This window comes from Vigna radiata, chromosome 1 (genome assembly GCF_000741045.1).
Source record: "Vigna radiata var. radiata cultivar VC1973A chromosome 1, Vradiata_ver6, whole genome shotgun sequence".
Lineage (NCBI taxonomy): Eukaryota > Viridiplantae > Streptophyta > Magnoliopsida > Fabales > Fabaceae > Vigna > Vigna radiata.
Window position 1 is genome coordinate 20645388 of NC_028351.1, and position 142570 is coordinate 20787957.

Sequence of the window (142570 nt, forward strand, 5' to 3'; positions counted from 1 at the left end):
ATGGGAAAAGAAAATTGATATTGATAGCATAACTGACCAACAAAAAACTGATATTTGAATAATTTACTGGTGTTTTTTTACCTATCTATGGCGGTGCTTGTTTTAAAGGAATCTGATTACGTGAAACTCATTACTACATTATGTGTTTAACGCTGAATATATATGCGCTTTTAGGTTAAGGAGAGCCTTACGTGACTTAAACCATGGAAGAGGTGCAAATATAGTTACTCCATGTACTTGAAGAATTAGTTTTGGGCGACATTTATTTGTTAAACTTTAGATTTTGTGACTTAAAATGATCTCAAAGCCTGGAAGAATAGTTTGTTACTCAAGGAACGACCAAGTTCAAGGAGAAATATTCCTTCTATAGGATTTAAAATTAAACCATCTAATATTACCACTCGTATATGCAAGGTAAGTTGAAAAGAAACTCTCTTTTCTTTTCCTTGCTCTAGATTGCAAAAATACGTCAATCTTTCACTACACATTAATGGTTTTATCTCGTGTACTCAAAAGACAACATCAAAACTAGTGTTGCTTGAAAACATTGGAGGCAGAGAAACTAGTATTATTGTACACTGTTGCGAGGTTCCCCCGGAGCATGCACTAAACGTCCATTCTGAAGTAGGTATGCAGGAAATGGGGATTGGCAGCTGCTTATATGAGATTTTAACCGGGGCATGTTTGGATGGACACTTCTACATTTGTGGCACCTCAACTCCATAGAGAGTAGCTTGTCATCATCTTTCAACGTTGCATTCCCATCACTAGAGACCTCATCCATTAATCAACCGAGTCACGAAAGAAAGCAGTGTTAAATGAGTTCCAGTGCTTCTTATTCTTTAATTGTGTTGATTCAAAGTCCTGGCTAATAACATGTAAATGTAGTTGTCGCATCGATGGTGCCTGCAGATAGTATAGAACAAAAATACTTTAGCAGTTACTGAAGATTTCAGTTTAAAAATGAGAAAGTCAACCATGACCAACAAATGAAAATAGCACAACCATAGTTTACTGAACCTTATACTAACACGACAAGTAATTATTTTACTAACTTATTTCTTTCACAATTTTAAATATATTCCTTGTTGAACATCACTGATAGTATTTATCAGTAATAACCTTTAATTGATTGATACGTTTAACCACAAAAGGAAGTTATTTTTAAACTCAATTTTTAATGTGAATCCAATTTAGTCATCACCTAACTCAAATGCGTTTTCACAGAAAACTTATGTACTAAAGTCACTCATTAACAAAAATAGAACATTCTTTTCCTGTTTTTTGGGCAGGATAGAGGAAAAATAGCTCTTCAATATACATTCTGCATACCGAGTGATACCCAAGTCGAAATACCAAAGAAGTATTCTCGCTTAAGAACTTCTCAGCCCACTTTAAACCCACATCGTGCATCATGTTCAATAACTAAAGGTGCTCCCTTTGGACATCAGCGAGGCAGTCAAGACCCCCAGTTCGTGCCAACACCAGAACATGCTTCTGCGCCTGCAACACACCAGTAAATTCAGTTTGATACATCCCACAATAGCAAAACGGACCACCATTGCTACATCTCCTCGACCACCTCCAACGACCACATTAACGTCTTCCTTCTGCCACCCACTACACGACAAAGACGAACATGAATGCATCTTCAAGGTGAACTTTCGATTAAACCCTAAAAGAACCCTAGAAAAACTCACAAGAAACTCAGAAAACCCCAAATTGTGAAATGGATTGCAATTTGGACGAACCATGGCACAAGAAATTTTTTCCCCTGGCAATCCCTAATTTGAATAAGTCAAATCTCAGTCCCAATTTCTGTTTAAAACTATGTTTTTGTTCCAATTAAAAAAATTTAATTATCTACGTAATTAACTCAGTCAGCCACATGGATATAACAAACTAACTCCAGCCTCCAGGTTACACACACTTAACACCGTCAGCCCCAACTTAACGGAAAGGATTTAATTGATACAATTTTTTGAATATTAGGACCCAATTGAAAAAGCGAAAAAAAAATGAACGAAATTGAGATTCCACGGAAAAAAAAACTATTAAACCTAGATAATAAATATAGAATTTGAATTTGATAGATTTAGAAATGCGCGTAGAAAGAAAGAGAGGGGTAGTGGGGGCAGGATCTATCTATCTGGTAGATGAAGCAAAGGGTTTTATATGTTCTGACGATAACTGTTTCACGTGATGCATGCATGGATCCAATAGGCACAGAGGAGCTTCCAGGACCCAACATGCAATACATATATCAAATATCTCTGCACTGTCTTTTCCATTCATTAATGCTATAAATCTTTTATAAGCTTCCAATAAAATGCTTGCTTAAACCAAAAACTGTGTATGACAAATAAATCTCTTTTTATGGATACTCTTCAAATTTATCTTTCATTTTGACGCAAAATTTCTAAATAAATAAATATAGTCTTTTTAATCCAATATGATAACCTTTTACATATCAAAAGCATTTGGAGATAACACCTCAATTATTTATACCATTTTGATATATTACAGCTTAAACATAAATCTGAAACGTCATTTAATAAGTTCAAAAATTTTAAATCATTAAATTAAAAGTATTATATTATTCATTTTAAAAATTTCTAATCATGATATAATAAAATATGAAATAACGATAAATTTTAATTTGAAGTTAAATCATATTTAATCCTTATAATTCAGCAAATTAGGTATACCCATGTATTTCAGACTTGGAACAATATTTCTCTCATTTAAATTTTTTCACTAGATCATAATTGTTGTTTGAAATACTATATATTATTTTGTGATTTAATCTGTTGTTAACTCCTCAACTTCAGACAATTCTTATTCTCAATATAAATTATTTTTCTAAATCATTTTTAGAATTTAAAAAGTTTCAGAAATTAATTCTAAAAATTACTGTTTGAGTTTTTCTTTTATCAACTTTATTAATATTATTGTTTATGTGACACATAGAAGATATGTTCTCTATTTCAGAAATTAATCATTTAACCTGCTAATCTCATTTTTTCTTCCAAAACCAAACAAAACATTACTTATTAGAAGTAATAATAAAAAAATACGGTCTACTGCATAAAAAATTAGCTATATTAATATAATTGACTCTAATGATTGTGATATAAATATGTATCACTTCAAAATCATTCCACCTATTCATCAATTCCATGATTCGTTTCTTGTTAATAATTATGAACACAAAAATTCGAAAAGCATCCGTGCGAGACCAAAATTCTTCTTGCTTTCTCCCAAAAATTGCATGCAAAGCTGTGCAAAGAGCAGACTGCAGTAACTGCGTTTCAACGGCTGCAAGAGTTGAAAAAAAGAGTGAAGAAAGGAGAGGTATGACAAATATGAATTTGCTGTACTTATAAATATATCTAAAAGATTTTCCTTTGAAAGTACAGAGGCATGTAAAGTAGTTTTTTTAAACCATGTTTTCATAAAGAGCGAACAGTTTAGAGAAGGGAACAACTGTGAACGGTGAGTGTTTGATAAAATGCATGTGAGAGAAAATTTGTATAGAAAGGTATTTTTCTTGTCTTGGCTGTGGTGTCTGTCCCCTGCCTACTAGTGGGGGAAGCAATGGAGAGTGGAAAGTGGAGGTAGATAAAAAGACGAGAGAAAGTGATAAAAGTAAAAATGCGTCAACGAAAGGATGTGTGAAGTGAAAATGGGAAAAAGTTGTCCTTACTAGGCAATGCCTGGCAAAGGTGACTGTTGTCTCAAATCAGGAACAGAGAGAGGGTAAAGTCAAAATTAAATTCATTTATTATAGGAAGTTGATTGAGACCATCACCTTGTCCTTCACCCTTTCCCTTCCCTTCTACCCTCTTTTGTTTTCTTTTCACCCACTCCTCCTTCTCCCTTTGTGTCTTTCTTTCTTTCCATTTAACGCTCCTTTTTTAAGGGAATCTTTCTCTGCATCCACATGTACCATCCTGATTTCACGCTTTTTTTAAGGTCTATGCACTATATAGACTGCCTCATCCCCAATGCTTTGATATATGTAAACTAATATTAAATGCCATGCTGCTGCTACCCAGCCATTACAATTCATCTTTTTTTTTATCAACCAAAAAAACTAAAATGCTTAATTTCTACTTTGTAAATTCGACGTCGCATTATAATTGTTGCATTATTAAAAACTGGTACCAACTTTGTAAATGAGTTTTTCTTATCCATGCAATGCAACATTAATAACGCACTCCCACTCACTCTCTTTCGCTGGTCCTTTCTCGTTCACTTTCATTCTGGTGCGAGCATAAAGAGTATTCTGGGGCCTGCTGGGTACCTTCATTCCTCCGCTAGCCACCCTTATCAAAAGCAACTTGGAGCATGGATGTTAATATTAACGTTCGTTCACAAAGAGGTGGCAACAGAGAGACCAGCCCAGACCGTGCCAAAATATGCAGGTTGAAGCATAAAGTGAAACCATCCAGAAAAGTTCAAGTCGTGTACTACCTCTCCCGAAACGGCCTTTTGGAGCACCCCCATTTCATGGAGGTCACCCTTTTGCCTAATCAACCTCTCCGTTTAAAAGGTACACGCATGCATCAACACAAAAAAGGAAAATTTCCTGGTTAACTTTTTTTTTTCTTATATGGCTACACCATTCTTTATTTTCTTGCACTACCATAACTTGATTCGCTCGCTTGGTTGTTTATATTTGTTTCTATAAAGATGTCTTCGATCGGCTCATGGCTCTCCGTGGGAGTGGCATGCCTTTGCAATATTCATGGTCTAGTAAAAGGTATATAGCCTTGTATTGAATCGATTTGATTCTCGTCCTACAAACACACGTTCCGATAAAAAGGTTACTTTTTAATTTGGAAAATGCAGAAACTACAAGAGCGGTTATGTGTGGTACGACTTGGCTCTGAAGGATATAATACATCCCGCAGAAGGAGGCGAATATGTGCTCAAAGGATCTGAGCTCGTCGAAGGATGCTCTGGTAATTAATAGTCTCTTTTTTAATTTAATTTGGTTGTTTTGAAGATTGATTATAACAGTTTTGACTGGATTTATTGACGGTTCAGAGAGGTTCAACGTGAGCAACAAACAGGGAATTCATCAGCAGGGAGAGGGAACCTACAGCTATAGTTACGATTCAAAGAGCAAGGCGTTGGGTGTGTGCAACAAGCCGCAGCAGAAGGAGCGTGAGGAGTACGAGGATTACGAGGAGGGAGAGAAAACAAGCTACACGAGTTCCACCACTACCCCACACTCGCGTTGCTCCAGAGGCGTGTCAACGGAGGAACTGGTTTACGAAGAGGAGAATAACAACGGGAACACAACGAAGGTAGGTGTTGGTGCGAAAACAAGGAACGAAAATGATAAAAGTCTTGCAGGCGGTGAGGGTGACGCGCGGAGTGAGAAGGTGAAGCGGAGGGAAGATGTGGACGGGTCTGTATCTAGCCGTTACTCCGTTCTGCTGCAACTGATAGCGTGTGGGAGCGCGGGGACGGAGTTGAAAGGGAAGCAGGGGCCGCGGCTGAGCGATGTGGGGACCAAAGAGAGGGAAAGGGAGAAGAAGAGTTTGTTTTGGGAAGAGGGTGATAGTGAGATAGTGAATTGCGTGTCGGAGAATCCGAGGATGTTGGGGAATTTGCAGGCAGAAGAGAAGGAGTATTTCAGTGGGAGCTTGGTAGAGTCAATGAAAGCGAACAGAGTAGCTTTCCAGGAAGAACCTGTGCTGAAGAAGTCCAATTCCTACAATGAAGAAAGGTTTGATTTTTACTTTGCTTTAGTTTTGTTTAATTTTGATTAATCAACTTAATTAATTATTGTTATTGTTGTTGTTTGTAGGAGAAGTAGGCTTGGAATGGAGGAAGTGAAGGCGAAGGTGGTGGCGGAAGAGGAGGAGAAGAGGGTGGTGAAGGGAGGAGGAGTGAAAGAGAAATGCATCCCTCTGATGAAATCTCCGAAACAGAATAGTGGTAGGAAATGAATCTATATTGTTAAGTAGAGATTAAGGGCTGATTGCCTGCATCATTAATTTGTTTTCAGTTTTTAATTCCCTCTGCTACCAACTGTTGCTGCAACACATAAAATAATAATGTCGTAGAAAGTAGAAACCATAAACACGTTGGTCTTTCACCTCGTATCACCCACACCATCACCCTGACATCAACTTTTATGCTTTCTTCGATAAGGAAAGGGAAAGAAATCCAGCTTTTATTATTTATATATAGATACATATAATATTTGGAGTTCTTTTCCTTATATTTTGTTGACGTCTTTGAAACTTGTATGAGTGACGTTGCAGTGTAAAAGTGGTAATTGTCAATATGCTATACACAAGTTTTTCCTTTTTTTTTTCCCTCAAGAAACCATTTGCCAAAAGATTATGAAATCAAAAATTTTCAAATATAATTACAGAAATGTACTTTTTCTTAAAATTGTCAAAATTCAACTTTTACGCGAACGAATTCTGATTTTAAAAGAGAAAAACTATGAAAAAGAAACTATTTTTATTGGGTTAAATATGTTTTTAGTTCTTATACTTTATGACGATTTTGGTTTTAGTCCCTCTTTCAAACTAAGGTACAATTTAGTCCTTTAATTTTAGAAAACTCTGGTTTTAGTCTTTTTTACCAAAATTTTGTAACTTTATTTGCTGTTTTAAGCACGTTTTATTATAGTATTTAGATTGTTTACACTGTTTGACACATTTTTGCTTTAATGTTAACTGATAAACGCGTTTAAAACAACAAATAAAGTTAAAAAAATTTGATAAAAATGACTAAAACCAGAGTTTTCTAAAGTTGAAGGACTAAATTGTACCTTATTTTGAAAGAGGGACTAAAACCAAAAATCACCGCAATGTATAAGGACTAAAAACATATTTAACCCATTTTTATTTGTATAAAATTGATACTTTATTTATGGTTACATTTCAATTAATTGGTTTTAAATGTGTAATGGTCTATACTTTAATTTATTAGAAAATCATTAATAATTTATGAGTAAATTAGTACGTTGAATGTCGGTTTGTGTGTCTTTATTTTTTTAGTTTTTCTTTTTTGTAAATTCAACAGTCTTAATTTTTAAATTATAATATATAGGAATGCAAAAATATGAAACGTAACATGAAATGAAAATTGAAACATTGTGATGATTAATTTAATAACTTGTACTTTTTATATATTTCTTTTTGGAAAAAAAAAAACTAATTTTAGTTTTATTAAAGTAATTGGTTAAAAGAATTTTTTAAATATGCTTTTTTCCTGTGATGGGTAGAGTGTATTTTATTTTGTTGTACATTTGATTTTAAGTTGAAGTATACGTATCATTAAACTTAGATATGAAAGCTTGTTCTGCTTTGTAATCTTAATTAACTTACAAAGTCAAAATTTTGGAACTTTGCATAATTGTTTATATTTTATTTATTTTAATTGTGATTTTTTTTCTATAAATTGCACTTTTTTAATTAATTTTTTATTAAAATTTTTATTGTTTTGTTAAAATTCTCATGTTAACTAAAAATAAAATCAGTACACACATTAATACAAATTTCATCTTATAAATTAATTTTATATAATTGAGTTAAGTTTAAAATTTAGAATATATATATATATATATATATATATATATATATATATATATATATATATATATATATATTAATTTATCTAGCTTAATAGTGGTAGATTGTTCTGACCTAGGTTGTCACATTTTTTTGTAATGTATAAGATGAAAAATAATTTTGTTTAGTTGTAATGAGTTTTCATGTAGTTAATTTTGTGGGAGATGGTGTCTCAAATCAAAAGAGAGTCTGTATGATTGAAGAATAGTGTATGATGATTATAGTGGTTCTAAATATGATGGTTTAAAAGTATCAAAGTGAGTTGGAATTGTTGAAGACACCACCTATGTTTTCTTCTTTTCATAATTATGTTGTCATGTAATTAAGTACCTTATGACAAAACACAACTGGAGAATGATAGATTAATTGTGTTATTGAATTTTTACATTTGTCTTTTGTAAATGATGGTTCTTTTCGAAACATTTATGTGACATTTTTTTTCTATCACGATAAGAGTTGTTTTTGTTTTTTTTTTCAGTGAAACATCATCTCTTGATTAAAAGAGTTGGTGATCTCCTTGTCATGGTGAATGCTGACATATACAGAAGAAGTTATAATTTTGATACATATATATAAGGTAAAAATAATTTCAATATACTTTAATGTGTAAGGAAAATAGAGTATAATAGTTTAGTTGATAGGAGTTTTAAAATTTGATCCAATTTTTTTATAGAGTTAAAAATATGTCGAGGTGGGTATATAAATGTTATATAATAGAATAATAATTTAAATAAGTGAAGAAAATATCTAAGAAAATTTCTCAGTATTAATATATAGAGTAATTTATATACATAAAAGAGAAGTTAAAATAAAAAAGTAACATGTTTTGAGGGTAGTGTTTTTTTCAAGTTGTGTTTTTAACTTTTTTTTTTTATTTAATTGATCCGGTATTTTCATGTTTAAGCTAGTTCAATATCCAAACGATTTAACAATGAATGTTGCAATAAATATGTTGTAAAATTTTTAGTGAACATATATTTGATTTGTACTTATAAGTTTCTTTACCTAATCACGATCAAATTCTGTTAAATTTTATTATTAACTTGTTTAATTTAATCGAACTAAATCTGATTAACACATATTAGTTTCATTCTAACACGATACATCAACCAATCCGTATGTGTACAATACATAACCTATATTGATAAAAAAGGTGATATAAAAAAATCACTTTACAATAAATATCATTGACTATTTATAGTTATCTATCCACTTACAAAAGTATGAAAATTTAAAAGAGAAGAAAAACATATTTATAATTAGTTACTTAAAATCTAAAGAGAAATAGATTTTGACCTATAAACCAAGGTTTAATTGTTCTTTTGGTGTAGCTTGTCTACTTGGTTCCCACTTCTAACAAAACGTCAGCTTCATCCACACTTTGTGTAATGTGCATCAATCAAATCCATTTTATTGACGGTGTTTAAATAGATAACGTTGACTTGTTGGTGAAGTTATGTTGTGCATATTTTGTTGTAGTGGGATATTTATTATGACGCGTAAGCCAATAACAGGGCGATGACGTGAAAATTTTGCAATTAGGGTTTACGTTTAGGAACAAAATTAAATGTTAATGAAATTAGGTATTTTGAGCAAAGAAAAAGAGTGGACCAATTTGAGGATTTCTAATAGAGAAAAAGAAAAGTTGAATTCGTGATTTGGAACAGAGAAGAAGAGAATTTGTGATCGAGATTATGAACAGAAAAGAAGAGATATTCAATTGGGGATTTGTAAAAGAGAATCACATTTAGGGGGTTTCAAACACATAAAAAAGAAGTGCATTTGGGGATTTCGAAGACCCAAGAAGTTAAAATGCAAAATCAATCTCTTTTTAACATCGAAGTGGGTTCCATTGAAGGTCCAAGGTGCGTTTTTGTTGACTGTGTGTCTATATTTTCCTTTTGGCAATGTTGTTGTGTTACACTCATTCGATAATTTAGGCTTACTATTTTAAACATTTTCGAATGTTTTGTTTGCTTTTAATTTTGTGTCTAATATAATGCATTGCTTATTTGTTTACGGAATCAGTTCATATTGGTGGTCCCCCATGACGTTAGATGTTTTTTTTGTTGTGGTCCCCCATTATGTGTGTTGTTGTTTTGGTTGTGGTATCCTATTTGAAATTGTTGTGTCAGTTGTTTTAAGATATTGAATGTAATATGTGTTATATTGTGTGTATGACAGATATAATATACAGGCATATATTAGTTGAGATGATTAACTCTGATATCGAAGTGGTTTTTCACCATAGGCTCACTGAAATACGTTTGGGAAACCAGTACTTTGGTAATTGACCTAGAGATGCAACTACTTTGAGATTTTTTGCATTTTGAAGGAGATGAGTTATGTGAATGTTAAAAAGTTGTGGTATTTAATAGTTGGAGGTTTTGTGATAGAAGGAAGGTTGGAACTGCCATCTGATGACAAATGTGCATGTCATCTGCTCAACATTGGCATACTGAATGGTCAAGCTCACTTGTATGTTGTACACATGGTGTCAGACCCTCAGATAATTAATATATTAGCATATTTTGGAGGTGAGGGTAATTATAATGATGGTCAACAAGTAATTGTGGATGGTGAACCCGAAGTTGGAATCTTAACATTGTTCACTCAAATTTACAAAAATGGTGCAATTGAATCAATTTTTCACGAATAGGGACCTAATTCAGACAACGAATATAAAAGGACCTATTTGAGACGTTTATGCATAAATAGGAACCTTGAAAATGATTAAGCCTAAATTTACAATATATTAGACTATCTAATAAAATATATAATTTTATATGTGTACATAAATTATATTGTTTATAAGAGTTAACTAAATTATTGTAATATAGGGTCAAACACACCTTAACTCTAACCTTAACCCACTTGAAAAGAGACTTTGAAGGCAGATGCTTTTTTTTGTTCCCACATAATGGAGCCTCCTAAAATGGAGTTTTTTTCAAGGATCATGAAATGGATCACTCGGGAAGATGCAAAGGGGAAATAGAAGGCACCACCAGAAGCATAGTTCAGCTCGTAATCCTTGATACCTCTAGTAAGTTGTTCTTCTTATTATTACTTTGCTTGTCTAGCTATATGATATTTTTGTTTCTAAACTAAAAGTTTAGATGTAGTAACAATATTGTAAGCAAGTTCTGAACAGTTAATTTCATTATATTGTTACGGTAGATTTGGTGAGCATAGACACCTCAAGTGGAAAGCAGGTAAGGTACACAGTATGGTTTTCAAACCTGCATTTTGTGTCTGTTTACTTATTCCTGCTGTTAATTTCGCTCAGCTAGAAATTGCCAATCCTGGGTGGCAAGTGATTTACAAGCTAAAGGCAACCAACTTTGTTGCAAGAATTGGAGGAAGGGTCCTAAATTGACTGCAATCTGGATTTCTAAATTGCTACTGACAGAACCCTGTGGTGTACCTCTCTTTGTTTACAAGTTGTGTTTGGTTTTAGTCTGAATGTTGCAAAATTGTACTCATGCATCATGTTTGTTTTGTGTGTTTAATTAATGTAGAATATGGTGGGACAGAAGAATAATCTTCCCAATCCTTTTAGGACAGCAGGAAGTGGTATTGGGCTATGTACTTTGTGGTTTTTTACCTATCTATTATGTAATAAAAGAATTATATATCCTTTTTTGGTTTGTACCCACAATACATTTTGATTTTGGTTTACTTTCCTCCCAATAACAAACTTTTAATAACGTGTATTTGCGATTCAATGGACCGGTTAAGTTAGTACCCGAAACTCATTGTTGGGAAAACATTGATGTTAATTAATATTCATTTTGATTTCATTTACAGATATACTGTGTTGTTAATTGTCATCTTTCATTTTATATATGAATCAGAATGACTGAATTATACACAACTCAAACAATTAATTGAATTCTACACAAATGGTTTCTTCAGAATCCTGAAAAACATTCTGGCATCTTGTTCATGCACATAGCTTCCTTCCAATATACGCCAACTCAACAAAACCCTTCTTCTCTTCCATGATGCCACTTTCTTCACCGTAGTAATGAATGAGAATGCTTGAGAAGTTGTTGAAGTGGTGGTTGCCCTTGTGCTTTACACAACAAGCCCTTCACTCTTTCAGTCACCTACGTTTGAAGAAGCTCCACAGTCATTTTGAGATTATAGGTCTATTTCCAAAAATAATCATGCACTTGAAAATCAAATAAGTATTATTATGCCAAGAATGTATAAAATAAAACCTTTCCCAAACTTCCCCTAGCATAGGGGACAGTCCTCCGATTCCCTAATGTAGTAGGGGGAGATTTTCTACTAGTCTCTTCCTTCCAGGGTGATTTCCCATTGCTTCTGCTTCGCGTCATAATGCTGGGTGATTCATACCATTTGCTTTCAAACATGTTTGGTAGACTAGATTCCTAGCATCACCCATAAGCCATAACAAATGTGTGAGATTCATGCTACTGACTCGAATATTTGTTTTCAAAGGTAACCAAGTAGAATTGAAAATGGAGATTAATTGCACACCAGAAACAACACCGTTGCACAATGCTTAACCACCTCCAAGTTCATGCGAACATCATCCAGGCTCCTGCGTATTCAAATTTAAGTCTTATGGTATATATAATATAACCACTATTAGTACTAGAGTTAAAAATGTGTACCTGTGCTTTTGTTGGCCAATACCAAAATAAGAAGCCAATGATGCCATCTGCTCATAAATAACAGTGAATAAGAACACTTGAAATAATAAGTACGAGGATTGTGTTTGTCGTGTGAAGAATTAATCACTGGCTGCTATACCTTCATATTACCAGCTCTTCTTCCAAACTTCTCAGTTAGGACCCTCAAAGAATCAATGATTCCAACAGGTAAAGGTGGTGGCCTATTGATATAATCAAAGGCCTCTTTGATCCGTAGACAGTCAAATCTCTGGATGTTATGCCCCGCCCACACCCTTCCATTTAAGATACCGAATATTCTGTCTGCAACATCTTCAAAAGATGGTGCATTTTCAACAGCTTTACGTGTTATTCCATCACTTCTGCTAGATTTCAGTGCTACTACAGACAAGTCTTTGGGTTTTATGAGGGTGGTGTAGCTCTCAACCTCGTTGAGTTTGTGAGGAGTAACTACAATAGCACCAAACTCAAGCACCCAGAAACGATCTCCAACTCTTTTGGGCACTGTAGTTTCCAAATCAAAGAAAACAATCTCGGGTGCATGGTCGTTGCATGAATAAGAGAAACCCATGATGACAAGGGTCTTGTGTTATTTTTGGGTTCATGTGTTTAGTATATATAGATGACGCTAAGGTGGGAAAAGTGGATGTAGAGGAAACCCAATTGTTGTGTGTGAAGGTTGATTATCTCCAGGTTGAAGTCACTATGCTCCTTAGCTTCTTCAAAATGTTTAACTTTGTTGTAGATGAGAATATTGAAGAGAAAGAGAGAGAGTTAAGATTGCGTTTCCTTCTTACCTTCCTTCCCTCCCACGCTGTATTTTTTGAATGTGTTGTATTTCCTTTCCAACAGGAAACTTCTAATGAGACACCTTAACCTTACAGATTACAAAACTTGTGGTTATGGGGCAGGGAATTGATTCTATTCTATGCCAAAACAAACATATATGTTAGGTTGCAAATGCATCAATTAACTAATCCCTGTCTTTGTTCCAACGGCTTGACTATCACTTTGCTTTTCCAGATGCATCTTGATATTTTCACAACTTTTTTTATAAGACGACAATTGTCATTATTTTATCGATCTATTTGAATTTATATTTAAAATGATATTTGAAACGGATCAATCACAAATTATCACGTAAACGTTGTCAAAAAAAAGTTATCAAAGTTAAAAAAAAAAAAAAAACTTTTTCCTTTCTAAATATGTTACGGTATGAAAAAAGTTGCTAATACTATTTCACACATGCAGAGATACTAAATTGTACAATCCAAAAAATATACTCTTAAAAATATTTTTAAATTATGCAATCTAAAAGTTAAATGATTTTTGGATAATTCAATTTACAGGTCATCATTTTCTTAATCTTTCTTACTTTTGAAAGTTATTTTTAATTTTCAGATTGTAAAATCTAAAAGTCGTTAACAAATACTTTTTAGATTATACTTTTTAGATGGTTTAAATCTTTTTTTGTCCCTAAGTTATAAGTTGGTGTTCAGTTTAGTCCTGTTTTTTAAAATGTAAACCTTTGATCCCTACATTATAAAAAATGTATCAAATCAGTCCTTAAACTGCTGAGAAGTATGTGTTTAAAAGCATGTAAAGACAACTTTGCATCATGTAAGCATGCAAATATTTCAGATCACCCATACATCCACCAAAAAATAGTCCCAACCATTAACAATTAGGACTCATTTGATACATTTTTTATAACTTAAAGACCAAATAGGAACTAAACTGACAACAATGACATGGCCGGCCCACAAAGGTTATCCAGGTTATGTTTCATAACCACTAAGAAGTCAGTTTAAATATTTTATCATTAGCTAATATATAAATATTTCGTAAGTATTTTTGAAGCATGGTATTTTCATTATTTTAATTACCTTTTAGGCTCTTTATACCTACATCTTTTATTCAACCACGAAAAATAAATGAAAAATAACTTTCATTTCTTTCTAAATTTTCAAATTTTGATTAGTGAGAATAATTCTTAGATTATCACACGGTTTGACAAAGCATGTTTACTTGGTTGTAAATTTCTTTAGATCCATTGTAAGACTAACTGGCCATGTTATTGTATTCATTCTAGGATATTGACATAGTTTTTAAAATTTTATTAGTGTCTGTAAAACTTCAGTATTTTCAATACCTTTTACTTCAATGCCAAAATTTAATGACTCTTTTACTATTTTTAATGGTCATCCTTTCCCCTGCATGAATTAAATAACTAAATGTTACTCAAAAAACTCAATAAAAAGAGATTTTATTTAAGAGGCCTGTGGTTAAGATGCAAACCTTCCAATTAGCTCCAATTAAGAAAAGATGTAGTAGCTTACAATTTCCAACCAAATGAACAATGCTTAATAAACCAATATATTTATCCAGAGTCTAAAAACTAGTTTATAATCTCTTCCCTGCTTTAAAAAGATTATTGTTTATAGATTATCACAATAATCTATTGCTGTTTAGATCTTTTTTATTTAGGTAAATTACAGAATATGATTTAAAATAATTAATTTTATTTTCTTACCTAAAAAACCAACTAAAATTTCTGAATTAAAATCTCTTTACTTTTTACTTTATATATAATATATTGATAGTGCTGATACGAAGCCAATTTTTAATTTTGACCAGATTGATAAATGGAGAGATCCCTTGTTTCTGTAGTGTGTTACGTAACATAAAAGGGGCAAAAATAATTTTAAACCATTAATAAAACAGTTGCTCAGTTTATTTGTGGAAAAATAGCCATAGCCTATTATTTTCAGACAGATTAGATATTGGCAGTATTAAAATAAAAATAAAATACACCAATTACACTAAACATCGATTTTAAACAAGTGCAGCAGAGCTTAGAGGGATGAGTGCCTTCTTAATTCTTTCTACAGCTGCCTGTAGGGTAGTAAGGGATTCTGCATAAGAGATGCGGATGCAAGTATCATCTCCAAATGCACTCCCTGGAACCAAGGCTACCTGTGCCAAAATGGCAAAACACAAAGTTATGATACTATCAGTTGTTTTCTCATACTTTACAACAACATTTTCTGGCCTTTTGCTAAGAACAGTTGTTTTTTTACAGGGAATAGTGTAAAATAAAAGATTATTAGAAATTTTCCTACTCAAAAATCATTAAATCTTTGAATCGATTACTTGAGAATACCTGGCCAACATCCAGTAAGTATCGACAGAGGGACTCAGAATCCTCAATTTTACCGAATCCTTCAGCTTCTCTTCCATAATAGAAGCTGAAATCAATGAATAAATAGAATGCTCCCTGCGAGTGAAAAAAGAGAAGAATCATGTTTAGGTAGAAAAACAGTCAAGAAAAGGATGAGACAAAAAAAGAGGTGGATAATTAACAAGAAAATAAATTGCACCTGGGGTTCGGATATCTTGACACCATCTATTTCTCTAAAACTTTTTACCAAGAAATCCCTTCGCTCCCTAAATGCTTTAACCATGGTAGAAACTGCTTCCCCACCAGCATAACCTAGTCCTAACGCAGCAACTGCAGCTTTCTGGGCAATACTACTGGCCCCTGAAGTGAACTAAATTCGATATGATGCATCAGCCACTACATCCCGCATATAGTATGGTACCGCATATAGTATGGTATAGAAACAATAGTCCAGCTGATTCCAAATGAATGCTAAAAGCTTAATGAAATGTTAAATCTCGCTAAACCTAAGTATCCGTTTGATGTATTGTAGGCTGTAGCAAAGGGAAATCAAGACAAGTATAGCATTGGATGAGGCTGATGAAAATGACCAAAAGTAATAAAGCATACCTGACTTTGGATCTTTCCACATGCAGCAACAAAATGTTTTGGACCAGCAATATATCCAAGCCGCCAACCCGTCATTGCAAAGGCCTATATGAAAACAGCTCAAAAACATCATAATCAAGTTTATAGGCCTCCATGTCAAATCATTAATGGCAACCACACTTTGAAATAGACCATAAGCATTTGAATTAAAATAAGAATGAATGAACCACACACCATTCAACTCTAAAAATAAAATTACATACTGACCTTAGAAAATCCATTTACAGTTAGGGTTCTGTCCCACATTCCCGGTAAAGATGCAAAGCTAGTGTGAGTTGTTGGGGCATAAATTATGTGTTCATAAATTTCATCCGAGAGAACCTGCATAAAGCAACTATTAAGATCTTGAAAGAACACATTGAAGCACTAGTGATCTTCTTGTGGGTGTATTGTATGATAATACCAGAAGCCTAGGGTGCTTCGCAACAATCTGGGCTATCTTTTCAAGTAATCCCTTAGGGTAGACAGATCCAGTTGGGTTAGATGGAGAGCAAAGAATGAGCAGTCTCGATCTTTCAGTTATTTTGGATTCAAGAAGTTTGGGATCTAAGAGGAAATTATCAGATATTGATGTTGGAAGAATCACAGGTGTTGCATCAGCCAACCTTGCCATTTCTGGGTAACTAACCCAGAATGGAGCTGGAATAATGACCTGAAAATTCTCACCACAAATGAAAGCCACCAAAGTGAGCAAAAGTAAAGATTACATACCAAGTATGTGATAAGTTGTCCAAAAACAAATCAGACATAAATATACATATGAAATACTTTGTACACAGTGTAGTGCCTTTTTTGTTTGACTTTTTCAAGAGCAAATATATTACTTGATCAGGGAAACATCGTCCATTTATGTAAACCAGGAAATTCTGTTATCTTTCTGTTAGTTGTAGTATACGTAGATTGATTCTAACTCTTTATTTTAATCCCAAAATTTATGGGATTGATTCTCTCAGCCTTGTATATAACAGACTACACAACCAGAGACATAAAACAAACATAGAGAAAAAAGTTTACAAGCTGAAAGACCTTAGGATCTATTGAATAAGAAAAATGCAAGTCAATATTCAGACTTCAGACTAATTGCATTGTTATAGTACCCCCTTTAGACTCAAACATAAGCAAAAAAAATGGGTCATGTTCGTTGGACTTATATATAACAAAAGTTCAACTACTTTAGCTCTACTTAATGCTATTTTTTAAAAGTATCCTCATCTTTAAACCTAGGCATCATCTCCAATATATATGAATACGAGTAATCTGGCAAAGCTACCTATGAAATCAAAAACCTTAAATGAATTTAACTATCATTCTTAATCAATACGAAATGAGTCAATTTTGCTTATATTTAAGTCCAAAGCCAGTACAAGTCTGGCACCAATGTCCGACATAGAAACTTCAAGCTTCTGCAATGGGCAGAATAAACAAATAGGACTAGTTCTAACAACAAAGTTCAAATCAACCATCCATTTTCAGACATAAACAAATGACTATGCAGCATAAGTAGTTAGTTTCTCTAATGTTTACTGAGCATAAACCAAACCCTTTACTTACCTCATCTCCAGGGGAGCAAACTGCAAGTACTGCCTGAGCAAGACTCTGTTTGGCTCCATTACTAACCACAACCTGATCAGGAGTATAAGTAATCCCATTCTCCTCTGCAACACCGATTCAAAGACTAAAAACTCAAAACACCTTTTCATGCAATAATCCAAATGAAACATAAAGGAAAAATCAAATTCAAATAAAAAAACAACCTTTTAGCTTATGACAAATCGCTTGACGCAGTTCCATGGTTCCGGCATTGGGAGTGTACCTCGTGTAACCTTCCCGAATTGCATTGATCCCAGCCTACGAAGAGAATTACACAATCAAAATAAAGAACAAGTGGTTGTGAACGAAAAGGGGAATGCAGAGAGAAAACCTCCGCGATGGGAGCGGGCGTGTCGAAATCAGGCTCCCCGGCGGCGAGTCGAATGACGGGTACGCCGGCTTGGACGAGGGAGGTGGCGAGGTCGCTGATGGCGACTGTTTTGGAAGGCTTGACGGCATTGACACGTGGACTGATGGAAGGGTCAACGGGTAAGTCAGCTTGCGAAGCCTTGATGGAGAAGGTGTTTGATTGTTTTCCGACACGTGTTCTGCGAAGGTGAGATGAGAAAGGTAAGAAAGAGAAATTAGTGTGAAATGAGATTGGAGGGAAGAAGAGAAGACTCACTTGGGAAGGAAAGAGAGGGATCCGGAAACGTGGCGAGAGATCGACAGGGATTGGTTCTTCAAAGGGATTCTGCATTTGGCACCGTTATGTAGAGTGTTGGCCATTGGCGAACAGAACAGAACAGAAAAGAAAGGAGATGGAGAAAGAGAGAGATTTTGAGAGATGAGTTACCAAAAGAGAAAGTTGTTGTGGTTGTGTTTGGTTGATGAGGACAAAGCTTTTGAAAACAGGAGAGTGAAGGGTAGTAGGTAGAGGGAGGTTGTTTGGTAGGATAGGTTTTCAGATGAAAAGAGTTGGTGACACTCTCAACACTTTAACCACCAATTCAAGCTTTTTCTCTTACCATGGCTTAACTCCTCTTTTTATTAAGTATTTTTATTTTATTACTTCTATATTAATTGTCACCCTAAAATATTTTAGAGTAAACTTCCTCTTAATTTTTGTTAAGAAATATTAATCTTATTTTTCTAAAAGAATAAAAATTACACACTCATTAAATTATCAGCCTCTGAAATGAATTTAAGCTTTTAAAATTTTCACTAGGATGAATACATACATAAACATCCTTAAATTTGCTCAAACAACTCTTAATACACAATTATTCTTCTACTCTTAGTGTAGGTACATGTAAAATAAAAGCACAAAAATGAACTATATCTTAATAAGCCTTAAATATTAATATTAATTAAGTTAACATATAATAACAAAAAATACACACTTATAAAATTTGATTTATAATTAAAAGACTTAATCTCACTGTACACAATGTATTTATGTATATAATATAAACATAAAAAATATTTTATAAATTATGAGGTAGGTGAATATTTTCATTAAAATCACGGTGGTTTAATATTTTTTAGGTTTTTTTTATGTAAATTTGTCTTAAATTGGTCTTTTAATTAAAATTTAACTCAATTAAGTCTTTATTTATTTGTGTAAAATTAATTCAATTAAAATTTTACCCTTAATTTGGACAAATAAAGTTTAAGTTTTGAGTTATGTAGCACACTGAATTAACAAATGTTAATCACGTGACAGTGTAGGTCACATTAGGTGTTAGGTCACATTAGGTGTTATGTTTGATTTGATGACATTTAGTTATTTTAATTTTTAAAAAAGTAAAAAAAAAATTTCAACGTTATGTCTATCTTTTGCAACTTTTTCTCTGTATCTCTTTGTCTCTCTCTAGAGTGTGTGCAGATTGATGATAAGTAACTTGAGAGAAGGAGAAGACAAAGAGGACAAGAGTGACTGAATCGCCGCTTCAGGGGACCTCTTGTTTCGTTTTACTTTAAGTTTTTCTCTTTACAAGAAGGTGAACACAAATGGAGGTTCTAGTGGGTCTCACTTTTAACATTGACGTTCCGACAGACCGAAACTCCAAAGATCAAATCTTTCTTAATAGGTCACCAGAAAATGACCACTCGAACATCCAAATCTCAGGGTTGCCCAAGTTCTTCGTCGGCGACGAGTTAGAGATCGAAAGCCCCGACGACAGTGACAACAAAAAGGAATAAGTTCAAAGCAAGTTGAAGATATGAACTAGCTTAGAGCACCAAAGCCATATACCTATTTAAAAAAGATGATTAAAGAATCGGAGAAAAAGAGCTATTGGTCACTGTTCAAGAGCGTTTACGAGTTTGAGGGAGCTTACAAGCAATCAAAAGAAGGAGAAGGAAAAGGAACAGACGAAGAGTTGATGAGATGGCTTGATACGAAGAAAGATAACTCTATTTTGTATGTGAGTTTTTGGAGCATGAACAAGTTTCCTAACGCACAGCTTGTTGAAATATCCCACGCACTTGAGATTGTGGACATGATTTCATATGGGTGGTTTGGAAAACCGACAACCATCTAGGTAGGGGTTTTCTGGAGGAATTTGAAAAGAGGGTGCAAGAAAGCAACAATGGATATCTTATATGGGGATGGGCACCATTGCTTGCTATACTAGACCATCATGCAACTAGACCATTTGCATTCATCATTGCAATTTGTCACATCTTAGGAACATTCATTAAGAATCTTAGTGTTTGTTAATTGTGAAAAGGAGATTAACTTTCATTTCTTGGTTTTGACTCTTCCCCACATTAGACATTTAGGGAATGTTGAAGCATCACTTTCTTAAGTTTGTATGCTACTATTAGAGGCGGTAGGGACTTTGATGATCCACAGCAGGAATGACTTCATGTTGGATGATATTTTAGTATTCCATTTTTATTTTAAAAGCAAATGAGGTATTACGAAACTGAAAGGCTTGATACCTCTTTTGGTCTCTCGAAAGAGTAGTTGTGTTCAAAATGGTCCTACCTTTTTTTAAAGAGGGATTGTTCTGAAACGTCGCAATGATTGCCTTCGGGTGTGAAGCATCACTTCACATTAAATGGTTAAGATCAAGGCTAACATAACTACATCTAAGCGGTTGAACTCGGAGAATGAAACGTCAAGAGTTATACATAGTTGGGAGGAAAATGACACCTTGCTTACAGTCATTTTGTTTCAAATTCATTGCTTTTATACCTTGCTTCTTCACGTTTTTTTTTCGTGCTTGACATTGCTTTCCTATACAAAGTACCCTTGTTTCATGTAAGCCTTTCCTTTAGTTCTTGCATTTACTATGATATTAGGTATTTTTTTCTTCTTCCTCCTCTGATATTAGTCGTGGTAGTTATCACTCCATGTTGCAAGGGACATTACTCCTATAAGTGAGGGTTCCTATCCTGATTCTCCTCTCCTTCTAATGAGATGATTTCCTCAACAGAGCCCCTTTTTGTTGCCCCTTTTATGATTGCTCCCAAAAGGAAGAAAAAGGCGAATAAGAGTAAAAGGGGCACACCTTTTGTGACGTGGGTTGATCGCCTGCACCAGTGGCTAAAGGGTGCGATCATTTCCCTTTATTAGATCCTAAGTATACCTAGATTTAGGACGAAGTGACATTCTATGCCTTCAAGTTCGTTACAGATGGATACTTTCAACTTTTGCTTGAGCGAGCTTACCACCCTTCCCTGTTCTCTTAGTTACAGGTGTTCTCCTGACCTGGTGAGAAGGAGGATAATTTTGTTTATGTTTACAAGTATTTTTGGGATTTAGACATCGCATTCCCTTTGTTTGTCTTTGAGAGTGATCGTTTCTCTATCCTTTTTATGGCCCTTAATCAACTTCACCCTAATAGTTGAAGTTTTTTGAAGTTTTTTGAAGTTTTTCAAGATGGTATGTGGTCAACTCGGCCTGACCCCTACTCATTGCATGTTCATGTGCTTTTATCAAATGAAACATGGGATAAGGTTGATTGAGTATCTCTGGATGGTGCCTAATGTGATTTCTTGTTCACAGTTTATACCCAGTCTTTGGAAAACATTACAGATGATTTTTTAAAGCTTAAGGCCTCCTCTGTCAAGGCCAAACTCAAGTATTTCTTGTTTCCTAGTACTCGGACACTGAGGTTTCCCTTGTATTGTTCCTATCTCGAGAAGTTTAACTCGATGTGTGATGATATGATAAACGTCGAGGAGGAGAGGCGCCTCCTCCAACAATGTTCCCCATCTCCACCTTTGAACCTTAGGGATTTTCTTGGGCTGTCTTCTCGAGGTTTAGGGTTTCCTTTCCATTTAGAGCATTCCTTGGCCACCAAAGTCCATTCCTTATAGAATTTTGAGATGCATGGGAGTTTGTGAAGAGTGATTCTCTTCCCACTCCTTATGACTTGGAGTTGCTGAAGAAAATCAATCTAAAAAGTTGCATAGACTCAGTCGTGGTTATGATGGCTCGGTGCATGGCCATTGTACACTATTGCAAGGGTTATATGGTCGAGAAGAAGTGGATAACCATGCTCGTGGAGGTCGAAAGAAAGAAAGTTAGACTCATGGCTAGCTTGAGCGAGAGTAATAAGAGGATCAAGGATAAAAATGAGGAGCTCAATACGCCGAGGGCGAAGGTTACCCACCTAGGAAAGGTAGAGAAGGCCTTAATGACTCTATAGTTGGACGCGGTGAGGTTGAGGACCACGAAAAACGAAGTGAAGAACTTGTATATAGAGGTTTGCTAAAAGTTGACGAGTAAGGACTTTGAATTAGTGTAAAGCTCCAACCAAATTGCCTTGTTGACAACCAAGCTTGAACAATTGAAGAATGAGAAGAGGAGTTTGGTGACCAAGGTGAGTGAGACCATGTTGGACTGGTCCAACTGCCCTCCTCCTTGTCCTGTGAAGTCGTCATGTCCTTTGTCTTGACCTCATCCTCCCTATCCTCTACTTCGATTGTCACTTCCTTGTTTGATGAACCAGGCTAAGGCATCAAAGTGGACTAGCTCTTTGGTAAGGTTACTTAGATGTTGGCATTCCTCTATGGTTTGTCTTACGCTCTGGTGGTAGGAATGCTTCTTATAGGGTTGACATCAGGAGGAGGTTTTCATGGTGTTTGGAGTTATATGAGCTTCAAGTTGCATGCTTCCTTGAGTATGATATTCTTATTATCATTCAGGAGAGTGTATCTCTCATGTTGTCCATGTTATCTAACCTTTTGTGAAAAGGGAATAAAAGAAGGTTTGGGTTGGAGACCATATATCAAAAAATGCATGATCATGGATGGAGTAAAGTCAGGGATTGTGGTTATTGCGATAATGAACCTCTTCATAAAATGTATAAAAGTCACATTTTCTCTTAATCAAGAAAGATCTTAACAAAGAAATCCACTAGGTATAGTTAAAATTTAGATTTCACTTTTATATAGTATTTTTATAGTATTTTTAATTTGAGATTAGGATTTGATATATTATTTTTAGTTAAGATTTGTATTTTTAGTTTGATATAATCGAACAAATTTGTGAAATCGTGTACATCATCCTTCTTTTTAAATTATCTATTGCACCCGTTATTTATCTTTTTAGTAAATGAGTTTAGCTCAAATAAGACATAAATCTAATTCAAATTAATGTAATTAAAAAGTGACAACATTATCCAATTTAAAATTAAATGTAATTAAATTTTATAATTTTTTTTCAGCAACACTTATTAACTTTCTTGATAAAGGACATTTTAATTAAAACAAAACTCAAACCTAATTAAATGAATATTAAATGTATATGTGTATCCTCTGGTCCTCTCCTTCAAAGTCAATGTATCTTTGTGTTTGTAAATTCGAATACTTTCTCTAAGTTAATTTGATCAAGAGAGCTCCACATTGACAATAAATCCTGAATAATGAATAATAATTGAATTACATTATAAAGTATAATATACCCAAAGGACTTTTGTTTTTTATGGATTTAGAATTCCTAATAATATATAAAGATGGTTTTTTTCACTTAGTCACCTTGATCCTTTATTAATTATCTTAAATTTTGTTTCTTAGACTAATACTGTTAACACTGACATATAAGGTCATTTCGCATCTTATTAATATGTTGACCGAGATGATATATCCTCATACTCTATATATATTTATAAAAAATAAAACTCACTATCTATATTATAATTTTATAATTTATTACTTTGTAAGCACCAACTTATTTTTTATTTTGGTAAATATTTCATAAACTAATTATTTGCCTCTTTCAATTGGTTTTACCTCTCCAAGAAAACTTTCTTTCTGATTATTATCTCAACTTCCTCTTTTCACCTTGGCTCCCTTGATTTTCCAGACTCTGATTAAGTCTAATTGTGTAAAATAATATTTTATATTAAGATTTAGTTGCAAGTTAAATAATATAAATATAAAATAAAATCATTACACGTATCTTCAACATTCCTTCCATATGAGATTATGTGGATTGTGGATCCCGTTCATTCTGAAAGGAGATTTTATATATATGCTTAGGATTTTGTCTTTTGGAATGTATATTAAGCAAGGTTCGTTAAGTCTGAAATGGAGGGTTATTATTAAAATGAGTTAAGTATGATTTTTATTAAACTCTTAATAATTTATAATAAAGAGAAAAATAGAAAGAAGAATAAAAACATGGTAAAAATGTCAATGAAAACATGTTGAAGTAGTAGTACTTTTTGAAATCCGCAAAGAGACGGTCAAAATGCTAACGGAATGACATAGAAACTTCGGGGCAGGGAAAGTGGTTAATGGTCAACAACACGGTACGAAAAATCAAAATTTTATTACTCAAGCTTAGTTTGAAATGGCGGAAAAAATAATACAAAAATATAATAATCTAATTCCATACATTGAGTTCATCCATTATATAAAGACAATCCTCCAAACACCTCTAAACTATATCTCAATTAGCTTTCTTTCTTTCTTAGGCATATTTTACTTGCTAGGCATGGTTGAGCTTCGGTTCAGCTCAAAGGCTATTCCAACAACGTTGTTGCTTCTGTGTTTCTTCCTCTTCCATAATGCAGAGGCCAGAAATAGACATTACAAATGGAATGTGAAGTATGAGTATAGGTCCCCAGATTGCTTTAAGAAGCTGGTTATCACAATCAATGGAAACACTCCAGGACCCACCATCCAGGCTCAGGAGGGTGACACGGTTGTTGTTCAAGTTAACAACACTTTGCTCACAGAAAACCTTTCCATCCACTGGCATGGGATCAGACAGGTTCGCCTTAATTTTGTACGACAAAACATCATCAAAATATAACTTTAAAATTGACTATTCACGTGTATGGTTTGCATGTGGCAGATTGGAACTCCTTGGTTTGATGGAACAGAAGGTGTAACTCAATGTCCGATATTGCCTGGCGACACATTTGTTTATCGGTTTGTTGTAGACAGGGTAAGTTATCATGTTAATTCCTTATCTTCATGGTTCTTAAAATCTGATTTGGTCGAATCTCTTATGTTACAGCCTGGTACATATCTTTACCATGCTCACTACGGAATGCAAAGGGAAGCGGGGCTATATGGACTGATTCGTGTGGCAGCCCGTGACCCTGAACCCTTTACCTATGACTTTGACAGAAGCATTATTCTGAACGATTGGTACCACAAGAGCACTTACGAACAAGCTGCTGGACTGTCTTCAATTCCATTCCAATGGGTGGGAGAACCTGAGGTAAAAATTGATTCTTTAATGCAAAATCTACTCTCTTTTCTTTGTTCTTCACCATTGGTTTTATTCTTATTCTTTGTATGTATTTGTTTTCCCCAGTCACTTCTGATTCATGGAAAAGGAAGATTCAACTGCTCCCAATCTCCAAGCTTGAAAACAGATGTTTGTGACATGTCAAAATGTTCTCCCTTTGTACAAACGGTGATCCCAGGGAAAACATACCGACTCAGAATTGGCAGCTTGACTGCTTTATCTGCACTTAGTTTCCAAATAGAGGTAACCAAAGGTTTTCATACATATTCTTAAAATCAGCAGCTTAAATTGTGCTGAAAGTTTACCACTTTACTTATTTTGTATTGCAGGGCCATAATATGACGGTGGTTGAAGCAGATGGTCACTATGTTGAACCGTTTGTGGTGAAAAACCTCTTCATATACTCTGGTGAGACATACTCAGTTCTGGTGAAAACGGATCAAGACCCATCAAGGAACTATTGGATCACTTCAAACGTGGTAAGCAGAAACAGAACCACCCCAGCAGGGTTGGGCATTTTCAACTACTACCCCAACCACCCAAAACGGTCCCCTCCAACGGTTCCACCTTCCCCTCCTGCATGGGACGACGTTGAGCCAAGGCTGGCACAAAGCCTCGCCATCAAGGCACGCCAAGGGTACATTCAAAAGCCACCCACAACCTCGGATAGAGTCATAGTGCTCCTGAACACACAGAACAACATAAGCGAGTACAGACACTGGTCTGTGAACAATGTCTCTTTCACACTCCCTCACACCCCTTATCTCATTGCCCTCAAAGAGAACATAACTAACGCATTTGACCCCACTCCTCCCTCTGACGGTCATGAATTTGCCAACTACGACATTTTCAATGTGTCCCCAAACGCGAATGCCACTTCTAGCAACGGCATTTACAGGCTGAAGTTCAACACAACGGTGGATCTCATACTTCAAAATGCCAACACCATGAACAAAAACAACAGCGAGACGCATCCCTGGCACCTTCACGGGCACGACTTTTGGGTTCTTGGGTATGGGAAGGGAAAGTTTGACGCCAACAATGATACGAAAAAGTATAATTTGGAGAATCCCATAATGAAGAATACGGTTCCGGTTCACCCCTTTGGTTGGACAGCGCTGAGGTTTAGGTCGGATAACCCTGGCGTGTGGGCTTTCCATTGCCATATTGAGTCTCACTTCTACATGGGCATGGGAGTGGTTTTTGAAGAAGGAATTGAAAGGGTTGGGAAGCTCCCTTCATCCATCATGGGTTGCGGTCAAACTAAAAGTTTTCATAGGCCATAATTTCCATTTACTTTTCCTTTCATTAAATTTTTTTTAATTGGACAATGATCCTTGTTAATATTTTTTTTTTTACAACATCGTTTACTTGTCATTTCAGATCAATTTTCATAATCATAAACACTATTATAGACGAATCACATGTACATAATGTTCGAATATTGTAAAAAAAATATATATTTTCTAGTTATCCTTTTCCATTATATTTTAGTTTAATATGATGATATTTTGATAATATTTTTTGACAACGAGACATTGTTATCATTTTATTGATCTATTTAAATTTAGATTTAAAAAATATTTAAAATAAACTAATCACAAAGTGCCACGTATAAACTATCATGTATGTATGCACATAGTTAAAAAAAACGTTGTTTCAAGAATTTTTCCTTTAGCTTATATCATTTTGAGTATATATCGTTACCTACCAATCTTGGCATATATAAGTGTTGCTTGGTCATAAATCACGCTTCTCTGACAAACTCATCGGTCATCACCAAACTAATAGTCAATACTAGTTAGACAATAAATACATAATTTAAAACTCGTCATAAAAATGGTATCTTAAAGAAGTGAAATTGTTATTCTAAAGGTTGTTCTTTTTTTGGCTGTTATCACTCTGTGGCCTGTGATGACTATCTTAACTTTTTCACCTTTAGTTAATTAATTGACAAGCTTTTCAATGTGCAAATTGTAATATTAATTATGAAAATAATTGCAGCTTGTCTCTTAGAAACTAACAACAATATTACATTGAACAATACTTTATATATTCATCTTCAAGATACGCGTTGAGTTAATCATACATAAGATAAGACGTATTATAATGTCGAAAGCGCGTTCATTCCGAAAGGGAAAATTTAATAGTTTATATATACATGTCACACGCATTGTAATTTCTTTGAAGGCGTTCTAATCTATTTTTAATGCTTCTCAAGATAAGGATAAAGCATAAATAATAATAATAATAATTGAAGATTAGTGCGTTTTAAGAATTTAATTTTATATAGTATTATTTTAATCCATGTTGTTAATTTTTTTCAATATGACTTTTGGTTAATTTATGATAATTTACAGTTTGTACTTTTTCTAAGTCAAGATCATATACAAAGTCATTTGTTAATTGCAAAGGAAATTACTAGGCAAGTAACATCAATTTTTGCTCCACACGAAGAACAAACAAAATATTCAAATTTCAAAATTTGAATTTTCTATCACCAACTTAGTTTGAAAACTTAAATATTTGCTTTCATAATTCTTTTTACAATTTAAAATAAAATGAAAAAAAAAAACACATTTTTCAAAATATGAAGTGTAATAATCACTTAAAAAAATCTTCTTTTTCAGTTTGACAACTCGTCTGTATCAACTTTCTTCTATGAATATCCACACATAGTAGACATCTCATTCTTAATTTCTTTTTCTTTTTTATGTTTTTATATAGGACTAATTATTTTCCTTTGAGCTTATCTTCTATATATCATTTTCAACAGATTATGATTTCTTAATATAATATAAGAATACGACGATGTTTTTCTTTTAAGAAAAATTTATAAAAAAAAATTATTTAAGCACTTCACAAATATAAAACTAAAATTTATATTTTAAAAAAATGATTAATCATTTTTTATTTTTATATAAAAAAGAAATCAAATTATTTAGTTTATGTACGTTGGATGCTTTTACAAATCAGATGAATAAAACTTACGTTAATTGCATTTTGTGTAAAAGCAACTCAGTATCAAACTTAAATTTAACTCATTTTATTAATAAACTAAACTTAAAAAGGTTTAATATCATTTTATATTCCTTATATTTACAAGAAAAATTAAATGTTTTTCCTATTTATGTAATTTATATATTTTTTTAAAAAGTGTTTATTGATCTTTTTTTGTTATTGTTCAGAGGATGAGCTGTCATTTGTTATTATTAATGTGTTTATTATCTAACCTTTCGAACAAAATAATAAAAATACAATCATTCATTCTTTTTAAGTGTTTATTGTTTAATTTTAAAAGCAAAATTGGAAAAATGATATTAAGGATCATATAATGAAAATAATCTTTTAGAAAACATAACCATCACATTGAATAAAAATTATAATGTGAAATGAAAAAATCTTGATATGAACGAACAAACTTGGTCAACCAAAATCTTAAATAATAACAAAACATTAAAATAAGTCTTTAAAAAGCCATGACGAGTTTGACAAGTAAGTCTCTAGCTGATATTGAGCTTATAATAATGAGCAGTTAAATAATTTTTTTTTTTAATTTTCAAAATATTTTTAAAAATATTATATTTAGTCTTTAAACTAAATTGTCTATTTATTTTGTGAAAATTAACTGAAATAATTTTTTAATAAATGATATATAAAAGTTATATTATAGTTTACTTTAAAATTTCATTTATCGTATAGAAAACACTTCTTATTAAGAAAAATCTTTTATATAACTTTGATAAAATGATCTACAAAATACACTGTCTTTGATATTGTATCTAAAGACCACGGGCAAAAGTCTAGACGTAAGAAGAATGACTAATGAGCAAATATTCAAATATTAGGATACATACATGTTATAAGTCACTAAAATTCAAAAAATTAAAAAAAAAATATATCCAAAAGGATGGAAGATGAAGATTACATTCAAAATAAAAATAATCAAAATTATAAAAACCTATAAGATCATAGATCAGAGTATAGTGATATTGATAGTTTACTTTTATATAAATAAATAAATAATATATATATATATATATATATATATATATATATATATATATATATATATATATATATAGATACACGCACACTTTTATATCCATACAAATAACATAAAAAAATTATCTAATTACTATAAAAAAAATGCTTTGATAATAAAAGACAGAGTTAGATAATTTGAAAAAAAAAATTAAATAAAATATACTCTAAACATTGATAATGTTGTTAAATACAATTAATTGTTATACATAAAAAAAAAACATTATTCAACAATACAAATTAGAAAAAAAAAGTAGACAATTGCAAAAACTATCAACTTGGCCCCTAATTATTGGACATCAAACATTGCTTCCGTGTCTAAAACAAATGCACCAAATTTCCAAATATTCTCTCTTCTTTGCTTACAACTCTTTTACTATCCTTTTTCAGTTTGGTTGGCACCAAGCTCCATGCCTAGTTGTTCTTTGTCTCCAGCTCCAAAGTCCCTAATATATTGAAGAGTAGAAAAGAAATATATCTAAGAATAGAAATCACAAAGAGTTAAGATACCATATGTCCAACTCTTATGAATGTGAGTACAAACAAAGTTTCATATCAGAAAAAATAAGAGATGGACATAGAGTTTTTACATACACATAAGATACCTTCATTAAAAAGAAAATTAGTTATTTCTATACATTCTCAATAATAAACAATATCTTCACCATCCAAAATAAGCTTTTATCGTATCCCTCTTAAAGTTAGGTTTCTATACCTTAAAGATATATTTTTCTAACTCTGTCAAATCTTCTATTTATAAGGTTTAGGCGAGTTTTCTTACATAATATGTTTACAAAATAAGAACTTCTATTTTCCAATTTATTAAATAAAAACTTCAATTATTTAAAAGATAATAATAACAATAATAATAAAAGATAAAAAAATGTTAATTTATCAAAGATTAAATTAATTAAAAGCTTAAGAATAGATGTTGTTAATATAAGCTAACTAATGACTAAAATTAACATTATAATAAATAAATTAAGTATATTAAGGGTTTACAACTTTTTTATGTCAGGTTGTTAAATGATGTGGGGCACTATGAAGTATTTAATTTATTGAGGTGACCCAATGAATGGCTTGAAAACTAAAGGATTTAGAGATTTGATAATTGATTCGAAACTACTGAAGAAATGTATTAATTTATTTGTCGATAAAGAACATGTTTCCTAAAGAATTTATAAAATTGGTGTACAATCCTTATACTTAAAGGTATATTTCCCAAATGGTGAAAAGTAACGTGTAACTCTTTTTTGAGTGTGGTAAGAAATAACTACCAAAGTATTGCAACACTTTTGGTCTAGGAACCTTGTTATTTGACTAGCAGTTGACGTTGCTTATGTGGGCCTTTACTTATCAAAGAGTAAATAAAATGTTTAGAGGTTTCCATTGTAGAAGAATAATGTCATCTATGACGGGACAATGAGATTCTTCGTCTTATGGTTTACTCGATGTGATTGCAAACCTGTAAGCAAAGAAGACATTTGAGGCTTAATTAATGACTACTTCTCATCGTCACGAGTTAGTTATGCTTCTTTCATCTCTAATGGTTTTTTATTAATCAATCTTTTGATCTTAACTCGTAGGGTTTTGACCTCAGTTCAAGGAAATGACTCGACACTAATTGACCTAAAAAATCGATTACTATATATTGTCAAACCTCTTCTTATATAGGATATATTACCCATTCATCTAAAATCAAGTACTAGATGGTCACAAAAGAATGAAAGAAAGATATTATATCATCTTAAACTTAAGTTCCAAAACACATACTATGGTATGGAAAATCTATTATTTCATCTTCCATTATTTCCCAATAAATATATATATATATATATATATATATATATATATATTTTGGGTTAAAACATAAAAATAAAAAAATCTGATCAAAATATTAATATTTGTATCATAAACGAAAATTTCCCAAAGTATGCATGCAAGAGACTTATAAACGTTTGTGAAGGTTTTATTGAAGAACAAAATCAACAAGATTGACTGACTATGACTATACACAGCTTATGCTCAAACCAAAGGAAGATAACACAAGCTAATGAGAGCTAACATGGATAACAGAGTGGACTAACTACAAACTGCACTCAGAGATCACTCTTCGTGAATCTGAGGACGGAATTATTCACAGGCCATGGTGGTCTTCAATCTCCACCATTGCCTTGACGTGAGGCATTGGAGTCACACCAGTGACGCAACTTCCATGTCCATCAAGAGCAGAACAAGTTCCCTGTGGCATCTGTTCTGCAGAATCTGAAACATCACTCTCTCCTTCTGAGGCTCCTTCACCGCCTACGATAGTATCATAAACAGCAGCCACAGGATTGATATGCGGAAACGGTAAATACACACTGTGCACCACTATCTTCACGTTGCGGATCAAATCCGCAACCTTAAGCCTCACGTAGTTAATCCTCATTGGTGCCGACATCTCTCCTCCGCCGGAGGTCGTGATGATGAGCGGCTGACCTCGTTCCAGCGTTGGCAGAGCAGTTCCGACCGGAAGCTTCTCGAGATCCGCAATCGACAGGTAATGGTTCGGCACGATGTGGAACCTGACGTTACTGATGTAAGCGTGAGAACCGGAGAAGATGGAGATGTCGTCGACGGCGAACACAGTCATGTTGTTGAGCGTCACGAGCTCCGCGTACTTAACCTTCATCGCCAGGGCGAGGATGCTGAAGCCGTTGTTGCGGAGTCTGAGCATCGCGTCTCGGAGCATCAAGCGCATCATAGAAGGTTGCGCGGCCGCGTTGTTAGAGTGGAGATGATGCTGACCGTGACCAGAACGGTGATCCGGATGGAACGGAAACGAGAGCGATGTCATCCTCTCCACCTCGCAAGAGAACGGGGATAGAGGGGAGACGAAACCTTGAAGGCCGTGAACAACTACCATGCCGTTGTTGAAGAGATCCGGTTGCGTGATCTCCACACCGCCTATGAAAACCTTCGCGAAAGAGGAAACAAATACATAGTGATTAAACTGAACAGAAAATAAAAATAGATTCTGGCTGAAAATTAATCTATAAGTTAACATAAGACGAAGACCTTTGCGGCGGCCACGGTGTTGTTGGTGTTGGTATTGGTGTTGGTGTTCCGATGATGCGTCTCGGAGGTAACAGTGATGCAACGTCCTGCACTCAAGGTCTCAATCTTGGTGCCGAAAGTAAGTTTCCGGAGATAATCGATGGTGAAGAGGCCGGGAACAATGTGTTCGCGGAGGAGGTTCGGGACGGAGCAAGAAACGCAGGAGCGGAGAGAAGCATCGGAGGGAGCGAAGATTGTGGAAGGACCGTTCCAGGCTGAGGAAGCGGTGGTTGCTGCGTCGGACAGCGACGGTGCCGCCGTTGCCAGCTCGTGGAAGCCGAGGTGAGATAAGATCGGAGGGAGGAGCGCGGTGTGAGAAAAGAACGAGTGTTCTTGGATATTGTGCGGAGTTGGTGGAGGATTGGATGGCGGGAAGGGAGCTTGGAATCCTTGGTTGGTGGCGGTGGTGGCAGGGGTGGCGGTTGTGGCCGTGACATTGGTGCCGTAGAGTATGGCAAGGAAAGACGCGACGCAGAGAAGCGCGAATCGCAGGGAGAAGGAATTTTCCATAGCGGAGAGAGTATTCAAGAAGCAAAGATTCGAGTTGGGAGTGAGTGCAAGCGGGAAATGAAGCCAGTGAGATGGTTATATGAGCGCGCGCGAGTGAACGGCTTTGAGAAGTTAGTTAGGGAATATTGGAAACGTACTTGTTAGTTACGCTTACGTGGCCGATTGAGGTGAGAGGATTCTTGAGTTTCTTTATTATTTTTTTTCTGATTATTTGTGTCCAGACCTTGGTTTTCTGGTTCTGGCCCAATTAAGTTTTGAAGGCCCAATATTTGTCATTTTGTAGCCCAAAAAAATATAGAGTTTATTTTTTCTTTTATAAAATCTTTAGACGAAAGATATTTAAGTTTTTTGCTAAAAATCAAAATGAATAATATAGGAATGGAAAAGCTAACCGTTAATATCGGGAGTGAGGCATAGAAAGAATTGAGTAAAGATATAGATAACGTGGAACAGAAAGGAAAATGGCACTCTCACTGTGTTCCGGTGTTCGCGTTCCTTATTGCTCTCCTTCGTGTTTTTGGAAACCGAATGGTAAGAATTGCGAAGCGCCTACTAAGTTGCCATGTGCAGTTCACAGTAACAAAAATCCATTGGTTGGAATGGGTATTGGGTTGGTAACGGCTTGGGTGATGGGTTTAACGGCATTGGACGCGGACGCCACAAGAATCGAATACTACGCTACCGTTGGAGAGCCTTTGTGTGAGTACAAGTATGTGAAGTCTGGCCTCGGTTACTGTGATATTGTTGAGGGCTTCGGTGTAGAAGCTCCACTCGGTGAGCTTATCAATGTAAGTTACTCACTCAATTTCTGCACGCCGGCAAACATTTTAGTTTGTTATTTAGTTATAGGTTGTTGTTCTGATTATGAATATTAATGGTATGCGCAACACAGGTTCACTATACTGCGAGATTTGCCGATGGAATAGTGTTTGATAGCAGCTACAAACGTGGTAGATCTCTCACCATGCGCATTGGTGTTGGCAAGGTACAGAATTTATTTTTTATCCTAAAGTATTTAGTAACAGTTTTTGCTATGTTGTTATATATGAGAGTGTATTGTGTCCAGGTAATCAAGGGACTGGATCAGGGAATTTTAGGGGGTGAAGGAGTACCTCCAATGCGGATAGGTATTAATTTAATTATTAGATCATGACACGTGTCACTTGCTTGTCTCTTTACCGACTTGCTAATTTACCATTTTAACCCAGGTGGTAAACGCAAACTGCAGATTCCTCCACAGTTAGCATATGGCCCTGAACCTGCGGGGTGCTTCTCAGGTTACGTTTCACCGCATATGGAAAATTTAACTGTATCTGCAACACCAATAAAGTAGTAGAATAACACTACAGAGCAGGGAAACTTTTATGTATGTGTGTGTGTGTAAAAGATCATTTAGTAAAATTCTTGTCTACATGTTTAGGATTTCTTTAACTATTACATGGAACTTGCGTTTTTTTAGTTCATTACTTTTGTTCAAGAAAAGGCTGTAGATATTAAGTGTATGATTCATTATCAGAATATGACTTGATTCTTTAAATTTGTTTGATTTTGACAAGTTTGTCACTGATTAAATAATTAGGTGACTGCAACATACCCGCCAATGCCACTCTTCTGTATGATGTTAATTTTGTTGAGCTTTATTCGGGGAACAGATCGAAGTGAACGAACTCGAAACTGATCAGATACATATATGCATATGAACCACACATGGATTGGGTGAGTTTCCACAACTCAGAATTTTTATGTTCTTAAAACATATAGTTGAAATGGTAGCCAAACACTATTGTTCTGTTCAAATTACTTTCTGTGTGCTTGGAAATGGGCACCAAACCTTGTTGGTTTTCTTTCCTAATTATCAAAATAGTATAACTTCCATTCTTGGCAATCTAGCGAGAAGATTCTATGCATCTGTATGTATGCTACTTCTTGATAAAACATTGATCACATGCTTTAGTAATTTAATTGGTTTTCATTCATTATATTTAATAAGCACCTGCATGATAAAGCATTGATCACTTGCTTTAGTAGTTTATTCGGTTGGAATTGATCATATCTAATAGGAAGAATTAAAATTTGATGACAAAAGTGATCATAGCTAAAACATAGACTGCTTGATATTTCGATTCTTGTATGAAACACAGAGTTCTTTGTGAATTTTACATTATGTTGTTTAAATGGCAGGTAGAAGCAGACCTGCGGTAAATAAATTTAATATATCTTCCTGTAGTATAACGTGAAAACCTCTACTTAAAGCTATTATTGCTAAAGAGATAATGGTGATATTTACTGGTATGCTTTCTTTTCTTCTCTGGGCTAGTTTATCTAAAATAGGTACAATTCTAATTTCTTATTGTTTTTGGAGCAATGAAATAGAGGAGAATGTGGATCAACTTGTTTGGCAGAATCTCCTTCCTGATTCCAGCTACCATAAATTATTGTTCCTGTTTAGTGGAGTGGTACATGATTGACCTGGATATACCTTTTGAGAATAATGACCAGTTCTACCTGGGATATGTATTAGATAATTCACGTGTATCTCTGAATGATAAAAATTTATTAATTCTTCATATGATAAATGTTACTTCTAATACATGCATGCTTTACCCTTGTGATCTTCCAATCTGAAATAGGCATGACTATATTTGCTTAAGCAGTGAAATGCCAAGGGAGAGTCGTAATTTGAACAGGATTAGTAATTAAAAAGATTCAAATATGATTTCTAAGCTGATTTGATAAATCATCCATTCGGGGTTATTAATCTAACTAAAAATATCCTCAATTTTAATTCTCTCAAATGCAAGTTGGGCTTCTGTGTCTGGTTCAACTTGTGAGGCAAATTAGCCCAGGCATACTAGCTAACATCTGACTAGCTTTTATGTCAGTATACGTTTTTTGCACCATTGAATATTTTCTTACAACGTGTCGACGTTAGGTGTGGTTATCATAATAATAATGAGAATAGTAATGTGCATAAATATGTTGAATCCTCTATATTATCCCGAGGTTGCATGTGCCTTTACACTTTGCGAGGATCAGGTAAAGGGAGAGGGAAATAGAAAAAGCCAAAGCAGAAAAAGTAAAGCTGATTCCTGCCTCACGTTGATTGAGAGAAAAAGGATATGCCTTCCTTGAACATTATGTTCCTGTTTTCTTCACCTTCTTCTGGGAACCAAGCGTATTGGAATTGGTTTAAATTTTGTATGCTTTTTCAAAAATAGCTCCAATGCAGACTGTCAAATTTTCCCTTTTGGTGATAAGAGGGGCCTAGTGTTCCGTAACTCGGCAGCTAGCAACGTTCGGGGTCGGCAAAGCCAAAATGTAATGCCATTCTGAATGTATAGAACAGGAAAAATAATCAATGCCTCTCATTGAAGGCAATTTGGACTCCTTTCAACCATATTCTTCTTTGCTTGGTTAAGAATTTTATAATCAATACCAAATTTTATAAGTAATAAAGTGATAAATAAAAGTTTTATCCACATATGTTTGTGTTCCGGCAATAAAGTATAGATTCTTATACTATGACAATTTGAATGATAAAATAAACATATATTAGAGACCATAGCATATAAAATAAATGAAAAATAATAAGATATTTCAATTTTATAATTTTGCGCCATAAAATGAGTGAAATCTTTGGATTTAAAGTCAGTTAGGCTTCTTAAAATGTAATTAGCGCATTTCTCATCCAAGATCTAATTATCATCAACCCAAAAATTTTTTCTAACCTCAATATCTCAAGGGCTAGAATATTTTGATTTTCATTCTACTAGTTTTAAGAAAAAGGGTTCTAACTATGCCCTGTCCTTTCTCACTCTATCTCTAAGCATATAAACTCTTAATTATTTATCCATATCACAATTCAGTGTAACTTTCCAATTACAATTGAGAAATGAAAAACATTTAATTAGATGGACAGATCAAAAACAAACATTAAGCATAAAAGAGTAGAAAAATAATAATAATCTATAATTGAATAATAAAAAAATGTAATTGCTTTATACTTGATCCAATTACTTTAGAAATTTTAGCTATGAATAGCCATTGGGGAATATGTCACTCTAGAGCTTCCATTTATATAACTTCAAAATAATAAGTTTTCCTTCTTAAAGTAAAATTTATATCAGCTTCTCATGATTTTCTTCCAGAAAGACATTTAATGTGAGATGGAAGTATATTAAGTTCTAACTTAGGTTTCTCTTCATATAAATTCTTCTGCAGTTCTTCTCTTGTTATGTGCAATCTTCTTCAACACTTCCAAGCTTGCAAATTTTTCTACATCTTTCTCCTTCTCCTTTTGTGAGTTCTTGAAAAGTCTCCATCATACTAAAAAACAAACACCATTATATGTAGTATCTATAACATTAAAAGTGACCACCTCATTAAGCTTGAATTTCCCCTTTCTAACATAACTAATGGTTTTAGATATCTTCATAAATAGTTTCACCGAGATTATGGGAACTTCTGAATTCTTAGTCATATTCATCACCACAAAATCTGCAGGAAAAGAAAAATCTACCTTAAAAAGAATATTTTCTAAAACACATGGATGTTTGACAGATTGATCTACAAGTTGTATTATCCTACGTGTTGGTTTCTCTTCCATATCTTCAACCTTATCCAATATATACAAAGACATCGAATTAATGCTTACCCCGAAATAAAACTATGCACAATTTTTCAATGGTAATGAATAGGAATGGGGAAGTTTTCTCAATCCTTATGCGCAATCCATCTCTAATTCGATTGGATCCAACTCAACGTACCTTCTCTTTTGTGTATGCCACTTCTTCATAGATTTCATATATATATATATATATATATATATATATATATATATATATATATATATATATATATATATATATTTTGTCCTTCTTAGTTAGAATTTTGGTTAGGGAAGTTCAATTGTAAAGGGTACTTTAACTTTAAACCATTTTTTATTTGTGCTTTTATCTCTAGATTTACTTCCTCCTCTTCATTCTCACTTTCTTTTTCAACTCCTTCGTTTCTTTCTGGCTCTCCATACTTTTCCTACTCCAAAATTCTCAAACCCTTTACTTGTTTATTCTTCTCTCCCGTAGTAACATATTCATCATCACTCTTAATAACAATAATGCTATAATTGGTCATTTGATTACTTGAGTATTAGCTAAATAAACCTTATTGGTTTTGATCTTTAATTCTATTACATGTTTGACCAATTGCCCAATTGGAATCTCTATATTTTTAAAAGCTGAATCATTCCTCTTTTGCCTTTGATATGGAGACTTTCATGACATCAGTGAGAGTTTCTTTTAGCCTGATTTTTTATGGTCATGCATATTGAATTTGGGTTGTTAAAAAAAGTACTTCATTGTTAGGTTTATAGAAAATGAGATTCCTTAAAAAAAAATATAACATCAATGAGATTTCAACTTAACTACATAAAGAGTTAACATCATTTTCTATCAAAATTCTTAAAATAATAAATTAACGGGTCTTCATTTTTTATAATGTTTCATTCTCTCATTTTTATTTAATATAAGACTTAGATTCACAATTAAATTTTTAATAAATCATAACCCTATTGTTGTTTTCATGTAATTTACTTATTTTTCATTTTAATTAGATTAAAATTATAAAATTACGTAGAGTTCTCACTCAATATGATGTGAAATTCAATCCTTGGTTGTATCTTAGAAGAAAATCTTAATCAAATATAACAAACATTTCACATCTTGTTTAATGAAAAATGTTAATATGGTATGTTATTGTAACAAGTTTAATCTTTCACATCAAGAAAAACTATTCTTATTACTTAATATAGAGTGTAGTAGTGCAGAAGTGAAGGTAGGAAAATCTTCAAGAAAAAAATATTTGTTGTTTAATATAAATATATCCATTCGTGATTTATCTATTTTATTTTTCTAGAAACTTATCCGTTATTCTAGTCCAAGGTCTATTATTGTTGTTCCAATGATATTATCAATAGTGGAAATGCATAACCTTGTTTAAAATAATAACATTAAAATATGAGACAGAAAAGTTTAATCAATGAAAATAATTCCTCAATTTAGAAATTAAAGGTTAATAAAATTTTGAGAGAAGATAATTGTAGAGATACAATTGAAGGAAGACCTACGAAATTATAGATCAAAAGTGCAACTTAATAATTTATATCATTCCTTTGTGTTTTTATCCGTGCAAGCAAAAAGAAAAACATCAAACTCAAATTACAAGCAGACATTTTTTTTGTTATGCACCATGATCACAGCAACGTTGTTCTCATCTTTTTATGTAATAATCAAAAAAGAAGTTAACATCCAGGAAAGCAAGAACTTGAAAATGGACCAGATTAAAAAAAAAAGAGAGAAAACGAAAAAGACAAAAACACTGCATTAAAATTTGAAAATTTACAATGCTGTGCGAAAAGACAGACATGTTTTGTCTACATGATAGAGCAGGCATTTGGGTTTTCATCACTGAACATGGTGACGTAAGGGTCTTCATATCTTGTGATTGTTCCAGTGTTAGCAGCAATCTCCACTCTCCTCACATAACCAGGAGGAGCCTTCTTATCATAAGCTGCAACTGCATATGGATGTGCCACCAAATTGTATGGCACATACGGCCAAATCTCAGCCTTTTTCCCTGTTGACTTCGCCTTCTTCAACACCTTGTTTGCTTCAACATACCCACTTACTGTCACTTTCTGCTGTTTACGGTTTATCTCCACAGATTTCACTCCTGCAGTAACCATTTCATCTTCAATAACTAACACTGCTCAATATATATAATAATAATAATAAATCATGACAACAATTTACGTAACTCACCGCTCAGCGAAGAGAGGGCGTTCTTCACCTTAAGCTCACATCCATCACAATCCATCCTCACCTTCAACTCCACCGTCTGAAACTGCTTCTTCTTTTTCTTCCTCTGCTGATACCCACTACCCATTAGATCAGACAAGTATTCCAGTGTGCCTCCAACTCCCATTTCTCTCTGTTCAAACAAAAGATCAAAACTTGTTCAAAAAGAAGATTGTTTGATGAGATCGTCAGACTCAAACTGGAAACCATACATTACACATACACACAAATATATAGCACACACCGTTACAACTCCATACAATTTTTTTTTTTTTTTGTTCACTTTAATTATCTTATCACAGACTCTTTCCTTTCTTATTCCAGTCTGTGTATATGCTAACACGGTTTGTACAGACAGATTGATCGATATTGAAAAGAAACAAAAGAAGATGCAAGGAACTTTCTTTGTTAAAAATAAAAAATGGATTCCTTCCTTCCTTCTTTACCTTGAAATAATGATAATAAAAGAAGAAAAAAAGAAGAAGAAAACAGTGGTCTCTGCTATGCGCTGTGAAGAACTTGTATGGTACGTTTGAGTAGTTGTTTCAGTGACAGAGGGAGAGTCACATACTTATATATACAGAGACGTTTAATCAGATTCAAACAGAGGAAACAAAGGTCGTGGTCCCCATAACACCACAAAACAGTAAACTTTTTCGTAACCCCCACATTTTTCCTACCCTTAAAAATCTTTTATTTTCATTTAATATTATTACTCTTTTCTTTTCTAAAATAATACAAAAATTTATAATTTTATAACTATTTTATTTTTTTTAATGTGTGAAATGAATGTGAAGTTATTAATTTAGATAACATGGTACCAGTAATTTGTATTTAAAAAATATTAAATAAATATAAAAAATTTATGTATATCTCAATCCTTTAAAAATTGAGGTAAACACAATTAAATATACTGTACTCCTTCAAATTTTTGAAATATTATTTTAAGTTCAATACCGTGATAAAAGTTTAAAATTTTAAAATAAAAACTTTAGAATTTCAAAATGAAAAATACTTCGAATACGAAATATGTTAAGTCATCTCAATCCCGTCAGTCATCTATATCACTTTTATATATATATATATATATATATATATATATATATATATATATATATATATATATATATATATTAATAATTTAAGCAACTCAATAATCTAATAATTTAAAAAATCTCTAATGGGTTCTCTAATTTTGTAACATAAAAAAAATTCTTAAAGGAGAAATGATATGGAAGAAAAGAAACACTCAAATTATTAGTAAATGGGTGGTTAGGTACGTATAGGTTTAAATTTAAATATATTACATGTCTCGGTCAGTCTTATCTTACATGCAAAAGCTTGATATTCTTCATTAATTTATAAATAATATATTGTAGTGAAAATAGATCTTCAAATAAAAAAATAAAAAAAACTTCACTAATCAATTATAGTTTTATTTAAGATTATATATGTATCATTCACATAAGACCATGTTCTACTTGGGTATATACAACACTAGAATCAATGAGTCTCCCGAATATTTAAGACAATTGTAAATTTAATTTTTATACAGTTTGTTCAAAGTTTATTTTTTTAAAATGATTATTAATAAAAGTTAAAATAAATCTAATTAAGTATGATGATTAAATCCTAAAGAAATTTAGCAATGATGGTCATGAAAGCGAGCTTTATGCTATTTCATTATAGTGATTTCATCTCTAATGTTCTTGCATTCAAATTGCATACACCAGTGAGTTAAATTGAAACATTTATCGATTATTGTTCTGATTGATGAAATAATTTCCTCAAAAAAAACAAAAGAACTTTGATGTTTTGGGAGTTAGAAGTTTTGTGGGGGTTATGACTGCAAAAACAGCTTTTTTGTTAAGGTGGATTCCTTGGACTCTTATCCTCTTTCTTATATTTATATAAATCATTTTATTGGTTGATAAAAAAAAAGTCACACTGCCCCTTTTTTAAAGAAAAATATTCTGTCATAAAAGTAAAACTCCGAACCTTCCATGGCCTTGCCCTTCTTAAAACAGCCTTCTAAAACAAATAAACCTATCTTCTTTACATTTCATAAAACAAAACAACATTTATAGTTACTAGTTGAAAAAAAAATAAGGTTTAAAATCAAATTTTTAATAATTTGCTATTTATACTGTTAAAAAATAAACTTTAAACTTAATTCAATGTTATAAAATCAATTTATAAGATAAATTTACACTCAATTATATACTAAAAATTAATTTTATTTTTAGTTGATGTAAAATTTACATATAAAGTAAAATTGTAGAATCATGTTTTTATACTCTTGACATTAGTATTGTTGTGTTGAATTCTACTTACTGAATGTAAGAAAAAGTTTATCGTTTTACATAATAGATTGATATTATATCTTACAATAAAGTGATATTACCGACGGTTAAAATTTATTGGTAAATGGTCATTATCGATAACCAAACAATCATCAGTAAAAGTATTGTCGATAAATTTTATCAACAGTTTGTTTTTGTCGATAATTACTGAAGGAAAAACTGTTGGTAATTACTGAAAGAAAAAATAGTTGGTAATTATTGAAGAAAGAAATCGGTTGGTAATTATCAAAGAAAAATCCGTCGGTAAATATCTCGATCTGGTTCGTCTTCTTCCCTGCTCTGGTTGTGCTTCTTCCTTTCATTATTATGCATCCAACAAAGAATCCACTTGTAGGATGCATAATGGTGAAAGGGGAAGTTGCACAGTGGCTTTGGCTGGACTTCGAACGAACGGTGGCTCTGGCTGAACTTCTAGCAAACGGTGATGTTGCACGGTGGAGACAATGTTTAGTTGCATAATTTCGTGAAAAGTGAAGAATAGAGGCACTACATATTTCTTGTGTGTGCTAGAGAAGAAAAAGTTAGAATAAAAGACCTCACATATGGAGACGGAGAAGTGGCCTGACTGAATGGATATGGAGTCGGCTTGGACATGCAAATACGATAATAAGATGAGGAAGGAGGAGAAAAACGGTGTTATAGATAAATCCATCAATAAGTAAAAAATGAATGGAAAATTTTTCGCTCATTTTGTTGCATTACCGATAAAAAAAATCATCGATAATGTGTGTATAACTTATAGATAGATCTTTCCGTCAGTGAAAGAATTAAAAACCATTGGTAATTAACTTTTACAGACAAATATATACCCGTTAATAATTTTAAAAGTTTTTGTAATTAAATCCATAAAAAAAATAAGACTTATTGACAAATTTAATATTTAACATGGATTATGGCAGTCGGTAATAATAGATTAGTTGTCTTAAGATTTAACTAGTATAATTAGCAATGAGGATAAGAGTTATTAATTTTATGATTAGCTTGTTAGAGGCAGTGGACTTTGAAATTAGTTTATTTAAGAAAGTGGTGAAATGACAAAATCCACGAACGCGTTTGGTTGGGAACATCTCACACACCACAGCTGTTGGGAGGAGTTGGTGCACCATTAATCACAAATTCCAAAACCAGTACTATTTTAATACAACAATCTCATCAATTGTTTAATTTAAAAAAAAATCATCTTATATTATAATTTCATTTATATATTAAAAAGTATTTTTTTATTGTATCCTTAATGTAAATTGATATATTAGAGACCTGGAATTTATTGTCAATTTTATGTACATCATGTTACGAGGTAGAGTTTTCTTCTTTGCACGTATCAAAGCACGACATTTATACGAAGATTTTTTATTACTGTATTATTTTTATTAAAATATAATATATTTTTATATAAGGCTAATGGTTGGTGAAACTACCAAGGAGAATTGGACTTATATTATAAAGTAGGTTTTTAAAATAACAGTTTAAACTTTCTTGAAATTCTTAACCAATTCTTAAAATAAAAAATCGAAATTTTTCTTTTTATATGAAAATCAACTAAAACATAAATAAAAAAAATAATTTAAAAAATATGATATATCATTAGACCTATATATATATATATATATATATATATATATATATATATATATAATCCAGGTAAGAACATACATTAGTATTGAAGAAAAAACATTACAAATTCTTTATTATAAGAACTGTTAAGGTTTGTTTGCACATGATTAGAAACTGAACCCTTTTATTAATTTTTTCTTTTGGCTTTCAATAATTGGTTGATATATATATATATATATATATATATATATATATATATATATATATAGAACCTTTTATCTATTTATTTATTTATTGATGTCGCTGAACTCATAGCAAGTTCTGATGTCTGTCTCTTGAAACTTTGGAACAGATAACATCGATATAATATATATAATATGTGTATGCATGTCGTTTTCTCTGTTTGGTTTTGTCCTATACAGCTATATGATGGCCTCTATATATAGAATAGATGTCCATTTTATTTAACAATGTCTCATTCTTTTCACCAATCCCATTATATCATGCCTTTCTATTTCATCATATACACTCCCATGCATATATTATTTGATGAAAAATTCAATCATTTTATCATCCATGAATTTGTTTTTGTAATTAAAATTCTCACATCATAAAAATGCTGATTTCTTTTTCTTTTTTTAAAGTGCCCTAATGGAAAAATTAATGAAATAATTAAACCAAACTGCATGAAGACCTTTTTCTCTTCAAAGCAACTCTGCACAGAAAGTTCCTCCTTTTGGGAAAAGTGATGCAAAGAGAAAATAAACAAAAGCAATGTGCTAAACTTATAGGTATGGTTAGTAGGTGAGAAAATATACAGCAAAATATCAGTGTAAGCTTTTAGTGACGGAAACAAAACAATATAGCCACGTACTAGCAGTCATCATGCATACGTTAAAGCATTTTTTAGTATAAATGATTTTAAAATGGGTTAAATATGTTTTTAGTCCCTATATTTTGGGCGATTTTGGTTTTAGTCCCTCTTTCAAACTATAGTACAATTTAGTCTTTCAACTTTAGAAAACTCTGGTTTTAGTCATTTTTACCAAATTTTTTTAACTTTATTTGCTGTTTCAAACACATTTTATTATAGCATTTGGATTGTTTACACTGTTTGACACATTTTTGCTTCAATGTTAACTGAGAAACGTGCTTTAAACAGCAAATAAAGTTAAAAAAATGTGGTAAAAAAGACTAAAATCAGAGTTTTCTAAAGTTGAAGGACTAAATTGTAATATAGTTTGACAGAAGGACTAAAACCAAAATCGCCCCAAAATATAGTGACTAAAAACATATTTAACCTTGGTAACAAACATAGATATGGTCCCTCATGAAAAACTTTTAGGTGGGAATGAACTGTTCAATCTAATAACATCAACCAAAACAAGGAAATCAAACTAAGGCTTATCTTAAAATTATTATAATTACGTAATTAAAACTGGTAGTACTTATATCTTAAATATCATGTCCCTGTAAAGTGCCTATCCACTGCATATGGAAACTTGTCAAAACAAGATTAATGATTATAATGATTACTACTTCATTTAAAGTTAATCAGATCTTTTTTAAGTTATTTTCAATACTTATAGGAATTAGCAATTATTCTGCTTTAGTAGAAGAAAATTAGTCTGTCCTATCATGACATACGTTTTGATGCTCATGTTTGAAGGAAAAGAGAACTAACATGGGAAAGCTGCATTTTCTGTGTTTTTTTCCTTTTCGGATTCTGTATTCCTATTATGAGAAAAAGAATCACTTTAGGAAATGGGGGTGGAAGGTGCAGCTAAAGGCTGCATCAATCTTTCTGTTTTATCTCTTTCTTTACGATTCTAAGTCTTATATATATATATATTTCTTGAAAGGAAAATATATTTTAACACCAATTTTTGACATTATTTTGACACTGTACATGTGTCAAAATATAGTTAGATGATTTTAAATTAAAAAAGAAACTTTAGTTTTTTTATTTCAAATATACCCTTGCCTCAACTTTTTTTAATTTGAAATCATCCAACTACATTTTGACACGTGTGCAGTGTCAAAATAATGTCAAAAATTGATGTTAAAATATCGTTTTTTTTCTTAAAATCAAGTATATTAGGAAAACAGTATTGAAATGTATACGTTTTTCTTTTTCATTATGTTTCATTTTATTTTTCCCAGCCTTTGTAAGAATTTTTCTTTGTTGTCTGGTCTAAAGTGTCATGTTCAATATTTAATATCCACTCGTTTAGTAATTATTTGAGTTTTTATTATATTATTTATATAATTTGGGAGTCCAAGTTTGCATTTCCTATATAACGAGTCCAATAAATATGTTAAGTTATATGATTCTAGAAGGTTCATTAAGTTTTGTTAATCTAAAATAATTAAAAAATATTGAGATATATTTGTTGGTGGAAATATTCATTGTATATGTGATTAAATTTCAATAGTTTAATTATATCGTAATATTTTTTAATACCTTATCACTATTATTTATCTAATTATTATATATATAGTCGTCAATATTACTTTTTATTCTCTTAGATATTATTAATTTTATCGTATGAGTCATAAGACTTAGAAACTCTATATAGATATAATAGTATTTCATACATACTTACTCTTACTTATTCTTTTTATTCAAAATCTTTTATTGACTTGGGTTGGAGAGTCTTTTACCTAAATTCCAACTTTCACAAATACATATTAAAATTTTTCAATTCACTCGTATCTTATTACTTGTCCAAAAATTTATACTCAAGATTCTGGAAAAGAAAAATTCTATTTTTAGTAAATATGATATCTTTACCATTTAACACAGATAATTGTATTTAATAATAATGAAATAAACTTAAGAAGATGTTTTGTTCACATTGACAATCCACTTTTAGGAATATTTTTATTATTAAAAAAGATAACCTTTTGTATTTGTCAAAAATAAAGATTGAAAGGTAAAACAATGAATGTGAAATGTATGTAAAAATTTGTTTGGTGTTGAGAATAATAAGTAAATTTATAACTTAGGTGAAAAAAAATGGAATAACAAGTCAACATCACAATGTATTCATGTGAAAGTGTGACCTCGATCAATCTCAAGTCATCATCATACAGCGCAAGGAATTCGAGTTGGTTCAATGGATTTCTTTTCTCCTAAGTCTTGTGAACCAGTTGTCGAATGAATCATTTTGTTGTTGAAGACACATAATAAAATAGACGTAAACTTCAGCTGGCACGCAATATTAAACAGAATTAGGTGAGATAACAACAATGCAATGTTCATGGATTTGCCATTGGTCCACATCACATCAAATAGGCTTTTCCTTGCCATGCTACCACCATAATGCACTTCTCAATTTCTCACATTTCATGCTTTTCTTTGAAACTACAACATGGCTACCTACCGAGAAGAACATGTGATATTTTCAAACTATGTCTAATAATGTTGGAACTTCTTGTTAAAGAGTCCATGTCAATCATAGAAACTCTCAAAATTTAGAAGCAAATCTCATCTATTTTTTCAAACACAATACAAATACATGTTAAAAAAATAAATGTTGAGTGCACAATCAAAAACAAAATCATCCATGAATAATTGTATACTCAAAATTAACTATTTTTTACCTCAGAATACTGAACATGCTTACATGTACATGTATAAAACAAAAAGTAAAACTAAAACATGAAGCAGTCACAAAATGTGAAGAAGGTAAGCACAAGCTCCATTACGTGTAAAGTTCCACTTCAGTGCTAGAGTCTCCAAAAACAAAAAGAAACACTGATGAGGTATGTGACACCCATGTGTATGAGGATTCTAGACACACCATAAGTTTTTCTCTCTTCTACTAGATTCCTCCAGAGATTGAAGAGACTCCTTACGGATGAGTAAGAAGCAGATCCACACTCCAAGTACAACAGTTTTTGTCATTCATATTTTACATTCAATTTACTGTCAAATAACTATACTAAGTCGACTTATTACAATACAAGCCCCAATACAAAAAATGATGATAAAACAGACTCGCTATTTAACTTTAAATTGACAACACTCAAAGAATCATACAAGAAAAGCGAAGCTGGCCTGATCTTCGTGCCCCTAGTGTTTTATACTAGGAATGAACGACCAAGTTACAAAAGAATATTATGACAGAAGAGTCTGTTTTAACTATGCAATTTGAAAGCTGGATGGTATCACTTGTTAGACCACTGAAATTCTATTTCTAGATTCCGTGGCGGCCCACTTTTACTTTGAGGCAACAAAGCGTACTCTCCAGCCACTGATCCAAGCATTACCACTCGATCAATCTGGATTGTTACTTTCCCGAATTTACTCTGTCAACAAATCACATTAGAGGGTTAAACAAAGACTAACCAAACGAGTCTTAAAAATACTGGTTAAGGAAACAGATAAAAAGTATTTAATTAAAAATGTTTATTATGTTAAAAATATAAAATCCATTTAATAATGAGACCAAGAAACAAAATATTTGAAGATGAATACACTGCTGCGTTTACTACACGTTTTTCCACATTTACCTTTCCCACTTTGCTCTTATTTTTGCAAGAAATATGAAGCTTCTGGCCTTTTGGAGGACTCTCAAAAGTCCATGAAAAGCTCTCATCCCACTCCGGATTAGGGCCAGTTGAAACCACCTGATCAACCCATTATCAAGGATATTAGTAATACAGTATATTCACTTTTCAGGAAAAAGAGTATAGAATACACTATGACGTCATAATAAAAAATCAACAGTTTTTATATACATTCAGCCAAAACCACAATGCTCTTTGCCTTTATGATTTTCAACAAGCTTAAGCTCTTACATGTACATCTTGAAACTCAAGAAGGTCAAAATAGTTTGCAACTTCGAAGTGGCATTAGATACGATGCCCAAGATCAAGGGACAAGTAAAATTGCAAAACCAACAATGAAGAAAAACCTATACTAACAGGGCAGATTTTTTCTTTTTTTTTTTTTGACAAAAAGGGGCATGCAAAAAGTGCCATAAAAAAATTATTTTGGTTACGTGAATCAATTATGCAGCCAATACAACACGTAGAAAAACCTCAGCAGAATAGGTAGATGATCATGAGGTGTTCTTCCAGGAAACAGTTCTAAAAATGTAAATCCTAATTGAGTATTTCTGATATAGGTATAATTTGCAAGGAGAAAAGCCGGGTAATATTAAGTGATTCTAGGGTTAAATTTGTAGATAACTGGCATGGAGAACAAAACCCGAATTTACTTTTACACCCAATTTGACTGGATCCTGGTGCATACTCAGACAAAGCTAAATAGCCCTCTCTTCCCCCGTAACAACACACAAAATATCCAACTTGATAGGAAAATAAGAAATCATAAATATAAAAAAATGACCTGGGTTTGCCTTGGGGGAGTGTTGCCAAGTGTAAGCTTGCAGTAAACACTTGGGTTTCCAACGGATTGTTTCATATTGTTACCACGTTTGATGATCACTACCAATGTCCCCGGCAAACACTGCAACAAAAATTCTGCTTTCTCCTGAAACCGAGGTGGCCCAGACTGTATTAAGTACTGCAGCAGTGGAATAGCATCTGCAGCTGCAATTGACTGAGCTCTAGAAACTTCAGCTGGGCATGCTGACCAAGCTTGTCTGAGCAGGAAAAGTGCATCTAATGCTGCTTCCTGACACGCTTCTGAACCTGTCTTTAAGGCTGTAACCAGATGGGGAATGCTAAGTGTCGATGGTTCAGTTGCTCTAAGTCTTGGGAAGTTGCTAAATAGAGAATTTAAGGCTTTCAGATACTCGTCATTCACGGTTCCAGAAGCCCATAAATCTTTTTCAATAGCAGCTATATGAACAAAAGACCTTAGTTAGAGATAAAAAGTGAGTAGGGGGAGATGTGTTTCCGCTTAAATGAATCACCATTGTTCATCAATCAATTCTGTGGAAAAACTGCAATCTAAAATTGTTAAAGTAACATTAATTGAACACTTAATAAAGCAAAAAAGTGCCTAGTTTTGCTAGAAGACTACATGAGCACAGCTACAGTATGCTTTCAAATTTAATGATAGGTTGAAGTTCAAAGGACACAGGTTCCATAATTTATATGCTTCCTACCATAAATTTAGGTGCACTATCAATTAAAATTAGCTCCTCTATTGCTCATAAGATTTGTCCACTTCTTCGCATGTAATGTATTTGATGAACTTCACTTGTTTTGTTGAAAAGCTTTTAGAAATCAAGCTATGACTCGGCTTGTGAAAGTGAGTCAAAAATCATATATCATGTTCAATGTATCATAACGTAAAAAAAAAAAAAAAAACATTTTTTATGTCAATTTGTATGACAAGGGTAGTGTTTCCTTTGGTGTATTTTTAGCCTTCCCAAAATATTTAATATTATGTTTTAAATATAACTAAACCAAACCAACATAAATTTATCGCCAGAATTGCACACAAACACTCATCACCTGCATCCACTCCTACTGTTAAAGAACTTATTATTATTGTTTAAAAATAATTATTTTTCAGTTTCTAAAACATTCATTACTCAAATTTACTCCAGCACCAAGGCTACATCTTCTAGAAAGTAAAATCAGGGCATGCTATCATGCAGCTTTTTTCAGGAATTTTGCATGAAAAAAAATAATGTCCCAAAACAGCCAGGCAGAAAAAACTGCAAGAGAAGCAAAGAGAATCGTACCAGTTATCGCTCTGACTGTTTCACTGGAAGCATACTCTTGAATAGTATTATTTGAGAAGAGAAGTTTAACAAACATCGCAGCCTGAACAGATGTTTCTGGATTACTTGAACCTATCAGATCCAGTACAACCTGAACACCACCAGCCTCTGCAACTGCTCTTCTATTTGATCGACTATACATCACAAGATTCTGCAAAGCACATATGGCTACAACTTTCATTTCTTCTGTTGGTTGGTCTTCAAGCACGTTTACTAAAGCACGACAAGCTGAAACTGCATCACTTGTTCGAGCAAGGCCCTCATTCTGAAACAGATCCCCGAGAGCCAAAGTTGCCAATAACCTTGCCTGCTGTGCTTGAGTTTGTGGGTCCAAAAGGTACTGCGACAATGGTACAATAGCTGATTTTGTTACTTTTGTTTCTCGAATCTTTACATTGTTCAGCAATACTTCTAAAAGTCTTGCGGCAGTTTCCTCACACTGATGAGATCGCAGGAGCTCCAAGAGAGCCTCTATAGCTCCACTTTCCGACATAGCTTCTGCACTAGTTCCATCATCGTTTTCTAGCACCAAAAGAGCATTTAAAGCACCAACAACCGTGGTCTCTGAGCCAGATCGAAGCAACCTTACCAATACAGCAATAGGCACTTCCAAGTAGAATTCAGAGCTAAACTGCAGAATACTAGACAAAACGGAGGCGGCAGACTCCCATAAAGCGTGAGGAAGGGAAGGATCAGCTTGCAATATCACTTTGGAAATTTCAATGACACCACCCTCTTTAGCAATTTCGTTTGGCCATGTTAGTGCAATACTAACAAGGGCTTTTACAGCTCTCTGCTGCAGTATGTGTACACCAGAACCAAGAACTCGAATGAGAGGGCCAATTGCTTGCTGTGTCACGGGATCCTTCTGAAGACGTTCTTCGAGAAGTAGATGTGAAAGAAGCTCAGCAGCCAACTGTTGCACTGCTGAAATTGAAGAATCGAGCAAAGGGATAAGTGGTTCAATAACTTGGCGAGAAGTTAATGAATGGTCAGCTCGACACTTTGGATGTTCTAAGATATTAACCAAAACCTGCAATGCACTGTGCTGTCCATCAGGCCCAAATTCTTGCCTTGTCAGTAACAAAAATAGTGGTTCAACCACTTTAGCAGCAGATGATCCTTTAGCTATACTAGCATTATTAGTCAATATACGCAACAATTCTGCAAAAGCTGCACACAGATAATCGGGTGCTTCATGTAAGATGTCAAGTACGCTTTCAATAACTCCAGCTTTAACCATCTCCATTTTACAAGCAGGCCTGTCTTTTCCCAACTTGACTAGAGCTCTGGAAATGGCCTCATGTAGTATATAATTTGTACCCGACAGTAGGCCAACTAGAGGAATAACTGCACCATGTGCAGCAACTAATTCTGCCAGTTGCTCATCATCAACAAGCCTATCCAGTGCCCTGACAACTGAAAGCTGAGCTGGACTGAACTCAGATACAAGGAGAGAGACAAGAGGTTCAACACAACTTGCAGCAGCTGCTGTGGAGCGAATCCTTGTATTTCCAAAAAGAGCACAACATAATTCAGCAGCATCCCCTTTCAGGTCCATTGAACAACTTGATGAAAGGATCCTACAAAGAACTTCCACTGCATTCTTCTCAACATCTGCAACAGCAAGAGCTCTTGATGGATTTTCACTCAGTAACCCCACCAATGCAGCAATGGCAGCATGCTGCTCCTTTTCTGAACCAGTACTGAGAATCTCCACCAATGGTTGAACAGCCTGCCGAGCAATCTCTGCATTTCTGATGTGGTCAGCAGAAAACAAACTTTCCAAGGCTTTTGCAGCACTATACCTTGCACCTCTTCCTCCTAACCGTAGCACAGCTATAAGTTGAGCAACAGCGCCAAATGCTGATTCGTGTCTTCTTATTTCAGCACTGCTAAACAGAATTCCTAGAAGATCTGTAGCAGCTTCTTCAGTTGCATCTTGCGGACTGAGTGAAAGATACTTCGTAAGTGCCTCTAAGGCTCCAGACTCCACCATTACACTCATATTTGAAGGACAATCTTTACCGAGCTGAGTCAAAAGTACAAGTGCCAAAAAGGGTGCCCCTGGACGATCTGGAATTGGTTTGAGCAGATCAACTAAGGCTGGTATAGCCTTTCGAGAAGTGGCTCCAACCCTTATATCTTCAACTCGAAACAACCTTTCAAGAGCCACTTGATCAGGATAACGCACCAAAGAAAATTCCTCTGACAATTCCAGAAGATCCTGTATATCAGTATCAGCACAGCCAAGCAAAGAGATAAGTCCACCTGCTGCCCCAGAATTTGCCACAGACAGGAGTGTTCCCCTGCTACCATTACAGACAAGGCTAGCTATAGATTGTGCAGCAAAATATTTGTTTGCTGATGGCTCTGATTTCATTAAACTGGTAAGTGCTGGTACAGATTTCATAGTTGGATGTGCCCGTATGATATCTCTATTTTGAAACAAGATCGCCAACAACAAAGCGTGAATCCACATGACACTATCTTCTTTGTAGTCAATCTGCATGTTCACCATATTGAGCTAACCGGGTTTATATACAGAAATAAATCTCATAACATTGTTTAAGTTTTACAGCAAAGGACGCCTTGAAGTACAAGATAAACATTTACTACGGAAAATACAGTTTATCTACATAAAATTTTGGTTAATTCAAGTTTAAAAAAATTAACCTCCTTATCATCCCTTCCCCCGTCTCCCTAGCTGTGAAATACTAGAAGAAACATAACACTGTAGTGGATAAAGATTAAGTTAAAACTGTGATAACTTTTTTTGACACTGATTTGCCAAATAAAGTACATACACTATCCTAACACTTTGTTTTCTACTTTTTACCCAAAATTCAATTTGTCTTGAACAGTTTTTCATTCTATAAAGATCTCATTGTCTCTCCAACCACTATGTCCAATTTCATACAACTGAGAATCTAGAAAATTATCAGAGGAACTGTTTCTATCAAGGGGATGATGTGGGAGATTTTGAAACTTTGCATGAACTATAGGATTTTAGTTTACTTCTGGAAAAAACATTGGGGTGGGAGCAGCAGAGAGTTAAAGCATGATTTTCTATTTCATGTACTACCTACCTATGATTAGAATCACATGAACTATCCATTTCTTTGGATTGACAGAAAAGCTACCTGAGAATATTGCGAGAAACAATTCGAGATTCTGTCAATGAGAACATCAATTGCTCCAGCCTCCATTATTGCAATTTTATTTTTGTCATCATTACAAGCAAGAATAGACAGTAGCCATAGCACCAAGTCAACACCACAGATAATGCTAGTGTTGGATTCAGAACTGTTGGCCTCTTCTGTTATGTGCCTGCATATGCTAATGAGCTCCTGGTTGTCACCATCCAGGTAACCCGAAGAAGGCACTGCAGAAACAAGAATATCAACAAGAGATCGAATAAGATCGACACACAAATTCGATGAACTTAGATCCTCCACCAGTCTCTGATGATTTGCCTTAGAAGTACAAATAAGGAGCGCTGCTCCCCCAATTTTGACCTTTACATTTGTGGAACTAATTATCCTCTTAGCTATTGAAGATATACATCCAGGTGCTGACACAATAGTCTCTCCTAAAACAACAGGCTGATCCTTACATAATCGAGATAAAATCTCAATAGTTTTATCCTGCAACATTGGCTCCGAATCAACAATACACAAGACTATTGGGCTTATGCTTTTAGGGAATTCAGCCAAAACAGCACAAGCAGATTTAATATTTTCTCTGGTCTCTACCGACCTGGACAGTATGGCAAGTGCTTCTAGAGCCTCCGATGTAGCAACAGATCCATTGACAGCAGAATCTAAGAAAGAAACTAATGCAAGAACAGTTCCAGCACGAGTCACACAATCAGTTACAGCATAATCAACAGCCCGAGAATGTAAGAGGCGAGAAATTGCAGCTGCAGCATGAGTTTTTCCGGAAATTGTGCCTTCACATAATATTCTAGTGGCAGGTAAGATAACTTCTTCTGCAATAGCTTTCTCTGCAATTTCACCATCCAAAATAAGGTTTGCCAGAGCACATGTGGCCATCTCTGCAACTTCCAAAACTGAAGAATTTGCTAGTGAAACTAGAGGGGATAATGTGTCTCTGGCGATAGTAGCTACATCCCTGTTCTCTTTGATGGAAAGAAATATTGCAGCCAGGCAGTGGGAGGACTCAATCAGGATACTTTCAGATTCAGCATTGAGCAATTTCTTGGCTGACAAAAGAGTTTTGACAGCTATGCTACTTTCACGCACATCTTTCCTTGTTTCAAAAACTCCTGCCAGAGCCGATGCAGACTTTGCCTGAGTTTCTTCTTTGGCAGAGCCCAATAATATTATCATAGTATCAAATGCATCGCTGGCAGCACTACCTTCACGTAAAATGTCAATAAGGGGAGCAACAGAAAGCATACTTCTCAAAGCGTCCAAAACATAAACCTTAGAATCAGGAAGATCACTAGTCAATAAAGCTGTAAGCTGACTAATAGTTGTAGTATCAGATTTATGAATTAAATGATTTAAAGTTTTTGCAGCAATATCCTTCCCATTTGGGCTTCCATTTTTCAATAGCCACAATAATGCAGGAACAGCATCGGCACTTTCAACACAAGCGCGTATATCTTCGCTATGATTGCACAGGTTCTTAAGGATTGTTGCTGAATCTTCCTTTGCTTTTGCTGATCCTGTCTCCAAAATTTGAACAAGTGGAGGTATGCCACCAGCTGCAGTAATCGCCCATTTACTTTCATCGTTTTCAAATGATAGAAGGCAAAGCAGGGCAACTGCACACTCTTGTTGCTGTTCTGATGAAAGCCCCAAAAGAGATATCAATAGCTGAACTCCTTCACGGCCCTGAAGTGCACGCCATAGACTGCCTTCACTTTTGCACACTGTCAACAGAGCTTTTATAAGCTCGTCTTGCACTTCATTTGCAGCCATTGTTATCAAACCAACTAGCAGATGTTTGGCATCCGCATTTGCAAGTTTATTTGAAAGTACGGAATTTCCATACAAACTAGCAAGTGCTTCAATGGTTCGTTCCTTCACAAGGAAGGGCAAGCGAGGTTCAAATTGTTTGAGTAATGTCTGCTCGACAACCAAAGGATCTGATGCTCTGGTTGATTCTGCCTTGCTATCATAAATCATGAGAGCTGATGCCAAAGCTCCTAATGTGTCAGCAATTTGGGTAGGTGAGGTGCATGATTCAAGACTTTGACCAAGGCTAGATATGACATAAGACAAACCACCAGAGATGTTTGCTAGAGCACTCATAGCATTCTCTTGTAATGCTTGAGCACACTCACCCTGCATGAATTCTTTGGAAGGAGCTATGGTAGCATTGATCAGAGAAGGAATACCATTAGCATTGGCTATCTCTCGCCTTGCCTCTTTGCACTGAGCAGAAAGAGATTTAAGAGCACCAGCTGCTTCAGCTCTAACAGAGTCATCATTACCAGGGCCTAATAGTTTAAGAAGTTGTTTTGTCACCTCCGCTGTCAACACCTTTGAACAAACAGATGCATCCTCCATCATTACAGAAGCAAGTAAATTGCACACATTTGCTAAACTGCTGGGCTGTCCTTTTGCCAGTAACTTCACTAATATGTCCACTCCTCCAGCTCGTATAGTTGCATTCCAGAATCCCTCAGTGTTGCTGGAGAGATTTTTCAATGCACCAGTCAATAAACCTTCAACTACATTTCCTGCCTTTAGACCAGTTTTCAGCTGCTCCCAGAGCACTGGTACAACTCCTTCAGTTGAAAATATTTTTGAACCAACATGATCCTTTACACCACCCTGAGAAACAGCATAAATAGTCTTTGCAGCAGCAATTTGTCCTTCGGTAGAACTGGACTTTAATAGACTAAGCAATGGAGGAATGCATCCTCCAAGCAAGACCTTCACCCTTAGTTCATTTTCTTTACAAAGGGAGCCCAAGACAGTTGCTGCCTGTATCTTTACATTCAATGAACCAGACCTGAGAAGGGAAACAAGTACTGGAACTGCCTGAGAGTGAGATCCAACAGCACTAAAAGCATTTTCCCGCATATCTATAAGCTCCAATAGCTGTCTTAAGGAATACTCTTTCTCCTGCACAGAATAAGAGCTCTGACGCAGCTGCTCAATGCATTGGGCAACACTAGCTAATGTTCCATCTGGATCCTCCATGCTGCTGTTACGCTCTCTGCAATAGCAACCAGTTAAACATGTAAGAAGCCAAAATTTAGTGAGCACCTATTTGAATGTCCCTATCACATAGTTCATAAACAAAGTGACCAATTCACACGGTTCTTAGTTCAGTCCCACAGGTTAGACTGTTAGCTTAGTCAGCTGCAAGCAGAACAGAGACTAACAAATAAATGTATTAAAAAAAGGTGTTACAATCATTGATTGTAGCAGCTTTGTAAACAATTAATCAATAATTTTAATTGGTTGTTAAGTATTCATGTGTGACAAACCGACCTAAATCCCATCTTCAAAACAGAATGTGGAGTTGCGGGCTCTGAATCTTGAGTATTCCTATCACCATTTCTTTCCTGCAATCAAAAGAGTATGTTAAGGTATGTCTCATATCTCTGAAAACATCAAATAAAAGATGGGTTGTAACAAAAATAAACACAGAAAAAGGAATCGCATAAAACGAATCAGCCTGTGAGATTTGTTGTTTCTTTCTCTTTTTCTCAGGCATAAAGCCAGTAACGGATGGATAACTACGTAATTCAATATAAAAGAAAGAGATGTAATGGGAAATCAAGCTCTAATGGAAGATATGAACCAATACAGTTTGATTACATTCCTCAAAAAGAATTGTTGTTTTGTTTTCACTACAGATTATTCATTTATTATCCTTTAGGATTGCATCTTATTAAGTTAACCCGGGGGAGACCTGAGGAAGTGAAAATAGTTCTTCAGCAATATAATACATCAGCAAGGAACCATGCATCTAAACAAACCCCTAAACAGAAAAGTAAAATACGCAAACAGACACAAACCATTTTACTACAGCCATTCACTTCTTTCCATTTTCTACTTTTGCCCTGCATCCCAGAAGATCTATTGCATTTTCATAGTTAATCATACTACAAAAACCATCCCTCACCAAATTCATAATATCCATGAAACTGGACACACTGTGAAGAACCGTCAGAGACTGTATTCTAGTGCATCAATTAACCTACGCATCACACACCAACAAAAAAAAAAAGTAAACCCCCCACATCTGCACAATTAAATCACACAGTTCCTTTAAACATCCATGAATGAACGATCCCCAATGACACGTCCCAGAGTCGCGAAACGTCTAGCACAAAACTGCAAAACCTTGACTAAGCAAAGCAATGGACAGAAAGCATCCGGATGAACCCAAACGGGAACGAACAAGATCCATAAATAAACTTCCCCCCATGCAGAGAGTAACCACAGCAGAACACTTCTCACTCATTCTGGCACAAGAGAAAAAAAGATCAAATTGTTGTGAAGAAGGTACCAGATCATTTGCATTGTTGGCAGCGTGTCTCCAAGCAAGTGTAGTGGCCATGGTGGCTTGTGGTTGAGTGGAAGGAGTTCAGATCTGGAAGAGTGAAAGCATCAGTGAACTGACTGATTGAGATCCAAAATAGGAAGTGGTAAAGACATGAGAGGAGGTGAAGAATGGTAATGGGAAACGAAGGGAATGAGAAGGAGTGAGTACAACAGAAGAAGAAGAAGAAGAAGATTATGATGATGAAGAAGAAGATGGTATGGGTTGGGTAGAGGATAAGAAGACGAGAGAAGGAAGATGAGGAACAAATGTAGTTGGTTGCACCTTTTTCTTTTATTTTATTAATTTTCACTTTCTGCATCTGTTTGATTGTGTCTTACGTTTTCAACTTTTTGTTACGAAGTGTCTGTAAGGTGTTTTTCACGATCTCGCCGTCGTCACCGGAGCACCGACAGTGGCAACTTCAGCTCCACCTCAAAGCTGACTCACCTAGCCGTCGCAGTCAAAATTTTGAGACCAGGGATTTCATCACATATAATTTTATCCTTTTTTTTCCTATTTTTACGAATAATTATAATAAATTTAAAAATCACCGTTTAGAACAAATTTAATATACCAATATTAGTCAATTCTACCACTTCTTACTGGTTTAGACAAAGTTCTGATTTATTTTAACGACCAGACCAATTATCATATTGATTTCTAATTTGATTGATTGAAAGGATTGATTTTTTTTAATAAAACTCCACTTAATTATAATTCTTTATATACATTTACTTTTATTATAGTATTGAAATTTAATTCATCATGATGAAAGTGTAACTTATGAATTATAAAACCAACCATTAAAACATTAAAGAGTTGTCTCTATTTTCAAGTCTCTTCTTCCTTGCTTTTCAATATTTGTTATATGTAATCTTCACCATTACAATTATATTTGTGATTTCATGAACATTAACAAAATACTGGAGAGTTTGATTTTGGTGCCAAGAATGATAACATTTTAGGAAAACAAAAAACTGTCGTTATTAGACACTAAAATAGATTAAAGTTTAACATATTGAAAACTATTTGTTGAAGTTGGAAGATAACAAGTAAAGAGGTTATTATGATGTTAATACTAGTTGAGACCCTTAAGCATTTGCTGTGAATTAAATAATAGTATATTATTAATCTCAGAAGTTGAAATGTCAGCACTGAGTAGCAGTGATTGAGATAGTGGACTCATTTGGAGATCAAAAAATAATAAGAAACTAAACATTTGAGGGTTGTTCAGTGACAAAATGATTCAAAATACAACCACAGTTTCCATTTTATATTGAAAACATGTTCCTTAGCCATGTGCAGTGTCCTTCTACATTATAAAACATACCAATGAATTAATATGCACTTGTTCTTATTCCTCTTTGTCATCTTCTTCTTAATTAACTAGATTAACATAATTTAGATTTGTCTATCACACAATCAAAAATTGAAAAAATAATGATTGTTAAGGATCTCGTTAAGAAATGAATTAACAATACAAATATTTGTTATGTCTTGCCATAATTTTCTTTTATTTCTTAACAAGTGTTTTTGTCTAATTCTAAATTCGTTTATAATATTTTATTAATTTGCCTACTACCAAAATAGTGTTAACTAGGAGATAATTTCTCTTCTTTTTTTCTATTTTGTATGTAGTTTACCAAATACACAACTTTTTCTATATTGCCATCGTGAAAACTCATTAAAACAACAACACTCAGAATACCACAAGCAAAGTTAGTTTTCAACTCAATGACTTTGGAAAATTTGTAATGAAAAAAAACCATCAACAAATTAATTCAATAATCTTGAAAAGCATCAGTTAGTTGTTCAATTATGTTGACATGAATTAAATCAAATACATACACGTCAAGTCAAGACCGAGGTTAGCTTAGTAGGTTTAAAGTCTTTTTCTTATCCTAAATTTTTAGGATCAAACTAGAAATTTAGAAACAATAAAAAATGTTGATAAAAACCCAATAACTTTCTAAGTACATATTAAAAAAAAATTAGCTTAGTGATAAGAAGTTTAGAAAATTAACACTATACCTCAAATTAAATGTTCGTAATATATTTTATAAAAAATAAAGCATCAAATCAGATATAGTATTCACATGCACTAAACATTACACCACCCATTAAACTTATAAATTTGATTTAGTCTATTGACCTTGACCTACATTAAGGTCAAAAAGACATAAGATTAGAAAATTCACATAATAAAAAGTTCACAAAACCAAAATAACAATAAAAGTCTTATGGGTCAAGACTAACCTAAGTATGTATGAGTTAGATTCAAGTTAAGATAGATAGGGTTACGACAAGCTCAAGGCAAATAAATCGTTCGAGTTAGACTTAAGTGAACATCGTCTAAGTCAAGCGAAGGTGAATAGGATCTACGTTGTGCTAAGTTGAAACAAGCTTACATTGGACTGAATCAAGTCAAGCCAATATTTGATCAAGTTGAATTGGGTCCACAAAAATACGAATCAAGTTGGATCCACGTAGGTCAAGTCGAGTTGAGCACACCTCGACTTGAGGTAAGCCAAACATACCTTAGATCTAGTTGAGTAGGGCCTAGTTGAGCCTAATCAAGTCAATTCAAGTTTGACCCATGTCAAGCTCAGTCGAGTTGGTTTCACACCATACCAAGTAGAGTCAAGCCCATCTCGGGTTGAAGTTGAGTCAAGCTTGCATTTAGCCAAGTCGATTCAGGCTCACATCAGGCTCAATTGAGTTTGGTCCCACCCTTGGCTCAATTGAGTAGGACACACCTTAAGCGAAGTCAAGTCAAACACACCTTGAGTTGAGGCAAGTGGGTGATACCAACATCTGACAAAGTTGTGACAAGCTCACATCAAGTTATGTAGAGTCAAGCCCATGTTAAGTCGAACACACCTCAAGTCAAGTTGAGTCGAGCCCACCTTAACACGAGTTAATTCAGGTCGACTTCATCCTAAGGTAGGTTAGGCCCAATGTGGGTTGAGTTGATTCGAGCCTACCTTGAACCGAGTCGAATCAGGCCCAATCGGGTCGAGATAGGTTGAGCACACATTAGGTCCAGATAGGTCAAACCCACCTATAACTGAGTTATATTGGCCCCTTAAGTAGAGTCGAGTTGGTCGACCGTTAGGCTAGATTAAGCCAGACCCACCTCTAACTAAGTTGGGTAGGGCCCTCCTCAAGCTAAGTTGAATCAAGTCCACCTCGGACCAAGTTGAGTCAGATCCACTTCATGCTAAGTTGAGTCAAGCTCACGTGTACCTGAGTTAAGTCGGACCCACCTATAATCGAGTCAAGTCTAGCTCACCTCAAGCCTAGTCGAGTCCCACATCAAATCAAGTAAAGTTGTGTCCGTGTTAGACCAACTAATGTAGAGTCAAGTCAAATCAAGTCTAGTGAAGTTAATGTTGGGTTGAGTTGAATTAAACCCACATTAAATTGAGTCGATTTGGTTCACTTCAAATTAAGTTGAGTCGAACTCATATTTGGTTGAGTAAGTCAAATTCTAGTTTGATCAAGTCAAATTAGACCCATATTGAATCAAGTAAATATCAGGATGAGTTGAGTCGAATTCATATCAAATCGATGTTGGACTAAGTTCAAATCATACTAATTCATGCTAAGACATTATCAACTATGTTTATATCTACATCAAATAATATCATATTGAATCAAATAAGTTAAGTCAACTCAACCAAATAAGTTATGTTAGAAAAAATTAAGTTGCAAATAGCAAAAATTAAATAAGAATCAACTTATCATTAATATAAAATATTTGGAGATCAATATGTAATTTAAATATTTAATAATTAAAGTAGTAAAATCAAACCTAATTTCATCTTGACCATAACCCACTATATTTAGCATCCATGAAAACAAAAAGTGTTTGGATACTAGCTTTTGTAAACATCCTGAAAGAGTATCAGCTGGATTGAAAAAAACATGTTTATATTACTAAAAAATATCATTATATTATAACACTTATTAATATATAAATTACAATACCTATATAAATTACACTTGCAAAAACTCATTAATCGAACGAGAAATAGAGTATCATAAGCGAAATTTGTCTCTGAACTGGTAAAACTCAATACAGGACAAAGGAAATATGATCAGTCAACACATACACAAAAAAGAAACACTATTCTTTGAATTGAAAGCCCCTGGTATATTATTGAGATCTCAAAAGGTTGCAATGCAACGTTTTTGTTGTTTCGAGGAAAATAAAAGGAAAAATTGTACAGAGCCTGATATCAGTTGAGTCAAAACTCCAAAACCATTGGAGTTGCATAGAAATCACAGAATCGGCGAATTTCAGCTGCTTTGAAAGAAAAACGTTAATTTTTATCCTTGTTGGTCACTAATTCCGTTGGCATAATCCGCCAAAGATAATCTCTGCAACCTTAGGTGTTGAATCAACATGGTTTTGTAAATATTCAAAATTGAGAATCATGTAAGACTAAGGGAACTGGCATAGGATTGAAGAAGTAGCACAGCTTGCTCAGAAATGGCCCTGTTTCTTGCTTGCCTCGCCCAACCTGCAACAATTTCTGCAGCTTCTGTGTCTCGTACACTTTCTTCTAGACAATCTGCTGCTTCAGCAAGTTTTCCTTCGGCCAAATAATTCTCTACTTTATTGATGACAGATTCAATTCCGTCACCCGATTGGTCGTCTTCCCTAACCTGAGCACGGATGAAAGTCAGACATAGGATGAGGTCAATAGAAGCGAGAATGGGAAGAGTTAGGGCAAGGGGGAAGAAATAAACAAAGTTAATATTCTATTTTCACATCAAGCACGGCATGTTGGTCAGTTATTCATATACCTTCAACCAGGATGCTACATGTGCCAAAGAATGTGCCAGTATACCTCCCCCTCCTGGTGGGAAAAAGCTGAAGTGTCGCACACTATCTTTTAAGGCCTCAAACTGCAACGGAATATGCACAGATGCAAAAAACTTTATGATTGAAATCCAAAAGTAAATTATTCATTCTAGAACTGATGCAGTTACATAAAATCAGAAATTGCTTCATTAGATTAATACTGATTGTTTTGTATAAATTCGTCAGTGTGGAAGGTTAACATGATAGGAGCATTAACATAAACAATGCGATTGATCAGTAATGGAAATTAAGGAAATCAAATGAAAGTTTTACGGGGTCAAAGTAAGAACATTTTGCAGAAGAAAATTGAGAATTTTATTTTATATAGAACAAGTAATCCAAAACTCCATGCAAAGTTAACAACAGACGGCGTACCTTCTGCTTTAATTGCAGTTGCGTATCTGTGCCATTACTTCGTGTTTCTTCAGGAAGGGATGCTAGCACCAAATCCAAAACTGAATCTTTATCTATGTCTCCAAGATTAGCCTGCAAAGATGCTATTTCTTTCTCAATTGGCAATCCTTTAGATAGTGCATCTTCCAATGCAAGTGCTCTCTGCAGGATCCAAGCACAAAAAAAAAGAAACTGGTAAGCAGGGCTGGAAAAACCAATAAAATAATATAAACCCATATTTTGCCACTAAGCCCTTTGAACGAAAGATGGATAAAAACAGCATAAAGAAACAGGTAAATAGAAACATTACCAAAGCAAAATTTTGTGTAGCATGACTTTGACGGGCTTCTTCAGATCTAGCATAAAATGCCATGCATAGGGCATTTATCTACAGAAATTGAAGGAAATTTTTTTGTAATCAAGTTAAATTTTAACTCCGACTGAAACAAAGTCAACAAGTTTGTTAGTTAATAAATATTTCAAGTCAAGCCCTACTAGCTAAAACATGGAGTCAATTAATAATAATTTACTCTGTTTTGTCCTTGTCAGCATGAATGTTACTTGAACAATTCTTAGAAGGTTATCACATCTAAACATTCTATAGCTGTATGGCTCATCCTTTGATGGAGCAACACAGGTCCGTAGACAAAAATATTTGAAATGAAATTCACTTATATACATTTCACATTTCTGTTCAAGGTCATATGCAGCTGTACTGAAAGCTCTCTGCAAATAATTTAAAACCATTTTGCTTTGGATGTACAGAACGGTCTCGCGAATCATAGAGGACTCAAATAGTAGGTGATGTTATTTGGGTTCTCAGCATGTAAACATTTAAGACAGTTCCCTAGTATCAAAAATACATAAAGGAACACCATTTCTTTGCTGCCTGCACTTACATTTGGATCCGAACACTGTACTAAAAATTCCTCTATAATGAGCCTACTACATAATGAACAAGCAGAATTCATATGCTAAAAATGATGGAATGTGGAATGCATACTGTATCAAAAAATCTACACTGGCAAACAAACTGTATCTGTTCAGAAACTTGCTGATGACTAGAATGCAGTTGCTACCAGCAGAGTTATAATTTATTATAATCTGATAAAAATTGCTGGAGACAGCTAAAAACATAATTAGATTAGACATTTTTTTGCACGCTATGAGTTAATTTCCAAGACCTTTGTTAAAAACTCTTAGTATAATAGCTATGGAAACTTTTTATACTCGTATAAAACTATTCTGGCTATTTTATTCTTCTAGATGACACCTGTCCAAATTATACCCTTTTCTATAAATTAATTGAAATCAAGATATGAAAATTTAAAAGTGATCTACACATGCTTGATTTTAGCAGAAATCTCACATTAACTTCTGCTTCAGCCATTTTTTCAATTTGGGCTGCCTTCTCATTTGCTATGACTGCATTTAACTCTGCCTTTGCTAATTCCTGAACTTGTTTCAACTTCAATTCAGCTTCAATTTCCTGCCACCAAAGATACATTATGTTAACAAATACTCCTTCCTTCCCATGATAGTATCATGTAAGAAGAAGAAAAAAAGTCCTAAAATGCACGTTTTTTTAGTTTTTTATGTGATATTTCCACTTATACTCCTAGTACGTGTCATTTTATCTTTTCAATGTAATATTGATGATAAGGTTAGCTTAATAAAATTACTATTCTCTTTCATTTATTTATTACATTTTTATTAATGTCCAAAAAACTGGGGTGACACTTATTATGGATAGAGGAGTATTATATAATAACAGATAAGAGTAACAGCAGCCATGCAGAGAAAATGAGAAAACAGTATTTGTAAAACCAACAAAAAACTAAATATGTGCCTTTTGTTCAAGTTCTGTCTTCAATTTCTCTTCCATCTTTTCTTGAAGTGACTTGATAGCAAGGGCTGCTTTTGCTCTCTCTCTCTTTAGCTCCTGAAAAGTATTAAAAGGGAAAAAAAACGAGGAAAGCTAGAGTTAACGACTTAATGGAATTGGATTCTGTTAGTCTGGAGAGGAATTGACAAGGAAAGGCAAACAACACATAAAAGAAATTGTTCAACTTGATCAGACTTCAAATTGGATTCTGATTACAAAACAAGCTTCACGATTATATAGTAGTATAGCTTCAATTTTAGTATGAACTATTTTGCTGAATCAAGAGTAATTATGTTTGAGTTAAATGTATAACAGAATCAACCTCTCTCAAAGTCTTTCTTACTCATGTTATTCCAACCCAATTATTCAAGACAAAACCTCGCTCAAGGTCTTTATACCAAGACAACTATTTGACACAAAAGCCAACAATAAAAACTATGTTAAATTGAATACAAATTGAAAAGAGAAGCCAAAAGGCCTTTTACCTTGTCCAACATTGCAGCCTCCTCGGCGAGCATAAGTTCCATGGCAGCTGCATCTTTCAACTGCTTTTCATATTTTTCCTAATTAAACAAAGATTTCAAAGCTGATCAATAAACCAAAATGCTCCAAATAGTAAACACACTTGCATGGATTTAGAGAATGAGTTACAAAGAATAGTATGTCATAGGCCAAACCTTCAACAATTTCTTCTCTTCATTAAAAACACGTGCATCTAAGTCCGCCTGTCTTTTCTCAGCAGCATGAATGGCTTGCAAGAAATCAAAAACCAGTTTCCCATCCTCAGACATATAACCACCTCTCAACTCATCCATTGCACCACTAAGTGCCTAGTGTTTGAACATGTTAGACTTCAAGGATGTTTAAGATCATAAATAAATGGACCAGAAAAAAATATATAAGACTCCGAAGTACCTCTTCTCCTTCAGGGAAATGGCTATTTTCACTAAAGCCATGACTATATATATAGGCTGCAGGGTTTCTTTCTGACTTATTCCTCAAGTGATACTCCTCAAGGAGGGTGGGTTGTTGCTCTGTATATTTGCCTAATGCACTCTGTGATGGACAAAAAGAAATAAATGTTAAAATCTATTTTAGAAAAAGAAAAATTAATAGGAAAAAAATCCTTGGTGAATGAGATAGGGAACCCTGATATTAAGCTATTAACCTCTATATCAAGCTTATACCAACTCATAAGTACCTCTTTTTTCTCCTCTGAATCTTGTATTCCTAGTTGCACTGATGGAATATTTTCTGTCCCATTTTCATCTGGAACTGAACTTATCTGTGTAGATGTGAATGTATTTTGAACTCCCTTTTCTGGTCTTGGGGTATTGTCTGCCTCAATGCTTTTTATTCCAATAATCCCATCAGATTGCACAACAGATTCTTTACTTGGATCATCAGATGTTAGACTGCTTTGAGGATATTCAGGCAATTGGTTTTCTTCTGGAGCAGCAATACTATCTTCGGCAATATTAAATTTGTCTTGCACAGGACTTAGCTTATCCACTTGATCTTCTATTACATCTTCTGGCTGTGAAAAATGGGTATCAATTTTCCCCTCTGCAAGCTGTACAGTGGGATTTTCGTTGTTTAATATCTCGTTAGGTGAAATTAACTGGTCCGTTGAATGTTGTACAGTCTTCAATTCTTCAATGGTTGCATTGACATTTGCTTCCTGTGGAACACTATGATGCTCTTTCTTAAGATATTGATCCAAATAACCAGTTTGATACGCTGCGAGAAAAGCAGCACCTAAGGCTACACTTCCAATGAAAAACTTTGATAGAGACCCATTAGACTCAGGTGGCTTGCCCGGGGACCCAGAAGCTGAGGCACCCCCTGGCTTTGATGTACTTGAGAAATTCCTTTGTGAAGATAGATGTAAAGGTATCTGCTGAATTATGTATGAAGAAAATAAGGTAATCGTCAAACTCTAGGAAAGAAAGAAACATTGAACTAAAACCATGTATTTCTGAGACAGCACAATTGTTTTATTTATATTGAGAAAAAATAATCAAAAAAATAGATACAGGAAATTTTATAAATCCTGGAATAAGAAAAAACATCTCAATTATATATGTATGTATGTATGTATGTATATATATATATATATATATATGTGTGTGTGTGTGTGTTGTGTGTGTGCGCGCGCGTGTATGTATTATTGGTTATATATGATACTATCCTTATTTCTATAATTACAACAGTAATAAATTAGAAAAGGCTAACATATGAACCTGATTGAAATTTGATAGGAACCCAATTCAATATAGATAGAATGCTCCAATACAATGTTAATTAGGGCAGACACAGTATTTTTTTTTTTTTTTCAGAAGTTGGAAAATAAAAAAATTGTTGACATTGTATCCATCCTAAAATCTTATCAAACAATCACAACAACTTAATCACCTAAGGTGAAATTCTACATTTTTTTTCTACCTACCTAACTTTCTCTTGAATGCACTTGCTCCTAATCTTGTCTACTTGTCTGGCTGGTATTTTCACTGAAAATTGCAACATTATCATTTCAGCTAGTTAAGTTCATTCTATTGTTGATATATTATCAATTAATATTCAATGGCATCTATTGTTGTTATAGAGTTATTACTACATGCTTATTTAGAATCGAATTGAAAATAAGGACTACCAAATCAACAACCTAAGCAGTTCTTAGTACATATATAACACAATAAATTGTACCTTTGTAGCAAGAAGAATGTATTTACTTCCAGTACACTTTCTTGTCCTACATATCTATAATTAAATTAACATAATAGCAACAGCAGCTGGTAAAAATAGCACCAATTTTACAATACATTGGTATATGAATTCATAGATAATTGTGGTATAAAAATATCAACCAAGCTTCATAACAGTAAGTGGGGTTGGCTAAATGGATTAAATGGTGGAATAATAAGGTCAAGAGACAAACCCTTGGTCTTTATATTGCAACATAAGGTCAAGAGACAAACCACAGTGGTCTATACATATTTCTTAATTGTTTTGCCTATAATTCTTCTTGATCCTCCCTTGCCTTTAGTAATTAAGCTATCCTCTGTCCAATCTACTAGTCTAATTGGGGATTCTACTGATCTTTTCACACAAACCCTAATTACCTAAAGCGAGATTCTACTATTCTTTCAACAAAAAGTGCCCTATCTTTCTATCATGCATTTGTTCCAAAGTTTACTTTGTCTACTTGTTTAATATGTCCACTCAACCATTTGTAACATTCTCGTCTGTACTAGTTAAGTTCATCATCATGTTGATATTTCATCAACCTACATTCAGTGCTTTTGATTGTAGTTACAGAATTATTACTACAAGTTAGTTCAAATCAAACTGAACGTATGATATAAAAATAAAGATACTAAATATGCAGACAGCTTATATTTTTCATTTGAGGGCATAATGCTTCTACTCGTGATTCAACATAGCAACAAGGGGCATACATGAAGGCACAAGTGACGATCCAATCGCATCAAAATGGCAAAAAGTACTCTTGCTGCTTAAAATATCCTAAGATCCTCAAGGTTATTTTGCTATTTGAACTAAGCAATTCTTTCTTTAGTAACTACAAAAGTACTACATTTTCCAGGTAATATACTCTTCCTACTTTGCTTGTAGCACAACTATGAACTATCTACATTTGAGCATACAACTTCTGAAATCCAACCACCTATTGAGTATTTTACCCCAAGTAAAACAATCCTATACCAATCCTATGTATCAGTTAGTAGCCAGAGGTCTCCGTCACCATTATAGTTTTGTTTTTAATTTGTAAACACTTCCAATAGATTGTTGGATATACATATATATGTATCTTTTTTTTATGTAGAGAGATATATCCATAAAATATGATCATGGGTGAATATGGAGCAAAATCTAATAGAAACCAATTGTGTGTGCACTATATGGAAAATATAGAAGAAGAGAATAAAAAAATGTGTAGTTGGTAGAAAATGAAGTGAGTGCATGATTGAAACCTATTTAGAGTATAGACTATAATGAACACTCCTGTCAATGCTTTGTCACTTCTAAAATGTCTAACTCTGAGTGACAAAAACATTGGTCTTTAAATAGCTCAAACAAAGCCATATTCAGTGGCAAATAGCTTGAAACATCAGGTTTCTCCAACCGAGGAGGGCCGTCCATGCAGCAGCAAAAAATAGGGTTAACCTCGAGACTTGTATACTTGTTTATTTAATACTATGTTTTCCGTCATAAATACATTTTGGTCATCTGGATAATTTTTGGGGCTTCAGTTTCTTAATCTGTCTCTGTTACTTAAGGCCTCTATGATCTCTGCCTACTAATGGTAGGCAATTTAGTTTGGGTTTCAACTGTAGGGCTACATAATTTCCAAGTCTTTCCTAGCTCTTAAAGTTTATTTTGGCCTTCGGCTTTGTGTTTGTTCATGTGACACAGCCACAAGTGAGGTCGCTAGATTAATCGTCTTCTTACTTTTAACCTTACTATACTTTTTCTAATTTCCCAATATACTCATAACGATCTGAATCCAAAGGTAGATAGCACCCAATGTACGCCTTTCAGTATACCAGAGCCATTTGGAATTAAGGGCAGAGAACAAAATGATCGAAAAGTAAGAAGCAAAACAATATGCTTTTGAAAATTATAAAACATATGGGTAACCTAAAAGACCATATTCCATCAATTGCATTGAAAATAAAATGTAAAAGAACCTGATAAACAAAACGTCTGGGGTTCGTTCTTAAAGCTGAGCGAGAAGATATTTGCAAAATGGACCTAAGAATTGAAGTCACAGAAAAACAAAAGAGCGGTCAGAAAAATCAAATCATTGGAATGTAAAAAAAAAATAAAAAATCGATTTAGCAGGAATCCAGAGATGGAAAAGAAAAGAGGAAAAATTGGCGTTGGTTCATATAGGATAGCCGTAGAGTACCCACCTGCGCAACATGGCAGTAGGAAAAACGTGAAATTGAGAGTGAAGAAGTTGAATGGATCCAGTGAGTGAGAGTGAAGAGGGAATGTTTCCGCAACAGTGGTGCAACTCACCCTTAATTTGGCTACACAGATGAACACATCAAATTTTCAGAAATGTTCTGTTATGTGATTTTGATTGATAATTTTCTGCGTTCAGAAACGATGATCCGACGTATGACCCGTTTGTTTTAACTCCGACCCCAAAATTTGACCCGAAACCAAATAAACTCAATTTATTAATATAGTTGTTGATTATTAATAATAGTTGATACTAGCACAATACGGGTAATTTATGAAACAGGATTTATTTACTTTTGAAATCATTTTAGAGGGGTTGAATTTTTTTAATTTTATGAAATAAGTTGAAGTTCATAGGAGTTGAGATTACTTTATTAACAAATATTAATAAATAATATAAAATGAAACATCATTTTTCATATGGATAATTTTAAACTTTTGTTAAATAATAAGAAGTATATTTTAAATTTAATTCAATTTTATAAAATCGATTTATAAGATAAAGTTTATATTTATATATATTTTAAATTGATTTTATTTGTAGTCAATATTACACTTATAACATTTATTATGCATTTTGTAATCTAGAATAAAGTTTAAACCCATATAAATTGACCAATGATCCTTATTTGGCATATGATGAAATTTAACTTTGTAAGCTTTCTATATGCATCATATATAGAATCAATAAATGTTCAAAGTTTTAAGTAACAACAAAAACACTAAGACAAGGCAATTTCTAAACTTGGAACTCTTTACAATCACACCACGACTCATTTAACTTAACATTGTATGACATTGGTTATGACAATGTTGGGGATTCATTATCTTTTGGACATCAAAAACAAAACATTGTCAATTATACCATTGGACATGACACATGGTTTATCTTTGTTTATTTTTCTTTGAATGACATTGTGACATTTTTTTTGGTATTGATGTCATGGTGGATAACATTTGTGATATCTTTATTTCTCTTTCAATGAAGAATTAGTTCTTTCAAATGGTTTTTTAACAAAAAAAAAGCAATTAGTAATTCCTTTTAAAATAGAGTTCATGTGTTTAAGTATATTAGTTGTCATGTGTTCATACCTATTGTCTTTATCAAATGTTTGAGTCTAATTTTCTAATGGTATTTGATCTATCCATGAAATCGCTTGTAGGAACTCTGACCTCTACAACCACACCACTATATGCTTACAATCCAATTCTACCTATAAATTATTATCGACCTACAATATTTTCATAGCCATATAATAATGAAAGTGGAGATGATGAATATGACGATCAAAATGATGATAATATTGAATAACAATTTATCATGTGAGTTGCATACATCGTTTATGAGAAATTAAGAAAACCAAGGACATAAAGGACAACAAATTTTGATAATGATTCACATATATAAATATTTATATGTATTTTCATTTTAATTATTTTAATCTTCCTAAAAATCTTATTAATGTGACTATAGACATGTATTCAATTAATTAAATTAATTTCAAACATCATAACAGTTATATAAAAAACAAATAAATTTCGTTAGAAAAAAAAAACTACTTTATTTTAAATAAAATTAAAAAATTCACCCCTTTTCAAATGAATTTAAAAGTAAATTAACTCTGTTTCCTAAATTAACTAGCAGAATACAGAAATTATCGTAATGTTTATCTTCTTTTTTTTCATTTTTACCTTAAGATAGAATTGAAATAAAATGACGACATAACATGAAAATAAAAATGTAATGAGGACCTTAAAGGATGTAATTGAAATAAGAGGTAGAATAAGATGTTTTAATATATTTCAATTATTTAATCTTAAAAGTGAATACCTTAACGAGGTCACTAATCTATATGCTTATTCATGATAATGGTCTATGGCATATGTGTAGAGATTTTCTTTATGTTATGGCAAATATCATATGGGCTACTAGCATTTTGTACATTATTTGTTACAAGTGGTATTTAATAGTATTAAAACAATATTTATTTTACATTTTAAACAAAGTCTTTATATTTTAAATTCATTACAAAATGAGAATAAATAATTTTTTACAATGAATAATTATTTAAATTCAAAAAATTGTTATTACTTTATAAAAGTAAAAATAAGTTTTTATTATAAATAATTATTTAGATTTAAAAAATAATAATTAAGAGGAGAAAATAAAAAAAAAAGATACAAAAGTTTATCAGCTATATATATATATATATATATATATATAAAATGTGAATATGAACTAATTTTATTGATGTAATTCCATTTAATAGATTTATTTATCTATTTTATAATCACAATAATGTCCCATAATTTTAGAAAACAAAAACCATAGTTTACACACATATTTGAATAGATAACAGTGCTTTTTTACATTACGCATATATTTCAAATATTAAACTATTTTCAAATGAATTATTTATTTACAGAAATAATACAATTTTTCAACTATAAATAAAAATATCAATATTTATTTACTCCTCATTATATATTCACCAATATTAATAATTTTTACCGTAAAGTGATGAATTTGTTTGAGAGCACCAAACTTGCACCAAAAACAAGAACATACATTAACCTAAACACCAAATCAACATCAGGCATCAGTGTCACGAGCAAAATACACTGCGTGTGACAAATTTCTGGTTCGCGTTCTTCAGCAGAAATGGGGAATAACAGACAGAGGAGATTCAAAACTCATCGCGGTCAATCAAGTCGACACCAACAACTCTTAGTGTAAGTTCTTTCCCAGTGCTTGTGATTCATTTTTTTTTTATTCATATTTAGGCGCCTTTTGCTTATTCATTCACCTAACCCTGCTTCAGAGAGGACGATTGTCAAAGCTCTTTTCCAGGTACTTCTCGATTCCATTTTTTCTTCTTCTAAACATAGCATGGTTTGTGTTCGCCACATGATATTTTCTGTAACAGTTGAAAATGGTGAGGGTGAGGAAGAGGAGGAGGAACTCACGGAACCCAAAATAAAGCTTGCAATGTGGGTATGCATATAACCGTTTTAGTAATTTTAATTTAGCTGAGATTATTAGCTTTTAATTATTTGTTTATTTTTCTAGGTAAGAAAAAGAACAATGGCTACTGCATGGTTTTTATTGTGCTAAATATATATATATATATATATATATATATATATATATATATATATTTCTTTGTAAACACAAATATACATTAATAATTGTTTGAAGGGTGGCATTGGCTTAGTTCGCATTCCAGGGTGATACTGTTACACTAATGGTTTTATGCTTACATTTTATGATAACTAATAAGTTGACATTTGAAATAAATTTAGAAATATTTTTTATTCCACCCTCAGTTTTGAACGCTAGAAATTATTTTGGTAATGTTCCTTCAATTTTGTTTAGTATTGCTATACTACTATATATGTCGTCACTGCATTCTAATCTTATATTCATACGCCATGTAATACGTCTTTGAATTTTGAATATAATTGGTTTTTTGTGACTCAGGATTTTGGGCAATGCGATGCCAAAAGGTGCACTGGTCGCAAGCTTTCAAGATTTGGCATGCTGAAGGCAAGTATCTGTTATCTTTTTTTGTTCGTTACGTGATTAGCATTTATCACATGATTAAGTGTGTTCTGTTCATACATATTTGCATTTAGAAGCACAAACATGATTATATATATGTCCAAGTATATCTACCTGGATCTTGTATCTGATTTAGTTGGATGTTAGATTTCATTGCCGATTAGAGTGGTTACTTCTTTCATATAAAATAAATAGCGCTTTATAAAAGGTCAGTTCTCAAATCAAAATGCAGAGTGATGTTGATTTTCAATGCTAGGGTAACAACTAAGTCATTGGTGGAAGTTGCAAAATTTTGGAAGATTATATTAGATATCTTGGTACACCTGAAAATTCAAATGGAATATTGTGCAAGAGTTTCTTGAACATATCAAAATTATATAAAGGGGAAGAACATACCATGATTGAAATATGAAGAGACATTTCTGAGAAAACAATGTCAGTAAAATGAACTATTCTTTACGAATTCTGATTATTTTTTTAAATGGGAAGATCTTTTGGATGGGAATACAGCTTGAAGGCTTTTTGCTTAAATAAATGAATCAGTAGAGATCTAGAGTTTTTGTGATTTCACAAGCACTTTAATTGAGGTACTCAGTTGACATATAGGTTTACCGAAATATCATAATCTCTGCTGATGAGGGACAAATAGTCTGGTATTCATTATGATTTATTGGGGAAAAAACTAGTGACATTATATAAATTTGAGTTTGTATGCAAGATGGATTGATTTATGTTGTTGTAAAATCACACTTGCACCATTATAACTTCTCATTGAACCGAATGTGTCCCTAAACTTGCACCATATACTATGCTTCAGTGTTATTACATGTTGTATTTATTTTACAACATATTAGTTTTTACACATCATGTTTTCCCATTTAGTTGGTTATTAGACTCTGCTGATGTGGCAGTGTAGTAGGGAACTTTTTTGGAGGCTTTTCTCTCTTGGCATGTGTAACAAACTGATTCTATTGGTATGTCTTGTTGTCTCAATAGAATACATTTATTCTCAAACAATCTACTTCTCTAACAAATATCTCATTCACTATTCTCCCAATTACATTGGAAATTATTCAGCTATTGACTTCCCTGCTCTTGGTTCATTCTTGGAATTCTCTCCCTAAATCCAAATTTCCATCACAAAATCATATATATATATATATATATATATATATATATATATATATATATATATATATATATATATATATAGTGACAGGGTGTAAGTCTGGGCAAATTTACACCTTTAATAACTGTCATTGGCTTCATCATGAAATATGCAACACTCGGTCATTCTTGTCCAAAGTTCTAAGAAAGAACTCATACTGCAAATTTTCAAGATACTATAATGGTCGAAAATCTGCCTTGTTCCTTCCCGTTTAATTATTTATACACATATCATATAATACTAAGTTGGATGAGGAAACTACCATGTCCCTCTATGCATGTTGCTAATTACCCTAATATTTATTCTGCCATTGAGATTGTAACTGCTGTCTGCTACAGTAGTGGGTATCCTTGTAGCTCGTTTTGTCCAATTTGTTGTTGGTTCCATTGCTCGTGGTTCAATCATATAAATATAGTGGAAATAGGCCAGCTGTTTGACATTGAGAATAAACAGTAAATTTTATCACTTTAACTATTGGATTTGAGTTCTAATAAAGTATATTAAAATTTTGTCAAAAATTTCATACAATTCAAAATCTATTTGATATTTTGTTGTTGTTTTATTGCATAATATATTATTAAAAATATAAGTAAATCTTTACTATTTGATTGAATATTTATGGATGTCTAAATGATCTTAAATTTAGTATACATTAATACGTTATCATTAGGGGTGTGTTAGCAGAAGTAATTCACAAATAGTTCCTTGTTATTGTTGATTCAATATTCTATGAAGGTCATTTGCATGATCTAAAGATGCTCAATTTGTTAGCAGTACTGATTTTAGTTGTCTTTGTACAGGAGTTACGAGTGAGTAATGGTTTTGGAGGCGTTGTTTTAAGGTATCTTGTTGGAACTTATCTTTTTCTTACTATATCATGAAGAATGATACTTTTGCTAGAATGTGGTTTATCTTTATGTAACATGTCAACAAGTTCATGATTTTTATCAACTAGCAGTTTGGCCACTGACTAGAGGTGTAGAAAATGTTATCGGCTTCTACCTTTATTAGTTGTGTTGTGCAGGTGTTAACCTGTCTCCTTTTGGCAATATATTTTATTTTGTTAAAATTGTTGCTATCTAATCAGGTTGGTCGAGCTTTTAGTTATTGTGCCCTTTTGAAACAATGGATGGTTGCTTTCAACAATTGAAAATTAGCAAGATTTGTTGGGCTTATCGTCTTACCTACTATTGGGCTGCTATAAGACTATTTACAAATATCTAGGCTCACGCCTAAGATAGCTAATACTCGGCTTGAGAGAGTGTGTGAGAAATCTCACATTGATTGGTTATATGATTAAATTATAATACATAAGTGGGATGTAAATTTTACCTTACTAAATTGGTTTTCTGAGGATGAATTAGGTTTCTAAGATGATATTGTAGTCTATCCTAGAGGGATGTGTCCTGGCTTTCGTGCCCTCCATCATTGGATCAGTTACAAATATCCAGTCCTATGCATGAGATGTCTATTCTTTGGTGTGAGAGGGTTTGTTGGAGAACTCATGTCAAGTAGTGGTTTAGTTAAAAATTATAATATTGTGTAAACCAGAAATGAATTAACAAATATGAAGCAAGANCTACTCCCTCCCATCCCAGGAATAATTGAAGAGAGTTATCTCCAGTCACCAACATTGGCATAAAAAAAGTAAGAATGGATAAATAACACATAAATCGAGGGCTATGCGGTATCCTCAGACATATATGAAATGGAATAAAGATGGACCAAGCTACTTATGGATGTAACCACAATTAACATCACTACGGTCGGGCTATCGAACACGGAGTCANAAGTGAATTACGAGTCGGACCAATTTGCAAATCAATCGAGCGAGCTCCCCTTGCATGCAATGATGTGGTGGTGAACCTCTCATTTTATTGAAGCGTTTTTAAAGGAAGCAATTCTTCAAAAAGCAAAAATTTCTCAAAAAGATCAAGTTGCCTTTATGGTGTCCAACTTCTAAGCCAATGCATTCTCTTTTGACTGTTTAGTAGTGATATATATTGCTAGTTCCTGTGTTCTCTGATTTGTGATTACTGATTTACTGTGATTCTGTTTTTGACAGTCCTGCTGGAAATCAATGTGTCTCAAGAGAAGATTACTCTATAATCCAGACGAAAGGTTTGGCTGTTGTGGATTGTTCATGGGCCCGTTTAGACGATGTGCCTTTTGTTAGGCTACGGTGTCCTGCTCCTCGCCTCTGTAAGGACTTAACTGCCAAAAAGAATATATTCAAAATTTGTTTTCTATACTTCATGTTACATGTATATTTGTGTATACACCTTGTGAACGAAAATATCCATGCTAGACTCGGGTACTATTGTAGTTAACTGTGATGCTTAAATATTCCTTCTAGTGGCATTGTATTTAAGCTTTTTTGTCATGTTTAAGGTTGACTATATTGACATGGAATGTAATAATACTCTCATATTTTCATTCGATTTCAGTGCCATGGCTTGTAGCAGCAAATCCAGTAAATTATGGTCGTCCATGCCAACTATCCTGTGTGGAGGCCTTATCTGCTGCTTTGACAATATGGTACCACGATGGCTTTGTCTCTGGCTTCTGACTAGATGATATTTTTTTTCTTTTTGCTGAATGTGCTCTATAATTTGTTCACTCCACTCCCCCTTCCCCCTAACCAAAAAAGTGTAACTGAATAGTTTGGTCTTAGGAAGGGCTAATTTGTTACCATACTAGGCTGTCATTGCTAGAAACGTGCAGGGATCATTCTATCCCAAGTGTTTCACTACTTGTAAAATTATGAACATTAAGATAAAAGATTTAGGTCTGAACTTTGCAGTTTGCAGATAAAAAAATGTAACTTGCATTATAGTTTATTTTAATTTGAATTAATATTTACTATTGAAGATTATCCATTTCTCTATTCTATATGGTTGAAGTTCTTTACTGTGGTCTTGCAGTGGGGAAGAAAAGACAGCAAATTTATTGCTCGGGAAGTTCAAATGGGGTCATGCTTTTATGTCTCTGAATGGGTATGAATATGATCTAATTCGTTGATATAACTTTGTTATTCATATTTTTCTCACTTCTAATACATTTGACTGCTCAAGTTGAAACATTGGCATGGTACTTATTTATGCCTGCCTGTTAAATGAACAAAGTAACAGGGCACTCTGAGCCCCTCTTGGAATTTATGATTATAAAAAAAGAACTTAATTTACAATGTTATCTTTTTGTCCTTTCTGATGTTTATTAGATCCTTTCAGTTGAGTGTATCACTTAAGTAAGCATGACTTGCGAATGAATACTTCTGTAAAACCTGTCTTTGTACGTAACCATGGACAGATTTTTTTTAAAATATTAATTTGGGATATCTGTGTTGTCAATTCTTTCAACAATGTAAAATGCTAGAATTGATTAGGCATGTGTAAATAGCTAGGTACTTGTTAAGAATTTGGAGAGAAGGGCGCAACTCTTACAGCAGCTAGTTAGAGGGGTTAATTTAGCATAAATAGGAGGATATGAAATAGGGGGCTTTCTGATTTGCATCAATTGTGAATTTTAAGAGTGATTTTGGATTGGATTTTTCAAAATCCCAATCAGAACCAATAAATAAATTGGATATATAATTGAGATCCATTTTAATTAGATCAACTTGATTTGGATTTTTTTCAATTCAATTTATATTGGATTAAATCTAAATTAAACCAACTTTGTCAGTTAGATTAAATCCTATGTGAGATGGATCTAATAGACTTGATGTGGGATCAACCATACTTAGCTTGACATGGTGCCGATTCAATCTAACATCGATGTATTGGCCAAGCACATACCCAATCTAGCATGATTATTAGGCTGCAATCTAGCATGCCATTAGCTTCTAAATTACCTCTAATTAGTCCTTTAATTTTTCTTATGATTGATTGTATTCAGGCTATAATTAGGAGATCAAGTGTGTACTAACACAATTCAGTTCATGTAGTTGTATATAATGCTACGGTGAATTCAAGGATTTGTAAGGAAATACAAATTCATTCTTATTGTTGTAAGGAAATACAAATTCAATCTAATTGTTTTATTTCCACATACATTACTAACACATTCGACTAATTTCTCAATTGCACGTTATTTCATAGACTCTGCATTGACAATTTTATGCAAATTAATGCAGGGAATTACTGAGGGCCTACTCCAAATGCCAAAATAGTGCTGAAATTATTTCTGTTCAAAATGCTTGGCTGTCACAAGAGAGACAAGTTCCAAGAGCTCCTACTGATGGTCAAGGTATGTATTGGTTGTAAATGTAATCTTTTTTGCAAAATGGTGTCCATAACTAAGTAATCTTCAAGATAGAGTAAACCTTGATGCACGGTATTCTTGCTGCTTGATGATCTTGTCAAGGTCATTGGGGCAAGTGGAAACATTTTCTCCACTGAATGGAGCTAAGGCTGTATACATGTAATTCTCCATACCCTATCGTAACAGGAGTCTTGTGCAGCAATTAGGTGTCTCTCATTGGGGCTCAAATTCAATATTAATATTTTTGTTTTTCTGGCTATTCTATCTTCCACATTGTTTGCTGCTTTGGTGCAATAGTAAGGTTACTTGCTTGTGACCTGGTTTGCCTTTTTGGAAACACCTTCCCTGGTTGAGGGGATAACCCTGGATTCCATCACTAAGCCTTGACACTAGATTACTCTTTTTCCCCTTCCTTTTGGTAGTTTTATTTAGCCTTTTACACCTACTGTTTGAACATACTCTCTAGTTTCTGTATGTTCTGCATTGAAGGTATTTCTTGATTCTGGCTATGTTGATCTAAATGCAATAAATTTAATTTTTCTGAATTTGTTCTGCCTGTACATTGCATTACATCAACTTTTTAAAGGCAGATTGAGCCGAAAGCTTTTCTTTATTTGCTAATGTTTTTTATACTGGTTCTTGAAAAGTAGTACATGAACCCTTTAATGTGCTTTTAATGCTCTTAAAGAAACTTTTTAGGAGTTGTTATTTTACTGTCACGAAAGAAAAAAACTATGTGTAGATACCTTAAATATGTTATTTGCGAATTTCATCCTAATTTGTTTTGTATTTGTGCTGTTACGTGCACAGTTGCTACACTAGAAGGTGAGGATAAAAGTCAGAACTCTTCTGATTCTGAAGATGGGCTTCCACCTCTTGAAAAGAACATGAATCATTTGAGTATAGTCAATAGCGATGAAGAGAGTGAGTAGATACATGCATCTTATATCTTCAATGCTATATACTTTTCAGAACCATGTTGCAATGTTGGAAGTAATTTGAAGAAATGTTCGATGCAGAAGCAGAATCGTGTAGTTGCAAAACTCTGGTTACACAAATTGATGTGTATTATTGTCATGGGGTGGCGGATTTTTACTAATAATTTTGGATATTTAAAATAATATTATATTACTATTCTTACTAATAAAACAAAAATAATACATAAATTAATATAATTGTAACTGTAAAAACAAATAACACAAGTAAATTAATAAATGAGCAATGTTTAAAACTAATTATAAAAAGATATGTAACAATTAAAATTTGATTTTATGTTCTTAAAAACAATTTGTACACAAAAGTATAAGACCACTTAAATTAATGATGGTAATAACTTGAAAAGGATAGTAATATATAATTTAAACTCTTATATTTCAAAAAATATTATTTAAAATTTTTCCATGAAAAATAGTGAAAAAAAACTCATGTACCATAATAATATACTATAAATAACATGTTATAAAAATTAATATTTTATTGTCAAATGGGTGTAATAAAGTTTTGCTTTAAAAAAAAGTAATATATATATATATATATATATATATGTATATATAATAATAATAATAATAATAATAATAATAATAATAATAATAAGTGAACACAAGTAAAAATAATAAATTTGTTTTTTTCTTTCTTTTTTCCTTCATAAATAATATAATATGTAAGAGTTTAATAGAAACAATAAGTTCTATGTTTTAAAGTTGGAATAGAACTGCGTAGATTAAAACAATATCTGAACTTTCCTCCTCAATACATTTTATTTGTTTTTATTATTTATTATATTTAATTTCATATTTAATATTTATTAAAATTAAATAACACACGTTATAAAGTAAATTTTAAATCCTCCTAATTTTAAATCCTCCTAATTTTTACAAATTTAATAATAATAATTTGTATGTTTTTTTTTGAAAAAAAAAGTTATTGTATTAATAAGGTAATTAATTTAACTTTGATTCATCCATACTTTCTATTTTTTTTAGATGATTGATAAATTTTGTTAAAATTCATAATAATGTTTAATATGATCTTATTTAAAATAATAAAATTATGAAAAAGTAATAACAAAATTAAAAATAATAATAATTAAGTAAGTTTATAAAATAATAATAAAAATATAATTTTAACTTAACTTAAACTAATTATATTTTATTTTGAATTCATTTTAACTATAAAAGTAAAATTATAATCTTATAACTTTAACTTTATTAATTAAGACATTTTCTTATCTATCAACTCAGTGATACATTTTTAAACTTTCTTTTCATTTCTTCTTACTTTTTACTCTTTTTTTTCTTAATTCAAACAATCTCATTTCTCACCTTTTGGCTCTCTCAAATTTATCCTTTTTCACTTCATTACAAATAACAACACATCATGCACAAGGAGAATCAATTATTCTTGATAGGAGATTCAATTCTCTTTACAAATATGAAATCAAAATTGGTTCTCTTTATAACTTTGAAATAATTAGAATCCATTTTGTATGACACTAGAATCAATTATCTCAATAAGCATAATCGACTCTCTTTACTCAACAATGACTTTCGTGCAATTGTGTCCAAAATTGATTCTCATACAAGCATAATCAATTCCATTTTTACCTCACTAACACACTCCACTTTTGATTCCAAAAACACTAGTAAATTCGCAATAGAGACGTACAACACTTTTCTTCCAATCAGTCACACATACCATAACTTTTATAACATAAACGCACCAACCCAACCACTTTATTCATGAAGTCTTTAGTGTGATTCAATTACCTCCATGGTAAAAAATAGCACATAATATTCTTCAATGTGTATGTAGTGCATGCGAAGGAATCCTTACTAGAATCTTCGTCATGCAACTTTGCCATGTACATTGTAGATACCACTCAAGCATAATGTCTTGTTAAAAAAAGGAAGGCACACTTAAATAATTACATGAGAGATGATTTGTCTTTCATGCCGCATCTCCTTACTTCAACAAAGATGTTTCATCCATTATCTCCCTTAAATTCATGTTACAAATTCATGCTACTAAATTAACTACAACTTGTGAAAACAAATAGAAATAGACCAGACTTTTCCATCTGCAACCACAATAAATCATTTAAAGAAAACATAACATAAATGATACTAAGCGATGAGTCCATGACTTCTCATGAGAGCATAAAGGATCTTCCTAAGATGATTACTAGGAGCATGACAATAAAGAAGGCATTTAATCCATCTTCTATTTCTTTATCAACATTTGTTTATGTTGACTTATGGTTAGGTTAACTTAGTGACTTGACTTGAGTTGACTCTTATGTTTATTTTATAGAGTTGACTAGGACCATATTGGAGGAGGATGATACTACTTGGAGAGGAAGAGAGACTTGGACTTGCATTCGCACACTTGTGGTGCCTTTTGGAGAGCATGGAGAACTTTGAGTTGACCTTCCTTTTCTAGATGGTTAAAGGTGCCTAAGAGAGACTTGGTGGGAAAGCTAGTTCACACCCTACACCAAGATGTCTTTTTTTTTTTTTTTTTTTTTAAGTGACCTAGTTTTTAGAAGCATTTTCCTTGTATTTGCTTTAGTGTCCTTAGGTTTGTGCTTTTTCAAAGAGACCCCTCTCATCACCTATAAAAGGAGGGTTCTTATACTTGTAAAGGGTTGAGTATTTTGACCTTATCCACTTATATTTAATCACCTTTAAGAGAGCTCTCTTGAGAGTGTCTTCTTCTCTCAGTCTTATCTTGAGTCTATGACTCAAGTGGTGCAACATCAACTTATCTTGAGTTTGGTGAGCCTTGTGCCCCCTCAAGTGGTATTCCAACACCATAATCCCATCTCCTTTTTAGTCTTTCATCTTTTACTCCATTTTCGCTTCTCTTTTAATTCATATAATGCTTGTTTTATTTGGCTATTATGTTTCTTTTATGTTCTTGTTGATAGTTCCGCTTAATTGAACTTTTCTTGTTTTTGAATATTTAAAAATGAATTTTCACATCTAAATATCTTCTTAGTTTTCTTAATGTTCAAAGAGGATCTTTCTTAAATTTTCTTCCCCATAAACACTTAAAAAGACTCTTCATTGATTAGAAGAAAATTGTTAAACCATGAAATAATCTATAGCTTTAAATGCTTTAAATGCACTTTTTGTTAAAGTCAGTGAATTGAATGTGTTATGATTTTGTTTGTAGATTTTGGAGATAATGTTGTAGTATAATATGAATGCATTGTTAATTTAATAGTGTCAATTAATCAACAATGATTTATTTTTACAAACAAAATGATGTTTTAATTTATGAAAGCCAGACATAGTACACACGATATGTTATGTTTGAAAAAACGTGTTACCATGAAATACCAACAATAGAGAACTGTAATGCTTAAAAATATATAAAATAAAATAAAATAATATTTTATATTATAATTTTCTCATTAGAGATGATGTAATTTAATTTATTAGTCTATTTTGTTAAACTCAAATTTCTTATTAATCTTGATAGATTAAGATAAGTGGGTTTAAAATTAATTTGTGTATGTATTTTTCTAGGTTTTAATATTCTTCAAATTCTTTTTGGTGTTAGCTTATTTTAAAAAAGTCAAATCCTTTAGCATTAATAGAAGAATTTATATTCAAATTTAGGATAAGATATTAACATATTTTAGTTTCTTCAACTAAATTCGTCAATTTTATGAAATAAGATTTTATTTATTTATTTTTCGTCAACTTATAAAGTCAATAAAAAAAGAGGACTAACCACGACTTTTTAAGTCCATCATTAACTTGTAGATAAACTCATTCTCACTGATTTTTATATGTCAATAGTAAAGTGAGCAAAATAAGTCAATTCACGTGACATTTATCTATCTATTATTTTTTCCCATCATTATTATAAATTGCATTGAGGCATACTTCTATTATGTATAAAGATACATTAAAAAAAATTATGTGATTTTAAACTCATATTTTCTTAAGCATTTGTCATAATTATAAACTCATATTTTAATGAATAATATATATATATATATATATATATATATATATATATATATATATATATATATATATATANCCCATCATTATTATAAATTGCATTGAGGCATACTTCTATTATGTATAAAGATACATTAAAAAAAATTATGTGATTTTAAACTCATATTTTCTTAATGCATGCATGCTTTTAGAAATTTATTAATTTTTTTAAAAAATATATATATATATATATATATATATATATATATATATATATATATATATTTATATAGTTGGAAAAGTGGATAAAAGGAATATTAGCAAACCTAGAAAACAAATGTTGATGACATGTGTGTGGAGATTGAAGACAAAGTGACAGAGTTTGCGGCAATTGGACAAAGGAAATCCGAAACCTTAAACTTTAACTACTGCTGCTCTCCTTCTTCATTCCTCTTCTCTCCTTTTCTTCTATAATATTCACAAACATCTTTCTTTCTCTTTCTTTTCTTCATACACATTCCTTCTTCCCCCAAAACGCAGTCGTATTTCGCTCTTCTTCAACATTTGGTATTGCCGCTGCTTCTTCAATTTCCTATCCTCTCTTTCGTTCTATGCTTTTCGTTAATTATCTGCATTCACTCCCTTGCTTCTCAACTACCTTCCCTCTTTTTCCCTTTATCTTTTCATTAGGTTCTAGGGTTTTACTTTTCTAACAAATTCTTGCATTTTCCTTTATCAATTCCTTCTATTGGCTCTTAGGGTTTCACCCATCAAATTTCTCGCGCAGGTTTGCTGGTATGAGTAAAGTCTTCTCCGATATACTCGCGGACAAGCTGTCCAAGCTCAACAGAACCCAGAAGTGCATTGAAAGTATCCTTCTTTTATAGAAAAACATGTTTATTACTTTTTTTTTATCGAATAAATGTGCTTACTTGTTATAATTACTTCGTCGAATTGGGGACGGGTTAGTAGTGTTTCTGTTCAGAGGAAGAATGTTATTCATGAATGGACAGCGTGATGTAGTTGAGATGCTTTTGGCGTGTTAAATTGGGAATTGGTCTCTGCATAAATAGCTTTTGGTGTAATTGAATTGCCATGTTCGTTTGTAAAGGTGCCATTATATCTTTAGGTATCGTGGTAATTGTGAGCTGGTCAATATTTTCAGTTTATGTGGGAAGAAGCAGAAAACTATTGAATTATGACTTTTGATTGATGATTCTGTGAAGGGCATATGAATTGTTGCCCTAGATTTGTATGTTGTTGATTCCTTTTGGTGTTTGAATGGCTTGAATATCTTTCCAATTTTGTCTTTGTGAAAGTTTATGAATGTTATTATTGTTTTTTGGATAAGCAATGTACAAACGTAAAAGTTGTCATGTGTTGAGGTAGAACTAAACTTTCTATTCAACTACAAGGAGAGCTTTTATCTGTGAAGTAACATGTTGTACTGAAAGGAACTTAGTGGGCTGTCTGTTTCAATCATGCTAAAGGCATCAAAGTAGTATTTAAACGCAGATGTGTGTGTTTCATGTGATCCGTATATCGAGGAGATGAATAAATTAATGCCCATGTAAATTTGACTTTATGCTAAGGCTCTAATTCTGCAAGTTTATCCGTCGTTTCTTTGGTTTATATTAATAATAAAGTGCACAATTTTGCTTTATACATTACCCTTTCTGCTTTTAGGCGGACAGAGAATTGGATCTTGAACTTTTTACTGCCATCCTTCTGTCATCTATTTTAATTTTGCTGCCATCCTTCTGTCATCTATTTTAAGACCCTAAACACATTATTGACCATAGCAATGTCCACCTTTATAAAGGATTTGCCTAGTGCTCTGGCAGCCTAGTTTTGTTGACTTTTACTATAATTACCTTAAAAGTTAGTTGAATGGTTATTTGTGTTTGGATAACGATGTAAAATTGTTTTGTGCTCTCAGTGCAAACCATTAAACACTAAATATTACTGCCTATTAAGTTGATCTTTTGAAGTGCATGGATTGGTTGTTTGTGCCATATATGCTTTGCTATCTTTAATTTTTTAATAGCGTTATCACATTGGTGTATATTTCACTGGAGCGAGGCAAAGCTGGTAGTGGAAACATGGAATAAGCAATTTCAAAATTCAGAAAAGGTTCATCGAGTCCCCCTTCTGTATCTTGCAAATGATATTATTCAGAACAGCAAATGTAAAGGAGATGAGTTTGTGACTGAATTTTGGAGGGTTCTTCCCGCAGCACTTAAGGATGTTTTTGAGAAAGGTGATGATCAAGAAAAGCATGCAGCATCTAGACTGGTAAGCCCTTTTCCAGGGTCTAAAGCTTTTACAAGTGAATACAACTATTCAAATCATTCCTTAGAAATGTGATAAAAGAGGCTTTTGGATGGTTTGGGATTTGGACATGAAGTTGTAGCAGACTTATTTCTTCATGCAAGAACTGATACCTATAGCATATAAATGTTGAGAAATGATTTGCATACCATGATATTTGATTTCAATGCAGGCAGTTTGATCTAACTCGGTGCTTACCTTACTTCAGGTTAATATATGGGAAGAAAGGAAAGTGTTTGAATCTCATACTAAGATCCTTAAAAAATCTATATTTGGAGAAGAAGCACCTCCACAGTTGGAATTCAACAAAAAGCGATCCCGATCTGTCAGAATCGTGAAAAAGGATTCTCGTTCCATTAAAACGGTGAGATGGGAGGCTTTGTGCCTCTTCCCTCCCCAATGTTATTCTCCGACATTTCTATGCATTTTAAATTATTGCACCCTTCAGAACAGTTTGCAATTCTTCTTGCGCCGCTAACCATATGAATTTTATGTAATCCAGAAATTGTCCATTGGAGGTACAGCAGAAAAAATAGTCTCAGCTTTCCATACAGTGCTTAATGAACATTCCAGTGAAGATTTAGAGATGAGTAAATGCAAGTCAGCTGTTCAACGTGTGAGGAAGATGGAAAAAAATGTTGATATTGCATGTTCTATTGGTAAGCTATCACTATAAAAAATTAACGCATGATTTTTGGAAATAGGATTCTTATACTTCTTTCTTTTTTCTTTTTCAGTAAAGGATCCTAAGCGAAAAACTTTGTCTAAGGAATTAGAGGAGGAAGAAAATATTTTGAAAAAATGCATAGAAAATCTCAAAGTAGTTGAAGCAAGTAGAGCAGAACTTGTAACGCAGTTAAAGGAAGCTTTGCTTGAGCAGGCAAGTATTTGTTTCTATATGCTCAGTAAGATTTTATATTTAATGTTCAGCATTTATTAGGTTTCTGTTTGATATTTGAGTCCCAATGCTATCTTTTAATTAGTTGTGTTTTATGTATCAGGAATCCGAGCTGGAGAATGTTCGGACACAGATTCAGGTATTCATTATTGTGATTCTTGTTATCAGAAGACTGTCCTATTTTGAGTAGTTTCTTATGAGATGAAAATGGGATATATATTTTTCGTGTATCTAGGTTTTCCATTATTTAATAACCTTTCTCATGTGTCTCTTCTTAGTATATATGTATAAAAGGTAATTGGACCATATTATATATAGTTTGTAAAATGTTCATGAATAGTGTTTTTAGTCGTAAAACATTTTAGAGAATAAATTAGATCCTCCTTCCTCAAGGTGTACATGGTGTACGCAAACTCTACTGTTCTTTTTTAAAGTAGTATACGTGTCTGGGAACGTTTGTAAACTGGGAAGGAGAGTGGGGAATTCGGTGTTACTTCTGAAAGGTTTAGATTTCTGATTTTAATCTCTAAATTTTGTTTGTCCATTTTATTACCTCCCCGGGACTGAAATTGATGAGGGAAAATGATTGAAGGATCAAATATGGATAAATTTTTATAGAAGCTAAAATTCGAAATATGAAATCTTCTAAGGACAAAAAATATTTAACCCTTTCTGAACGTAGGAGTGTATGACATACCTTTTAGGAACCTCAAAGGCGTTTGATTTAATAAACTGAGTTTTGAAATAGAAACAACTTAGTGTACTATCTCACAAATTTGAAATAACTAAGTTCCTGCTGATCATTACAGGCCATTATATGTATGTGTTATTATGCTTTCATTCAGGAAATTTGTCAGGATTTTGCTGCTTATGTTGCTAACGAATTTGAATTTGATGGTATGGAGGTAGCACAAGCACAAGTAGAAGAGGCTAGCAACATGCGGAAGCGACTTGATGAAGATTCTTCATATAAAGCTTCAACTGCAACGTCTTCTGTTACTGATGTGAATATAAAATCAGAACCAGCGACTAAAAAGTCAGCCGCAGCAATTGCAGCTGAGGTTGCAGATAAGCTAGCTGCTTCTTCATCATCTCAGTTTATCATGACTTCTGTTCTCTCTTCATTTGCAGCAGAAGAGGCAAAAAATGTTAGTCTAACTTCTGAGTCAATGTCAAAACCTGAGAAGTCAATACCTATATCAGATCCAAATGTTTTTATGTCTTCACAACAGTTAATTGCCACATCAAATCATTCATATCCACCGGCTATGGTACCTCAACCCACCTTGCAGAATCCAACCGCAACTTCACAGAGTCAATATCAATTGCTTGGTAATTCATCCTCCCACCATTATTTGCAATCAACTGGAGGGGTTATTACTCCATATGGTTATGGTAGCGTCCCTCCTCTACCACTGGGACCACCCCCACCTCATATGGTGGGTCCAATGGTGCCTCTGACCCATCAGACAATGCAAATAAGTCAGCAGCAGCCAGCAGCGATAGCTCCACATCAACCAATAAAATTGACGCAGCAAGCTCCAGTACCTCCTAGTTTTCGACCACTTCAACCGCCGGGAATGGTGTACTATGGAAATCATCAGCATTCTATATGATACCCCTACATGCAGTAGTTTGATTTTAGTCAAAATGAACTGTTTAAAAACAAGCCCTATGGTATGGTCGCTGGGGTTGAGTTGGCACAATACATGGAAGCCAGGCTAGCACCCTGGTCCCTGGGATGTAAAAGGAAAGTATCACTTGTCAAGATACTAAATGCTTTAAAGAAATTCGTTTTAGACTGACTGTGCAGTAAGTTCTCTTGAGCAAAGGTAGTGGTTTTTGCTCAACATATTTTGACAGAAATTTTTTGACGATAATGTATCTGTACTATATATACTTAGTTGATTAAATAATTATTGGATTATATTAGATAAAGGAAACTGAGGCAGTGTCTTTCCCATCTGCCTCATAATTTTGTGTTTGGTTGATTTGAGCAACTTTCACAATTTTATATCCGTTGGCTATAGGATCTCCGACAGGGTGTGGTTCAACGTAGCAATATTTCTTATGCCTCTCCCCTGTGCTGTGCTGTTGACCATTGAAGTTTCGCCAAACATTTCATAAGGGGCAGATTATCATGCACGGTAAGGTTCAATAGTATGAATCTTCGAAATTTTGAATTATGAATAAATTTGACGAAAGCGTTTGTGGGCTACACATATACTTATAAGGAGTGCTTTTCGTTGTTTGATGTGATTAATTTTTTTAAAAGGGATTTAAAGATATTTAAAGGTGAATTTATTTCCAATCTTTCAGAGAAAGGAAATTGATTACTAAATTTCTTTACGTATTTGTCTGTACAGTAGTAGTAAGAGGAGAGCATGCTGTGATATAAATTTTGATGAATTAAGGAATATGGTGTCTGATGATGCATCATTGTGGTGGTCTACACTATTGTATTATGAAATGGAAGAATTGAGACCAAGTCAAAAATACAGATTGGAAGGTGTGATGTTCCTCAATCACAATTAAAATTGAAATGCCAAACCCAGAATAATGTGTCTGTATAATGAAATCACTGCTGTTGAACGTACACCCAAGTTAGCAGCAACTCAGTCAGAAAAGATGGATAAATGAAATGGAACCAAGCCATTGCAATAGAAAGAATCTAAGCAAGAGGAAAAATAGTAACATACCTTTTAATACATCTATACGAAGTGTGTATTTTTCAATAAATAATAATAATGATGATAATAACAATAAATTTTTTTATTAATAAATGTCAGTAATTAATATATTAGCGTCACCATGCTACAATTTTTTTTTTAATATTTAGGTCCTCTAATGAATTGATCAAAACGTTATAAATTATAAATCCAAAATGTTGATGAACAATAAATAGAAATAAATAAAATGGAAGTGGTAACTAATTTTATCCATTCACTTTATTCATACAGTGAATGCGAACAAATTTACATTCTCAACAATAACATATACACTTCAGAAATCTTAGGTTTATAATGATTCAATTATTTTAATAATAAAAATTTAAAGTATAAATACAATTTTTATAAATAAGCTACATTATTTTAAAATTATATTATTTTTTTAAAAACTTTTTTTTGGAGTTTTCTCCTTTTTGGAGATTAAAGATATTAAGATGATTTTTTATGATAAATTCTTCACTTTTGTTCGATCAATTTCTCTTATAAAGTAAATTGATTTTTTATGCATTTTCTTGGTCTGTATGTCTTTTCTATATATGTTGACCATCTTGGTTTACATGTAGTCCAAGTCTTCTATAAGGGTTTCTACTAATAAATGAATTTAATGGTGTATCCTGATTGTAATTGCGTTGTTCATAAGGGCAGACAGAGCTTCCTATGTGTTTGGAAGTCATTTTAGGATTCTTGAACAGTTGCCCTGGAATGACCAATTGTATGCTAGTACTATTTTTGGTTTGTGTGATTGAGTTGTCTAATGAAATATGATATGTGGAGTTGAGTTAGGATTTAATTTGGTTTACTTGAATTTTATTTTGAAATTGGCTATGTTGTCTGGTTGGTATTGCAATTAAGTCATTACAATCTGGTAGTTGGTATTTTTGGCATCTGTTATTGTTGTTGGATTGAATTGCAAGACTGGAATGACATAAATGTGCAAAATTAAGTTCTGCAAAATTTTGCAGACTTGCTGGGCGAGAATATACTTATTATGCGAAGCCAAAGCTAGAGAGTTACAGACTAAGTTGTCGTTAGACGAGAATATACTTGCTGGGCGAAATCAAAGTTAAAGAACTACTTATTTATAGTTTGTTGGGCCAGAATATACTCGATGGGCAAAGACAAAGTGAGAGAGTTCACTGATTAGTCTTGTTGGGCGAGAAAAGTCTTCCTAGACGATTTTTGTGAGAACTTAATCCTGTAACTTCTAGTTATATTCTCGTTGGGTAAGCTATCTAGTCGTTGAATGAGTGTGCTCTCAGACACCACTCGTTATGCGAATAGACATTGTCGCTAAGCAAAATTATCAAAGTTCAACTACATTTTCATATGTCTCGTATGGTATGTTTAATGTGTGGTTTTGTGAATGTTAAAATGATGGTTGGTTTATAATGTAATATAAGAATGGTTGGTACTAATCCTAAGAGGATTAATGGTGATTACAATAGTGTGTACTGATATATGGATTTCATGTTAGGAGTTATCTTATCGTAATATAAGAATGGTTGGTACTAATCCTAAGAGGATTAATGGTGATTGCAATAATATGTGTACTGATATATGGATTTCATGTTAGGAGTTATCTTGTTGTAATCAAAGCAATCTAAGTTAGTAATAGAGATATTTGTGGTTTAGCTTGCTACTATAGGAGATTTATAGAAGGATTCTCTAAAGTAGTGACACCTTTAACACAACTGACAAAGATTAACCGTTTGCTTGGATAGACAAGTGTGAGGAAAACTTTCAAGAATCGAAGCGGAGGTTGTCGAGTGATGTTGGTAATCCTTAACACAAGTAAATCCTTTGAGATTTACTGTGATGTTCCTCATTAAAGGTTAGGTTGTGTGCTTATGCAAGAAAAGAAGGTAATTTCTTATGCTTCAAGATTCATGAGAAGAACTATCATACTCATGATTTGGAGTTGACGACAGTAGTGTTTGCTTTGAAGATATGAAGACATTATCTATATGGTGCATAGTTCTAACTATTCAATGACCACAAGAGTTTGAAGTATCATTTTGATAAGAAAGAGTTGAATATGAGGTAGAGGCAATGGATAGAGTTCTTGAAGAATTATGACTTTGAACTGCAGTACCATCTAGGAAAGGTAGATGTTGCGGCAGATACCTTGAACATGAAGACAATATATGTTTCTTATATGATGATCAGAGAACTTGAGTTGGTAGAAAATCTCAGGAATATGAAGCTACATATGGAGTTAGGAGCAAATTTCATTAGATGTAGTAATCTGACTATGTCTAATGATTTTCTAAGTTTGATAAATGAGAAACAATTGTTGGATCCTAGGCTATACCTTTTGTATGCTAGGGTGAAACTCATTACCAATGATTCTGCAAAGCAGTAAAGACCACTACAAGTGCATAACTTGTCAAAGTCTGATAATGATACACATATATAGATTGTTGAGTCTAATATGAGTCTTTGTATATGATATGGTTGTTTTTATGAATAATTTATATGTTATAATATCTCTTATACTCTTTTTACACATTATATTACCTTTTCTTTTGTGTTTGTTTTGTCTAGGTGTTCTCTTTCTTTGTTTGTAATAATCACCTTAATAGTATGAGCATATGAGATGTAACCGTTGATCCAATGCAAGACGAGAATGGTGCAACGATATAATTTTATGATGATCTTGTTATATATAATTATTTTTTGATAAACTCTAGTTTTATTAGTTTAGTTATATAACTATTTGTACATACTTCATGGATTAATATAATATATGCTAATCTTCTTTACTTAATGATTATATAATGTTTTGTTTAATAATTTTATCCTATTAAATGGATATACAAAATAAATCTTTTTCTATGATATTTTAAAGATAATTATTACATATATATATATATATATATATATATATATGAGTTTTTTCACCGTTTCACAGCATAAAAATCTTCTACATCATTAATAAAAACTATGAATAAAAACTAAGTCAAGTTTGAGAATTTATGCATAAGGTAAATATAAGTACTTTATTTTTATAAAAAGTTTGAAAATAAAAACTAAATATTATAAAAGTTTATAGTTTGACTTAATGAGATAAATTCCATTTAGGTATTATGTTTTTAACCTTAAATTCTGTTTTAATTCACAATTAGTCCTTAAATAAAATTTGTCGGCATGTATAGTTGTTCTGTTGATATATTCGAATTTATGTCAATATGCTAATAATGATATAATAAGTTATTATGTCATCAATCAGTTTCATCATATAATTTTTTTTTAAACCATGAGTGTGTAGTTTTTTGTTTTTTCGTAAAATTCATTTCCAATTTTTAAATTTTTAAATTTTTTAATCAATCTCAGTCTTTTATCCTTCAAAAAGTTTACATTCAACAAGTCTTATTCCTTGTTCATACTATTGCTATTTAGTAATAAATAATAACCATTAGGCCTGTTTATCAGTTTACTTTAATTTTTATTTAAGGTTATCTAAATTAAATATACAAATTAATATAGTTTGATTCAATTTAGTTTTTATTTAATACAAAATTCCAAACAAACTAAATCATTGATTTATAATTTGGCTAAGATTCATTATGAATTTTATTATATAAAATCATCCCTTTTAAATAGTTACCATGAAATTGTTAAACATTTTATTACGAAAATTTGTCAAATAAAATATTACACTTCTGTATAATAATTACTATTATATTTATATTTTAAATTTTTATCATATTCATAAATAAGTAAAAAGTTACATTTTGTCAATTATAAATACATTAAAGTACAATTAAGTCATAAAATAATACTCAAAAAACTTTACTCATATCTTTATTGATTTGTTAATTATATATATATATATATATATATATATATATATATATATATATATATATATATATATATATTATGATTGTAAGACATTACAACTTTTTATAACATAGAAGAATTTTCATATTTTCTATTGTTTATAAGGAGTAATAATTTTTTAACTATATATCCAATAGTCCTCTGTTATTAAAGATAAGTACAATTTTTTTTTTCTCAATTATCAGAGACGTTTTCTAGAAATAAAAATGTGACAAAAATACTACACTCCTATCTGAATAATATCTCAAATGTATCTCATTAAATTTAAGGTCATGAACAAAATAACAAAAACTATAGGAAAAGAGATATAAAAAAAAATAAAAAAATCAGCAGTTCACATATCAACATCTCACTTTAAAACTCTATTACGATATTATTGGAAGCCGTCGTCATCATCTAACCTTTTTTGTGTAACCATGTTACCATTATCATTTTGCAATTGCATTCATTACGATTCACTCTTTCAAACCTTTTATCCACTTTTGTATGATTTTGGATACTAATGATAGTCCTATAAAATGTTGAAAATTCTATATCAACTAAACATAAAAACAAATTTATACATTTCAAGTTAATTATATAATATTGAATTAAATTTAAAATTTTGAAATGAAATAAGAAGAAATTCAGAAGAAAATCCATGTCTTAGTTTGAAAATTTTGTGGGAGAAAGCTCTAGCAATGCTTGATAGCATTCAAAGAACGCATGACAGCACCTTGTTTTTATAATTGTCTCATTTGTTCTACGTTAAGTTTGGTTTGAACCATTAGATAAATAGAAAATATATTCTAAAAAATAGAAGAAAGACAGGTTCCATGGCAACTTGGCATTTCAATTTATATCATAAAATCTTAGCATATATAGGAATTTATTGAATTAGTGTGTCTGCGCATCCGACAACACTTTATTGGTAATAAAGTCACGTATTGGACTGAAATATTCTCAATTAATCTAAGAAGTTTCATTACGACAAACTTTGTATTATATTCTATCTTTTTTTATTAAAGTAATTCATAAAATAATAATATACACTTTTTTGGTATTCTCAATAGGTTTACTTTTTTTGGTATTCTCAATAGGTTTACCTTAATTAAAAGTTAATGTCAAAATCAATTTAAATACACATTTTTTATATATTTTAATATGTTTTTAAGAACAAAATTATAGTAGAGTTTCAAATTTCAAAATAGACAACATTCCAAAGACGGTGATTAATCTTAACAATAGTGCTTGACAAACTTAATATCAAAATATTGATATCGTCCATTAGGGATGAGTCAAAAAGTCTAAATTGACTCTATCCGACCAAATCGAATGAAAAGATAGGTGGTCGATCGGTTTGGTAGGAATTTGGATAATATGGAATAAGGAAAAATATATTTAAAAATACTCAACCCAACTCATCTTTTTAAGAGTTAAAGTTATTGTAGTCGCCCCTCTTTTTCATTCTTCTTTCTTCACTTCAAATTCTTTGTCGAAATCTTAAACCTCCTTCACCATGCTTCCATCAAATACCTTTCTTTCTTCTCTATATATGGTATTATTTACTTTGGGATTCATATTTAGCTTGGTCATGATTTAGTTAAAAGAGATCTATAAATCATCATTAACTATACAAAAATTTAAGGTGTGCGTTAAAAATTCAACTACGAGTTTAAGTCTGAGATTAAATAAAAATAAGAAAATATAGTAACATATAATGATAAAGACTATTAATCCTATTGTTCTAAGATTTTGAGTTAAAAGTGACATTATTCTCTTATATGGGTTTGACTCAAATCTCATTGTTGAATTTCTCTAGTACATTCTTTCTAAAGATTCATCGCTAACACCACAAAGACAAGACACTCGTATAATATAGTTATCATTGAAAAAGTATTCACAGTTGGAAATGTTTTTGTTCATCCTTAAAAAAGATTTTTAAGAATTCACATGTAAGTATAAGTTAGATGAGCACCTTATAAAAAAAATATTTACAAACTCATAACTTTAGAGTTCTTACTTAAAAGAAATGCCAATTTCTTATGTGAGGTGACTGGTATTGTATCTCTAGTTAATTCTTCTCTTTATATATCCATCAATACTGTGGCAGAAGTCGTTTTTGTCCCCCTTTTGCAACCTCCATTTTTACCGTTTAATAATCTTAACTATTTTCTTTACTTACTACCTTGTATGTCGAAGCACCATTCCTACGCGAACCTCCGACCTTATTTCACATTCTTGTCTACAGAAATACGTAAATTAAGAAGAGATTATATGTTCTACTTCACACTAACTCGACCAAAGACGGTTTAATTTCTTGTAAGATTGATTATCAAGTTTGGATGAGTTTATTCTAATATAAGTAGTGACGTGGAGAAGTAGTTGTAAGCATTAATTTAAAAAAAAAAAAAAATCTTTGATTAATTAAAATAATATTGAATTTAGTTTAAAAGGATAAAAAAATTGTAGTATTGGGTATGTAGGAAAAAAAATGGAAGGCATGTTATAATGGATAAGTGAAATTATTGCGCGGCTGGGTGCATTGAATGGTGTTTTATTGTCCAGATAGAGAGAAAAATTGCAGTGGAAGTTAGGAAGAAGTAGAAGAAGCCATGACAAGGTCTGTGTGTGAGTTCTTGTATGAGCTTTATGCCAAGACAATAGTCCTTTTAACATACATGCTAATACAACTTATCCTTATCATTCGCTACCTTAAATCAAACACACCTGCAATATCAACCACCCAATACCTCAGTTTCATCGAAGAGAAGAACCCCGCCATTCGTTGCACCACAAGACTCAAGGCAGAGCACATAGACTGCAGAGTTTGTCTCTCTGAATTCCAGGAAGGGGAGAAGGTCAGGAACCTCAACTGCAGACACACTTTTCACAAGGATTGCTTGGACCAGTGGTTGCAGCAATACTGTGCTACTTGCCCACTTTGCAGACACAAGGTCTTGCCAGATCATGTTGTCGCCAACTACAACCTCCTTCAAAATCATCTACGAGAAGAAGAAGAAGAAGACTACGATGGCAATGATCACCAACTCATCTTTTTCTTATCTGCATTAAGGGGTGGTAGCACTTGGCACACATATCTCTGATCTGCTTTCATATACACTACCACTCAAATTCCCTTTTCGGTATTATTCATTCCTTCACACAATATTCATTCATGCATCCTTACATTTTTCTACCTTTTCCATCTTCTAATATCCAACCTTATATATGTATATATAGTAAAAGATAGACTCTATAGCTACTTTCCCTGTTAATCAGCGTAAGTCTACCTTGTTTAACTCTGAATTTCGGTTTGGTGCATTTTGGAAACCGTTTTAGTTCGATGCTGCAGAGTCCACATCGGACATACACCAAAATGGAGATGTTTTTGAAAAGCCTCTCTTTTTCTTTCTCAATTCAAAACAGAGAAAGCAAAAGCTTTGCACTTCAAAAGTTCTCAACGAAAGGGTCGATGGTTGTTGTTGTTGTTGTAGTGATTAGACACTTCACATTATAGGAAAAACCTTGTAACAGAACTTGTGTGAGAAAACTTGTTGGACCAATATCAATCATATGATACTGCTAACAAGTTTAGTTCATAGTGTAGTATAATAATAATAATAATGATGATAATAAACTGAAATATCTCCTTAGTTGATTATGTATGTGAAAGATCTTGATGGAGTAAAAAACCTTACAAGTTTCTCAAAGAGGTAAATTGTTGAAGTGCAGGGAACAGTAATAGTAGGAGTAGGAGTAGATAGACATTGAAATGGTGCAATAATAAATGGTAGGTGAAAAGGTTAAATGATTTGTTGATGCATATGATATGATGTAGAAGAGAATTCTCAGAAGTGAGAGACAGAGCTAGCTTTATCATTATGGGATGAGTCCCCACAAGGCTGTGGTAGTCACATGCAAGAGCACAGGAATTAGCTGTCAGCACTCATTCTATCTTTTACCCTCCTCCACAACTTCATTATTTCAAAGCTTTATACATAACAATTCTACAACATTTCAAGCTCATACAAATTATAGAAAGAGAGTTGACGTATGTATATATGTATATAGCTTCCCCCAACTCAGACAAAAGTAGATATAGAATTAGAATGGCAGTGTTTATATTTTTTACTTCATTCAACAGTGTTGCTTTTAATGCATAATAGCTTATTATTGTGTCCTAATTTCCAACCCAGGACCACTCACTACACAGTCCTTTTCCCTTTCCCTGTGCTTGCTTCATACTGTTTTGGCTGCTTAGAAAATGTGGTTATGGCCACACTAGCTCTATGTTCAAATATAGCTTCAATGGACCACGCGACTGCTGTAGAGTGCAGCCTTTTCAATTTCAAATGGACACTCATTCTAGCAGAGCACGCCCCATGTCTCATTTTATGATTAGTTAACTTAAAAAAGAGAAATAATTATTTGACACCCTTAAATTTTGTACGTTCATTTAATACTACTCTTACTTACTTTTTATTCTTTTCGGTTTTGAAAAACTTTACACTTTTTTGAACAATTTTATCTTTGTATTATGTATCAAATGAATGTAAAAGTATGTCATAGTATTATTATTCTTAACTTAAATTTAAGATAAAACCAATCTAGAATCCCTACAAGTATTATGATACCTCAATATATCAAATACATTCATTTGACACATCAATGTGTCAAATACATTCATTTGACACGATATCATGTTATTAATTTGTAAAATTGTATAATTTAATTGGCTGAATAAAACTATTATTGGGATCTATAGTATGATATTTAAATATCAAAGTAAATAATCATATCAAAGTATTATTATTACTTTAAATATAGTATAAAAGTAAAATATTATTATTTATTTATTCTATGTCTTCATTTTTATTTCCGAAAATTACTTTTATACTATTATATTATTATTATTATTATTATTATTATTATTATGTTGTTTTTAGTTGTAAGTGAGGAATTTCTGGAAAAGAAAATGTAGAGATAATGAGAAAATAAGAATGAGTAGTTTGTTATAAGATTATAAATGCTGGCGTGATATGTAGGTACACTAGTTTCTACACTGTGTGACTTTCGGTCGTGTTTGAATAAGGGTTTCCTTTTAAATTCTCTAAATTATTTCTTGTCTTGACCTTTAAATGTATCGAAATAAGGATAAATTATTATTATTGTTAATCAACAATATTAATAATTGTTTAACAACTTCGTGTGCTTGTTTAACAACATTAAAATTTCGTAGGACTTTAATACTTTATTTTATTTTGGAGATCTGAATTTGTGACGCGAAGGAAAGGTAGGTGATGAAATTGAATGGAGTAGGGCAAAGAAGTATATATATAATTATAAACTCATAACTTCAAATTGGACACTTGTCATGCATTAACGTGCGTTTAAATTGCATGGACCACCACTGCTAATTTTGCTACAGAAAATAATTTTTCATTTTTATACAGCTTTACATAATCAGAAAATAACAAATAAAATAACAATCTCAATTTACAAACAAAAATATAATTGTTTTCTTAAACCGAATAACTTGAAATTCATTTTCATTGAGAACAGTAAACACTCTTAGAAAATGGAAAGTTCTACGACTTTTATGTATTAAGATTGGAAGTCCACTTTCACACTATAAGATATTAGTTATTATTTTTTAATATAGTATCAAAGTTAGGGTGTTGAGTTAGAATTAAAATTTGGGTTAAATATGTTTTTAGTCATTATATTTTGGGGTGATTTTGGTTTTAGTCCATTTTTCAAGCTAAGATACAATTTAGTCCTTTAACTTTTGAAAACTCTGGTTTTAGTCCTTTTTACCAAATTCTTTTAACTTTATTTGTTGTTTCAAGCACGTTTCATTATAGCATTTGGATTGTTTACACTGTTTGACACATTTTTGCTTCAATGTTAACTGAGAAACGCGTTTCAAACAGCAAATAAAGTTAAAAAAATTTGGTAAAAAGGACAAAAACCAGAGTTTTCTAAAATTGAAGGACTAAATTGTACCTTAGTTTGAAAGAGGGACTAAAACCAAAATCACCCCAAAATATAGGGACTAAAAACATATTTAACCCTTAAAATTTCATTTCTTAATATCAATTTTATGTATTTTTTATTTGAAAATTACTATATAGGTAAAAAGTTGAATTTCCTTTTATATATTACTCTTATTTATTTGTACATTATAAGACTCTTACTATTAATACCAACAATTTGATGCAATTACAAGTATTTGACAAACAGTTTAAAAAGTACAAAGATGTTGATTTTTAAATTATTAAGTATGGCCATTTAAAAACGGTGAAGCAAGTCGATAAAATTGTTGATCAAACATTTATTATTATACTAAAACCTATAATAGATAGTTGTAATAACTCTTTATAAAGATTTAATTTTGACATCTACGTCTATATTAAAGGATAATTAATATTATTATAACCATCTTCTCATCTGTTAATCTAACTTTTTATTATATATGACTTAACTCATAGTATCTATGTATAGAAGCGGATGGGATCTTCTTCAACGTGAGAGATGTCACGACTTTCAAACTTTTAAATTTTTTTTATGTATATAACGAGAATTCGTAAATTAGATACACTTTTAATTCTTTTTATGAAACATGTCATTTAAAGTTAAAAAATAATAAAATATAAAATTAAATATAATAAAGAATAAAAGATTTATTACGATACTTTTTATTGTTTCACTCTTTACTTCTTAATTTACCTATGGTCTTCTTTTCCTCTTTCACATGTTTTTTTTTTTAAGTTAAACATATTTATTATTCTTATTCTTATTTCTCCAATGTTATATTTTATTACGAAGAAAAAAAAATATTTTGTTGTCCTACTTATATTAAAATATTAATTTCATATTTTTTTATCTGATAAGTCTTTTTAATAAATATGAAAAAAGTAATTATTATATATGCTTTTTCATAATTTATTTTCAATTGTAGTTTGATTATCATATATATTTTTTAAAGTAATTATGTCTCTTAATACTTAATTAGATTTAGATAGTTTATTATCTTCATTTTTTTAAACAAATATGCCGAGATTTTTTTTTTTAAATGATAAAAGAGAAATTACATATAAAAATGAAAACAACACAAATTAAATATAATATTAATAATCCAATTTTTTATTTTTGTTACATTGTGTCAATAACTAAATATAAATTTTGAGTGTATTATTTTTATTTTTCCAAAATTATTGATCAACATCTATTACATCTATTGTTTTCTATATGTAATATAGTTGAATCAAATATTTATATATCTACCGACACCACTTAAATAAATAAATAAAAAATTAAAACACAATTATAAATAATAAATTGGTTGTTGTTTCTTAAAATAGCACGTACTCTACAGAATAAGTAGTATGAGACCCATACATCCTTGTTTTTTTTTTTTTCTTTTATTAATTTGTGTTAAGAAAATTAACTCATTATTATTATATTTTAAAAAAAAATTATTTATATGTTTAAGTGTTATAATTATGTGTAATTATAAATATAATATTTAAATAGAGAGTTTGATAATTAAAAAATTAAATAATTAATTATAGATACTATAATATTTAATATTTCTTTAAGCTAAGAGAAAGTATAGCTAATAATACCAATACTAATAATTGTAATAGATTATACTAATAATAATAATAATAATAATAATAATAATAATAATAATAATAATAATAATAATAATAATAATATCGATACTGATAATGATAATGATAATAATAATAATAATAATAATAATAATAGTAATAGTAGTACAAATAATAATAATAATAAGATTAAAAAAATAATATTTGGATGTGAATTTATTTGTCTTGAATTACAAAATTCATACAAAAATTAATTAGTAATGTGTAATAAAATAATATTGTTATTTGATTAAAATTTACGTTAAAGTATTGAATTATATATTAAAATGGTGCATTTTTAAATACAAAATTAACACGCGAATATCAATAAAAGACAAACATATTGTAAAATGTAATCCTTATACTAAGCAAAGTTAAACTGACTTGAATTCGAGGTTAAATATTATAAAGAGAAATACATGTAAACATTGTTATCAATATAAACATTGACTTTATGATAACTAATTATTGATGTGTACACACAATTTTGAGTATGAATTTGTTTGTATAAAATTATAAAATTGACATGAAAAGCGATTAGTAATGTGTTATGAAACAATATTATTATATGATTAAATTTACCATTAGAATTTTGAGTTATATATTGTATTAAAATGAAATACTTATACACAAATCATTATTAAAGTAAAATGTAGTCAATATGATTCCTATAAATACATTATATGAAATTTAAATAAGCCACTTTGCTTGAGTTTTGATAGCAAATAGTAAGATTATAACAGAATATTTATTGAATCATGTGTTAGTGGTAAACAATGCTTTTATTCTAAAAAATTTGCGAAAAATAAATTACACTTAATAAACGAAAAAAAAATATTTTTTAATATTTTTAAGAAAATTAATATAATTATTATCTTTAAATAAATAAGCTATTTATATAAATATATCTAAATGTTATAATTTTATATATAATACTCAAATGAAAAGTTTGATGATATAAAAAAAATTAAATAATTAATTAATTTTATTGTAATCAATTTGATAATGGTAAAATCGTCTTGTCAAAGTGTGTTGTCTGATTATTTCTCTTGATTTCTCTTTCTAAAAATAAAAAGTGGTGAAAAAATTTCAAAGGATATGAGAAAGAAAAAGAGGACGAAATAACTCATGGTGGGATTTGTAGGATTTGAAATTGTTATTATATAAATTTGTTAAAATATGTCAAAACTTGTGAATGAATCTGATTCATCATATATTCGAATAAGGTTGGATTAAAAAAATTACAAATTTTAATACGAATAAAAAATGAACTTGATCAAATAAGAATTACAGTCGATGAGTAGAATTGACTCACCAACCAATCCATAAATTCTAAATATTAAATTATAATAAAAAATAAAATTATAATTACTTTTTTATCTTTAAATGTATTTATACTGTATTGTATTTTTGTGATTTTGGATTGTATTTGGAGTATAATATCATTTTAGATTGTATGTGATTAAACTTTATTTAGATTTTAATAATAAAAAAATAATTTTAATTAGATTGAAGAAAAAAAAATCTAATTAAGTGAGCAACTCGTTTAACTCATTAATCCGTAGGTTGGACCATATTTGATTTTTTTGAATTTGCTAATAAGTGAGTTGTGTTGAATTGACTCATTAAATTATGAATCCATAGTGGGTAAACCAAACTGGATTGAATGACCCATTTTGACAACTCTAACTGTTTTTGTTTTGTTAAATGGATGAAATCTGAAAGACATATCCAAAAGAAAAATAATAGTATCTTTGGTAAATTATTCCACAAATTCGAGAAGAAAAATAGAAACTCAATCTAAGAATAAGTAACATGAACATTAAGGAAATAATGAAAACAAAAAGACTATATAATACCATATTTTGATATAATACCATATTTTGAGACACATGTCAACAAATTAAATATGAGTAATTGGATATATTTCCTAGTAGTTTGTTATCTTAGTTTTATATAAAGAGAAGGTAATTGGAACAAAGAAATATCACACAGATTATTAAGGATTCAAGAAAATATATTATTTTATGTGATCTTAATTTTGTAAGCAACCCTAATTAATACGAAACTTCAAAGAAGAAGTTATATCTATTTCTTACAAAACAGCATACCTCCCTCCAACCAGTCAATTGTATCAAAGGTGCCAAATCTGTACCTCATTCCAAGCAATATAGGAAAACACAATCATGAACAAGTGTTCCACATTGCACCTCTACAACTCACCACCAACTAGGGTTAGTGTTGATATTATATAATTTATTCTAAATATTATAATATTTATGTTATTTATTTTATTATTTAGGCATTAAACATCAAAATATTGATAGATGATAGTCTTTATAATGTCGTTTTGAACCATCATATTAATTGACCCGATGAAAATATATTATGTATTTAACAATATGATATTTTTTACTTCCCTTCTAAATTTAATTGAAAATTATTTTGATATAGTTTTAATATGAATATTATTTTTATCCAACCTAATAGATATATTAAAGAGCATAACTTAACAAGACTTATTAAACCTCTTTATTTTGGAATAATTCAAACCTAAATCTATTGAAACAATATCTACATATCATAACTAATCTTAACACTTTGGTATTATGATTATTATTTACGAAGATGTATCATTATGTTATCATTAATTACTTTATTATTATACTCTAGATAAATATTATTTTAATGATAACAATAGATCCATAGTCCATGTGAATCTTATAAATACAATGTAACTAAATATCCCATACTCTTACTCATAAATCTTAAACTCTCTTACTAACTGCACGCTTACAATTTCTTCAAGCACCCCCTTAAAATTTTCTAAAAAATAATATAGTTTAACCTTCTTATTATTATATAGGAGACAATTAGTAACTGCGTTTCAGTAAGTTTATATAAACATTGTGAGTGACAAGAAGAAAGAAAGTTGGGCTCAAGATTGGGAGCTGTATTGTATTAGAAGGCCTTCTCTTTCTAACACGTCATAATTACTATTGCACCCTCAAAGGTTTTAACAACAACATTTTTTAAACAAACGTTCAGGTACAAACTTTCAACATAAAGTTTGTTGAACAATTTTCTTAAAACAATTTTCAGAACAAGCTGTACGGAATACATTATATGCTTTTCAGATTATTCAAGTTTTCTCGAATAATTTTTTTAGAACTTGTGATATATATTTCTGATTATTCAATTGAAATCGTGTTTAAGAAATTCATAATCCAAAAACATGTTTCAGGTTTGAAAATTCATAAATAGGTCCTGTTCTTGTTTTCGCCCATACTTTCATAAACACCGGGGTATAAACGACAACCACGTAGACAGAGTACAACAAGGAATGATATTTTAATGGTTTTGTGCTTTGAATGGAGGTGCATATAGTAATCATAGTCTTTAGCAAGCAAAACGCGTATTTGAAATGCGGAATCCAATTTAACCTAATGCGATTCATCTGTAATTAATGACGGATAATTTAATTAATCGATGATAATCAGAGGAATGGGGAGCAATTGCAAGTTTATCGTGATTCTTATCCATCCATCATCGTTATAAAGAATTTCTGGATAAGAGTAGGACAAATCGATAACAGAACAGAGATATTTTAGCATAAGACATCATAGATTTTAAGCCGCGGAAAAACGGTTTGGTTTGGATTGAAAAGGACGGTGATGTACAAGAGTGGAGAAGAAAGAAAAGATGAAAGAAGGAGAAGAGATAAAGATGAATTTAAGCAGAGAAGAAGCTGTCGGAAGCAGCCATAGCAAGTTGGGTCTTGGGTTCCAAAACCCTCTGGAGAAGCTGCTTCTTTTCCTTGAGTCCTGATACCATGACGGAGACGGAAGAAAGCAGGTCGATTTCTCCGGCAGCACCGCCATTCTTTTTCAAAATCTTCACCCGCCTCTCGTACTCCTCCGCCACCAGAATAGCAATGTCAGACATCCTTAAGATGAAAAGGTTTTTTGTTTTGTTTTTTGTTTAGGTTGTTCTGAGGCAATTTATAAAAGGGGGTTTGGATAAGAATGGAGTTGTTGGTTGGTTGAAGGTTGTCTGTTTTCACAATACACTTTTTTGTGGTGGGTGGGGCACCTTGTTTTCATTCTTTTACTCACTGTGGACGCCCACTGAATGTCCAATCTCATCCAAACTTTTTAACTCATTGCTTTCATTTCGCTCATCAAATTATCCTACATTTTCAACTTATATTATCTATTTATAAACTTTATACAATCTTTATATTTTTCATTTTTAAAATTTATTTATATTAATAAAATTGAAGTTAAATTGTAGCATTTTGATATTTTGAAATAAAAGATTGATATCCCAAAACCATGATAAGAATATGTTTCTATGGGCCAAAATATTATTGCAGCACTTTGTTTTTTCTGAATTTAAAATATCGTTTTGTTCTGCTTCCTTCCTTTTTTTTTTCTTTCTCCACTCCCTTCATAAATATCCCTTCTTTTCATAACTGTCCATTTCTCTCTGTATTTTTTTTTTCTTTTTTCTCTGCGCTGTCTTTTTCCCAACAGCGTAATCATGTCCGATATATTTCATTGCTTTATATAAAAATGTGAATATTCTAAAACTTTCAGAATATCTCTTAATTTTCACAACTTTTTTCATTGTTCCGGTATGCTGAATAGCATTCCATAAACCACTTTTTGGTATGAAATATGTAAAGAAAAATTAGAGTTAGGGGGAAACAGGGGAAAGAAAAGTAATAAACGGAGGAGGAGGATCCAGTAAGCAAATATTTTATTTACGTTTTACAGAAGCTCGTGACCTTTTATTTTAGGCTAAAATTTTATTTAAAAATTATTCGTTTAAATGATTTTTAAAAACTTATATAAATAGACAAGTTGTGTTTGAATGGACAACCTTATCACTAAAGTGCATATCTCCCTCACAAGGACCAAACTGTCAACCAAGTGTGGAAGCGACTCATTAAAGAGGAGAGGTTATAGGAAATCCAGATATGCACGTTAGAAAAAAAAAAGTATAATACTATAGAATACTACACAAAGGTGAAAGATTTATTAATTCATTATCTTAAAATTTTTAATAGAGAGTGGTGTCAATCTTTTATATAGTTAGACTCAGATGATATTTATGTTTGTCTTCCCAGTGAACCTTCTCTTTAATAGATCCAATACTAAGATCTTTATGATCCCTTTAAATTCATAGATGGCCCAATGTTTTGAGGTGTTATACATGCTCTGGTGTTGTTATCTCTCCATTTCAATGTCTTCAACCTCATACTCCTTTGATAACCAAAACATTTTAATAATCAAGGACAAAACATCATGGTTCAATATTCAACACTGCAATTTAAGGACAAAAAGAAATAAGGTTTTGCATTTGCATCTTTTACCTTAACCGCTCACCAATGATCCAAAGATTCTGGATGTCCATACCTCCCTTTGCATTTGCAAAAGGCAATGAAATCTCTACTTGAAAAGTGTAAACAGATGCATAAACAAAACAACACAATAATATATGTGAATATTAAGCTCCATAACGAAGCTTCCACATATTTGTAGCTAGTCAATACATAACTGCTAACAAATAAAATAAAGGGTTAAATATGTTTTTAGTCCCTATACTTTGGGGCGATTTTGGTTTTAGTCCCTTATTCAAACCAAGATACAATTTAGTCTTTCAACTTTAGAAAACTCTGGTTTTAGTCCTTTTTACCAAATTTTTGTAACTTTATTTGTTATTTCAAACGCGTTTCTAAGTTAACATTGAAGCAAAAATGTGTCAAACAGTGTGAACAATCCAAATGCTATAATGAAACGTGTTTGAAACAGCAAATAAAGTTAAAAAAATTTGATAAAAAGGACTAAAACCAGAGTTTTCTAAAGTTGAAGGACTAAATTGTACCTTAGTTTGAAAGAGGGACTAAAACCAAAATCGCCTCAAAGTATAGGGACTAAAAACATATTTAACCCTAAAATAAAATAAGAGTTGCGTTTGTTAGAGATTGGATAAAGTACAGAGAAAGATATAAATAACAGAGAGATAGAGAAACTGAGGGTTTTCTCATTCATAGCATAGGTATATATAGAGTTGTAGAAAGCTTTAAAATGAAATTAATTGTATATGACAGTTATTACAGTTGGGAATATTGGATTAACTCAACACACCCCCTTAATCCAAAATCTCTATGGATTTTACACCTAGTTAATCTCTCAATTTTACAAATTTGTTTTCTCTCAATGCTTTGGTAAATACATCAACAATTTGATCTTCTGTAAAACAATATATCAGTTTCAATCTTCCTTTATTGACTTGATCCCTCAAGAAATGAAATTTTGTCTCGATGAGTTTACTTCTTTCATTGAAAATTGGGTTCCTGGACAAACTAATAGCAAATTAATTGTCTACTAGAAGTTCTACAGGTTTCTTACACTTTAGCTTCAACTTATCAAAGAGTGTTTCCAACCACACACACTGACAAGCTGTTTCTGCAGAAGCAATGTATTCAGCTTCACAAGATGATAGGGCAACCATGTTTTGCTTCTTAGAGCACCATGAAATTGGTGCTCCCATGTACTTAAACAGGTAACCAAATGTGCTCCTTCTATCAACCTTATCACCACACCAATAAAAGTCACACCATACCTCTAAAGCTCCTTTTATGTTGCTTGTCATCCTTGGAAAGAAGAGACCAAAGTTTGATCTCGCTTTCAAATATTGCAGGATATGTTTGGCTGCTGATAGGTGTGATAGCCTTGGTTCATTCATAAACCTGTTTATCAATCCAACTCCATAGCTAATGTCAGGTCTGCTATTACAGAAGTATCTGAGAGACCCTACAATCTATTTGTACATAGTTGCATCCACCTTTTTCTCATCTGTTTGGTTAGTTAACTTCATATTTGCCATGACTGGTATTGAAGCGTTGTTGCAATTTTCCATGTTGAACCTCTTCAAGACTTCATTGATATGTCTTCTTTGATGAAGAAACATTCCATCTGTTGTCTGCAATAACTTTGGTCCCAGAAAGTAACTCAGATTGCCAAGTTCTGTCATCTCAAACTCTTCTTTCATTCTTCTTTTAAACTCTTCAATCTCATCTTCTGAATCTCCAGTCATGATCAGGTCATCTACATACAAGATAATTATTAGAATGCTTTGTTTTGCAACAGACTTTACATAGATTCCAAATTCCATTGTGCATTTTTGAAATCCAAGTCTGATAAGCAGTGAGTTGATGTGATTATTCCAAGCATGGGGTGCCTGCCTAAGTCCATATAAGGCTTTATTCAATCTGTAGGCTTTCTGCTCCTCTCCTTTCTTCATAAAACCCGGAGGTTGTCTCACATAAACCTCCTTTTCTAATTGCCCATTCAAGAAGGCTAACTTTACATCCATTTGACAGGCACAATCATAACCGGCGTTTGAAAAAATGCACTAACCCTTAACCGACGTTCAAAATGCAGTTAAGGGTCGTTGGCGTTCGAACGTCGGTTAAGGTTCAGTCGTACTTCGAAGTGCAGTGACCCTTAATCAGCGTTCGAATGTTGGTGACCCCTTAACTGTAGTCCAAATGCCGGTTAAAGGTGTTCCGTTATTCTAACCTCAAAAGCGTTGCTCCGATGAAGAACCAAGACCTGATCACCACTCAACCACCAGAGACCACCAAAACAGGACCATACCAACACATTGGGACCACGAACACGAGGGACCACAACTCTTCAAACTACAAACCAACATAAGAAGCAAAGAAGAAACAAAAAAGAACAAGCATAATGAATGAGCAAGGGGGTGGTGGGATGCAGCGTGTGCAAAAAAAATCGTTGAGCTTCATTTAATGCAGAAGGTATTATGGGAAGCTTGAAGGTACAACCATAACTCATGGAGGTGCAGGGAGAATTACTCCTATTCATAATAGTATTTCACTTTAAAAAAACCACATACAACTTTTACCACACATGTTCACAATAATATTATCACTCAAAAAAGCACCATAATATTCTTAAACATACGTAAAATCCATGGTGCATCTGTCTCAAACAAGCTAAAGTAGAAGAAACTTCCAACATACAATTTGGTGCCCAAAAGTGGCGCTCAATGTGAAATCTTTCGCAAAAGGTGGCACTCAGTGATAATATTGGCACTCAATGTCATTCTTCTCATAATAATGTGCACTTAGTGACACTTTCTGGCAGTTAGTGTCCTCAAGCTAAAATGTTTCAGAACTGCAATACAAGGATAACATTAAGTCGTGTCCTACTACCGCTCAACGCCAAAGCATTCACAATTTTTGGCACTCAATGGTACAAAATTGTTGTTAAGCGACCTGGAGCTAAAATGCTCCCAAACTTGCACTAGAAACTAGCTTTTAGCCTCAACCTACCACCATTCAACGTTGTATCAAATATCAGGAGATAAATTTCTTTGATATGGAGGAAAATGGAACATGTTCAAATGGTCAAAAATAACTTTTAATATCAAGGCACATGCCTATTGACTCGATAGATCATATCATAAGTTTCCAATAAAAAAAAAAAAAAAAACTCAACTAAGACAAATAACTTGATAAATATCCAAAACAAACAAAATTAAGCATATCAAACTTCATCATACAACTTAATCATGCAAATCCCCAATTTCAAGATATCTATAACTTAAAACTAATGCAATTAGTTTCCTTTACCTGGAAGACAAACAAACAAGAATCCTTGTAACACCCTCAAACACACATAAAGCTCTATATGTTCCTATGAACAACATAAACACAACCGGGCACACCATTAAAACCATTAATTAGTAGAAACTAACAAAGAAAACTCAAACACTACATATGAGCTAAAAATGATCAATGCATAGAAAGAACAAACCGGTCAAAAAAATGGACAAAAAAATGAAAAAAAATTGATCGAATATAAATGAAGAATTCGCCACAAAAATCACCCTAGTGATCTCCAATCTTCAAACATAACAACAAACGTTTAGAAATTTTAGAAAATCAAAGAAAAATTTAGAAAAAAAATGTTTAGAAAGACAGTATGATTTTAAAATTTATTTATAATAATTTTATTTATATTTTAAACTTTTATTATTAAAATAATTAAATATCACTATTTTAAACATTATAAATATTAAGATCCGGATATGCTAAACTTTTATAATATAATATAGTTACAAGAAAATCGAACAATATTTTAAAATTAACTACTATTCGTGTTAACTTAACTAATTATAGTCTTTATTAATGAAAAAAAAAATCAGTCAAAAAAAAAAACTTCGTTAATATCACTTAAAATTCTTTTAACAAACCTTAACTGAAATATAACAACATTAACAAAGAACGACTAAAAAAGATAATGAATATTAATATCTTCAAATTATCAATAATAATAATTTGATAGTTAAACAATAAGTCTTTACATTTTATAACAACTGAAATATTTGTTTTCAAAACAAATTTAATAAATCTAAAATGACTTATTATTAAAAGAATTAAAAATAATATTAATTTATATTTATATTTGAAAGTATTATCAGCTATAAAAATTTATAATTGGGATTTCAGTTGTCAGAAAGAAGAACGAATGGATTTTTTTTTCTCTTAAAAATCTGTATTAGATAAAAAGATTGTCGAAACCCTTAATGTAATGTTAAAAATCAGAAAAAAAAAAAATGCTATTTGAGAATGTACATGGCTACATCATAACAGGCATAAAGCAGTAAAAAGAACTAAAACTGATCAATAGAAACAGTAAACCACTGCGTTTGCTGCTATTCAGAGCTGTCTGTCCATAAGTTCATAAAAAAGGATCTTTCATGCGCCCAGAGCCACGTCTTACTGAGCTAGAAATTTGAAGAACGAAAATCATTGCCAATAATAGCACTAAGAATATTTGCATTCTCTTTCTAACAGTTCAAGTAGCTTATCATCTACAGAGTGAAGAGAGCGTGAGAAGGCTTAAGTCAAAACTAAGATCATAATTTTCTCTCATAAATTTAGCATTGCCTGCTCAATAATGTAGCATTCTAATTACGCAATGGTGAAGATAGATATCAATTAAAACATGTCCTACATAAGCCTCCTTATAAACTAAATAACAACATGGAAGTTTAGTACCCAAAAAAGTAAAAACATGCAAGTTAGAAGCCAAATTCGTACACAACAATACAAACAGGAGGCTTGACTAGGCTAAATTCACTTCTTTCTTTTCTTTGGGGGCTGCAATGCTTCCTCATCTTCTTCTTCCTCGTCCTCTTCGTTTTCATCATCCTCAGCACCCTCATCCTCCTCTTCTTCACCTCCCTCGTCTTCATCATCCTCGTCATCATCGTCATCCTCGTCGTCTTCATCTTGCTCATCACCATCTTCATCTTCATCCTCTTCTCCATTCTCTTCCACCCCACCTGCGCCACCTTCGGGTGTTTTCTTAGAGTTGCTCCTGTTGTTGGAATTGTTGCCATATCCACCTCCATCTTCGGATGACAACTCGTCTTCACCCTCTCCCTCTTCACCCTCCCCGGATACACCATCTCCTTCGTCATCGTCGTTGCCTTCATCGTCGTTACCGTCTTCCCCCTCTGCATCATGTTGCTTGTCTTCACTCTGGGATGTGTTGATCAGTAAGAGCCGGTAGAGATCCTGCATCCATTTTTCAAGACAAATGAACCAAGGAGATGATACTAACCGATGTAAACAAATTGAGTTACAGAAAGGAAAAAACAGATGTTTAATTTGAATATGTAATTAAAAAGACAGAGAGGTGTGTCTTTTGAATTCAAAATTATTTTTCTCGAAACATGTATTACTGTAAATGGAAATTTACGATTCTTAAGCTAAGTGATGGATGAGTTTAATAGCAACTCTTTTACCAAGTCTGAGTTAGAATTTGCAAATGATGAAATGAACATTTGTAAGAACTTTAACCCTTTTAGATTCCACATTGCTTTAATCGAAATACGTAGATATTGATTTGAAAGGGTTTGAGACTGATATTATTATATAATTTTAGATTGGAAATTTGTATTGTGTTTGTGGAAAAGAAGAGAATAATTGGTTAATAAAACTAGTGAGAAAAAAAATTAATTTTCAATTAACTGCCGAAGAAACAACAAAACTTACTATTTTTTAAAACAACGCGTTAGTCATATTAGACATACAGATATTTCAAAAGTTATTTGCGATTGAACGATGTTTATAAAGCAGTACCACAAATCTCTTGCTATATGTTACATGTAATATATATTGTGCTGGAGTTTAACTCTTCATTTTTTACCATCGTTGTTAGTTTCTTTGGATTTTATCAAACGAAATAAAAGAACAGTGTTCAAGGCAACAAACGATGTTTATTAAACGATGGTAAAAAAATGAAAACTTAAACTAACAATAATATATATAGCACATGTTTTCCCTAAAAGAACGAAAAGCTCGTGGGACTGACTATATAATTTATTTAAAAGATCAATTATTGTTAGGCACTATCCGTACAGATATCTATCAGTAATTAGACACGTCATTCATCACATCTTAACTTTCTTTAATTCAAAATATAAAATAAATAAATATTTCTTGTTATAATTAAAGGAAAGGAATAATATAACATTTTAAAATGGAATACGTAAATAGTTGTATAAAATAGGATTTATATATTGTTGGAAAATTAAAATTAAATAGGAGAATAGTAAATATCGGTGGTAATGATTGTTTAGATAATATTGAAGTGGGCAACTACATAGATAACAAAAGTGACTGACACTGTTTACAGTTAAGAATAGAGACATGAGACAGTGGATACTACAATTATGTCCCATCGTATAAGATTCCACCTTTTTTCCCACCCAAGATGCCAGGAAGCAAAACCACAAAAACGACACGCGTTCGTGAAGCGTGCTTTACGCTCAAACGGCATATCCAAGCGAATAACCCCATTCGAATCCGCTTCCCCTCCCTTTCCTTCACTTTTGACTTTCACACGCTCACACGCGACAAAAAGATATTTTTATAATTCATATTCCCAACCGGGCCCCACAGAGTAAAACCTCGGAACTAAACTAATCCCTCAACCGCAATTTATATCTTCTACCCAGTTCCGCAAAAGGAAACAAACAAATCCTAATTTTTTTTTATTTATTTCCGTCTTATTTTATTTTCCTTCCTCTACCTCGTCCAAAATAAAATAAAATAAGTGCGTACGTTAGCAAACGCCAAACCTAAAAGGTTAAAAATCACCGGCGCACGGAAGGATAAGGTTACATCGCATCGGTTACCCAAAAAAAAATCCCAAAGCTCGGTGATTCATCAGTCCTACATGCGCATAATAGCGTGTAGAATAGGCACATACTGACAAAGACCAAAAAATTTTCCCATAATTGTTTAGACCATAAAAACATGAACTCGAGAGATAACACAAATTGCTTTCACAAAAGATATAGATAACGTTAGATCTTGTCCAAGTTAAGACTAGTAAAAGCTTCATACCATAGTTTAGTTCTTTTAACGCTTTAGCTTTTTAGACTTTTTTTTTTAACAAAAAAAAAATGAGTTTAGAGTGTGAAAAACAGAGAGAACTGACTCACCGGAGCCAAAAGGGTGGTTTTGACGACTGCAGAAGCCAGCAAAGTGGCGAGAACTTCCGCAGCGCACGTCAACGCGCCGTAACTGAACGTAACCGTCACCGAATTCTGTTTAGTCTCCATTTCGTACAACAAACAAACAAGCTCCTCCTCCAACTACAAGACCTTATCCTGTAAATAATAAAATTACAATAAATAATAATTAAAATAATAATAATAATAATAATAATAATGATATCACCATATTTAGATCTTCTGCAAAATATTGACAGTGGCTCTTGTTTCCCAAAGTACCAAAAACTATGACACTGATAAGTATTTTATTTTTGTAAAAAGATAATTAAATTGAAGTTCTCCTTGGAAGGAGGAGATGCAGAGGAAGCATAATTGACGTATAATTACGAAAGCGCGAGAGAAAGCAGAATTTAGGTTTGAAAACGCAGGCGTGGTAAGAGGAGGAGTTTGAAGATGAGATGGCGAAAGAAGGGAAAAGAAAGGTGAAAGCAGTGTAAAGATAGAAGAGAAAACGTGGAATTGGCGAGAATTGAAGAAGGAGAAGGTTGAAAGCGCTTACCAGGAAGGAAGATCTGGAGAGGAATGAGGTGGATCTGAAGGTTTGGAGCTCTAAAACCGGGGAAAACAAGCAGCATAAGCCCCGAACATTGTGGACCGTTGGATCCTGATCGTAGAGACACAGAGCACCAAAATATAGAAATATCAGAGGTGAGTGAGAAAGAGAGAGAAGGAAACACACAGAGGTACTGGAGACCGAATGCTCGTAATTTCTCACTCGAGAATCGGGCAGTTCGGGCAGCCTAACCACACGGGAAACAGTCCCTCACGGGCTGCCCTACTGGGCAGGTAAGGACAACTGTGAGTTTACTTAATTTTAAAACGCTTCCTTTTTTTTTTTCCCTTACTTACAATGATTTTTCATTAAATTACCCGGTCTTCACCGGAAAGTCAAGTTTTAAATCTAAAGCATTAATGCCGTTTCTTGTTCGAAAAATAAAAATAAAAGATGATTCCGCACACGTGCCACACGCCTCACACGCGTAACGTTCTATCTCTGTTCCTGTGATTATCTTCTCCAACCATGGTTACTTACTCGCTTCACTCTGGTTTAACCATGATTTACTAACCATGGCAATGAGGGTAGGAGGGGTTGTTGAAATATCAAATATATATTAAATTCATAATTTAGGACGGACTCGCCCTCTGGGCACCAAGCATCTTTTAGTATTAAATAACAAAGATAACAGAATATTTAACGCTGTGCGTGGACGGAATATCTTCCCTTTTTTATAAAATTAAAATATCTTCAAGTTTTAATGACGATGAAACTAACGTTCTTTCACATCATAAATTAGAGAACTCAACTTATATTCTTTTTATCAGTTTCGTATCTTACTTATGAATGGCTAATTAAGAATAGTATTTTGTAGGTGAAACATTACTCATCAAATTAATTCATCCATGCCACGTAGGATATTTATTTATTATCAAATTAATGATGAAAATATGTGAAAATTCAGCTTGTGATGAAAAAAATAAGGAAAGTGAGAGAAGGGAAAAAATGCTAAAGGAAAAGAACAACATAAAATAAAATTAAAATTAAGATTTTAATTTATATGCAATCTCTTAATTAGAAATTCACGACCTTTTAATGTGATTAATATTTTCTTTCCATCCTTTTCTATAGGAAATAACTGTAAGAGATAATATTAAAATTTATAAAAGTCGAGTACATTTTTGGTATTATCAATGTTTTTGTTGGGTTTGATCTTTGTAAAAAAAATTAGGTTTTTATTCCTAATTTTTTTAAAAAAAATTGGTTTACTCATCCAAATGTGCGTGTTAAACTAACAAAAAAATATATTTTTTATTATCATTTTGTGTACATTTATTTTTTCTTTTCCGTTTTGATAATTAGCACGAAAGGGGTAAGAGATAGTTAAAAGTATAACTATATAAAGACCATAAAATTTCATAAATGATAATCGGTTGTCTTACATTTTAAGAGACAATGATGAGTGACACATGTAATAATAACGATTTAAAGTGGGACATCTATGATGTGTTAAGAAAGTAGAAGTTACAAAGAGGAAAAATAGATTTACATTATTTTCAATGTCTCTTTGTTTGGTGAGTGTTATAAACTTATTAGAAGAGGAAGTATTATCATTAGAATTACTATTTATCATTGGGTTGAGAATTTTTCTTATTAATATTGATAGAAATTATTGTTTATTTAAATTATTATTTTTCTTATTATTACTATTATTAGTGAGAGTTTCTCTATCAATACTAATTATTATCAATATTAAGAATATTTTTTTAAATAGATGTAAATTAAATCAAATTCTTCAATTGATGCTTGTTGTGAATTTATTTTATTTTATTAATATTTGTAGTAATTATTTTTTTCATTGACACTATAATGTTATTTTTTCATTTTTTTAAATAGTCTTACTTTCAACTCTTTTTCCTTTAATTTTTTTCACTATTTGAAACAAATGCAGCCTCAATACAAAAGAATGGAGAGAATGCACAAAAGTAAGAGTGAAATGGTAGATAGATACAAATGATTATGAAGAAAATAAATAAATAAATGTAGAGGATGGTTCCATTAGTTTTAGTGCGTACTAACATAGGTGTTGAGTCCTAAAATGCATGCGACCCTTGTTCCAATATTAGACACTTGGATGATATATAGTGTATTTAATGTATATTCTCTTCTAATTATTATATTTTAAAACATTTAATTAAGGTTAAAGTTTCAAATAAATTTTGGTAGTTTGTAAAGTCTTAAAAAATTTATAACTTTTTTTTATTAATTAAGTGATATGATTATTAATTTGATAATGTGATTGTTATAAAAGTGTAAAATTATAAGATTATAAAATTATATTTTAGAGAAAATTAAAAAATGTGATAAAACAATATAATAATAATATTACAAGCCACTTCAATTTATTAAAAGAAAAACCTATTCCTAATAATTCAATTGAAAATATTTAAATTTTTGAGGACTCAATGGATCATAAAAATTTATTAGGGATTCAAATGAAAGTTCTTAAATTTATAATAGATTTAAAACTTAATTAAGTCTATTTTAAATGTGTTTAGTCATCTAGAAAGATAAATGTGAGATAATCTATCCACGTTTAATCCGTAAATGTAAATCGAGTTAATCTGTCCTATATAAAAATTACTAACTAGTTTTGTTGACTCGATCAACATAATAATTGACTTGTATGTAGGTCATTTCACATAAACAAAATCTTAGAAAATTGTTGTAACAATATCTTATTTTAATGTTTCACATATTTACTGCACCTTAGGAGTATATTTTTTGAAAAAAAAAATGGAATATATTAAGTAAGCATAAAATTAAGATTCACATTAAATAAATATGTCAAAGTTAAATCTTTCATGAACAAAAAAACATAAAAAAGAAATTATAAGCTACTAACAAGTTATAACAATTAATTAATGTTAAATGTACGCAAGAGAATTTGCTAAAAAATTCAAGCATAAAGTGAATGAATAATAAAATATATTTTTTTGACAAAAATTAAAATATAGTAAAAATTTTTACGAATTATGCGATCAACCTAAGTGGGTAACGTTCTAAAATATTTAGTCCATTCCATACTTTTTCTTACAAGTTTATTCAGAAAAAATGAGTTTTCTCAGTGTTAGATGAATCAGTACTTAATGTGTGCATGTGTATACACACACACGTTTCTTCTGCTTTTACTCATTTCTTCATTCTAAAAGCTTCAGATGTGTAAGTCTGAAGATGTAGTAGAAAACGAGATATGATGATAGCTTTTTATTCATATTTTATTTTGCTCAAACTTGATTTCATCATTTTCTTTTGAGTTGAAGATCATCAGACGATATAAGAATTGAGATAGATTAGAATTGAAATGTTATTATCTCCTTTGAGCATACTCACTTTCTTTCTTTCTCATCTCTCACTTCTATTCATTTCTTCTTCAGCTTTTCATATCTTAATCATATTTCTTAGGTTGAGGAGCATTAGACTATATCTGTGCTCTTTTTTCTCTGTCTTTTTCACTTGTTCTCTTTTCTACATTTTGCAACAACAACTTTCTCTTGAGTTGATCTTCTTTATATATTAGTTCATGATATGACCTTTGGATACTAAGTTGATTATCAAGATAGACTTAATAGACTTTTCCAGAAGCTTGGTCAGGCTCACGTCTACATTTTACAGCAACATAGCTCTTTCTTGTAGCCCGAGGCGAAACTTGAGCTTGTACAATGTGACAGAGCAAATGGCTTCAAGAAAACATTCCTAGAATGTTGTTCTTCTTCTCTCACAACATCTTTTTCTTGGATGTCATGATTTTGATCATATCTTTTTGCTTTATTGATCTACACAGATATCAAGAAACATAGTATACAAGCATCGAGGTACTTTTTCATACATGTATTAAATGTTTTGAACATTGATAAACTTTAAGCAAGGTAGTGTGTTCAATACATTTTATCATTTGTCATTTCAATAATAAATGTATTGTTTGGTAAGGCAAATAACATGTATATTCATTACATGATATAAACATAAGATGATTTCAAAGGCTTTTTAGTATTCATTCATTAAACAATGTTTCATTTAGCAAGTTTTGCTTGATATAACACTGTTTTAAATAAAATTTCTTTTGACGTTAGTGTTATACAAAAGACAGACTTTTGTTTTCATAAGACGCTAGCTTGTTTTGCTTACATAGTCTTTTGAAGAATTTCAATTAGAGATTATTTCTTCCAAACTCTTGTCTTATGAGAGTGTGTGTAAAATCACTTTTATGTTTAAGCAAGGCTAGTTTTTGGATGATAGATCATACAAGTGTTTTTTAGTTCAGACACCATAGATACAAACACTCCATCAGGAGTTTCATATCATTTTGGCGTAGGTTTTTGAGGTAACATTTTGCTTAATGGGATGTCTATCTTTTATCCCAACACACTATGTCCTACATATAGTTTCAATAGCATTTAGAGTGTGTATTTGCATCAAACACTATTTTCATTATCATAATTACTCTCATATTTATTTTACCCTAGTGATTAAGACAGGTGATTCTATTGGTTAAACATTTGTCTTTTCGGCATACCCAATTGTTTGGACATCAATATTTCGTTGAGTATGGTTTGAAAATTTTCAAACATGGGTTACTAGACATTTGGACTTTGTCTAAACAAGCTCATTCTACCCCACACAAGTTGAATGTTTATTAGAGTATTAGAAAATCTCCTTACTTGAATCAATACACCTATGAATACACTAAAGGAACACCATCATAGAAACTCCCTACAAGATTCTTGGAATAGCACCAAACTCATACTTGCATCCATAAACATGGTTCCACATCAAATTTCAAATACTAATCAATCACCCACATTTGTATTCGTCTATATTAAGTAATATCATGTTCGTAATCAATTATAATCATTACATATTTTCATACATAATGCTCATATCCATTAACAAACCCATTATCATCATAGTTTCATGCATTATTATACACATGTGTATTCATTAATGAGTCTGTCAATCATATAAACAACCATATACCTTCTTTTATCCCAAGATCAAACCAAAATCACAAATAAGAAATGCTTTCCATAAAAGAGAAACCTAAAAAGAAATAGGACAAACATAAGAGACTAACTTTTCAAACTATATACCTCAAATCACAGACCCCACCGATCAAAGTAACAATTCATGTGTGTAAGACCTTCTGTCAAAATTTCATCTCGATTCGATGATTAACGAATCAGAAATCCCATCTTCCCAAGATGTCGTAGACAAGAAAAAAAATGGTGGTGCTCGATGCTAGAAAAGTATCACTAGACTCTACAACCTCATGAACCCATTTATTTGAGTGGGCTCAGTGGTCCAAAAGCAATGCCCAACGCCCCCGAGTCAGTGGCCACTGTCTCGGTGGTGCTCAACAGTGTCGCAACAGTGCCTGACGGTGTATCAATACCCAAAACTTCTTCTTTGAGCTTTGGTTGAGCAATGTAACTCATCTTAAGTTAATTCCCACTTAGTAAACTATCAAACACTCAAAATTTAAGGTTTTTAACTTGAGTCGGACTAGATTACTCAGTTGAAGAATCTCACAAAGGCATTACAACTTACAAACAAACCATAAAACTCATACTTTCAACATATCATAATGCATATGAATAACACACATCTAAAATAGATTAAATCAAAGTACATATTACATTAAATCACAGGTCAATACATACACATATAATTAAACAAACAATTTAACTTAAAATTAATATAATTAGCTTCTTTCACTTGTGAGAACAACTCTTAACAACTCTAACGGTCTAAAACACCTTATACTCCACAAGATGTTCTATTTACATGTAGGAACATCACAAGAATGATCAAGACCTACCACTAATTAGCAGTCACATTGATGATTCAAATAGCACATGCAAGCAAGAAAATCTGACATGCAAGACAAAAACAGATTTGTTATGAAAACGGAGGGGGGGGGGGACAACGACTTATTCAATCAAAGAAACTAATTAGTCTAAATTGAAGAACTTACTCAAATCATCTTACAATGTTGAAAGTCCCACATCGACTAGAGATAATGTCAATTTATAATATATAAGTGAGGTGCAAATCTCACCTTACAAGCCGGTTTTGTGGGGATGAGTTAAGTCTAAACTCACTTTCTAATATGGTATTAGAGTCATGGTTAAAAGCTTTCCTAGCGAGTTCTAAGTGGACATTTTTGTTTCCACCCGTTGTTGGGCCGCTATTGCACCATCCAATTTCTATTATCATGCACGAGATGAAAATTAAAGAACTCTATAAAAATGGTTTATAAAAACATGATGTATTTTAAAATAATCTCATTTACAAAACTACCTATTTCTATAAATCTGTTTAATATTAAAATAACCAAATTTTAATGTATTTAAACTATAATCTATTCTAAAATATCATTTTTAAAATTATCACGATTAATCTAACTTATTTTAATAGAAATAAATTTTACAATATATTTGAATTTTACCCTAGGTTGATTATTTATATTTTTAGTTTAGAATATTTTAAGTTTAATTTTTACATATGTCAATACCTTTTTAATTTTTTCTTTATTTTAAACTGTTTATATTTACATGTATTTTTGTTTAAAAAATTTAACATCAACTTCATATTTCTTTTATTTTGTACGAGATTCTATTACACCACATGTCTACCTTTTACTTTAACAACGACTTGTGTATACACATTTTTATTTAATATAATATACCTCAAAAATTTAGTTATTAATTTTAAACCCATAATAGTATCATTTTATTATATATCACTAATTAATTAGTGTCAATTTTATAAGTAAAATTAAACAAATTTATATCTAAATATTATTTTTTAATTTTATTACTATTGTTATTATTATTATTGATATTATTGTTATTGTAATTATTACTATTAATATTATTTTTATTAGTAGTATTATTGTTAATATTAGTATTATTAATTGTATTCTCATAATCCATTACTTTAATATAAAGAAATCAACATTAAAATATTAATATTTTTAATTAATTGGTTATAATAAAATAATGATGATTAATTATATTAAATATATTTTTTTAAATAGTAATAATTATATAAATTTTCTTAATTCATATTTTAAATAAAAATGAACAAAAAACGACGCGCGGGTCTAAACTACTTTTCTTTTATTTTAAAATTAAGTAATTTAGTCCTATTTTAAAATATCATGTTATTATTAATAGAAAATTATAGATTTTAGTTAGCAATAACAATGTCAATTATGTTTTTAACCTATAATACTAATAATAAAATTTAAGCTTAACGACACAATTTCACATTGATGTATTATATAAACTATTCATTAAATAGTTGGAGAAACCACTTGATAGTCTTTTAATATTTCTCTAATACTTGATATTCATCCTTATAAAAACTATATTTAGTTTATGTTTAAAAATATCGTCGATAATTGAATTAAAAAAATAAATAATTGAGAAAGTTGTTGATTAGTTTAACCTTTTTTTGTCTTGATCCCTGAACTAAGCATAAAGATACTTTGCAGTAGTGAAGAAGAAGCAAGCATATAGTGTAAGAAAAAGATAAATAAGATGATTATAGCAACAAAAGAAAATGCTTCTATCATTACTTTTTCTGTCCCTTTCTAGATATTTCCAAACTGTACTATTGCTATTCACAACAAACAATTTCCAATAAGGAATACTTTCGACTTATTGGGCCGTCAAAGTTCAATGGACTTTCATGAAGCCCAAAGAAAGAAACGAGCGTGCGAAAGTCGTCTGTATTAACGTGGAGATAGGACTTTCTAGGGGTGAATGGATTACAAATCATCCATAATTGTTTTTACAACCAACACAATTGCTTCTAGACTACCATAATGGATTCCATTACCTAAAAAAACACAGAGAATCGATTCTACTGTCTAAAAAATACATCTATAATCAATTACATTGCTTCAAAAACGTCTAAAATCAATTCAAACATATTTTAAATTAAAGTGAAGGTAATTTTTTTTCTTTCACTTCTATTTCTACCGTACATTCTCCTGTCTCAATCTTCGTGTGTGAATGATTTGGTTGCTTCCTCCAACAAATTCGAGTCTCAAAATCATTGCAAATTAATTGAAACAAACATGTGACAAACTCACATTCTTACTCCAATTATGCTTTTGAGATCTTCAATTATTCTTTAAGAATGTTATCCTTAAAACAAACAAATTGTAATCATAATGTTAATGCTGTTAAAACGAGTCACATAGTCCGATCCGACTCAATCTATCAAGGTTGATCACTTAGCAAGTTAAAAAAATTTCAATCAATTCCAAAAAAATAACAAATTTTTTCTAATTCAAATCTAAATAAGTTTTAGTCCAAAATGATTTAAATTTCAGAAACAAATCAAAATAAAAAAAAAATACAATTCAATACAAGTGCAATCCAAATCATCTTAAACTTCAAATACAATTCAAAAGCAAAGCAAATAAGTATCTAATTTTGATAATTTTTGTATCACTTATCCATCTTTAAGATTAGAATTTTAAATAGATAAATTCATAAATTTTGTTTTCCTAAATTATATTCTTCTCTATCTCTATCTACAAAACTATAAAAAAAAGTCTTAATTAATAATATTGAAACATAAAATAATAATTAAGTGAGTTAGTGAATCAATCTAACTTACCACATATTCAATCTAATAAATAGAATTATTAATAAATCAAATTTAAAATTCATCCATACCGAAATATATATTTTTTAAATCAACTTGACTTAAACATATGATAAATTAAATTGATTCATGGTTTGAATCCGTTTTGATTATACTACATACTACATTATGTTCTTTTGATAGAAATAATTGATTAATTTAGAGTACAATTTTTCCAAACAATTGCTTACGTCACCGTTAATGAGTCCCATAAATATTTCTTCAATGTGTTTTAGTTTCCACCAAATAACACTTAATTTCGTTTAAAATTTATAATAAAAATATATAATACTATTAATGTTTATTTTTATATAATAATCATGTACATGTTGATAAATTAATTCTATGTATACATTTAACAGTAGAATTAACAAAGACGAAAAAGAATAACGAAATTGAAGCTAAGATATATTTATTTTATTAAAATAAATTGTCTCTGTACTTATTCTACTGAAATTATATTTTTACCCGAAAGAAACGACCATTGGTGACGTGACTGATCACGACTACAGTATTCTTTTTAGTGATAGTACTTCAATTGACGTCAGAAGAAAACATTATAAACGCAAAACTCTCTCTCGCAGGCTATACATCATGTCCATTTCATATTAGGATTAATTTTGTATTAAAGAAATGTTAATAACGCTTATCTACTAAATTTTATTCCTTATTAAAATTAGGATAGTGATACTTTGACAACAATTTTTTTGACAATATTTTAACATCTGTCATTTTAAAATTGATATATGATGGTGTTTATAATTATTATTATTTTTAATTGTAGAATAATTTTGGACCAATCACAAAATAATACGTAGATAATACTAAAATGTTATCAGAATATTATTATTCTTAAAATTATCACTTTTTACAACATTTACATTTTCTATCTCTATCTTTGAATCACACATACTTATTCTTACCTCGTTTAATAAATTTAATAATTTTAAATTGTTTAAGAATCTGAATAAAACATAATTTAAATACTTAATATTTTTTTGACAAACTTGAAATCAAAACAATAATTTTTATTATGAGAATAGGAGAATATTTAATTTTTAGAACTGATAATAAAATATATGATTCCTTAATTAACAATAATTTATATTTTTATTTGAAATAAACAAAGAAAATTAAGATGTAACACAAAACTCCAAATTTCAATTTTTAAATTAATTTTTTTCCATGTAGATTAAATAGAGAGGTATCTAGATTGGAGAATAATATTCTTTTTTAAAATGGATGTTTGACATTTGATGTCTGTGAGGAAGAAAAATGTATGAGAATGGAAAAGAATCTAAAATATATGATAATTGAGAGAGGCAAAAGCCATTGTTAGTGGCAACCCACTTTGTATTGCACTTGAATAGGAAAAAGGCAGCAAGTGTTTGCGTGACGTAACATTTATGAAATGGATAGTAATGAAAGAAGGCAATGCAATGCAGAAGAAGAATATGAAAGGGAAAATCACTAATAGCTTGGCCAACCATTCTAAAATGCAACCACCAACATTATTGTAGCTTTACACTTGTAAGACTCATTCAAAGAGCTAATAGTCTACTCTATAATAATGTAAACTTATCATCACTCCTCACATTCATTTTTTTTATTGCACATAAATCTATCGAAACACGATATTTTGACAATAAATTATGTGTTATTATTTTATTGGTTGGTATATTTGAAATGAACTAATCACAAATTATCACATAAACTGTTGTTAAAAGATTGTAAAAAAAAATTGTTAAAAATAGATTTTCGTAATCGATTTCATATCACCAATTTTATCCCATGTTGTTTTATTTCTCTTTTTGGTGCAATCTTGTTTATTCAATTAATTAGATTTGAGCAGTTCGTGACGCAATCAGTTTGCTTCTGCCCCTGCAAATGTAATCCCAAAGAAAACTTTCTAATTTTTTATTTTTAAAGTCAAATTTACGATGCGTGTCTTTTACTTTATTTTTCTTAATATACTTGAATTTCAAATAGGTTTTGGAGATGTTTTTGTGTAGGTGATAGCACTCGAAAATCATAATAGGAACGAGGGAGTTTTGGTATCCCAACCCGAAGTCGGATCCATCCTTTCTAATTTTTTTTAGTGTAAAAAGAGGAATTGATGTTGTTGGTGATTAATAAAAAGTGCATCTGTTCTGTATTTTTTTTTTTCACTTGTGAGAATAATCTAACATGCATGCAATAGGAGGAGGAGTTGACCTAAACTAGTTGTAATGTTTAGAGAATGAACTTTAATAATGTTGGATGAATATTAAATATTAACACTATATTTAGTTTAATTACTTAAAATTATTGATCAATATTTATCACTAAATAATAAATAAATGTTTTATCATTCTCTTATAATTCGATAAGAAATACTTATAATGTTTGATAACGATAATTCTTATCTTTATGTGAGCTTTATTTAAATGATAAAATCAATTTTCTTTTAGCTTTTTATTTGCTTGAATCCTCACTTTTATCTAATTTTTATGTATATCTATGTTTTGAACTACATTACGTAAATAATACTTTATTACCCTCTTTTTGTATCCATTTTGATGCTAGGAAGATCCTCCATCATATCAAAGAACCTTAGTGACCTAGAGAAGCAAGAAGATAAGAAGAAATAGAGAACTTAAAGTTTAGTTGCTAAGCACCTCATCCTCTAGCTGGGCGAGATAGTGTCCCTTCACCACCGTTAAACGTCACTTTTCCTGATAACACTAAGGGTTGCCTTTAAGATTAGCGTTGAGCGTTAGAGAGAGAGTTAGCACTGAGTCCATATTTCTTCTATATAAATAAAGGATCCTATGTGTATATTCAACATAAGAAAGTTTAATCTCATACATAGTTTGCATTATATTCAACAATAACAAAACAATTACACGAGTCTAATAACACACAATGGACGAGACTATCCATACAGTAATTAGATGAGTATAATAAAAATTATTAGACAAATCATTTCATTCGTTAACTAGACGAGTATGACAACAACCATTAGACAAGTCTAGGAATACATTAATTAGATAGGTAAAAAAAAAAAATTAGACGAGTGTATCGAGTATTGATCAGACAAGTCTGACAATACACATTAGATACTCATTCACATATTGATTAAATGACTCTAGCAATATATATTAGACAAGTCTTTCCACATACGAATTAAACAAGTTTATTAATACACATTAGATAAATTTGTTCATTCACTGATTAAATAAATTTTTGCAATACACATTAAATAAGTTTGTTCATACATTGATTATATGAGTTTAGCATAAAACACTAGACGAATCTAGCAATACACGTTAGACAAGTATGTGCATATGTTATTAGATGAGATAGATAAAAACATTAGATGAATCATTCCATGCATTGATTAAATGAGTATAAAATACACGTTAGACGAGTATGTCTAAACATTGATCAGACGAGTCTTGCAACACACATTAGACAAGTTTATTCATAATTGACTAGACAAGTTTAGCAAGATGAGTCTCTTCATAAACATATTAGATGAGTCTATTAATATACATTAAACAACTCTATTCATTCACTGATTAGACGAGTCTTGCAATATACATTAGACAAATTTATTTATATACTGACTAGATGAGTCTAGCAATACATTTTAGATCAGTGTGTCCATATACTGATTAGACGAATTTAACAATACATATATAATTAGTTTTTCAATGCACTAGTTAAACGAGTCTAACAATATATATTAGATTCGTTTCTTCATATAGCAATTTATATTTTTAAGGAATCTACTCTATATGTTTTTGCATATAAAAAATATTTTTATATTTTTAGAGAGTTTACTCTAATTTTGGAGGTGCTTTACTGTATTGTATGTTTATAAAGTCTACTATTTATATTTATATAAAAATATTGACTTTTTAAACATATAAATCGTTTTTCAGGTTATTTTTTTAAAATAAACAAACGTACGTATACGAATCGATACATTGACATGGGTTTAAAACTAATTTGTAAATAAAATACTAGCTGAAACATTGACATGAGATTAAAACTAATTTGTAAATAAAAGAAACAAGAGGTTTGTGAAAATATATATTTTTCATCCTTCCCCCTCCATAAGATGAAAGTTAATGTTCTGGTGATATTTGCAATTACATAATTACTCTACAAATAACAAAGAAAGAGAGTCTAAATAATATTTTGTTATATAATAATAATGTAATAGATTATTTCATATACATAATCGATTATATTACGTTATATAGTAATGTAACATAATTAGTTTTACAATATAATATATTAATAAAATTAGCATAATAAAAATAAAAAAATTTAAAATACCATAATAAAATTGAAAAATAATAATTATAATAAATAATAATATTATAAACAATGAAACTATTAATTATAATAAAATTATAAAATATAATTAATTATTAATAATAAAAAGATTATAAAATATACTGTTAAAATTAAATAATTAAATAAATTATTGATTAAAAGAATCAATGTCCATTTATGACAAGCAAAGACAAGTATAATTTAAGCGTTATATAATCAAACAATTAATTTAATTTTAAAAATTATTACTATAAAAAAAATTCTTAAATAATAATTAATTTTAGTAACAAAAAATTAACTAATCATTATAATAACCAATTTAAATACTAATTTATAAATTAAAAATTATTGATACCTAAAATAATTTTTACTATGAATAAAGAATTATTATTAATTTATAAATTTATATTTAAATTGGTTACTAGTCTGTAATTAAATTAATATTTAAAATAGTCATTACAATGACTAATTATTTTTTAAAATTGATTAGGATAAAATAGAAAACCATGTGAACACCAAGATGAGGAATTCTCTTTTGTATAATGGTACATATATAATAGTATTGATTTTATTAATACTAGCTAAAATATAGTGTAGTCACAGCTGTGTATTGTTATTTTCTTTACTATGTTCTTTGATATTTTTATAAATACATATATATTATTTTTATTTTACAAAATTTTATTTATTGTATGAAAACAAAACAATTAAATATAGGTTAAAGTTATGTTATAATAAGAAGCCTACTTATATCAAATGAAATATTTAAAATATATAATTTAATATTATTGAAAAATCGGAACAGTTACTTTTTTTTTTCAAAATTTACATGGACTTGGTTTCTCATTATTTTGTTAGTTTCTTTTCTCATTTCTTTTATTATCCTATGTCTACTTCTTTTTTTTTTTTTTTAATTTTATATTATAACTAAACGGCAAAATAGAAAAGTATTTAGATATTATAATATTCTTTAAAATTTAAAGTTGTTTTAAATATGTATAATTTTTTAAAAGTAAGTTAAAATAATCCTTTATGTCAAAAGCAAGGTGAAATCCCACCTAAAAGTTATAATTTATTTAAAATATTATTAGATGGTCGACAGAAATATCCGTAGAATTTAAGATTTTTAAATATTACTAGAAAAATTATAGATAAAAATTGTAAAATGATTATAATTTTTTGATATTATAATTATAAAGTATTGGAATGCTCATTTTTCATTTATAATAACAATAAATAATAAAATTATTACTGTTTTATTATAATTGTAATATAAATATAAATATTTTTTACAATTTTATTTATTTTATAAATAATTTTTTTATTATAAATAGTTACTTTAGTTAAAAAAAATTAAATTTAAAAAATATAAAATAAAAAATAGATTAATTTAAAAAGAATTACCATAAAATCGGTAAGATAATTATTTCAATTTTTTAAAGAGGTTAAAATTAAAAAAAAAAAAGAGTATATGTATATGAAAAAAAAAAAAAACTCCTATGACAAAAACCACGTCTTTTGCCAGTGTGTATTTGCATTCATTAATGTAATTTAAAAAAAAAAACAAGTATAATTCTAAATAATTGATTTTAAAAGTTAAAAAAAATGTATGTTTATGTTATTTTAAGTAAAAAATAAATAAATTAGAGAATTATGTTGTCAAGAAAAGTCAAACAATTATAATGGACACAATAAAAAATTTACATAGTTATCAACTGAAAATAAAATTTAACATATATATATATATATATATATATATATATATAATTACAAATCTCACATGTTTTAAATAGTTAAAAAGAAATTTTATAATAAAATTGTCATAACAGTAAAGATGATTAAAAAAATGATTTGTTTTATATATTGTATAGATAAATAATTTTTATAAATAAAAATTAACAAAAACAAGTTATATGAAAGAAAAGTAAAACTAGTGAGAAATTATATACATTAAAATGAATTAGAAAGAGTGAATAGATAAAAATGGAAATACTAGTATTAAGTGGTTAGTTAATTTGATATTTAAAGTGGAAAGAGGCCTCCATTTTTGTATGTGATGTAAGTTAAGAAAATCCAAAAGAAGAAAAGTTAAGAATAAAAGAGTGTAAACCATGGAAGATGCTTAGAGGAATTTATCCAAAGATGATTTTTGTGTACACAAAGTAGTTCTCCCATTGGCGTAATCGTAAAATGATGTCAGCAAGAGAACCCCACCAATCTGCAGGATCTACCTGGTGCGCACATTAGTGGTAGTGGAAATGTGACCATCATCATGTTTTCCTATTCCTCTCTGTTCTGTGTCTGTGTGAAACCCTTGACTCTCTACCACAACCCAACATCATCAGACAAAAGCAGACACGCACAAAAATACAACCTTTTCTAATTTCCAACACACCAAGTCTCCATGGTTTTTTTTTTTTTTTTTTCTTTTTCAATTAAAATAACCTAAAGTTCAATTGAAAAACAGTGGCCTTTATTCATCTAAAGCAGTGGCCCCTGTTTCAATAGACATATTAATAATTATAATTCCATGAATATGATGGGAGATTGGAGTAGTAGGGTTGGGAGTTTGGTTGTTTTTTTGGTGGTGAGTCACACAGCAAGAAAAAAAAAAGGCTTCCAAACACAGTATTTCTCATTAAAATAAAGAATTTTGATTTTCTTTCCTTGTAATTTTAAAATTTAGAGCTGAGGAAAACGAGGAAGGACCAGATACTAACTACATAAATACATGACAGCTCTTTATGGTTTTGTTTTTTTGAAGTAGTTGCTTGTGTTGTGCGCTTTCTATGATCACCTTCACAGGTACTTTCTTTCTTTCTTTCTTTCTTCTATCTTGCTTCTATAATCATTTTTTGTTTTTCTCTTTGAAAAAGTGTGCATACCGGTTTTGGCTTTGCTTTCACGTACGTACCAAAACTTATGATTTTTGTTGTTGCCCTTTTTTCGACGAGGACTAGTAAGTATCCTAGAATCTATTGTGCGGTTTTTTTTTTTTCCTGTCTATCTATCTTTGAAGAAATTAAGAAACTAAAACGTGGATAGGTCAAAAGAATTGATGCGTACTTGGTGCTGCTTTCTGTATTTGTGATAATCTGTACTTTCTTCGCACCCAAACTTTGTATTTCTTTACCATACTTTTATCCTTCGTTTGCAATACAATTAAGAAATTTGTCTCCTCTGTCCTTCACCACCTGTTCAAAAAGTTTAACCCACTGCTTCATTCTGGCTACCCTTTCTGTCTTTTGTCACCTAAGCAAGAAAATTAGTACCATGTTTGGTTCCATGATTTTAATGTACTCAGTGATAATTTCTACGTTTATGATTCTTCTTTTCCCAATGGGTTTTGACTCACGCTATGTACATTCCAGAGTGTATTCAACTCGAACAAACTATTTGGTGTCACAAACTTTTCCTCTGCTTCAGCTCTTACCAAACACAATCTTCCAAATTTATGGCATATTCAGTGTTTACTTAGTATTGCTTAAAATGTTCCCATCTACTTTCATTCAATCCAGCTTCCAGATTGGTCACATCACAATGGAGGCTTGCAGATTTCTTTATTCTTCTGGTCTTACTAATCAAATTGACCTTTTCTGCTTTACCCTGGTATGATTCCTTATGATCAACGTCACTCCTTAATGGTGCATGCAATATGATTAAGAAGTGTATGAAACAGTGCCGCAATAAGGTTTCTTTTGTTGTATTCTTTCTTGTATAACATGGTAACAGCGGCGCATTTCTGCATCTTACAACAATTTTCTTATGTTGCACTTGTGTCAGTCTTCAAATATCTTCCATTCCAATTCTTATTTGTTTACTTTTTGCTTTTTGATTATTTTATTATTAAAATCTAAGTGAAATGTGCTTCCTTAATGCGTTTTATGATTGAATGAATATTGAATCCTTTCATTTATTCTTAACAGCAGCCTCTGTATATGCATATGCATTGAATTTCTGCATCGATTAGTCCATAGAGCATGGATGCTTCATCCTCACAGTTTGTTTCCTCAAGAAGAATGGAAGTGTATGATCCTATCCATCAAATTAGCATGTGGGAAGAAAATTTCAAAAGTAATGCTAATACTTTAACTGCATCCACCTCCATAATTGAAGAGCTGGACATGAAGTTTGATAATCAAGTTCAGGCGCAAGTATGTTTACCAAATTTCTACGTTGTCTTTTGCAAATGATAATGCCTGTTTTGCCTACTAAGAAATTTCTGTTTTTCTGTTGAATACCTAGTCAGAGGAGGTTTCTCATGGCATATTTGGAACATCTGTGAAGTACAACCAAGATCATAATAGACTGGTTGATAAGGTAACCAGGTTATGTAAAACCCTTTTTCCTAAAACAGCATAAAGGGGTTATTCTTCGAAATATATTACTGGTTTGAATGGTTTGCATACTTATAACCATTAAGTTCTTCCAGCGTTTAAGTTCAAACTGTCTCAGAATACAGATACAGATACTTCTGTCCTTAGCTTCCAAAGAAGTTTCTTTTACTAGGAAGCTTATGTAGTTAATGCCATACTTAGATATACTCTCACTTTGGTGGCCACATTCTATGGGGTGTTTTTCTGTAATGTGATAACTTTATTTAAGCCATTTCAAACAATAGACTTAATCTTAGTGATATTCAAGCATGGGAAGGCACACCATTTACTCTTTTCTTCTTCCTCCATCTTTACCTTTATGTAGAAATTGAGTGACATCAGAAAGTATTTTAGACCCTTGGACTCTAAGGAAACTGCATAAGCACTGCAAATTAAGAGGTCCTCTGCTTCACAGTTTTGAATGTCTGGCTTGTATTCATAACTTTTTTCTTCTTCTACACTTATATGCCGAAAAAAGAAGCAATTTAACATGCTGAAACATGCAGACACAAAGACGTCTTGCTCAAAATCGAGAGGCTGCTCGGAAGAGTCGTTTGAGGAGAAAGGTTTGAAGGTTTATGCATTGAAAGATATTCTAAGCATGTAACAAGTGTTTACATATACTAATATCATGTGATTTTTTGATGTTTTTTCACAGGCATACGTGCAACAGTTGGAATCATGTCGTTTGAAGCTGATGCAGTTAGAGCAAGAGGTAGATCATGCTAAACGACAGGTGTTTACTCATGGATCACTTTATATAGTTCAATATCTCTTTTTTCTTTTCCACTTCTCTTGTGAATGTCTTGAGGCAACATACTGCAGGGATTGTATATCGGTGACGGATTGGGTTCTAATAATTTGGGTTTTGCTGGCTCTGTAAATTCAGGTTTGTTGTTATCAATAACTCTTGATTTTTCATTTAAAAGTGATTATTACTTATTACATATCGAGATAGTTAATGTTGTGATTTTTCCAAAATTAATTTTTTCAAGTAGAGAGTTTTTATTTTTTCATTTATCTTATAAACGAACTTCTAAACTCTTCTTTTAGAAATGCCTTCATAGTATATATAGAGATATTATATCTTTATGTCTGATATAGTAAATAATTTTGAAAACAGGAATTCATTCATCTTCAGATGACAACAGCAATTTCAAAGCATAGAGTGTTATATTTATTTCACTATTTGTGTTGACATTTTCTGCAAAACTAGATTATCTAGTCTAACAGATGAAAATACTCAAAAACTTGTGTTGTACTTGTTCTTCTACCTTTTTGCTTAAATTGGCATGATATTGCTCCACCAACCCATGAGAATACTATCAGCAATTTGATACTGAAAATATTAAATACCACAGAAAATGCATGTACAGCTCCCACGAACCTAACTGCAAACCTTAAATTGTCTTGTAAACTTCAGAATCAGAAACTTCATTTTGATTGATATAATATTTTCTGGGACTTCCTTTAGCATGTTTTCTTGCTCTGTTACACTCCTTTTTCCAACTATTTTTGCACTCTAAAAGTATCCAATCTACAGGAATAGCAACTTTTAAGATGGAGTACGAACATTGGGTAGAGGAGCAAAACAGACATATCTTGGAAATGAGAACTGCTTTAAGTTCTCAGATAGGTGACATGCAACTGGGGAACCTTGTACAAAGCATAATGAACCACTACTCCAAACTCTTTAGCATGAAATCTGCTGCTGCAAAAGCAGATATTTTCTACGTTATGTCTGGCATGTGGATGACAACAGCTGAACGATTTTTCTTGTGGATTGGAGGATTTCGCCCCTCTGAACTTCTTAAGGTGATGTTCGTTGTGTTAACATTGTTTGTATGTATTTGACCTCTAAAGTATTTCATATGATACTCACTAACCGAAAAAGTTTCAATTTTTATACTTTTTTTACTTTCTGAAGGCCTAATTCCTTGATGGTTTTTCTAATCATTCATAATATCATATGGGTGTGACATTTGAATGATGGCATCCTCTTTTCATTTCTTAATATATCATATCTGCTAAGCCATTCTTATTGACACAAAATGTTTACTGCTTGCAGTACATAACAGAAACACTGTTAGTACCGAAGTTCCTGATAACTGTTGAGTTTTGAGTTGTATTCAAACCTTGTTATATATAATAAATTTACTATAATTGCAGGTTCTGATCCCTCTGAGTGGACCTTTGACAGAGCAGCAACTGTTTGATACATATGGCCTAGAAAAATCATGCCAACAAGCAGAAGATGCCCTTTCACAAGGAATGGAAAAACTTCAGCAAATGCTTGCTGACAGTGTTGGGCGAGGACACTTAGTTGAAGGAACCCACATTCCACAGATGGATACTGCAATGGAGAGATTGGAAGCTCTGGTGAGCTTTGTCAATCAGGCTGATCATCTACGACAAGAAACCTTGCGGCAAATGTATCGAATACTTAGCATACGTGAGATTGGTCAGTTTCTGCTTGTTCTAGGAGAATATTTTCAACGCTTAAGGGCTTTGAGCAAACTTTGGGCTAATCGATCTCGAGAAGCACTTCCTTAGTCATCAAACACACATTATACCAAACAAACACCAATGACCCATGAACTTATTATCATCAACTGTCTATATCATTATCGAAACCATCTTCTCCGGCTGCTCACATTTTTCCAGCACTGAGAACTTGTAAATAGCTGTTTCTTACATTTCATATCATATTTGCTTGTGTCAAATGTGTATAATATAGAATAGCAGAGCAAAATGTTTTGAAATCTGCATAATCCTTTTATCATCTTTGTGAAATATAGAAATTGTTTTTGTATGTATTCCGTAGGACTCCCTTTAAATCGTCATCTCTTCTTCATTAATGACTCTTTGGAGAGAGATTCATTGAGGAGATGATTTTTTTTTATACGAAACATTTGTCAACTTATGCATTGTCGTTCTAGGTTTCTGATACTAACTTTATCAAGAGATGAATGTTACCCATTTATATTATCTTTTTTCTAGCCAAAAGATGATAATTCCGATTAACTAAATTGACACCTCTAGTATTCGCGCATTGTCGAGGCTGACTTTGTCATCTGTATCCAAGCGTCTTTCGTTCCCTGGCTCTGGCAAATACAGATGGAATCGATTACAACGCATGGGAATCAGTTACCACCTTATTGGAATCAATTCCATATGTCCTATGGTGCTTGGTGAAATCAGTTACACGGGAAAATCAGTTCCCTCTCCTTCATCTTCAACCGACCACCATGAAAGAGTTATGTGCAAAGCATCCAAAACATGTTTATACATCCAAAACAATGTTCATTGTAAACGGATGTGTTTTGTGATGGAAATATCAAGTGTAATGTTCTGTTTATATAATATTGTGTTATTAATTAATTTATGGCACATCCCCACTGATATATTGCAAACAAATTAGCAAAAACTTTTCAAATTACCATATCATTACACATTATTATTTTGCAGAAAAATTAACATAAAGTTTTCAAGATCCTTCAACATTGTTATATTGGAAAAAAAAATTAGCAAAAAGTTTTCAAAGTACCAAATCCTTCGACATTGTTATATTGGAAAAAAATAGTAGAAAGTTTTCAAATTAGTAGATCATTCCAAATAGTAGAAAAATTAATATGTAATGTTGCAAATGTCAATAACTCCAACTTTTTAATAAGTGAAAATTTGATTCATTTCATATCTTTACATAATACAATCCAAATTTCTCATCACAAAAAGTGAAATCCTTCAACATTGAACACCTAATCTACATACCATACTTAAAAAATCTAATCATAGAATTTTTATGAACAAAGATACCATAATAATATTAATTATACCCAACAAACAAACAAACCAACCCTATTAAGAACTTCACCCGCTTTCTTCAAACCTTAACTTCTTTCTCTAGATTATACATCTTTCTCATTTTTCTCTCAATAGTAGCACTCATTTCATCATTTCATCTCCACCATCTTCAGTGTACAATTTAAAATAATTACACCCAATCCAAACTTCATTTTCACTCTATTATTCACAATAATGATAACAAAACATAACCTTGTTAGCTACAAACCAGAATAGCAAAAACAAATCAAAACGAAAACTCCATGAGTTTGACCTTGTACTTGTAATTAAGACAATCCCAAAATTTTCTCTTACCATTCTTAACCGTTCTAGCCATTCTCAACACATCAAGCTCTCTATAGTTATAAGTGGATGCTCCACCCAATCCCTTAGAGCCACCATCGTGAAAGAAAAAACTATGATGTTGCACCCGTCACGAATTATAAGGGCAAGATAAAGTGGAATGATCTCTTAACATAACACAACACATAGAAATAACACACAAAGGTGGAAGATAACTTTTAGGGATTATGACAAATTATATTTTCTCCCCTAAAAGGACACGACACACAAATTATGTTTTCTTCCCTCCATTTGCCATGTTCTCTCCCCAGCAACTTATGATTCTTAACATCTCTGCCATGTTTACGTCTCACAATGACATATCATCACTATCTTAACTATGTTTACTCACACATAAACCAAACAATACTCTTTTTAAAAATATAAGACCAAATTAAACAAAACAATAATAATGAGACCAACTTGAATCAACTTAAAAAAATAGAATAAAAGAATATATCTTTTGCAACATATTTTAATTTTTAAATTGAATGTTTTTAGACTATGATTTCAAATTGATATTGATTTCTGTACTTTAAAAACTAATGAATTAGTTTTGAAATCTTATAATATTAAAAATTCGAAAATAAAGATAATATAAAAGTATCAAAACCGAATATAGTGTCAATTTAATACTTCCATCCATTTTGTAATAATAAAAATCATACTAATTAATTAGATATAAAAAAGATTAAAAACAAAACTGAATTCACTTATTAGAAAATATAAAAGTTAAAGATAAGTTTGAAAGAAAAAAGGTATGACCAAATACGTACGTTTCTTTAATGTTTAAATTTTTTGTCTTGTAAGATGGTGAACTGACATTTAATAATACGTCTTATAATATTAAAAATTCAAAAATAAAGATAATATAAAAATATCAAAACCGAATATAATGTCAATTTAATACTTCCATCCATTTTATAATAATAAAAATCATACTAAATAATTAGACATTAAAAAAATTAAAAACAAGACTGAATTCACTGATTAGAAATATAAAAGTTAAAGATAAGTTTGAAAAAAAAAAGGTAGGACCAAATACGTACGTTTCTTTAATGCTTTTGTTATTTTATTTTAAGAGATATGTTTAAAAACATGTACTACACCAAATCTAATTTTGCTTTAATTTCATATTTGGTCACGTGCAACAAAATCATCGTAAAAACAAAGACAAACGTCCAAGTCTGCAAGTCTACACCTAACTTAGGATATCGCTTCAGGAATAAAAATTTCCGTACGAATTAAATTTCTGACACTTAGTTTATCATTATTCAACTAAAACCAGAATGTTTTAAATGTATTAGTTTTGACGTTTAAAGTCTCGTATTCGTATTTTGTAGATTCACGTTTTGACCTGGTGCGCCACCAAACGCGCCTTAAGAACCTACTTTTTCGTCGTAGTCATTGATTTTGTCTTATATGGATTTAAGCTACACATTGTTCTTGAATGCAAACACTACTCTTTCATTCAATGGAGGGGAACACCCTCACTTGGCAATTTTAGTTCATTTCTGTGAACTAAAGTTATTGCTTTCTCCGAGACTTTTCATTCATCTGCTCACAACTTTGATAAAGAGTAGTCCAAGGCATCCACGAGAAAATCTGCACACAAGAACAATACTCATTGAAATGACAGTGCTAGAGAAGCTTCAGAAAATAATACATGGAATCTGCGTTTATATTATACCTGCATCATCTTTGGTGAAACACATTGGTGGCTTGATCCGGAAAACGTTTCCATGGATTCCTCCTTTCCCCACTAGAACACCAAGTTCTTCAAGGTGTATAAAACAAACAAATGAATCATTACACTGTTTGGAAGATATTCATGAAACGAAAGCTTCAGATTCATAAAATGGTTTTTGTCTAACCTCGAAGTTTCTCAAACACAACAGCAGTTTCAGCCTTTGCAGGTGTCTTGTCTTTACGGTCAGTAACCATCTCTACTCCCACCATTAAGCCTCTTCCCCTCACGTTTCCGATGACTGACGTAATATACACAATGATAATGAGAATAGTCAACCAAAACAAGCAGAAACATTGTTTTGGTGTGGAATTGCTTTAGAAAACATATTTTAAAATGATAAAAAAAATGAGAAGAAAATCAATTAGACCCCAACTTTTTGGGTTATGTTAAATTCAAGATCACATACTTTCATGTCTTTGCTCAAGTACTCTCAAACGCTCAAGCAAGTGAGAGCCAACTTCAGCAGAATGAGCTTGACGCTTCTCCTTATCAAGAACCCTGAGCACGGCAAGTCCACCAGCAGAACAGACAGGGTTCCCACCAAACGTATTAAATTGAATCTTCTGTGCCATCACACTAGCTATTTCTGGAGTTGTAACTACTGCTCCTAATGGCAGACCATTGCCAATACCCTGATACAAATATTGCAGAATATAATGCAGATGAATAAAATAAAATCTACAATGAAATATAATAGAAAAAGTGTGTACTTAATGGAAACATCATAATACCAAAACATCTTATACTTAATAAAGAAAAAACAGGAGGCTGTGATAGAAACTTATAATGCGTTATGAAGTTTATAGGATACAAATATGCTGCACTTCACGAAATGGTAAAACAAACAATGAGATGGCGGTATAGACCTTTGCCATGGTAACTATATCAGGAATGACACCCTGTGTCTCAAATCCCCAATAATGGCTTCCGGTTCGGCCAAAACCGGTTTGAACTTCATCAGCAATGCAGACACCACCAGCCTTATGTACAATATCATAAATAAGTTTCAAATACCCTGGAGCCAATTCAACTGTTCCTCCAACTCCCTAGAATAAGCCATGAACAGTCGGTAAGCAAAACAAAAAGAAAAGTCAATGGGATGTTTTTAACACAGCTTTAAAAACAAAAAACTTAAACATGACTTATATTCTACATACTTGAATTGTTTCAGCTATAAATCCAGCAACTTTTCCTGAAGTTCCATAGTCAATATGATCTTGGACATCCTTTGCATAACTAGCAGCATCTGCGCCAAAGACTCCACGATATGGATCTGGATTCATAACGTGATGAACATGACCCTAAAAGATTTAAATCATTGTTAAGAATAGCTACATTGCACCAGATTTAAATAAAAAAATAGCACATTCATGATTTGACAATGTAATTAAATTAGTTTGGTTTTTGAAAGATGTTGACAACGAATAAAAATTCACAACAGCTTCTAACACCAACTTATTGAGGAAGAAACGGGATCTCACACTCCCCTCTCATATTACATAAGACTGCACAACCAATGATTCTGATTGAAATTCAAAATTGCAGTGTATAAACAAAGGTCAACTGAAAAGTTGTGATAAAAACATACAGACAAACCTCTGGAATTGGATATTTCCACGTGTTTAGAGCAGTCAAACCAAGTGTACTAGAGCTCCCCCCGTGATACGCATTTCTCAGAGAAATCATATCAAGACTACCGGTATATAAACGAGCCATCATCATTGCTAATTCATTTGCTTCTGAACCAGAATTTACAAAATAAACAACCTGCAATTGAAAATCATGTTTTTGAATGTCAACAATTAGGATCCTCACTAGATATTTCATTTCTCAGCTCAATTTATGGTATGAAGGAGGAATGCCCCGCTTCTACTTTCTTCTCATTTTCTAAAAAAAAATTAACTGACAAGAAATAAAACAGATATTAATGGTGACATGGAAAAAATGTCACTGCTTTGGAGGCATGGTAATACTAAATCATTGATATCAGGCATTTCATGAAGGGGAGGCATAATGCAATGACAAGGTCAAAGATTCCAAGAACAAGAAAAACAGACCTTAAGGTTTCCAGGCATTTTTGATGCCAAAGCCTCAGCAAAATCACCAATTGTATGGTTTAGATATATGGTTGTTGCATGTTGCAGAAGTTTACTCTGCTCCGTAATGGCATTCAATATTTCAGGGTGGCAATGTCCGCAAGAAACAGTAACTATCCCCGCAAAAGCATCAATATAACGCCTCCCACTGTCATCATAAAGATATTGCATCTTCCCCTCCACGATATTCAGCTATACACCATTTCAAATTTTGATTCACACATCAGTTACCATAAATAAATCCTTAAAATAAAAATAAAATAATAAACGAAAAAGAGACGACAAGGATCTGTTTCATTCTCTTCTCACATTCTATATTTTAAAAATTTGTTTTCCAGAAAAATTTCAAGCTACAAAGCAAGCAATAAATTCCTCAACCAAAATCTATGAAGTTTTGAGAAATGCTCTTTTGGTACACCACATTGTGAGGCCCTAAGCCTCAACTTGAGATCGGAACATTAAAACTCAAAAAGAAAAACAACGAACAGAAAGAAGAGAGATATGCTCTTGTGTTTCGAAAGGCTTTAGAAAACTGAAGCGCATTTTTCAATGCGCTTATGAGAAAAACAAATCTGAGAAGACGTTAAGCAAACCTTAAAATTCTTGCATGTCGAGAAACGAATCGACTTCCACAGATATCAGAAATCCACGCACGCAAAAAGAAAAAGGAAAAAAAATGGTTTCGAGGATGCTAGATTGTCTGTGTCAATTTCGGAGACTCACGGGTTTCTGATAATAGTGGAACAAGGAAGGACCGAGGAACGTTTTGCGCTTTGCGAAAACTTCATCGGCGGAGGGACCGTTGTAGGGAGCAGGTTTGTGATCGAAAGGCGGGAGCTGCTGCGGCGGCGTAACGACAGTATCGGCGGCGGCAGCAGCAGCGGAGCGTTGGAGAGAAGAAAAGGAGGCGCGGTGGCTGGCGACTGCAATGGTTGTCTTAAGCGACCTCTGCATCGCCGTCATGGTTGCGATATTTTCAATAAACTCAAACTGAAACTATAAGGCTTGAGTATTATATAGAGTTATTTTATTATTGCTGTGTTTTTGGATTGAGGCGAATCACGAGTTACACTGACACGTTAGATTGTGAGCGGATACAACTCAGAGAGAGAAGGTGTAGGTGAAGATGCATGTGCGTGCACTTCTGAAGGAAGTGAAACTTAACAAAACAGTACTTTCACACTCTTCACCAAAACGCACACTCTGTAATTAGAATAATCATGTATTATTTTTAAATTTTAAGATTAAATTATATTAAAGTTTAGAACAATAAATTTTATTTAATTTTTTGAAAAACTATCTAAAGTAGTAATTATTAGTGATTTTATTTTATTGGCACATGGAAAATAACAGTTCCAGAAACTGAAATAATTTTGTTTTATTTGGGCCTTGACTGAGAGAAAATGCATGGTGAATCGGAGAGGAATCTTGCGCAGTCCCCACATCGAAAGAATCATTTATATTTTAGGGTAACGATGTGTATCTCTGTTTTCAAGGCATAATCATTTATATGAATGTAGTATGAGTTTATTGAATTGATCTTTCCTTTTTTTTCATCCCACATGTCATTTTTGGCACGCTCATCACTATTCATTGTTATGGTTTTTTTTTTTTTTATAAGAGATTGAAAATCACAATCATTACTTGTAATTGGGGTTTTCTTAAGAACACTGTTGTTGTTATTTAACTTGGTTAAGAATTGATTTTGGAATGAATTTCATACCTGAACGATTCACAATCGTTGCTACATGTAGATAGCGTTTTGCGGAATTGATAGAGACGTTGTCATCGATCTGATGAGTCTAAGCACAACGAGGGAGAGGCAAGTGATAGGTTGAGTTGGAGGTAGGTGTTGTAGCTAGTGTCGGGTCGGTAATGCTGTGGATTGTGCTGGAGATGAAGGTGATGTCGATGGAGACAGTAGAGATATTGAGAAAAATGTGATCTATACGGACTTTGATTTATATGTAAAAAACAATTACATTCGAATTTTATACAATGATATTGAAAATTGAATTACATACAAATTTTTTCATAAGTATTAAAAAATAAAGGTTTAAAAATAGTCTTCATAGTATGAAAATCTTAAGTGGGTTTTCATATTTGTAATTATCTTAATTGGGTCTTAATATTTGTAAAATTAAATCAATTGAATCCAAATATTTGTAAAATTGAGTTAATTAAGTCTTGTCGTTAAATCTTCACATATGACGTTAACAACGACTAAGTTGTTGCATGTTAATGTCAAAGTGTTTGATTATGTAAAATTTTTATTTAATTTAAGACATTATGAGATTTTCATATTAGGGTCCACCATCGTCATCACCACCGACGGTCACCATTTTCACCATCAGAGCTAGACCCTTTTCAACCACATTTTGCAATCAGTCATTGCATCATCCAAACACAACAACGTACCACCAAATATCAGACCCCTAACCTGCAGAGAAGCTCAGATGAACAATACC

At 31.8% G+C, this 142570-nt stretch overlaps 15 protein-coding genes across 23 annotated transcripts; 7 read left to right on the forward strand and 8 right to left on the reverse strand.

Moving 5' to 3' along the window:
• The first annotated feature begins 3188 nt into the window (after window positions 1-3188).
• LOC106768325 (protein UPSTREAM OF FLC) lies at window positions 3189-6208 on the forward strand. Its single transcript, XM_014653412.2, has 6 exons — window positions 3189-3354; window positions 4283-4555; window positions 4696-4765; window positions 4855-4967; window positions 5053-5740; window positions 5822-6208. The coding sequence occupies exons 2-6, from the start codon at window positions 4351-4353 to the stop codon at window positions 5961-5963; spliced, it is 1218 nt and encodes a 405-aa protein (XP_014508898.1). The 5' UTR covers window positions 3189-3354; window positions 4283-4350; the 3' UTR covers window positions 5964-6208.
• Window positions 6209-11381: 5173 nt separating this feature from the next.
• Window positions 11382-13058, reverse strand: LOC106759070 (protein NEN4). Its single transcript, XM_014642084.2, has 5 exons — window positions 12384-13058; window positions 12245-12291; window positions 12108-12171; window positions 11825-11998; window positions 11382-11710 (listed from the first exon to the last, which is right to left on the reverse strand). The coding sequence occupies exons 1-5, from the start codon at window positions 12831-12833 to the stop codon at window positions 11618-11620; spliced, it is 828 nt and encodes a 275-aa protein (XP_014497570.1). The 5' UTR covers window positions 12834-13058; the 3' UTR covers window positions 11382-11617.
• Window positions 13059-14946: 1888 nt separating this feature from the next.
• Window positions 14947-18611, reverse strand: LOC106775438 (bifunctional aspartate aminotransferase and glutamate/aspartate-prephenate aminotransferase). Its single transcript, XM_014662567.2, has 10 exons — window positions 18307-18611; window positions 18013-18229; window positions 17846-17939; window positions 17643-17746; window positions 16495-16743; window positions 16299-16412; window positions 16053-16136; window positions 15643-15813; window positions 15426-15539; window positions 14947-15238 (listed from the first exon to the last, which is right to left on the reverse strand). Exons 1-10 carry the CDS (start codon window positions 18408-18410, stop codon window positions 15098-15100), a joined length of 1392 nt encoding a protein of 463 aa, XP_014518053.1. The 5' UTR covers window positions 18411-18611; the 3' UTR covers window positions 14947-15097.
• A 5929-nt stretch (window positions 18612-24540) lies between these two features.
• LOC106766788 (L-ascorbate oxidase) lies at window positions 24541-26772 on the forward strand. Of its 2 annotated transcripts, XM_014651550.2 has the most exons (5): window positions 24541-24855; window positions 24940-25032; window positions 25105-25311; window positions 25408-25584; window positions 25671-26772. In XM_014651550.2, exons 1-5 carry the CDS (start codon window positions 24577-24579, stop codon window positions 26625-26627), a joined length of 1713 nt encoding a protein of 570 aa, XP_014507036.1. In that variant the 5' UTR covers window positions 24541-24576; the 3' UTR covers window positions 26628-26772. The 2 variants fall into 2 exon arrangements, with proteins under 2 accessions (XP_014507036.1, XP_022641730.1); XM_022786009.1 differs by having other exon boundaries at window positions 24940-25311.
• Window positions 26773-31357: 4585 nt separating this feature from the next.
• Window positions 31358-33139, reverse strand: LOC106759081 (fasciclin-like arabinogalactan protein 21). Its single transcript, XM_014642096.2, has 2 exons — window positions 32446-33139; window positions 31358-32344 (listed from the first exon to the last, which is right to left on the reverse strand). The coding sequence occupies exons 1-2, from the start codon at window positions 32992-32994 to the stop codon at window positions 31523-31525; spliced, it is 1371 nt and encodes a 456-aa protein (XP_014497582.1). The 5' UTR covers window positions 32995-33139; the 3' UTR covers window positions 31358-31522.
• A 240-nt stretch (window positions 33140-33379) lies between these two features.
• On the forward strand, window positions 33380-35584 carry LOC106764784 (photosynthetic NDH subunit of lumenal location 4, chloroplastic). The gene is given in 8 exon segments (XM_014649181.2): window positions 33380-33782; window positions 33887-33979; window positions 34061-34121; window positions 34203-34271; window positions 34574-34639; window positions 34642-34710; window positions 35176-35283; window positions 35368-35584. Coding segments are annotated over 6 exon segments (669 nt in total). The 5' UTR covers window positions 33380-33455; the 3' UTR covers window positions 34695-34710; window positions 35176-35283; window positions 35368-35584.
• A 3772-nt stretch (window positions 35585-39356) lies between these two features.
• LOC106767355 (heavy metal-associated isoprenylated plant protein 23) lies at window positions 39357-40383 on the reverse strand. Its single transcript, XM_014652232.2, has 3 exons — window positions 40295-40383; window positions 39813-39981; window positions 39357-39723 (listed from the first exon to the last, which is right to left on the reverse strand). Exons 2-3 carry the CDS (start codon window positions 39973-39975, stop codon window positions 39425-39427), a joined length of 462 nt encoding a protein of 153 aa, XP_014507718.1. The 5' UTR covers window positions 39976-39981; window positions 40295-40383; the 3' UTR covers window positions 39357-39424.
• A 6906-nt stretch (window positions 40384-47289) lies between these two features.
• On the reverse strand, window positions 47290-58469 carry LOC106769626 (protein CELLULOSE SYNTHASE INTERACTIVE 1). The gene is made up of 7 exons (XM_014655323.2): window positions 57970-58469; window positions 56946-57019; window positions 53616-56667; window positions 50434-52978; window positions 49125-49579; window positions 48284-48400; window positions 47290-48079 (listed from the first exon to the last, which is right to left on the reverse strand). Exons 1-7 carry the CDS (start codon window positions 58018-58020, stop codon window positions 47939-47941), a joined length of 6435 nt encoding a protein of 2144 aa, XP_014510809.1. The 5' UTR covers window positions 58021-58469; the 3' UTR covers window positions 47290-47938.
• Window positions 58470-62140: 3671 nt separating this feature from the next.
• Window positions 62141-70320, reverse strand: LOC106773685. 3 transcript variants are annotated; one of them, XM_022786029.1, is made up of 13 exons: window positions 70088-70320; window positions 69863-69926; window positions 67860-67913; window positions 66355-67050; window positions 66069-66209; window positions 65831-65983; window positions 65639-65716; window positions 65118-65210; window positions 64638-64757; window positions 63579-63656; window positions 63251-63430; window positions 62818-62919; window positions 62141-62676 (listed from the first exon to the last, which is right to left on the reverse strand). In XM_022786029.1, the coding sequence occupies exons 1-13, from the start codon at window positions 70096-70098 to the stop codon at window positions 62443-62445; spliced, it is 2004 nt and encodes a 667-aa protein (XP_022641750.1). In that variant the 5' UTR covers window positions 70099-70320; the 3' UTR covers window positions 62141-62442. The 3 variants fall into 3 exon arrangements, with proteins under 3 accessions (XP_022641750.1, XP_014515916.1, XP_014515908.1); XM_014660430.2 differs by lacking the exon at window positions 67860-67913; XM_014660422.2 differs by lacking the exon at window positions 67860-67913 and having other exon boundaries at window positions 66355-67053.
• Window positions 70321-72655: 2335 nt separating this feature from the next.
• LOC106765865 (ribosome biogenesis protein TSR3 homolog) lies at window positions 72656-80156 on the forward strand. The gene is made up of 10 exons (XM_014650636.2): window positions 72656-72875; window positions 72965-72993; window positions 73070-73137; window positions 73624-73689; window positions 75673-75713; window positions 76938-77074; window positions 77320-77410; window positions 77797-77868; window positions 79008-79120; window positions 79946-80156. Exons 1-10 carry the CDS (start codon window positions 72805-72807, stop codon window positions 80065-80067), a joined length of 810 nt encoding a protein of 269 aa, XP_014506122.1. The 5' UTR covers window positions 72656-72804; the 3' UTR covers window positions 80068-80156.
• Window positions 80157-84416: 4260 nt separating this feature from the next.
• LOC106773996 (regulation of nuclear pre-mRNA domain-containing protein 1B) lies at window positions 84417-89128 on the forward strand. The gene is made up of 8 exons (XM_014660771.2): window positions 84417-84654; window positions 84875-84957; window positions 86135-86382; window positions 86627-86782; window positions 86921-87077; window positions 87156-87298; window positions 87420-87455; window positions 88222-89128. Exons 2-8 carry the CDS (start codon window positions 84885-84887, stop codon window positions 88930-88932), a joined length of 1524 nt encoding a protein of 507 aa, XP_014516257.1. The 5' UTR covers window positions 84417-84654; window positions 84875-84884; the 3' UTR covers window positions 88933-89128.
• A 7216-nt stretch (window positions 89129-96344) lies between these two features.
• LOC111242514 (E3 ubiquitin-protein ligase RHA2B-like) lies at window positions 96345-97612 on the forward strand. Its single transcript, XM_022786040.1, has one exon. The coding sequence runs from the start codon at window positions 96483-96485 to the stop codon at window positions 96972-96974; it is 492 nt and encodes a 163-aa protein (XP_022641761.1). The 5' UTR covers window positions 96345-96482; the 3' UTR covers window positions 96975-97612.
• Window positions 97613-111465: 13853 nt separating this feature from the next.
• LOC106773425 (pheromone-processing carboxypeptidase KEX1) lies at window positions 111466-114848 on the reverse strand. The gene is made up of 3 exons (XM_014660125.2): window positions 114652-114848; window positions 114081-114248; window positions 111466-112146 (listed from the first exon to the last, which is right to left on the reverse strand). Exons 2-3 carry the CDS (start codon window positions 114198-114200, stop codon window positions 111703-111705), a joined length of 564 nt encoding a protein of 187 aa, XP_014515611.1. The 5' UTR covers window positions 114201-114248; window positions 114652-114848; the 3' UTR covers window positions 111466-111702.
• A 15038-nt stretch (window positions 114849-129886) lies between these two features.
• LOC106775194 (transcription factor TGA4) lies at window positions 129887-134988 on the forward strand. 5 transcript variants are annotated; one of them, XM_014666014.2, is made up of 8 exons: window positions 129887-130500; window positions 131622-131849; window positions 131941-132015; window positions 132578-132637; window positions 132730-132807; window positions 132897-132960; window positions 133615-133886; window positions 134241-134988. In XM_014666014.2, exons 2-8 carry the CDS (start codon window positions 131676-131678, stop codon window positions 134622-134624), a joined length of 1107 nt encoding a protein of 368 aa, XP_014521500.1. In that variant the 5' UTR covers window positions 129887-130500; window positions 131622-131675; the 3' UTR covers window positions 134625-134988. The 5 variants fall into 5 exon arrangements, with proteins under 5 accessions (XP_014521500.1, XP_014494656.1, XP_014493876.1 ...); XM_014639170.2 differs by having other exon boundaries at window positions 131625-131849; XM_014638390.2 differs by lacking the exon at window positions 129887-130500 and adding an exon at window positions 130510-131304.
• Window positions 134989-137474: 2486 nt separating this feature from the next.
• LOC106767849 (alanine--glyoxylate aminotransferase 2 homolog 1, mitochondrial) lies at window positions 137475-141165 on the reverse strand. 2 transcript variants are annotated; one of them, XM_014652842.2, is made up of 9 exons: window positions 140826-141165; window positions 140064-140294; window positions 139603-139773; window positions 139164-139307; window positions 138873-139052; window positions 138413-138638; window positions 138131-138244; window positions 137947-138033; window positions 137475-137861 (listed from the first exon to the last, which is right to left on the reverse strand). In XM_014652842.2, the coding sequence occupies exons 1-9, from the start codon at window positions 141063-141065 to the stop codon at window positions 137818-137820; spliced, it is 1437 nt and encodes a 478-aa protein (XP_014508328.1). In that variant the 5' UTR covers window positions 141066-141165; the 3' UTR covers window positions 137475-137817. The 2 variants fall into 2 exon arrangements, with proteins under 2 accessions (XP_014508328.1, XP_022641777.1); XM_022786056.1 differs by lacking the exon at window positions 140826-141165 and adding an exon at window positions 140696-140811.
• Between the last annotated feature and the right edge of the window lie 1405 nt (window positions 141166-142570).

What these genes read in the sequence shown, in the direction of transcription:
- LOC106768325 (XM_014653412.2), top strand. Translation starts at nt 4,351, where the DNA reads ATGGATGTTAATATTAACGTTCGTTCACAAAGAGGTGGCAACAGAGAG. An exon ending in TATTCATGGTCTAGTAAAAG is followed by an intron (nt 4,766 to 4,854) that starts GTATATAGCCTT and finishes TGGAAAATGCAG; the next exon opens with AAACTACAAGAGCGGTTATG. An exon ending in GCTCGTCGAAGGATGCTCTG is followed by an intron (nt 4,968 to 5,052) that starts GTAATTAATAGT and finishes TTGACGGTTCAG; the next exon opens with AGAGGTTCAACGTGAGCAAC.
- LOC106759070 (XM_014642084.2), bottom strand. Translation starts at nt 12,833, where the DNA reads ATGGGTTTCTCTTATTCATGCAACGACCATGCACCCGAGATTGTTTTC. An exon ending in GAAGAGCTGGTAATATGAAG is followed by an intron (nt 12,292 to 12,383) that starts GTATAGCAGCCA and finishes ATTTATGAGCAG; the next exon opens with ATGGCATCATTGGCTTCTTA. An exon ending in ATTGGCCAACAAAAGCACAG is followed by an intron (nt 12,172 to 12,244) that starts GTACACATTTTT and finishes TTGAATACGCAG; the next exon opens with GAGCCTGGATGATGTTCGCA.
- LOC106775438 (XM_014662567.2), bottom strand. Translation starts at nt 18,410, where the DNA reads ATGGCCAACACTCTACATAACGGTGCCAAATGCAGAATCCCTTTGAAG. An exon ending in TTTGCTCCCCTGGAGATGAG is followed by an intron (nt 16,744 to 17,642) that starts GTAAGTAAAGGG and finishes GAGAATTTTCAG; the next exon opens with GTCATTATTCCAGCTCCATT. An exon ending in ACTTACTGGATGTTGGCCAG is followed by an intron (nt 15,239 to 15,425) that starts GTATTCTCAAGT and finishes ATTTTGGCACAG; the next exon opens with GTAGCCTTGGTTCCAGGGAG.
- LOC106766788 (XM_022786009.1), top strand. Translation starts at nt 24,577, where the DNA reads ATGGTTGAGCTTCGGTTCAGCTCAAAGGCTATTCCAACAACGTTGTTG. An exon ending in AATGGGTGGGAGAACCTGAG is followed by an intron (nt 25,312 to 25,407) that starts GTAAAAATTGAT and finishes TGTTTTCCCCAG; the next exon opens with TCACTTCTGATTCATGGAAA. An exon ending in CACTTAGTTTCCAAATAGAG is followed by an intron (nt 25,585 to 25,670) that starts GTAACCAAAGGT and finishes TTTGTATTGCAG; the next exon opens with GGCCATAATATGACGGTGGT.
- LOC106759081 (XM_014642096.2), bottom strand. Translation starts at nt 32,994, where the DNA reads ATGGAAAATTCCTTCTCCCTGCGATTCGCGCTTCTCTGCGTCGCGTCT. An exon ending in ACACCGTGGCCGCCGCAAAG is followed by an intron (nt 32,345 to 32,445) that starts GTCTTCGTCTTA and finishes TCTTTCGCGAAG; the next exon opens with GTTTTCATAGGCGGTGTGGA.
- LOC106767355 (XM_014652232.2), bottom strand. Translation starts at nt 39,975, where the DNA reads ATGGGAGTTGGAGGCACACTGGAATACTTGTCTGATCTAATGGGTAGT. An exon ending in CGCCCTCTCTTCGCTGAGCG is followed by an intron (nt 39,724 to 39,812) that starts GTGAGTTACGTA and finishes TGGTTACTGCAG; the next exon opens with GAGTGAAATCTGTGGAGATA.
- LOC106769626 (XM_014655323.2), bottom strand. Translation starts at nt 58,020, where the DNA reads ATGGCCACTACACTTGCTTGGAGACACGCTGCCAACAATGCAAATGAT. An exon ending in CCAACAATGCAAATGATCTG is followed by an intron (nt 57,020 to 57,969) that starts GTACCTTCTTCA and finishes TTTTGATTGCAG; the next exon opens with GAAAGAAATGGTGATAGGAA. An exon ending in CTCCCCCAAGGCAAACCCAG is followed by an intron (nt 48,401 to 49,124) that starts GTCATTTTTTTA and finishes TGGGTTGATCAG; the next exon opens with GTGGTTTCAACTGGCCCTAA.
- LOC106773685 (XM_022786029.1), bottom strand. An exon ending in ATTTCCCTGAAGGAGAAGAG is followed by an intron (nt 65,984 to 66,068) that starts GTACTTCGGAGT and finishes TTCAAACACTAG; the next exon opens with GCACTTAGTGGTGCAATGGA. An exon ending in AGGCTGCAATGTTGGACAAG is followed by an intron (nt 65,211 to 65,638) that starts GTAAAAGGCCTT and finishes AATACTTTTCAG; the next exon opens with GAGCTAAAGAGAGAGAGAGC.
- LOC106765865 (XM_014650636.2), top strand. Translation starts at nt 72,805, where the DNA reads ATGGGGAATAACAGACAGAGGAGATTCAAAACTCATCGCGGTCAATCA. An exon ending in TTGTCAAAGCTCTTTTCCAG is followed by an intron (nt 72,994 to 73,069) that starts GTACTTCTCGAT and finishes TTTCTGTAACAG; the next exon opens with TTGAAAATGGTGAGGGTGAG. An exon ending in GTGTCCTGCTCCTCGCCTCT is followed by an intron (nt 77,075 to 77,319) that starts GTAAGGACTTAA and finishes ATTCGATTTCAG; the next exon opens with TGCCATGGCTTGTAGCAGCA.
- LOC106773996 (XM_014660771.2), top strand. Translation starts at nt 84,885, where the DNA reads ATGAGTAAAGTCTTCTCCGATATACTCGCGGACAAGCTGTCCAAGCTC. An exon ending in AGCATGCAGCATCTAGACTG is followed by an intron (nt 86,383 to 86,626) that starts GTAAGCCCTTTT and finishes ACCTTACTTCAG; the next exon opens with GTTAATATATGGGAAGAAAG. An exon ending in ATTCTCGTTCCATTAAAACG is followed by an intron (nt 86,783 to 86,920) that starts GTGAGATGGGAG and finishes TATGTAATCCAG; the next exon opens with AAATTGTCCATTGGAGGTAC.
- LOC111242514 (XM_022786040.1), top strand. Translation starts at nt 96,483, where the DNA reads ATGACAAGGTCTGTGTGTGAGTTCTTGTATGAGCTTTATGCCAAGACA.
- LOC106773425 (XM_014660125.2), bottom strand. Translation starts at nt 114,200, where the DNA reads ATGGAGACTAAACAGAATTCGGTGACGGTTACGTTCAGTTACGGCGCG. An exon ending in AAACCACCCTTTTGGCTCCG is followed by an intron (nt 112,147 to 114,080) that starts GTGAGTCAGTTC and finishes AAATGGATGCAG; the next exon opens with GATCTCTACCGGCTCTTACT.
- LOC106775194 (XM_014666014.2), top strand. Translation starts at nt 131,676, where the DNA reads ATGGATGCTTCATCCTCACAGTTTGTTTCCTCAAGAAGAATGGAAGTG. An exon ending in ATAATCAAGTTCAGGCGCAA is followed by an intron (nt 131,850 to 131,940) that starts GTATGTTTACCA and finishes TTGAATACCTAG; the next exon opens with TCAGAGGAGGTTTCTCATGG. An exon ending in TGCTGGCTCTGTAAATTCAG is followed by an intron (nt 132,961 to 133,614) that starts GTTTGTTGTTAT and finishes TCCAATCTACAG; the next exon opens with GAATAGCAACTTTTAAGATG.
- LOC106767849 (XM_014652842.2), bottom strand. Translation starts at nt 141,065, where the DNA reads ATGACGGCGATGCAGAGGTCGCTTAAGACAACCATTGCAGTCGCCAGC. An exon ending in GGAAATATCCAATTCCAGAG is followed by an intron (nt 139,308 to 139,602) that starts GTTTGTCTGTAT and finishes TAAATCTTTTAG; the next exon opens with GGTCATGTTCATCACGTTAT. An exon ending in TTTCACCAAAGATGATGCAG is followed by an intron (nt 137,862 to 137,946) that starts GTATAATATAAA and finishes TCTTGTGTGCAG; the next exon opens with ATTTTCTCGTGGATGCCTTG.